This window comes from Athene noctua, chromosome 1, assembly GCF_965140245.1.
Source record: "Athene noctua chromosome 1, bAthNoc1.hap1.1, whole genome shotgun sequence".
In the NCBI taxonomy this organism is placed as follows: Eukaryota; Metazoa; Chordata; class Aves; order Strigiformes; family Strigidae; genus Athene; species Athene noctua.
This window is the reverse complement of record NC_134037.1, coordinates 111400824-111545002: the sequence shown is the minus strand read 5'-3', so window position 1 is coordinate 111545002 and position 144179 is coordinate 111400824. Positions and strand designations below refer to the sequence as shown.

The window sequence follows — 144179 nt, the reverse complement described above, 5'->3', positions numbered from 1 at the left end:
CTTAATATTTGACAGTCCTACAGGTAATTGCACTCTCCTCTACCTCAATCAAAAAATTACCACTTTCAATCAAAAAACTGTCACTTCAGGGGGATACACGCAGCTTGAACTCAATGTCAGCTACACCACTAGTGCCACCTACAGCATCCAGTTCAGAGAAACCACTCACACTCTCAGCTGGCTCAGGTGAGCACACATTTCTACACCACTTTTATTTAACATCCAACCAGTCAAGACATTTTAATACAGAAAATATGTATTTGTGCAACACGAGGACTAAACTATCCATTTGGAACATGCAATTTAGGTACGTAGCTCAAAAAATAGATGCTTCTGGCAAGGCAAGTGGTAATGCACTTTAGGAAATCAAACAACATGCATGTTCTGTCCCAACAGATTAATAGCTTTTATTTGATGCATCTATTTTGTTTTGGAGAACTTAACACCGAGAGCTGGAGTCTACCACTGGACAAGTTTTTTAAATGGTACAGTTTTCTCTTCTCCTGCTTCTTGCGTTAATCATGTGCTTCAAGGAGGATCAGTGGAGTGGAAGGGCTGAGCTGGTTTGCAGGTATGATCCACACCTAACAACCATGGATCAGGTCCTCCATCAGACACCTACAACTGTTGGCTCCTTCAGCCTCAGCATGGTTCAGGACACCATATACCTACAATTCAGAAGTGTCACACTGATGGTCTAGCCTTTGGCACGTAAGCTCATGGAAAACACTGGCTAATAACGCACCACTCTGTAAGCATTAACCTTCAATGAGGGTTTGTCATTTCCAAAATTATTTCTTGTTTTGGCTGATACATTTTCTGCAGAGTTCCTAATGCAATCTGCAAACATTTCTGTTTTCTCCATTCATTTTTACAAGGATTCCAGGGGAAACATCATGTCACCTCTTCTCTGTGGATTTGATGCAGTATCATTTCCTGGTCATTGCATACCTGCTGAAGGCTTTGGTGGCTATTCCCCTGAAAGACTGACTGAAGCTATAAATCCTGGTGAGGTGAAGAGAAATGGATTTGTCTATGCAGCTCTAAGTCTTGGCAAACAAAGATCATAAAAAATAGAGACTTATCTTAAAACACACAATGAACAAGAGCTTATAGACAGGTTCATGTTATTAGATGATCAAGGAATTAATTTGTTTCTTTTAATAAAGAATACTCTGTACCTCACATTTAACCACTTTCTTTAAAAAGGACCATCTCTTATTTTCTTTCACTGACTGTTTCTCTTTTTTTTTGACACCTCAAAGCCTCAAATTATGCTAGAAAAGAGCTCCCTTCTACCCTTACATTTTTAATACAGAATACTGCTGAAATAGCTTGGGCTCTTACAGGGAAACCAATGGTTTAGTCCTCATATGATTTGAAGTAGAGAAGCAAAAAGCATCCTTGGTAGGGCTGTGTCCCCAAGACCTGTGTCCCTGGTTTTCCACTCTTGCTGGAGGAGCACACCAGCCTTAAAAGGCTTTGGCTGCAGTCAGGGCCAACCTCCAAGTCTGACTCTTCCTGAGTAAGATTATTAATGCAGATAAAGACTGCAGGACTGGGTCTCCTGCACCAAAGTAACGTAGGTAATTGGCAATCCATTTGAAGAACAGACTGCTGAAGGGTGTTGTCACCATACAAGTGGCTGAGCATAAAATGTTTATCACCCTGACAAGTATTTTCTCCTGCCTGGCTCAGGAGCTGACTGCAGCATCACGGGGAAAGTAAATTCACTGTGAATTACAAGCAGAGGCTTCTCTGCCTCTTTCTACATAACCCCATGTTGCTCGAAAGCAGCTCCATGCCACGCCACTGCTCACGCGAGCCCTCCACGGGGCAGGAGGCTTTCCACCGCCACTGATCTCAGCATGCTGTGCCACCTGACTTCAGGAGCAAGTTTCTTCAGCAGCTCTCTTCGACTTTGTATGAGCTAGTCACACTGCTGACACACACCCTGCCCTGTCTCTTTTTAAACAGGGCGTGAAACCAATGACCTTCTGCCTTGTTGCCTTCTCTCCTCATTCACTTTTTCACATTCCCTCTGTGGTTCCTCCGTTTCAGGCAGATAAGCTTTCTGAGCTAATATCATGGCTGGGCAACTTCAAATAAGGAACTGCTTCAGCTGAATGAAACTTAGATTACCAATTTTCTCCTTCTGCTCTCTCAGCCAGAGCGATGCACAAGCACACAGCCCAGTCCAGCTCCCAGGAAAGCCCACTACTTGTCACATGGTATGTGAGGACAGCTTTGAGGTCCCTCTCTGAATTATTTTAAAATTAGGGGAAATTTCACATCATCTCTCTTTCAGTCCATTTTCCTCCTAAGCACTAGAGATAAAACTTCTCCATGCCTTCGTTAGAAGAATCACTCATCAGTTATTAATGGCTCAGGTCAGCCTCCTTGCCCGTTTCTTGGTGCTCTGCTGTCAGCTCAAGGCTGTCTGCTCCTCCCTCCAGAGACAGCTCTCAGGACATTGCCTCCTTGGGTTTTCATCTGAATCTTATCACCCAAAGTGGAATTTGAGCCTGAAACTCATTTGTCCTGATTCATGCAAGCTGTCTTTCCCCTGTGCCAGCCACTACTGACCCCTGGGATGGTTGCCCCAGCTGTCTCAGAAGAGCATCCAGCAGACACTGTGCCAAAGCGGTAGGAAGAAGCTGGATCCCTCCAAGGCATGCCATCCCTGCCAGGACACTGTGGGGTTGAAGCTAGGAAGCAGCGAGACACAGATGATTTCCAAACGGCTGGAGATACCATCAGACCTCTCCACCGGCAGGGTGAGAGGTTTCCAGCCTGCAGAGGTCAGAGGTGCCCTCAAAGCCATTTCTGTCAGTAGAGACATGGGATAAGGTTTCAGAGGCTGTCCATTTACCATCCTCTTGGAATTTACAGAATTATTTACTGGCTGGAACCTGCATGGGTAATGCAGATACATCATGTACCTGTATGGTTTTGTCCCAGCTTAGTGTGAGACTTGAATGACATTCAAGTCAAGTTCTCTGGCTGATCTATATAGAAGGAGCAATGATTTCCAACAGGCTTTTAAAAGACCCTCTCATCAGTGTGTTTCTGCTTTCCATGCATAGCCATGCATTTTATAGGGTCCTTAGAAGTTGCATGAAAGCTGGCAAGATCTGCACATTGAGAGAGCAAGCTAGGTGATTTTTCCTTGCTGAGGCTATCTTCAACACCATACTGAAATCCAAACCCAGTTTTAAGTGGGCCAGTGATGGGCAGAAAGACCTTGACCTCCTGGACTCATTACTGTTTGACTTCCTTTTGTACAGCTACCCATATGTGTCCAAACTCACCTCGAAAAGTGTCAAAACCTTTCAAACCATCTTGAGTAAAAACACTAAAATGCCTGAGACAGTGATCTAAGTTGTATAGTGGTATATGGTATACAGCAATGGAGCTGTTATGCTGTCAAGCTGAAAAACAGTGTCAGAGTCACCAGTATATCTAACTGTAAAACTGGCTCGTGTGATTAGCACTGAGCATTTGGTTAGTAGGGCCCATTACATGCCAGAATAAGATTATTTTCTTTCCGATAAATACTGCATCACTACCCTAAGAGCATGTCTAGCAACATCTGTGCCTCATGGGTTGTCCTTCCAGCTATTATTCCTTGAAAGACTCAGTTTTGCTCTGGGGCGAAGAACAAATGACAGAAAGCTGTAATTTTCTAATTTTAGCCCAAAGATTTCTACTGTAGTCACTGTAACAGCTCTGAGTTTCCAAGGCAAGTAAGTGTACCTCTTCTAAGCACATACTGCTCAAAAATACACAGCTTGATGACCCACATATTCTCACTGGGTTTATATTCTCTACACTTCTCTTCAACATAGCTTTGGTGGTTCCTTGTGTAAGTCTTCTAAATGAGAAAAAATTGCAAAATAGTGTAAGTTGCACACATTATTTTGTATTTTTTTTCTAATTTCAACAGTTCCCCAAAACAAGTATGAAGTGGCACTTCAGTTTGCTCCCAATACAAGATCAGTCTGGTTTAACCCAAAACTCACGGATATATTTCCCAGTTCTTCACATATCTAGAAATGGGATTTAAAAAAAAAAAAAAAAGTCAGACTTGGCCACAACTAGATACTGTCTTGGGATTCAAAACCAAACAAATGCAAACTTGAGAGAGCTGTATAATTGGTGTATTCTTCAAACCTGGTCTTGGGATTTGGCAAGAGATCTACTTGCAGCTGCCAGCTCCAGAAGCTCCTCTGGCAGACCTGCACTTGGGCAGGCTGGCTGGCCAAGGTCTGCCGTAGCCTCCTGTCTCAAGGGTTGACTCTTCCATCTTAAAAAGTAGGAATTGAATAATATGTACACGTAGACAGCAGAAATGGGGCTCCTGGCTGCTGTTAAAATACCAAATTAACATGACACTGCACACTGCAGTTGATCCAGTATCACTCTAAATCATCAGTGGGCATGTGGGTGTTCAAAGCATAACTTAATGTGATGCAGCACTTGGAGAGGGAAATGGAAAGAGGGGTGAATCTGACATGCTCTGACTTTGCACCAGGGAACTGCCTTCCTAATTCTTCTGTGCCCTTAGCAATTAAAGCAATTCTGGGTGCTGGGCTGATGCCCGGCTGTCTTCCCTTTACACCTTCCTCTGCCTCCACTGCTTATTGAGAAGGTACAAAGCACCTCAGTCTGCTCCTTCATCTACTGCAGACCAAAATATTCCTTTCCTACTAGTCAGGGTGTGAGCTAGCCAGCTTGCTCCTCTTTCAAACTGCCTTCCTCCTCCACCACCAGCAAGTTTGCTAGAAAAACTCTTATTGTCCCCTGAGCATGCATTCACTGCTCAGCTGCTTCTAACAGTTTTTGTGCTCAGAACGATTTTGTAGACTGCAACAATTAGTTCAAATCCCATTATGGTCCCTTAATGGTGACTCTAATGGATGCTGGCAGATTCAGTGAGAAAACCAAATATATTCAAATTTAGAGCAGAAGGCTCTCAGGCTTGGTGAGAAATGTTTGTTCCCTTGCAGTTTCAGGAGATTTGTGTGGTGAAGGGGAGCGAGTTCATGGCAGAGCAGAGCTAATGCAGTCCGTAACTGACAATTCACAACATTGATTTTAATATGATAATCACTATGACTATTTGCAATTAAAAAAAAAAAAAAAAAAAAAGTTTTGTTCAGCTGCCTCGGGTCTTATTTAAATCTGCAGAGGCTTGCGGAACATCCTGACTTGCTGCTGCTTAGCATTTACCAGGAGTTAACTATGCCCAGCGGTACAGGGCTCTGGAGAATCGGGGTGTTGTCTCCATTCTGTTTGGGCTCTCAAAGCATTTTGCAGTCACTGTAGCTCAGGGTGAAAACCCATAAAAAGCCATAGAGCTGATGCACATCAATGCAGAAAACAAGTAGTGCAAAAGCAAATATTTGGTGATGATGAGAAGATCCGCAGAGGACTGGGTATGCCTCCGCAGCAGCGGGCACGGAGCTGCAGGATGGATACCTCTCTGGTCGGGGGTTCCACACAGCCTAAGGGGTTTTGGGGGGATAAGTGTCAATGCTTAGGACCATGGGAGCTACATCTGGCAGACTTCTCCCTTCCACTGTTAGCCCCAGCTCTGGCCATTAGAGTTATACTGCTCTTCATTTACTGACCTTGCGTTGAAATGAAAGATGTTTAAGGAAATTAACAGCGCTAATAAAAAGGACAAGAGTAGCCATCTAAAAATTAGTAACTATATCTAATTTAAAACACTACTTGCATTTCAGTTGGCTGGAATGAAGAATGTTTATTTCCACTGGAACTGCATGTAATATAAATACCGAGAATAGGTGCACTATATGAATAAATGGATTTAGAAATTCTGACCAGGGAAGAGCACTTTCACATCCTGCTCGGAGCCATCAAAACCACTCCATCAATAAGCCATGTATGAAGCACCTACCCAGGTATGTTAAACTAAGAACCTGTAAAAAGCTATTGAAAGGTGTATTCTGACAGTTATTTTTTAACATTGTAAAATTGCACATGACCATGAGGTATTGTATTTTATCAATTACATATTGAAAGAATCCTTATACAAACACACAGAACAATTAACAGCCCTTCTCCCTCTCTCCTCATAACAGATGACTTGTTAAAAGGTGTGGTAACACAGATGATTATTATGTCCCCCAAAGAGCGAGTATACATTGTACATTTTCACATCAGTGGTGCTGATCTCCTCCTAGAATATGCAGGAGTATAAAGCCAAGAAATGAAGTTGTTTTCACAGAACGTTTATTGCACACCATTCTGTTAATGATGCAAAGATTAATGACCGAGCCTGTGGGGCTGTGCTACCTTTAAATCAAGAAAAGACTGTACCAGTCTCAAAAATTTAAAATAGATAAATCTTAACTGAAACACCATAATCAGTGCAGTGAGAATCCTGCACCATTTCCGTGAACTGAGGCTCTTTTTTATATTGCTGGAACTTTTTCCCTGCTGAACTGAGGAATATTTATGATTCTTCCTCCAAGTGCAAATCAAAAGCTATAAACAGCTGCTTGTTAGTCCTGAATTTCAGCTGTCCCCAAATATGTGGAAGGAGGGTTCATAGTTGCAGTTCCCCCTGATTTTTGATCTCCCGAACTTGGAAAGCAGTACATCTAAATTAGAAATATTAATATTGAAAAATAAAAGGGTTTTCCTGACACAAGCAGAAATCCTTCTTCAGCTTCTGTGTTTCAGATTCATAGATTTTTCAAGGCCAGGAGAGAGGATGAGGCCAAATGCTTGGAAAAATGCTGTTATTTATTCTGAAAAAAATGTGTAAAAAACAGACCTGGGTCACCAGGACCTGGACATCATTAGATAACTTTCTCTGGGGAGGTAAAGTAAGACCAGATGCAGGTTGCCCTGACTATGTCGAGCACTGGTCTAGTTATCAGCTATACCCAGGGGGTGGTTAAGAATCACAGTAGCTCGGTCTATGTGTACTCCTATACCAGGATTTGCAAATCATATGTAAATCACATAGCCCAGGGGTCTGCCACTTCTAAAATGGCAATAGGGCCAACACTTTCTTTTTAAACCCAAATGCTGCAGTACTCTCAGGGCAACCCAAACACAAACCTCAAAACAAAAAGGCTACACAGACTCTCCAGCTGGTATTTTCCCTACAGCATGATAACGGGGGATTGTTTTTCCTGCATCCAAGAGAGGCTTCAACAACAGAAACGAATTGTAGCTCAGCAGCAAGATGAGGAGACAGCTGAACCCTGCTCTTCCAGCTCTTGGGCTGGAGCTCTCACCACTACTCTGGTTCCCTGGGGAAGACACTGATACTACCAAACTACACCTGGGTAAGACTGCAAAGACATTCCCTTCTGGCATGATTGCTACTACTTAAAACGTGGTTGAAAACCTAAGTAGTTTGGAAACAAATGGACCGTGCAAAACTGAAAAGAAAGGAAGAATTCACTGTCCTGAATTATGGATGGATGGATGGATGGATGGATGGATGGATGGATGGATGGATAATCGGCCACAAAAAAGCATTGTCTGCAGCTGCACTGGAAGCATGTCTGATCACTCCCTTTCTTCCAAAATATAAAATTCAGTTCCTGTTCAGATTAGAAGGATCATTATATATACTGAATATATTTCTATTATTCTGTGTTAAAAGGCAATTTTTTTTTCCCTCTGTGAATCATAATTATTATAAAATTGATTTTCCTGTTCTGGCATCATACAGGTACTTTGTACCAACTTTGTGAGTGACAACACTGTGCAATGTGTAAAACTAGAAAATCCAGGATCTTAATCTGCTACCTTACAGCCCACACATGTACTCAGCAGAAGACTTCCTTTTATATGAAGTCCTTTTATATTGAGAAGAGCTCTTACTATAGTGCTCAGGAGAACCATAATATTATTATTTGCACAACGATTCAAATGTCTCTTGCTGGGAGGAAAGCTGCTAAAGGCTTTACTCAGGAATACCCAGCAAACTGACCCAGCTTTCTGAAATGAGGATGCTGGACTGCAAAACACAAGGTAGTCGCTAAGGTTCTGAAAATCCTCTAGCAATCTTGTTCCTCTGCATTTACTTTCAATAGCTGTGGTTGTGATGGGTCCTAAAAAATGTTGTCCATTACAAAAGGAAGTGCCCCATGTCATGTCTAAACCAATGGGAATTCATCTGCCTTCTCATCTGAAAACAACTGGTCATTCATCACCAGGTTTGGCCATACATGCTACAGAGGGGATATGGTCCAAATGTCAGAGGGACAGATGTCATTGTCCCCAAGATGCCTATCTAAGGCATCCACATCTCATCTTGAAAATATCAGACTGCTAGGCTATTTAATTTCTCCCTTTGATGAAAGGCTACATCCTCCATTGTTATTTTAAAAGCCATTCGCCACCATGTGAATCACAAGACAGTCCAGGGAAGCCCTTAGTCCCCTCTTTTGCTGATACATAGTTTTGGGTAGGTTCATTAAGTGCCTTATCTCAATTTCCATATTCTTACAACATCCAGCCCTGTTCTGCACATGTAATGTAAACTGATTATTTGTACAGGTACATGTAGTGCTTAATGTTCACTTCCTGAGAACTTCTTACACCGTTAATAGCTGCACTGGAGCAGACCAAAGATCTCTCTGGTAGCAGTGGGCAGTAAAGTGCTTTAGAAGATGGAATAAGAACCAGAAGAACATACGGCAATACTTCCACCAAAACACCAGTTCTGCGGCTTCTGAACATGTCTGTGTGTGAACGGACACCTCTGTGGGTTAACAGACCCTGGCAAACCTCTGTTCCCCGAATGAGCTAATTTCCTCTTGAAGCCATTTGAATGATGGGTCTCCGGTGGCTGGCAGCAATGAGTTCTGCAGCTGAATTACGAACCATATGAAGTAATACTTCATTATTTTCATTTTAAACCTGCCACCCAGCAATTTTGTGGGGTGCCTCATAACACTGCTGTATGAGGATCAGCAAATAAACCTTCCCCATCTTACTGACCTTACTGATGCTGAGAAGCCATAGGCTGTTTAATCTCTCCTGGCTGGGACACCATTATGTATCTTTAATCATTCAGCTGCCCTTCTCCATATCTTTTTTAGCTTTATTATTATGCTACTGACAATATTTTAAGTTGTAGTGGAACTTGGAAAACCACGCATTGGGAAACAGCCTTTCCCTTTGAAAGGACATTTAAAACTGAGTAGCATCATCTGAAATTAATCACCTTCTGCTTCTAATAAACTATACTAAAGAAAAAATGCTTGAAAATGAATGGATTGTGACAACCATGGCACAGTATCAGCTGCACCTTATGTTTTGTGCTTGAATTCCCATATTGCCTTCACACTGGCACAGGCAGGAGCTACCATTCCAGCAGGATCCCTCTCCACCCAACATCATAGTTAGGCATGAGGTTCACCAAATCACTCTCAATTTAGTGGTCGGGCAGTTGGGAGTCCAGCAGTGACTCCAGATTCTTTCTGCATACAGATGATACAGATATTAGAGTCTGGAAAACAAATGCACTAGCAGTTGGGCAGACTTCTACTCAAAATGGGAACAGCTTCTTCTCCCTTCCCCTTCCCTCAGTGACACTGGTCCACCCAGATCGGTTGCACAAATCTCCAGAGGTCCCACACCTCACTCCTGCTTTTTCAGCTTTGCAGGGATGATGTGAGGCTGTCAAACCAGGCTCAGCTGCAGGTGCCAAAACATGACTCTTCTCTGAGACCCCTGAAGATGCAGTAAACAGGAATTACTTACAATAGCCATGGAGAAAACCTGCCTTCTCTCTTCTTCTCATAGTCTTCATTAAAAACACGACTTGGCCAGCTTTTGAGGTGTTCAGTGTTCGAAGAACTAAGAGGCTGTGGTTGCTGCCACCGCACCAGGGCAGTGCCACCACTGAGGCTGCTCCTGGCACAACAGCAGGGCAAGAGGGGCTGCCAGAGCACCCCAGTGCTGACCCACTGGGAAGGAGGCAGCAGGAGCCACTCAGGTTCTGGAGACCCTCCTTCCATCAGCTCTTTGAGGGATGTTGGTGTCCCAAATCTGTGTTCTTCACCTGCTGTGCAAGACCTCAATCGACACACTGACTCAAACTATTTGTCTTTTATTGTTATTATGAAGAATAGGGTGCCAGGCAGCTAACACAGCCAGCACACCTTCTGGTGTGCAAATGGAGTCTTTTATATGAAATTACAACAATGGAAAAATTGCAGGGAAATACATGATTGCTTTCTGGTGCTTATTTCTTCAATGCATGCTCAAACATTCATCCACCTCGTTATACTAAAGTAAGGTGCTCTTATATTTACATGGAAGGTCCCCTCCTAGAGGTATGTTTTTAGTATTATAATCATCCAAGGTAACTAGAGGTTATACCTTCATCCTATCAGCTACCACTAAGTCACTGTTTAATCTTATTGTTACTGATTGTTACTGATTTATGATTAATTTGACTTGATGATTTTTGGCAATTTTGATAAGGAATGATTAGGACTTATCAATTAAATGGAATCTCACAGAAATATCGTTTTTTTATAAAAGATAGTGGTGTAATGTTTTAAGGAGTCATAGAGATGTTGTACTTAGTTTAAAGTAACCATTCCACCAGTTATGTTGCTAGACGAGGTACCATTGTTAGACTGTTTGGTAAGGATTATTTACTGCCCTGTAGACTAGGTGCTTTAAAAGTTGTATTGTGAAAGGGCCTCAAAGCATGTTAAAATTGCAATGTGAGGCCAAGTCCTTGAGTCAAGGGCACTGGAGGGTCTTTCTTTTAGGTCAGTAGTCTGTGGTGGTTGCAAAAGCAGCCCACCGACTCATTTCAGGACTCAAGTGCGCATGACCGGAAAGGGGTGGGAATAAGAGAGGGAGTTACTGCAGTTATCACGTTTGAGAACTTGGTTAATATGTATTACTGTGTCCTACATAATCAGCATGTTACATGAGTTAGGTGTGTGTTGCTGGTGAGACAACTCCCCTGAGCACCCAGCTGTTAATAAAGGAGCATCTGCTTATCTACATCACATAGGTGTCAATAAGTTCTTTTATCGTGTTATGTCCTGTTGCAGTCCCTGCTTGAACAATAGCTACTTTTAAGGAATGTACTTACAGAAATTAATTTTAAGAACTATTTATTCTCGTTGTCATGATCTTAGAACAGACTCATCACGGTTGCCCAATTTTGCAAATTTTTAACTTCTTGACATCAACATGACTTGCACCTTGCAGTGCTGAGCTCTGTGGAGATGCTGATAGGAAGCCTGCAGGGTGAAGAGGGATGGCTCACAACCTCTCCCACCACTTTTCGTAGTCAGCTTGCACAGATGTAAATGGCTAATCAACACCAAATTATTTTTCTCTCTAAGGCTAGGGTTGGGTTTATTTCTGTCGACATGCTGTTTGTAAAATATACTGCACTACAACTGTATTTGTAGCAGATTGCCAGAGCTTTGAATGGCATAACATTTTATAAAAGACAGGCCAATAGCATACAAACGGTAGAGCAATTTTCTTCTTGCTAAAAAGAAAGGTCGATTTTATTTATCAGTGCAAAGAAAATGGCTGTTGTCACTTACAAATATGTCCTTCTTTTCATTTAAAATCTCTGGAAATGCCAAGAAGATAAAAACTGGGGATGCAAGATAGACCCTGACTTGCAGAAAACAGACTCTACAACTCGGAGAGTTATAAAGCAGGTATGCTTACTCTGGTGCCGGGGTGCAAGGGGATTTCTCCACAAAGCTTGCACAACACCAGCACCTTTTACCAAAACCTATAGAGGGTGGATATACATATTCTTTGGATTACATCATACAAATATACATATACATGAGTAAGGCTGGGTTAGTTCAAAAGGCTGGTGTCAGCAGTTCATGTTATCTTTGCACCTGTGCATTGGCTCCTGGTGGTCGTCTTCGGGGGTCTTTTGGAGGAAGGCTCGTAGTCTTTCTCACCTTGTACTTTTCCTCAGAGCATGCGCAGATTCTCTTAGCCAATTTCTTGAACAACAAGAGTGATTCCCACTGGTTTACCACCTCTATCTTATCTAAAAGCACCAGACTATTAATTCCTACTGCCCATATATGGCTATCTATCCATTAACTTCCTAGAGCACATTCACTTTCCAAGGACAAGAAACATTTGTGCCGAACATGGTAATTCTTGGTGAGTTTCCACAGAAAACTGCTTTGTTTTGATGAACACAGTAGCAGTAGCCTTTGGTAAGCTTCCACAGAACAGTCAGGGCAAGCAAGATTATTAAGCAATATTCAGAAATCATTATAAATTGCTGTAAGTAAATAAGTTGCAAAGCAGGTGATCATTTCCTTGTATCAACCCCAGTGAGCAAACTAGAAAAATCACATCATCCCTGATGCATAAGAGCATGATGAGGATAGTCTGTGTGCTACAAAGTATTTTGAATCCTATAAGGCTTAGTGTTTTATCCATTATAAAGAAGGATTGGCCACTGTTTTTCATGTTAAATGCCTGCTGTGCTGCACAGTGAGTATGAGAGATGGAGACAAACTAAAACTGAGACTTCCTCTGCTTCTAGCTATGCATGTCAGGTTCTACTGTAGGCAAAGATAACGGTTATTTAATTATTAGTATTCACTGTTAATAACTGGAACTGTATAACTGGAACTTCTGTAGGCCAATCTCATGGTCACCACTGCAGAGACTCGCTTAATGAAGGAGTGAAGACTGCAGAGACAGTAACCCTCCTCCTAGTCTTTGTGTTGTGGTCTGCAGCAGTGGTTAGACATCAGATGGGTCCTCTAGATGCCACTATGGATATGCGGTAAGGGACAGCCCCCAAGGAGATTTTATTAAAAAAAAACCCAAGCAAAGCACACGATATTATCACCTGCAACCTACACTCTATGCAGCCTCACCAGCCAGGAAGCTATGAACCGCCCTGGCCTGGCAGCTCCCTGCCAGCACCTAGCCTTCTCCTCTGCAACACTGCCAACCAAGGACTACAACTGAATATAGAGTTTTCTCCCTATGTAATGCCCAATTAGACAAGAAAAAATGCATCTCCATTAAGTGTTGACTGCTGTTTGATAAAGCAGCGTACATTAGCATACACTAAAACTAGCCACTAGACTACACCAGGTCCATTTTCTCTCTCAGAACAAGCTTTACTGTACTTCTAAAACACAGAGCATTAACAATGGTTAAGTCTTTGGCTGGCTATCACAGAAGCAGTAGAGTTTAAAAGCTGTACTAGAGAAGATCCACAGGGTGTGAAATACACTGTATTTTGGTTAATTAGTTAATGTTTGTAAAGCATTTTCTGGAGAAAAAAGGTGCCAAGTATGATCATTATTATCAACAGTCTTTCTTTCATCAAATCCTTGCCAATAATGCTTTCAGTTTTGTTTTCAGGGCTAAATTAAGGACTTTTGTAGTTCTGTTAGGCGAATGTTAAGCACAGTCAAACAATCTTGCTTTTCAGCTCAGTCTTTCCAGATGTGGTTTAATTTTCTCTGGGCTTTGTTTTACAGCTGGCTCCATTCAGTGTTAAAAGTAGCTGAAGCCCAGTTCACAGCTAATGACCTTTTCCTGGATTACCCACATTTAAGATAGTGAAGAGAAGTGACCAAGTAAGACTTTTAAATAGTTGGACTTTAACAATATGCAAGAGTGAGAACAAAGCTAGATTGGCAGAAAAAGCACTAACCTAGACACAAAGGAAAGAGGAATGAAGTATAGAATAAAATTACTGAAGGTAAATGTGATCTCTTTCCTAGAGAAGAGGAGTTTTTTTGTACAGTGATGCACAACATCTCATCTTCGTGTGTTTGATGAAGAGCTTAATGGAAAAGTATTTGTTAAGGTAGAGAAGAGGAGGCTCAACATGGGACTTCTCTTAGAGAGGGTGTCACCGAAAACCAGGATAAAAACTTATCGACACCAATGTGATGTAGATAAGCAGACACTTCTTTATGGATGGCCGGACGTGTAGGGGAGCGCTCTCACCAACAACACGTGCCAGGCACCAGAACCATACACCTTATGTAGAAGTTACTCCTACATATTCGTTAAGTATTCATACATAAACATACAACTTCCAAGAAATCATTAACATATTCTCCTCCTATTTCCGATTCTGCGCAGTAAAGGTTAGAAATGTCTAGAAATGGGTCTGGGGTGTAATGTGAGTAGGTGGTCCATGAGTTGGTGGTCACGATCTCCCCCTGCCAGAATTACCTTTTGCTTAAGGACACAGTTTTCTTGGCAGGTACTTGTAAGCTGTTACGGTTACTTCCCTCAGTTCCCATTAATCCTGGACCTTGACAGCTGCTTGCATTCCTCTAGTCTTATATATGCATTATAAATCAACTTACAAATCATCTTGTGTTTTGGTTACCTAGGCTCTAACTGTTCCTACTAGATAATTATGGCCAATCCCTTTGGCCTTGGTACAGGGCTGTACAGGGAATGTTTAGAGTAGCAGCTGGTTGTTAGTTTCAAAATACAGTAAGTGTAAAATGATTTTTACTAAAGTATCTCTTAGCTCTATACTTGTATTAAAATCAAAACACAATCAAACACAATATGATCAGTTGATAATAAAATCAGTAACAAGGGGATCTACTTAGAGAGTAAATGTTAGCAGACTGGGCTAAAGAGAAACTTTGGGGGTGGAGAAAGGATCTGCTGAAGCTTCTTATGGCTCAAGCTTAGAAATATTTATTTCATATATTGTTTTTATACAATACTATGGCTGAAAAAAAATGCTGGTGAGGAAGAACTTGCTTCAGTGCCTGACAAGAATCAGACTATACTAAAGGAAGAAACAATAATTTTGAGATATACAGTCTAAGAAATTAGCTTAATTGTACAGTGTGGCCCAAAGAGGAAGGTAATACACTTAGGAACTGCTAACAAATTTTTCTGCTTTAGGGTCATCATCTGCTGAAACTCATGAAAAAGAGAATGTCGTTACAAAACGTTACAAAAGCATCAATGAGTAAGCATAAGCTAGCTCTGTGAAGTTTCTTTTAATCACATTTCTAGCCTTCAGATTGCTTAGAATGCATGAAAATGTAATTTTCCAAGGCTTATACATCAGAATAACTTCTTTTTAATATCTCATTATCTTTTTGGTGTTTCATTCGTGTGTCACAACCTTTATACATTGGTTGGGTACATGTTTCCCTTTATGAACTTCAGTTTGGAAACTGAGATAAATAATAGTTAAGTAACTGAAGGGAGAGAATCAAGAAAAATGGCAAAAGGTGGAAGAAAAAAAAAAAGTAGCTAGCAGATCAGGTCTAAATTTTCACTTAGCCTATGTGAATCACGTAAGAGTGATTCAAAAGAGTGAATGGCTCAAAAAAAGTGCAGAGCGCCACATTCAGAGCTTTCTGAGTGTAAAACACTTTTAGTTGCTGTGAGCTTGAAGGGTTAAGAGCACTCCTCCTAGTTTTGACTTTTGCTTACAGAAGGGATTTGAGTGTATTTATTACATTTTTCACCAGCTACCTTGTTCTGTATGTTGTAAAAAAACAGTACTTGCTGTTCTGGTAAATAAAATGAACTGGAATTTATTTTTAAAGTTGCCCCCACAGCCAGTCAAGGGGCTGTTCAAGTCATCATAAATACAAAGTAATAGAAATGAAGCACTTGGTATTCCTCTGTGAGATCAATTCTCCAGCTTGATACAGGTCCTTCATCTCTTTTTACTAGGTTTTGCAGTTTGTGTGAAAGGCAAGCCGGATAGTTTTGGCTGGATGGTGTCAGTAATGCTGGACTATCAGCAGCCACAAGAGGTGGGAGCAGCACGTTCCCTCAATGTGCAGCTGGTAGACGCTGGATGATTTTGTACACATGTAACTCAGAAGAGTGGGGGCAAGAGGCAGATGAGACTCTTTTCAGAGTGACAGCTCATGACTCTGGGGTGAAGGACCCAGACCCAGTTCAGACACAGGAAATGTAGCCCTCCTCCCATAAGAAGCTATGGTCAGACTGCTATTTCTTGCAAGTCACTGGGTATCATCTTACACTAACAGAGAATGCTGCAGTAGCAAATAAAAACAGTCTGAAAGCTAATCAATAGGAAGAAATTTTATCGGCATTTATTTTGAGGATTATCTGAGCCCCATAAAGCACAAGGTTTCTCTGCATCTCTGAGATAGTTATCAAACTGTCTTATGCACAGTCAACATCATCACAGAAGCAAACACAAAATTTAAGAGCCCTTTATATTTGGCTCATAACTTTATTTTTGGAGAAAAATTAGAACTTTATCAGCTTGAAGACAGCACAATAAAAACAAGATCATTACTCTTCCCCTGCTTGGTGAAAGCTTTATGGCTCAAACAACATTTCTAATCCTTTATGTCCTGTCTCTATGATGTATCTAATGAATAATCTCCCTTTCTCCACTATAATTCACTTGACAGCAAAATAATGTCTTTTTAAAACCACACAATTTTTAAAGCATTATCTTATCACCCTCATTCCCATCCTAATTTTGCCTCTTCTCTATTTTCTTACCTTCTTTCCTCCCCAAATACGCCCTTGCCCCCACAACACTGCCAATCAGACATCCATCTGTCTCCACAAAGCACTTTTGCTGGCAGCCTTACACCAGCTTTTGCTCCTGGGGTAGGATGTGTCTTCTCCAGAAACACTGTCCACAGACAGAGACCTGGAGCCTAATCACATTGCAAAAAAATCATACTAATTCTCTGCCTTTTTCAGCAGCCCAGGTGTTCAGCAGAACCACATACCTGCAGAGTATAGTGGCCAGGGTGAGGAGTAGTGCTAGCAGTTTAAAAACAGGATATTCAAGTCAGAGAACTGACAGGTTTTTTCTACTAAAGGTACTGGGGTAACTATGAAAAGAGGAATACGCTTGTGTTTTCATGGGCCAGTTGAAGAGAGAATGATTTCCATGAAGACTGCTTTTAATCAGTCACTTGGCAAAGTGTCCCAAGGACAAGCAAGATTTATTACCTTTACCTTGAGGCTGATACATAGCTAGTATTAGTCACCTACAGCACATAGATTTGTAACAGTGGCATTAAAAGCTTTATATGACCCATCTCCTATCATCTCCACTAATGAGCTAAAGATCAACAAGAAAATTCCAAAACCGAGTGAAGTGTGAAATATATTGGGGAGCTGGGAATGTCCTAAATTCATTGAAATAGAAATTACAGAAAGCTGTATCAAAAGCAGCTTCAAGTATAGGGGAGAAGCAATCCTGCCCACAAATTTTCCACACAAGAGCGTACACACATCAGCTTGGCAAGTTAGTAGCAGTATAGAAGGGAAATGATAATTACTTAAAAATAATTCTAAATTGTCTAAGATGTAAATTTTCAAAATGCAAAAATTATTCAGGTTAGTTTTGAGTGAGAAAGGAAAGAAGATTAAAAATAGAGGCAAATGGATAAAATTTAAAAGAAAACCTTTGGCTATTGGGAAGATTTCTTGACATTGAAATACCCAGGTCTGAGGCCTTACTCAGTTTCAAATATGTCGAAATGAGCAGATACAGAGCAATTTCAGGCCCTAGCATCAGTACCATTTGCAGATGAGGTGAGGTATCCACTGGGAGCAGAATTGCAGAGGGTCACGGCTCTGGGACTGCAAATGGAGGGTTACAGTTGACCCTTACTGTCTGTGTAGGCATAGCTTTAGTTGCACTAAACAGTACATTTTTAATGTCTTAGATTAATTTTTAATTTTTACTTCCTCTCCAGCTGGAGAGGCAGCCTCTCACTACAACAAATTCAAATAACAGCATTCACAAAGACTCCTGAAGCACCGAGCCTCTTCTCAAGTGCATGCGAAGGTCCTCAGCGAGAGCTTGGTGGCCCATCATACACATCACAGCCGCAAGAGACAGCCCTGAAGGGAAATGCAGCTGAGAGATGTAGCAATCCTTCACCCCTCTAAACGTGATTCAGCAGCAGCACCTCAAAAATATATTAGCCTGGAGCTGAGGGAAAAGAAGAGAATGAAAGGAAAATGCATTAGAAATTTATTGTAACACTTCTACATTAATATTATTCGTAATATACAAATACATAGCACCCACTTTCACAGTCAGATCCATTTAATAAAGCTGTAGAAATTGTTTTTTCAGTTGATGCTCAAAAAGAGGAAGAAATTCATACCCCTCCATCTACAATCCCAGCATGGCACTGGGAGCCTGGGAAGCTTTTCCCCTGTCAGTACAACTACTGATGTGCAATTCCTCCATCTTTGGCTCCAAAACATACACCTGAGTCTCCCAGCACATTTTAATCCTAGCTTTCTATATCTTAGCCATAGGTTTGTTGAGCAGAAACAAGAATTTTCATCTTCATTCGTGCTGGAGGAAATCAGATGAGTGGCTTTTCCCCATCAACTAATGGCAGCCAAGCTGCTTTTTCCTACTGTGTCATCTTTCCCTATTTCTGCCCATCTGTCTGTCAGTCACTGAGGGAGGCTGGGAGGGGTGTGCAGTCAGTAACTTGGAGTGAAGTGTAAAATCCTGGAGTCACATGAGTGCCATTGCAATGCCGTAAGACCCTATGTCCTGCTATGTCCATTAGATGCAGGTGTATGCTGGCAGGCCAAGAAGATGACTTCTGTGAGCATCTTCAAAGCAAGTGTTACCAGTGGCTCCTTACTCCTGAAGGACACGTCCTTTAAATAAAGATACAAGTGTTTCCATTTTCTTACACTATACCTAGAAATTAAACCATACAGTTTTATCACAAATGTAGTGAATGCTGATATTCCTCTTAAGGTGCTATTTTGTTTTCTGTTTCAATTTGTTCATGTTGCAGAGAAATATCAGCAAAATGCAATGCAATCCCACAATGCTCAAAAAAAGAAGGCAGAGAAAGGAAGCCTTTTTATTCCCCTTAATGAAGGGGGGGGGGCGGGGGGGGGGGCTGAAGCTGAATTACATTTCTTGAATGTCTGAAGATGGCAAAGATTAATAAGGAAGGGGAAAAAAAATCAATCATAAGTCTTGTATTTTATAAATAGATGGCAAAGTTTTGAAGAACTTTTCCATTCCTCATTCAGCAGCAAGATTAATTCCCAGCTCCTTCTTCAGGACTGTCCCCCTTGAGTTGTGTGGTGATTTTTTTTCTGCAAGGAATAAGGAAGAAGGGGAGGAGAGGAGAAAGGAGGAAGGACTGAAATAAATTGATTCCAGGTTTAATTTCCAAATGATTTTTTAACCTTGACAAAAAAGCTACAGGACTGAGAAGGCGCTATTAGCGAATTTTTATGCTGTCCCACTGCTTGAGAGATTTCCCTGAAGCATGAAAATCCAGTCACCGCTCTGTGAACACATTATGTCCAACAGGGAGGCAGAAGTAGCTCCTACCAATAGCTCCTCAGAGTTGTGGACAAGGGACTCGCCTCCCCACCATGGACTGCACTGCAGAGGTGCCCTCCAAGCCCCAGCCCAACCCACTACATCCATCTTGCACAGTGCAGCACTGCAAGGTGGTAGGGGCTGAGGCCCAGAGGATACATAGTCACCTTGACCCAAAACAGCATCCCAGGGGGGAGCAGCGACGTGGAGTGGAGTTCCAGGCACCACCCTGGAGATGGATACCCCAGAGCTGTCTCCATGCTGCTGCACCGAGCACACCACCACCTCGGTTTTGCATTGGAGGCAGAGAGTTGGCTCTAAGGTACGGTTCACAAAGCCTATCACACCGAGCATCTAAGGAAACCAGCAACCCTACACCCTTCCATTTCACATCGCTTCAGGTATTTCCAAGAATAAGAGACTGGGAAAAATGTTTTGTTTCCACTTTTAAATTTCAAAGGCTTTTCCTGTGAACAGCTCTCCTTTCCCCTATCCCAATGCTCTGTGAGAGAAATATGGAACAGGGCACAGGATGGAACTGGTGAGAAAAAGTGTCTGCTGCGAACCTAGTGAAACCAGACAGGTTTCATTAGGTTATTAGCATCCAAAATATTACAGCCAACATGAATTCAGTCTGGAGGTCCCTTCAAGGTTCACACCCCCGCCTTGGAGTTGCAGTCAGGCACTCTGCTTAGACAGAGCCACGCAGAGCTCCCCCCCCCAGCAACACTTGACAGAGAGATAGAGTTTCCAAGTACGCAAAGTTCCTGCAGGTCTGTGACCGCTGTCACATGTGCAGTAGGAATAGGGCCACCCACCATCCTTACCAGGAGACTTCTGCAAGGGGAGCTCCACAACCACCTTTGCTGCTGCACCACCTGACAGATGCTTTAACAACAATTTTCCATTTCATTTCTGAATGGTCTCAGGTCACCACGTAAGCAGAGTCCAGTTTGCCACTCTGTGTCCTTAGGTTGTCTCTTGGCTTTCTCCCTCATTTTTCAGTATCTTTTATTCTTTCTTGCAGTTTAAATATCTTACATGCAGAAATTTATATATATTGGACTCCAAGGCACGAAACAGTTTCCCCTCTCCACTGTTTCCTTATTTATAAAACAGGCTTTTCTGTGTTTGCCATGTGATTTATATATTTATTTTTTTTTAACTTCCAGTACTTGACAGAGCCAGAATGTATTATTGTACCTGGTGCTGGCTTTTAACCAGGATGCAAATCACCAGCAGAAGGGATGCTGTAATTCTGAAACTCATCTTACATTCCCTCTCTTGAAGAGGAGGAAGGGGAAAAAACGCAGGAATGATTTAGCACCAGTAAAACAGGGTGGCCCAGAGGATTTTCTAAAGATTTTCCATGCCTCTCTGGTAACCCCTGGTGGGCCCTCTGCTGCCTTCTAAAAACTCTGCTCCGGTTTGAGGTATGAAGCCATGTCTTTGCCTCAGCCCTACCACGGACAGCCCAGCAAGCATTTGGCACAGGACATGATCCAGTAGCAAGGATTTTGTGCTTCTGACATCTCTCCCTGCGCATCCCACTTCCTCTCTTTATTTCACCCTATTTCCTTTCTTTATTTCTTAGACACAGCTCTAGACTGAACTTGGGAAGAGCTTCACTCTACAAATGTAAAGTCACAGTATGGAGGACTCCAGCGTGAGATTTAGCTCAAGCAGGCTGAGGACTACTCTAAATACGAGGACAAATATGCTGTCACGTTCAAAAGGAAAAAAACAAGAAGTGTTTGGATAATATACACTTTCACAAAGAGTAAATATTATTAAACAAGAAGTCAAATAGTATGAAACAAGAACTAATGTCCGGAAACTAAAGCCAGGCAAATCCAAATTAGAAACTAGATGCACATTTTAAAATCTCAAGCATGATTAATCACTGCAACTTACAGAAGTATTGAAATCAAGACTAGATATCTTTCTGAAAGACACGCTTAGTTAGACACGATGTCTTGAACTCCCCAGAAAAATAATGGGATTAAATTCTACTTTGACCTGATGGTCAGACTGTCTCCTGTGGTCCTAAGAAACAGTGTCTCCATTAATTAAAAGAGTCAGATAGAACAGAGCTTTCCAAGACAACTTTAACATTTCTTTGTTATATTAATCCATCAGGGGTTTTGCTTGTCTTTTCTGCCAGCTGCATGTTGACTCTTTTAAGACCTGGGTTCCTCCTATAGCAGGCAGTGTATCTTCTTTCACAAAGTTGTCCAAATTGTGTTTGAATATCAGTCTTCCTCAGGGCCACAAGTACTGCTCTAAATCAGAAAAAAAGCTTTGTCTGAGATTCTGAACTTCCAGTCCTTTGGGATGAGAGAAAATCATGTGAATTTTATACTCCATATTCATCATTGGGAAAAGTGTTTCCAGTTCATTCTGCAAGCATTCTCTAGAAAAATTCTGTAGCTGCTCAAAACATTCTGCAGAATCACTGACACAAGCTTTTTTCTTTGTATCTCACGACATTTTAATGGTCTTCTTGTTACACTGGGGCTTACTACTCTTTACAGTGCACAGAAGGCAGTTTTCACTCAGTGATGTCTATTTCCTGGGTCCCCTCTAAAACCAAGTCAGATGAAATTCCCATCATTTTATTTCCCATGTTCTGCACAGGCAGGTCGGTTTACAACTCAACTGAAGCCAGTCTAGTTGCTTAGTTCTGCTATCAGTTTCTCATGAAATTCTTTTCTCTAAAGGAGTTGTTATCCATTAAGAATGTGTGTATTCTGCTTCTGAAAGGTCAACACAAGTCTTCTGTCCTTAAAATATTCTCCAAACTAGAGGGAATTTATGCTGACCAGGTATCTTCTAGGCAGATTAAGAATTTCTATTATTCTTTCTGAAAAACATAATAGTGATTCAAGACACTATGTTGTATTCTCAGGTACTGAGAAGCCTTGCGTTTTCTGCTAAGCATAGAAACGTGACCATATTTTAAGACTTGGTGTAACAGGCAGACACTCAGGAGCCATTAGTTTTCTGTGAACTACCAGACTGTGCAGGAAGTCAGATGTGCTCAGTACAGATGGAGGAGAAAGCTCCGAGCCTGCATACTGTCACATCATTTCACTGATTTTGGTGGAGTTGCTTTTAGTTAATTAAGTGACAGGAGGCCCTTTAAGGCTTCGACCATAAAATCTCTCTTGATTCCTCATAAATAATGTCTCTAGAGCTCATTCACTGTAATAAAAATACATAGTGCTAAGTATTTATTAAATATATAGTGCAAAATAGATATTAAAACTTCTGTGATTTATACATGTTAAAACCTCAATTTAAAGATGTATTTACTGGGCATGATTCCTTAACCATGACACTCTAGTTTTCATTTCATTACAAACTAAATATTCAGAAGCTGAGATTGCCATGTAGTGGCAAAGAACAATAGAATTCAATTGAACAGTTTCTCTATTCTTCTCTGTTGGGAGAAATTATTTCTCTGAACAAATGGCAGTAATAACATTTTCCATAGATTTAGACAGAAGTTGTCAAGGCAAGGTTCAGGAGAGCAAGTAATCAGCTTCAATGTCCATGACAATGATTCAGAGGGTCATCACAGTTATTTTTAAAATAAAGGGTCACGTTTCTAGTTCATGTCAGAAGATGGAAGGAGAAGGAAATTGCAAACTCCACAACCTGTCCTGTGCCTGGTCCTACATCCCACCAATCTCCTCCTGTCCTACTAATGATAATGAGCACAAGGATGCTCCACACCTTATGAGAGGGTAACCAACGCCTTAGAAGAACAAGCCTTTTGCAATGTATCTTCCAAAATGACCACTTTGAATTCATGTGAAGGAGCATTTCACAGGTTTTTGACTGCTTTGACAGTTCACAAGTACCTCAGCGCCTGCAGAAGCAAAAAACCTGCATTAAAAATATTTGACCCAAAGGTGGTATTTCACATGTCAGGGACTGAAGTGGTCAACTTTCTGAATTGTAAAAGCGGCACAAAATTCTGGCTAAGTCTTTGTGGCTAATTCTCCCCTGGAATTATTTATTATGCTACTTTATTTAACTGACAGACCTTGCTCTGTGGCTTTCATGGTTTCCATGCACATGGGTTAAGGATATCTTTTCAGTCTGACTAACTTTGTTGGAACAATCAATGCTGAGAAAGAACAGACGTAAGATTTCAAGGCCATGGTTTGGACAAATATTGGACTTCTGTGTTTCTGCCTGTAGCTGGGAGCAAAATGACTGTTGTTTCTGTACACAAGCACAATCCTCAGAGGCATAAAGATGCTGTACACAGAAGACCAGTTTTTATGTGTTCAGTAGCTGTAAACAGCTGTTAAGTTTAATCATGAACTATTTCCTTCCCATTTGTTTAAACCCAGACAAATGCAGAGATTGGAGCTGCAGAACGTTTGTTCCATCAGAGAGCACTTCATACCGCCAGCACTTGTAAATGCACTCCACCTTAGCTGAAAGCTCACCTCTGGAAGGCCACTAAAAGCAGCGGTAAGCTCTCATAAAACAAAACAAAGCAGAAAAACCCACCATATTTTAGATTATTACAGAACATTCCCGGTGAGCCACATTCTAAGCTCCTGAACATTAAGGCTTTTAGCTGCACAAAGCTGATTTCCACCCTCCAGCCCCTTATTGTATTCCTACAACCAGAGCATATTTTATGCATACCACCACATTCACTGGTCTGAAATAAGCTATCCACCTACCTGTCAGTCACCGCTTCCTTTGCTGTGAGCAAGATAGTTTCAGTTTCACCTGCCTTCAACCCATCTGAGTCAGTCCTCTTCATGTTAGTAAGGATCAGATGAGTGTGTTTGGTATGTATTTTGCTACCCACAAATCTATTGGCTTCATGTTTTATAGTGATATTGAAATGAAACCTTTTCCATGCCAGTAACAGTTGCTGTCAACTCAAGGACACATTATCCATTTATCTCCTGTGTACCTGCCCTCATAAACTCTCCCTTTCTACAGAAGAATCGATGCCTGCAAGAGATGAGCTACCAGGCTTTCTTACCAAACAGGCATAAAAATGAAAGAAAACATTGCATGGCCAAAGCAGTAGAGAGGGGAAGCTACTAAAATACGGTTACAATTAAGGACAGAAACATTTGTATTCAAGAGGATCTTTTCTCACTCCTGATGTCAGTTAAGAGTGACACCATTTGAAAAAAAGACAGCTCCATCAGATTAAAAGCACTCAGCGCAGCAGAGTGATGTCTGGGCCAGGTTTTAGTCTGTAGTAGAAGACCCTCCTTCACCAGCACCCATTTACACCTCTGAGGGCTGAGCAACGCTGTGCCACTCCATCCTCCACCTCTGCAGTGTTTCACTCACTGGGCAGAGATCTGCAGTGGACCCACCTCTCCCTTGAAACCAAGCAGAAACCCCCAAAGCCTGCGGGAGCCTGATGTTGTGTTTGGCCTGAATCCGCTCCCAGACCAAGGTAACCAAATCTCTGGGATGAAGCAGAATAGAAATTTTAAGGCATGAAGATGAGCCTCCTGTCCCTCCCAAATGCCCACTGCCTGCTAGAGGTGGTCCCCTCTCCCTGCCCCTCTCACCTCCGTGGAGCACCACGGTCAACAACTCCTCAGATACCTTCTATTGATGAACAGTTTTTTTAAAGTATTGTGCTCTGAACAACATACAAACAAATCACTCTGGTCCAGGAGGACGTGCATGCTTAACTGAAGCTGTTGAAGATAACTTAGTCTGCAGATGTCACTAGGAACTGTGCATGTGTTTCAAAATTAAGCCCATGATGAAGGGCTTTGCTGGATAAGGGACTGACTTCTCAGTATTTTCAGGACAAAGCCTGAAATTTGGCAGACTTCTAATGTTGCAAATAAACAACATAAGCAACTGCAAGAGTAGCTTTCCAAACTCTTTTACTGGGAATTAACTTAGATTTATTCCGACATTCAGCAGGGCTGAGAAAGCACAGCACCATTAGCCATTTGGGGCAGTATTGCTTCATAAACACATATATAGGATGATATCAAAGTTCTAATTATTCAACCTTGCAATTTTAATGCAGAAAGCCAGTACTATTTTGGGTTGTTATAATTTTTTTTATTTTTTTTTTTAAATTTGAAGTTAACTGACATCATAAAACAGGAACAAGATTTTGCTTTAGAATTCACCAGGGATCCTTGCCTTTAGTTAGCCATGTTCAAAAGAGGAGAAGGTACAGTAGTTTTCACTGCCTGTGTGGAAACAGGCAGAAATGCATTGGGAAGCAGAAATACAACTCACAGCTGGACAGGTCTTAGCCCCAGGTCCCCCAAAAGCTGCTGTGAAAGCAACCCACTTGCCTTTGAGAAATATCTGCACTGTTAGTGCGCTGTGCAGATGCAAGGCGGCAGAATTTCTTAAGAAGGACCTGTGGCACCATTATATCCCCTTTCTTTCCACCAGTGTATTTATTTTATTTTCTAATTATCTGCTTTCCTTTGAGGGTAAAGGGAAAACAATCATTACTTGGTGTCTGTTATGTCTGAGATGTTTTCATGGACCCAGGATATTTTCTTTCTTTTAGGCTGCCAAGGGAAAAACCCTTTTAAAATTAATGTAAAAGGTGAGGGTTGATTGAGTTTCCAATGTAATAGTATATAATATCGACAATGCTGAAGGCCATAATCCATTAGTACCGGGGAATTTAATATCAGAGTCAAGGAGATAGCTTATAGCTATCACACCTCTGTTGGGAAATGATTGTGAAAGGTGCTTTATTGCAGAGGATTTGAGACTTACAGAAGTGATGGAACAGGCTGAATGCAGCATGGTACTGCAAGTGCTGGAGGAAGGACTGAGATGCCATAGGGTTGTTCATCCTCTTTGCTTTTCTAGCAGAGCTTTGCTACTACACAGAAGACAGGTTTGTGCATAAGTACTAGACAGGAACCGAGGAGATGTGGACATAGTTTCATGTTACCAGACAGAAAGCAGTAAACATTAAATCTGTTTACTGTGTCTGTATTCCCTAGCAGCAGTAAGTAACTGATAAAGACTCAAACTTCTTCCTAACAGAAATTAACACTTTAATTACTAGTCATCTTCTCATCAAGAAGATACTGATTGAAGAGGCTGGGAAAAAAGCGTAAAAGAGGAGATTAATTCGCAGCGATAAGAAACAAAAGGTCAATATGACTGTGTAGAAGTGCGTCTCCTAAAAATGGCAATATGTTTGTATGGTTAACAGCTATAGTATTTGACCATCATTCCCCCATTTCTGGACTTTCCCATCATGTTTCACCGAACTGGGCACAGCCCCATGGACTGAATGCGACAGCTTCCCTACTCGAGAATGCTTGTACTTACCTTCCAAACTTCCAAGCACAGAGGTGCCAGATCTGCACCCCCCCCTTTTTTTTTTTCCCCCTTTCTTGTTCAGGATGGAGCTAGAGTGTTGCATTTAACAAAAAACTATCTGATATCCATTTTTTCTCCTTTGTGTTATTTCTTATGCTTCTTAATCAAGCAGAAGAAAACCACAAAACAGTGGGTCTGAAAGACAAATCATTGTTTTAAATGTACAGAGCAGTGTCTGCCTTGAAATGAACATTCAAGACAATTGCTGTGTTTTAAAAGATCCCAAGGTTGCAGGCTTAATATGAAGCAGTTCTCAGCAGAACATATTTTACTGGCTTTCCAAATAACAGTCTAACCATGAGTATAGATCTCCTGAATATTCCCAGTGTAAAAGATCAATTAAAGAACAGGCAGCTTGATGTTTGCAATCTGTCTTTCAGTAAACATTTCTTTCTCCTCCTCAGTTGGAAAATTCCTGCTGGGTTCTGAATGGCAGAGACCTTGAGGAGCCTTCATGTTGGTAAAATATGACAGATGTATTTCTTTTTTCTTTTTGTTTCCACTGATAAGGATCTTCTAGCAAAATCGTGCTCAGCCTTTCTTCCTAAATGTACTCCCCAGACAGCCTACAATAGTTATCTGACTTCCAAAAGTCAACATTTATTGCAGTGAAAAGAACGTAGAAATGGGACACCTATTTTAGCAGCGATCGGGAAGAAAGACCATATATGACTGAGGTCTGTATGTTATCCACCTTAAAATATTTGACAATGTTTAGGAGCACTTTAGCCATTAAATTCAGTTTTCTGTTATTGCAGACCATTTTATAAAACACACTTCAGACTCCACCCTACAGGCGGTCCATCTTTTTGCTCAGTTATTCCTACTGGAAGACTGTATAGAAAGTTGATCACTTTAATAGCTAGGTACCTTTTGAAACATTCATTCTCAAAGCATTCATAGGCAATATACACTCATCTGCTCTTGGGTCAATGCTATTCTTTAGCTTAAATGTACCTTTTCTTTCCCTGATTGTTATAGCTCTGGTTCATGTGTCCTAAGGAATCCAGTCTCACCAATCCAGTCTCACCTACTTAAATATGATGCAGCCTAGGAGTAGCATCCCAAGGTCAGGCCATCCGTGGGACTCATAACTCCCACAGCTGTCAAATAATGAACATCTCTATCAGCTCTACACTTTCGGTGTGTGTGTGACCTGGGCATCCACACTGGCAGGTTGTAGTTATTCAATACTCAGCTGATAAAACCCAGACAATTGTCTCCTTGGTCATTTCCAGCTGATAACTTCTCTATTTGCAGATTTGTTTTGTTGTTAGGTTGAAGCCCACGATACCAGTTTCCACATACTGCAGTTAAGATGAAGATTTCTGTTCTGTTGTAGTGCACTGGCCCCTTTACACTTCAGCACTTGATCACAGATGGGACAATTTGCTTCACAGGATTAATACACACCGTATCAATGACTGATGTAGTGCACCATCTTCTTCATGACCAAAAAGAACAGGTCTGGAGACACTATGTACTTGCCAAATGGGAGGTACCCACTCATTTCAATTCAGAGCTAAAGGAATGTTTTTTTAATCCCAAATCAGAGAAAACTGTGACTGGGCCACCATGAGTCCAACCCTTGTGAAGTACCATCAGAATAACCTGTATTTTGTTTCTCTGAATTGTGAGTTGAATCAGGAAAGCCCAAATTTTAGGACGACTAAACTTTGACAAATGTAATGTTTCCTTACTCGAGGGTAAGCACAATACAGGCGTGATCCCACAGATACACCCTGCGAAACGCACAGCATGCTGCAGGTTCAGCCAGCTGGTTCATCCCGCAGCACAGAGCTTGTTCTGGCAGGAGTTATCACCAGGCTGAACTCAAATAGCACATCTCGTCATGTCCAAGACCCATTGACAGTCCTCAGGTGATGCTGTCAAGTCTTTCCTTCTGCTGGAGAATACTCAAAATCATGCAGGATCATCCCCAGACAATTCCATTCTCCTAGATAGTGACAAGATGAACCAGTGTTTAAGATGTGAATTTTGTCTTTTAGTAGTGGGAGGCACAGAGAGACAAATTTAATGGTTGATATGAAAGTCAGAATACGTGGTTTGCAAGGACAAAGAAAGAATAAAATTCACATTTTTTTTTGTTGGAAAACATGGGGTTTTTTCCCTATTCTCATTGTCACAGTAGTTGGATCATTTTTATTCATATGTGAAGAAGGAAGCAAACCCAGAAAATTTAATCTTAAAAAGTGAACATTCTTTTCTAATAATATTTCACACCAGAGAAGTATCTCCCTGAGTGCATACCAATTCTCTAAAGCAAAAAAATCTAAAGGCAGCACACTGAAATCACATAAAATAAATAATAATCTGTGATTTCTTGCCTGAGATTGTTCTGTTACTTCCCCCAACACAGCCCACAAAAAAGCAGCTATTTGATTTCTACGTTATACACTGCCTGTTGTTTGTCAGCAGGAAAAATTCAGAGTACTAAAAATGCTTATTGCTTTGAGAGCAATAATAAAAAGTCTGCTTGCCTTCAGATTAGCTATCACTGTTTTATCCTGCAGAGACTGAGAGAAATAGAGAGAGGTGAAATTCCATGTTGTTATGTATAAAGTAGTCTTTAAAGAAGTGCATGGGGAGTTAGCTGTATTGATATTAATGGCTCTCATGCAGCTAAACCCCTGCTCACTACTTATAAAACATAAAAGATATGAAATTTAGAATCTTGATCATAAAACACAAATTAAATCATCACAGCCTACTTCAGAGAGCACAAATATATTTCTTTTCATTAGAAAATAATAAGTCACACTGGCATTTGGACAGACAAGATGCCTGCTTGCTAGAACACACATCTTTTTCATAGCAGAGTTTTTTACCCTTATATCATTATCAGCATGACAAAGTCACCCCAGTGCAATGGTTCTCACACCAGCAGGATGGTCTTTATTTCCTTCATGGATGGTGGGAAGCTTGCCACAATCCCAGCCGTGATTTCACTGCATCTCCAATGGAGTTCTGACAACACATTAAAATAAAAGGAACTTTATTCTGGAATATTTCTTAGCCTAAGGACAAAAACAGAACTAAGAACAGAAGGGTAAGCAAGGCAAATGGAAGCGAAATTAGTGGATCAAGGTGGTGTAATATATCGGCACAGAACTGGTGAGAAAACCTGTGTTTTCTCAACCTGAACCAGACGACGTGGCTGTTAGACCAGGAGTCGGTAGCTGACAGCAGGCTGGCAGCAGATGGCCCATGGGCTGAGCCTGACACTGAGGACACAAAATGGGAACAGTTGTGTCTTGAGACGCAGCTGAGGGTCCAAGAGAAGCCAGCAGCCCCTGTCTGCCGGGGAAGCATGGCACTCACCTGCTCAGCGGCTACTTGCTTTCACAAGGGACAAATCTCATATCTCCAGAATGTTGTCAATTAGCCCACAGAAGCTCTGATTTAGAAAAGGAAAATAAAGAGTTCAGCAAGCGATGCTTGAAAACTTTCCAACCTCTGCACTAGTCCATGCTGACTATCTCATTTAACTGGAAGTTAACCAGCCCAAAGGGCTAGCACGGAGACCGTGCAGCTGGGAGGAAATCTTTCCAGAAGACTGTAAGACCAATGGAGCTTTCAGAAATCTTTTAAAGAAAGTCTGTGATCCTTTCTGTTCTTCATCCCTGCCTCCCATGCTTCTCGCAGATGCAGAGCTAGAGAGGTGATCTCTCAGGCACAATGCGCCCTCAGAGTTACCATTATTTCCTCCACTTCTGAAGTGCCCACTTTTAGGCATCTTTTGTCCCGCTGTTCCTTCACATTCACCTCATTCCTTACCGAAGGTCTTTCTTACCTGAAGTACACCATATAGCTAGGTTTCAATACTGTATTTTCTCCATTATGCATTTTTATTTTTTATGTTGCCACTGATGCATTTTCACCAGATAAGTGCTTGTTAAAGGCTAAATCATACCCCAGTGCTCTAAAACCAAAGTGACAGCTTTGGTCACAGTACACCTACAATGGATTAAATCCACTGTAAGAAGTTTAATCACTTTCCCTTTCCACCGCTTTGACTGCTCATTTGTAAAATGACTGCAAAATGCTGCCAAACAGCTTCATTCAATTTCCCCCTAGGCCCAGGTGAATATGGGCAGTGAGCAACTCTAAAAATAGGAAAACTGGGGAGGCTGAAGTTCATGTCAAGGCAAAGGAAGACCAGAGATGAAAATGAATGCAGTTTTGTCTGTTTTCCCTGACACATTTTTGCATGCTCAGTGGCACAGCAGTTGTCTTTTTTTCACTACATGCACAAAGAATGTATTACACATAAAACATCTTTTCTGCGGCCATAAATAACAGAAAACCTTAATCTGGAAAGAAAGGTCCTTTAAAACCTTCTATATAGCAAACTAGAATTATTTTTTTTTTTTAAAAGCCTGATACATTCCCCTATTTGCTTACCATGCTCAAAGCAAGAGTGGACAGCTGCAAAAGGGAGCCCTCCTCACCATCACATTCTTTCTTCACCTTCTGATTCCTAAATGTGTTTCCTTACTTACATGTTCCTCAGGCCTGCAGATAAAGAATATACTATAATGTCTCTTCACACACAAAAAATGAAATTCTAACTAAGCAGCACAATGATATGCCTCCTTTCACCATCATTTCTTCCCCTCTAACACAGTGGAACAGTTGACACTCTCTCTGATAGATGCAAAGTGAGCCAGTGAGGGTCTGGCCCCCATTTGCTGCCTCGAGGACCTGCTTGCTAGATCTCAGAGCCTTCCCCAACAGCCTGACACTGGGCTACTCATCTGCTGCATGTCAGAAGATGAACAGGAGCAGGGAATCAACTCAGAAAATGATCCACGCTTCCACCTCTTAGCAAAGTTTGACAAAAGCGAGAGGCGGGGATGAAAATGAGACTTTGTATAAAGTTGGTCACTTAACACAACAATGCCCTACATTGAACGGTTACACTGATGATCAGCCAACCGTAGTCTCAGCCTTTTTCTTTCATTCAAGGGGAAATGATTACCTTTTTGTTGTATCTGCATGCATACGCATGCACACGCATACACACATCTCAGCTAGGCTTGGTCCACTGCCAGGGAAACCCACCAGCCAGTCACTCCCAGGAGCCTTGGGTCAGGCACCATTGTGCTAAGTGCTAATGTTTCCAAAACCATCACCAGCGAGCAGTACTGATACCTACATGGGAACCGGAGCATAGTCTTCAGCCATACACTTCAACTCCACATGTCCTCAAGAAGAAACCAAACCGTATGAAGTTGCTTAGTCACAAGTGGAACCTGTTCATGAAAAGCTTAGCAGGTAAATGGCCTCACAGAACTATCACCAAGCACCTACCTGAACAAAACAAGATGGACAAATCCAGAGTGGAAGGGACATTTTAACCTGTTTGTTGATAACTGACAGGTGTGATCGGCGTAGGATTGCTGTCTGCAGCTTCTCACACTAGAAAGCAAATCTGGCAGGCCAAAGGGTTTGTCAACATTTCCTTCAGTGCTGTGACCAAATCCTGCCTGTCCTGCACTTCTGTAAAGCCTCAGCCTGATGGAGTGAGTGAGTGTCGGCTTAGCAGGTTTCATTTCAGTGCCACTGGCTGGAGAGATTTGTGAGAGATGCAGCCGCAGGGTCTGTAAAATACATACAGTACGTCTTCAGGTGGCATGAAACGGTGTTTGTTTGCCATTTCATAACTTTTCTTGATAAATTCCTCGAGCTGTCCTTGGCTTTTATGTCAACACGATAGAGTAGGCTTTCCTGTCTCGAAAGTTTGTCTGCCCAGCAGCCCCAGTTCCAGATATACGTGCCTGCTCCTTCCCTTGAGCACAGTGAGTCCCTAGGGAGAGTGGTCTGAGTTACCTTTGCTGTGTCCACCAAAACAGCTAGGTTGAAGCACTCACCTGCCAAACACAGGATGGGATATGAAACAAGAGAAGGACCCTTTCCCATGAATTGTTTTCTCTGCAGCAGCGCAAGGTTCAGGGGTCCGAGACAGACACGTCTCCTCCCCTCTCCACCACCCTCTGCTGCAGCAAGGCGAGTGCTTCTGGGAACATGCTGGGAACTGGATCCCAGCTGAAAGTAGCCCTTCAAAAACAGCAATTTTTAAACTGAATAATTTTCCAAATCACACTCTAAAATTACTTCCCTTCCTGGCAAGCTCCCTGAAGCTCTTTGGTACACAGGCAAGCATGAATTTGGAGGATGCAAGAGCTGCACCAATCCCATTCTGCAGGTTCCTGCATCCATCTATTTGTGCATCTGTCTGTCCATCCCTCCCTTCGCAGCACTGTGAACCCCAAATCCTCTTTGAACACAGGTGCCACCTCTCTCACCTTAACAGAAAAATTTATAAAGAACTTTTCCTCTTTCCTCCAAATTATTGTCAAGAGAAATGGCAGGCTGCGGAACACTTTTGCTTCCTAATTGGCCATTCAAGCCTCTTAAAAATTCAGCCATTCACTTGGAGAGCTGAAGGATGCTGATCTCTTCTGAAAGGCCTGGCCCTAGTTGTGCTGAACAAGGTAAGATCCAAAAAAACCCAAGAAGCTGACTGGTTTATTGCCTAATAGTCTATGTGAACTCTACAGTGGGCCGTGTATTCAGAAATTATCCTTTGTAGGGTCTCAGAAATAACAGAGCTGCTTCTCTCTGAGTTGTAGAATACTATCTTTCCATTATTAAAACGTATTAAAAATTCTTTGCCTGCTGAGACACTGACTGAGATTTCCCTGCGCAAAGCAATAATAGAAAAAAATTAGCAGAACTAATGCAGGAAGAACATAACTCACCAGAGTGGAAGATTTGCCCACAAGATGTGAAATTTCATACCACCAAAGACTGAGATGAAAATAAGTCACTGGAATACAGAACAAACTGCACAAGACGCTGGGTGCCTTCAGCTTCCATTGACGTTACCAGCAAGTGAGAACACATTAATGTGCTCAAGATGCTCAGAGCACTCTACAGGATCAGGCCTTTTGAAATTGGCTATTCATCACATTTAAATGGAATGTAATTGTCAGGGCTGAATAGCTAATTAGATTATTCTCTCTCTCTCTCTCAGTGAGAACAGTGAAAGTGAGAAAGCGTAGTTAGATTATCACCGGGCCTCAGGAAAAATTAAAAAAAAAAAAAAAAAAAAGGCCATTGCATAACTATTCATAAATTAGCAGAAAGAATGTAGGAATCTCTTGATTTAAACAGCAATTTTTTTCTGTTTCTCTTAAACCCCTTGAAATATTCTCCTAGGAAAATAATGTTTTTAGTTAACAGTACTCCTCTTTCAATACAGCTTAGCATTCCTTAGCAGTTAGACCTACCAAGTCAAAACTTGCACATGGCTGACTCTCACCCTGACTTGCTTTTGAGTTTGGGAGTACAAGCACGGGTTCCCAAAGGATTCCCAAGTTTATCTCACCAGCATCTCCTGCTCTGCTCTCATGAAAGCCAGAGTGCTACTGACAGAGTAACTAGGGCTTATACAGCCCATCTACCTGATAACAGTTTCAGCCCAAGACTCCAGACAGATCACCTGTTAGTCAATCCATGAAATGACTTGGTTTTCAACCCATCTGGCTGCTGTAGGCAACTCGTGGCTTCAAGACCAACTACAAGCCTGCCTATTTTCTTTCTCCCCTCCCCAGCAGGTCACCCTGATACAGATGGGAGAGTGTAAATGGTCATTTTGGTGACTAGGCTGGTCTTTTGCTTCAAAACCCACAGAAGTACTCTGAGAGGATGAGGAGACATTAGTAACATCCAAGGCTTCATTGAAACACATACGTTTCCCCTAATACTTTGTAGTTAGTCTATTTTTAAACCGTCTCAATCTGTCATCGCGCTAACTTGGGTACCGGGAAGAACTCACCCTCTATCCCAGTGTATCCAGACTTAGAAAACTGGCGTGTTCACTTATGTTATGCGTTAGGACTGAAGCCCTTGCTTGCAATGCTACCAACACTCTGATTGCACAGACTACCAATTACCTCATCGTTTCTTTTCATTACAAAGTAATTCCACATCACAGACTGTCCCCTTAAATCCAGTAGGAGGTACAAGTGAAGAAGAGGACGATCTCATTGCCTGTAGAGTCTGTTGGGCATCCAGACTAACCATAAGGCCACCCCTTGCAAAGTAATTTCCTTGGCATGCGTTACAAATCAAAGACTAAACCATATTGGGCTGTATAAAGAGCAGCATAAAAACATTTGCACATTAATCCCAGCTGCAGTAATGCTTACAAATCTATTTGTCTTCAGTCACTGTCAAGGTAGAAAATATGTCCGGGTACTCCAAACCAGCTGTACATTTCAGGTCAGGGGCTGTATGGCTTGTTTACATTCATATTGTGTGAGACACTTCCAGGTAATTACTTGAGACATTTCCATGCCAGTACTGTGGAAAAAATCTCCTAAACTACATACTTGATATTTTTTCTCAGCAGATATTCACCGCTGAGAAATGGGGACATGTACAAGTGAAACTTGTACTGAAACCAAGAATCCAGCTGTGGAGGTCTTGCAATCCCTGAAGTCAAAAGAAGTGGTCGTGCTAAGTTGCTTGTAAGTCCCACAGTCAAACCGTGGCTGAGAATTTAAGAATTTTGCCCACAAAAGAAAAAAAATAAAAGAACTGTTCCCTTGAAAGGAATAACAGTAATTGGGTTGTTTAAGTTTTAAAATATCAAATTAAACTTTATTCTTTAATAATGAGACGTGATGTTCAGTGTTACGACCTATTTTCAGACAATAGTTTAATTAAACATTTAATGAATGCATCTCATTTCTTTGCACGAGCTTCACTCTAAACAACCAAGCTAATAATGTAAACATCACTGTTTGATTATTAAAATAATTGCTTTCACAAACACTGGCTTCATGGCAAACAAAATGGCTGGTGCCATGCATACAATGCACCCACAGTGCAGGGGCCCAATTTTGGCATAAAATCTGATTAACCATTGACCATCAGCTTTTAAAAAAAAATTAAAAATCTTAGGCAAATGGCTTTAAATACAGTGATATTTTCACAAAGTTTATAAAAACATCATTCATTTGACCGAACGACTGCCTTTAGGAGTTTTTCCCAAGCAGAGACACAGCAGCAGCTTCAGGACATTTCCCCAAACAAAATCTTGTATCTGCATCAGACTAACCAAAACCATGACCTTCCTTTAAGCCAAAATCCTGTAGCTGTGGGAGGATTTGTATCCAGCTAATGGAGTTTTGGCAAGAGTTAGTTACTTTGGAAAGGCCCATACATTTTCAGCAAGACTTTAATGAAAATAAATAGATGGACATTTCTTTTTTTTCCCCTCTAGCTTTATAACAAAAAAAAAAAAAAAAAAAGGAGCATTTTTGCAAAACGGTGACAAATTTTCAAGACTGCAAGTAAAAAAAAACTTAGTGAAATGAGTTGTCAAAACATTTTGAAAATCTGTCAACAGCTCTAATTCTTAGAAACCATGATTCGGTGATGCTTGAAATATTGTCTTGTCCATGCTGAAGCAGCTAAATAACATTCCTTGCTGCTTCAGCTTAGCTTTTTTTCTTTGTGGAAAGTTACTGGTATGCTTTCATATCTATTATGTGATTCTTCAAGCTAATCAGCATCCCACCAGCGTCATCCTTTCATAGGCAGGACATCTCCAGAAAGGTCACCGCTGACTCCAGAGTCTGTCGGCTTCTACTGCTTGGAAAAGATTCAGTCCTGTCACCCAAGGAAACAGCCATTTTTTCAGTCTCCATCTATGGCCCAACCATCATCCAAGGGGGAACAATGCATAGCACGGTGAGAATATGAATTACACAAACTTTTCTAACTGTCTTCCCACTAAAAACATCATTGGCCTTTCACAGTAGGCGAAATTGCTGAGCACTCCTGAGAATTGGACCCTCATTTTTTAATGTTTTCAACAGGAAAAAAAAAAAAAAAAAAAAAGGAACAATCTTATTTCCCCTGCAAACACAAAGATACCAGGGATCGAACCCCCAGTATCCATCTGCAGCAACATAAGTACTGTGTATTCAAGTAAATGGGCTTAGATTTACAGCATCTGACACAGTGGCTTGCATGTAATCATTCTTGGATTCCCGGAGTGGAAATTATTTCTAACTATAGCCACTGGGACTAAATGGTCTATGTCTGACCCATTACATTAAGCCCTTGGCTATCCATGGGAGACTTCCCACTTGTTTTGATGGGCTTTTGATTAGGTCTGATATACTTTTTTTTTTTTTTCTGTCCCTGAGATCTGGTCTTACTTCCCACACCTATTGGGTTTGTGATGTATTGGTTTAATTATTTTATTTTTATTTGGTTTTAGTATTTACTACTGACACTTTGAAATAGGAGCCACTTTTTTTCTTAAGGGTTGCATGTGGTATTGGTCGCCTTGAGAACAATAGAAGATCTGAAATCTTTGATACTTCTGGACACTTTCCTTCCACCTCTACTGAATAAAATGCTTAATCACAGAAGCAGTAATGGCAAAAAGCAAAGTTGAAACGTGTTAGTGGCTCTCAAGACTTTGTAAACGAAGTCGTTGCATTTTATCTGTGGTCTTTCTTAGGAAGCAGCGGTGCACACCCCAGCCATTTTCTTCACCTGGAGAGTATGAACAGTCTGTTAGGAAGGGAGGAAATTCTCCCGTTATGGATGTGGCCAGAAGATAACTGTCAGTAACATGAAATCTCAGGGCAGAGCAAAATCTCTCAGATCCAAAATAAGAAATAGATGTGTGAAGAACAGCTATGGAGAAGTCCCAGAAATGGTAAATATCAATTCGCTAAAAGGCAGCACATAGCTACCTAGAGGCAGCAAAGATTTTCTTGTATAAAAAATATAAAATCTATCTTAAAAAACCCCCCACAAAACCCAACCATAAACCAGGGAACAAACTCCCATCCAGGTGAGACTGACATTGGCAGTTGCAAACTGTGGGGACTATTTGCTCTTCCAAGCCCAGACCTTTCTCCTACACGTACTATTGTCCCCTGCACAGGTTTGCAGGACTGGCATCACTTCCATCCTCTTCGCAATACTTTATCAGTGCGAATTCTCTTTTTTTTAAAAAAAAACCACGAATGGTATTATTTACTACAAGTCTGTAAGACTGCAGTTCTTATTGCAGCCCAACGGATAAGAAAGGCTATAGTGTCTGTTCCGAGTGAACAGCAAAGAAAGAATCCTCTGGCGCTGGGGAAGAAAAAACCCACCACCTTTCAGACGCTAGCTAAGATTGAATGGGCATTTGGCACCGAACCCGAAATGTATCATTTTCTGGGATCCAACTTTGTGCAGCCCAGAAACTGGAGCCAGATGAGAAACAAAGATGCCTGCACCTAGAAATGTCTGCAATTAATTAATCAGTGTTCCACCGACCACCACCAACCCCCTGGAACCCAGCTCTCCCGGCACCGGGCGCAGAGAGCCGGTTTTAAAGCCGAAACACCTCCGCAAACGCGGCGCCCCGCACACATGACGGGGGGCAGCCGCCTCCGCCGTGTCCCCGCTCCTCGGGGGGGCCGGCGGCCGTCCGGTGCCGCGGTGCGGAGCCGAGACCCGGGGAGCCGAGACCCCGGGAAGGGCGGGCAGGGCCGGGCAGGGCACGGCGAGGCAGGGCAGGGCAGGGCCGCCCCGCCCCGCCCCGTCCCTCCCCCGGGCCGGGCGCGGCGGCACCCCGGGGGCGCGGCAGCGGCGGCGGCGGCGCCCCGGCCCGGGCGGGCGGGCGGCGGCGGCGGCGGCGGGGCCGGGGGCGCCTTCCCGCCGGGGATGCGGCTCCCCGGGGGCCGCGCCGCACGCTCCCGCCCTCCGCCCGCCGTCGACCGGGCGCCGCGCGGAGCCTCCGCCTCCGCCTCCCCGCGGCGGTCTCCCCCGCGGCGGGGCCGCCGCCGCCGCCGCCGCCGCCGCCGCCCCGCATGGCCAGAGCGAGCCGGCGGGGCCGCGCCGCAGCAGCCCCCGGGGCCGCGGGGCGTCGGGCTGAGGGCGGGCGGGCGAGGCCGGCGGCCCCGGGGCGCCGCCGCCAGCCGGGCGGGCAGCCCCGCCGGGGGATGACTCAGAGCCGCGGCCCCTGCAGCGAAGCCGCCGCCGCGCCGGGCTCCGCGCCGCGCCGCCCCATGCCCGCGCCCCGCGCTGGGGGCCGCCCGCCGCCCGCCGCGCCCGCCGCGCCGCGCACCGGATGATGCCCCCGCGGGGGGCGGCGGGCTCCTGCCGCCGGCGGCGCCTGGCGCCCCTCAACGAGGACAACGGGCGGTTCCTGCTGCTGGCCGCCCTCATCGCGGCGTACCTGAGCGCCGGCGCCACCGTCTTTTCGGCCCTCGAGAGCCCGTCGGAGGCGGCGGCGCAGCTCCGCTGGAACCGGACCCTCCACAACTTCAGCCGCATCTTCAACATCAGCCTGCCGGAGCTGCGCGCCTTCCTGCGGAGCTACGAGGCGGCCATGGCCGCGGGCATCCGCGTCGACGCCCTGCGGCCCCGCTGGGACTTCCCCGGCGCCTTCTACTTCGTGGGCACCGTCGTCTCCACCATAGGTGAGCGCCGCCCCGACGGCCTCGCCGCCGGGCCGCCCGCCCGGGGGATGCCGCGGCCCCGGGCCGGTCGTTATAGCGACCAAACTTTGGGGAGAGGCGCCGCCGCGTTGCCGTGGCAACCGGCCGCCCTGCAGCCTGCGGGGGGGGGGGGTGTGTGGGGGGTGTGCGCCTCGGGTTTGCTGCCCCCCTCACCTCCCGCCCCGGGGGGGGGCGGCCCCGCCGCTCGCCCTGCGGCCGCGCCCGGCCCGGCGCAGGCAGCCGGGGACCGGCGCTGGGCTCCGCCCGGCAGCGCTCCGGGGGCCGCGGGGGCCGCGGGCCCGCTGACCGTCGCGGCGGCCGGTGGCCCAGGCCGGCGGCGGCGGGAGCCCCGTTCCTCCCCAGCAAACTTTCGGGGCCGGCTGTGCGGCTGCACGGTTGGGCTTCAGCCGGCCCGGGGGAGCCGGCGGGGCGGATCGCCCCCCGAGCAGCCCTGCCCGCGCCCCTGCCCGCGGCGGGATGCGCCTGACGGCCGGGTGGCTCGTTACCGGGAGAGACGGCGCGGGGGCCGATAGGCAGCGGGCTGCTGAAGATGCTGAGCGGTAGCCAGGCTTTCGCGGTGCCTGACCGCTAAACTTGATACTGGTTTTAACTGGTGGAAGAGTTAAGATGCGTGTGTGAATAAAGACATGAGGTGCGCGAAGCCGTGTGCCTTCTACCTGTACCATAACGTACGTTCTCACTACGTCGCTGGCTCCAGCTGCCTGCAGTTATTCATACGCGTACCATAGGTGTTTAGGAAGAGCAGCACTTGATGAGCAAACGGTGAGTTTTGGGGGGAGGAATTTTTTTTACTCTAAAACTACAGTTTTTTACTCTTAAAAATTTTTCACTCTCCGCGCACCATTGAGAACTGTCGTGTGGGAGATTTAAGTGAACTAAAGCTGTGCCTATCTGCTGCTCTCAAAGTCTTGCTTTAGAAATCCTGCCCCTGCGGACACAAGATCTTACCGATTTTCTCTCTCTGCCAGTTTTTTAAGTTTTGTAACAAGCCGGTTGTCTTGGGGCTTCTGAGCACAAATGTCATGTTTTCCCTTTATTAGAGAGGAAGAAATGCACAGCTCATTATTGCGCTTACATTCATTAGGTTTGGAAAATGTTTTATCAATAGTGACTAATCTGCATAATAGAGTCGTGATGGTGACTACAGCAATGTTGTCAAGTACTGTTACTTTGTCCATTGAACAGTTCAGTTAACTTTTACTTTTCAAGTACATTTGATAGTCCAGTCATTAAAACACCATTTTAATTAAGCGTTAGGCCTTCTTCATCACAGGAGCATATGTTTTTAAGAAATCATTATGACTGACCTGAATGGACAGACAAAAAAAGTCAGTGTATTAACAAACCCACTCTTTCCTTATACCTGCTGTAGCAAACAGAAATTATCAGGTGATGTGTAAATGCAGATTAATTCACTTCTCCACCAACCCTGGCTTCTCCTCTCTGTGGTTATTGAAATGTAAAATGTTTCCACTTCACTTGCAAACGTTTGTTTGCATCTCCACTGTATTTGTTCCTGGGCGGAGGGAGTGAGATACTCAGTGGAGTTTTTTGGCAATTTTGACAGGTGCAAACCAAGGCTGAACCAAGAATTGTGTTTCTCATATTCCTGTAGTGCAACCCAGGGCACCACTCTCTCTTTATAGCCAATAATGTCTGCATCTCCCACATGCGAGATGGAGGCTGAAGATTGTTTCGCCCCGAGCTACAACTGGCTGGATTCTGCCAGACGTTCCCCTGAGTAGTACCTTCTGTTGGCTTACTACCTGCTAGTACTTACTCCTGGATTACATGAAGTACTTTGTGTGTGTTAAGCAAGCCTGCTGTAGAGCAAGGTCTTGCTCTGAGTGAGGAGATGCAGCAGAAGGTGGCTCGAAGTGAACCTGAGTTGTGCCTGTGGGCACCACGAAGGCCACAGCAGAATGGCTGTGCTGGGGGTGCCGAGCTGCACGGCCCCGGCAGGAGTCGTGTCTCCTGGAGTACCGGCATCCCTAGGCTGTAGCACCCCATCCTGGCATAGCTTTTACCAGCTACGTGTACAGCTCCTGCAGATAAAGAGGAATGCTCCCCCCACCTCAGTGCTTCTTGCTTGCCTCTTCAAGATGCTGCAGCTTGTAGAGGGGCAAAGCCCATGGTGAGCTCAGCTGCTTCTCCGTGGGCAAGGCTTCTTCTGCTGCACAGTTTTATTCAGGTATTATTGGTGGCTGTGTTTGCCCAGCAAAAGCAAAAAACCCCAGTGATTTACCTAGTTGTCCTGCTGGACCCAAAAGCCGTACTCTTAATGAAACATACACAAAGCTGTCTCACTCACAGTCACAGCATGGGAGAAACCAAATGTTAGGCGTCAAAAATGTCACCTGGGGGAGCAATTCCAGAGCCCTTCTTTCATGGTCCCTTTGTTCCCTCCCAGGCAGCTCATTTATGTACCTACCTACCTGGAGTACCTTTGATTCCACTCTCGGCTCACATACCATATTGTCCTGGTTCAGAGCAATTTCACTTGCCTTCACGTCACACTTAATTGACAAGGAGAATGCTGTTTTTACTCAACCACGCCAAGAGCTACCAGACATCTAGAGTCAAAACAGCTTGCCTTCCTCAACAACTTTGGCAGTTACATGTGTCAAAGCAACTTTATTACTCCAGCTAAATACAATTCTATCCTAGCGACGCATCGGAAAGCTTTCTTACTCACTGCCTAACAAACAGTAAGTAGGTGCCATGTCTGTCAAGGGTAAATCCCCCACAGGTTACTCAGCCTCTTCTCTGTAGAGGATTCCATCTTACAGAAAACGCGCTGGGTCTTTTCAAGTCGTCACTCTACTCTCACTGGTTTTAATAAAACTACTAAATCCTTCATATGTAGGCACCGAAATACAGTCACCCGGGGAGAGGGCTGCAAGTTTTTCTGGGGTTTGTGTAAAATGAACAGAGGGAGGGAGATGGACACAAGGGTTAGGCACAGTCGGGCTTGGTGAAAACTGCTCCATCCACCCTCCTTAAGCAGGGCCTTAGCAGAGCTGAGCAGCTCCTCTTTGTTAGGGGCTTTGTCTGCTGTACTTTCCCGGCTGCAGTTCTGCATCTTCCTAATTACACAGGGATGTAATCAAACCCTCTGGGTGAGAAACACGTTATTGGGGTCTTTAAGAAATGGGAGAGAGTCGAAATGACATGTTAAGTCTAATCTTAAAGCATTTTCCTGAATAGCCCACAAAGCGAGTGGCTTACAGTCCATAAAACAGTCTCTTGATAGCACTCTGGGCATTCATTTTTTTTTATTGCATTGTTTGCGGTTGAATAATGAAACGCTGAGTCTATTTTTCATTAGTCACACAGCAGTTTTCAGAGCTATGTAAGGAAATTATTCAGTTTAATTTCTGATTGTTTGCTGTCAGTCTACACCATTTATTCAGTCATCATTTTGCACTCCAAAAGGTACTTTTTTGTAGGCACTTATTATTGTTCGTATTTCTTTAAGGAGCATCTAGGTGAAATTTACTCTTGATTCATGGGTCTAACTGGCAGTAGACTTTGTTTTTCAGTTGAGTTCCTTCCTTCCCCAAATGCAAATCACAAATAGTTTCAGCACTTTGTTCAAGACTGAAAGCAAAGCATAACTCAGACCAGTTTTTTTCCTGGTAAAATGTTGCAGAGTACAGCATTATCAGTCATAGCTTTCCCCATATTCTAGTAGCACAGAGTCATTGTGCCTAGCACATAAGGCATCTCTGGGATGCCCGAAGCTCTGGTTTTCTGACTCAGTCCATGAGTCTAGACTTCGTACCCAGGTATTTTTCCTACATTAAATGTTAGAATAAACATTAGGTGCCTATCTAGTAAAACATATTGAGACATTGATTTACTAGATTTGGATTTTAAGCTTCTTACGTGTAAGTACATGTTTCAAAAATCAAGTGATACAATTGCTTTATAGAAATCCATACCAGAGGTTAAAAAAAGAGGTCAAAAGAAGTACTTCAGTATGTAAAAGTGATTTTTCAACATAATATTTTTAAAAAGCACCCTTACTTTGGGTGGACTGTGTTGGGATGGGACGTGTCTGGTTTACTTACAGGTGCTTGAGAAGGGCCCCTGGGAAGAAAAGGTGCAAAGATCTTCCCTCTGTACAGCAGTGCGAGGGTTACAGGTGTTTAGGGCACAGTGTATAAGTGTGAGCAGGACTGGTCATCATTTCCTTATCCCTGACTATCCTCTTAAATGTCTCAATATTCGTGTGGGCTGGCAGTACCACCCGAAGAGATGGGGCATGCTCTGCTCTTATCTCAAAGAGATAAGGCACAGCCCTGCTGTGAGGTGAGAGATGGGACTTTGAAAACACATGAAGAACGGCGACATAGTGAGAGACATAAGGTTTGGTATTTTCTGCCAGCTAACTAGTTCCTGGTCACTGCTTTCTCCTTGCGTGGGATGTCGCCTGGGTTAGACACTCTCTGGGTCCTCTATAGGGTCCCAGCACACCCAGCACATCATTTCTGCTTGTGCTCCACAACCTAGCCACCATAACCACTCATTCTAAAATATCCTCTGGCTCTGTGTCGTAGTCTTTTGAGGAAATCTGGAGGGCCAGATGTGCCGAAGGCAATAATTCAGTGGAAGTGATGTGCAAAAGACCGTTGGACAGCTCAGCAAGTGCATGGTCAGATGTTGGACTGCACTGCTGGAAGCCAGAGAGTGAGCCTGCCGAGAGCAGGCTCTTCACATGGTAATTTGGCAAGAAATTCCACAAATAAAGGAGATGGTCTGAAGGCTTTGGGGGGGGAAATGTATTTGTCCTGTCTTCTTCAGTGTTGTATTTCACAATATGAATATTTGCTGGAGCTGGGGAAGGTTCTGGCTCTCTGCTCTCCATGAATGCAATTTCACTGTCTATATGGCCAACACAAACCAAAGGGTTACAGTCAAACCAGAGTGTGCATCTGATCAGCATCAGGATTATGCTTTCTCAGGGCTCTGCAATTCTCTGAAGCTTGTACCAGCAGCTTTTGCAGAGGGTTCAAATTAGGGGACAGTTACCTCCTTTCTTGAAGTTAAGAAATAACCAAACTAAATGAGAAAGCAGTTGGAAGACCAACCAGTATTACTAAACTGCAGTGTCAGATTATTTGTCTTTGCCGTCCTGTATGCAGTCTGCAGCCAGCATGGGGGCATGTTTCAGCTTGGTGCTGCGCCCAGATCTGATTCCTTAGGTGTGTGTGATGTTTTGATCACTGTGCTGGTGGATTTCCGAAAGCTATTTTCTCACTTGAGTAGTCTCGATAAAGAATGGAGAGCAAGAGGCTCAGAGATCAGCAGGTCAGTGGTCAGCATATATCTGTGGAGAGAAGGGATCCTACAGTGGTTTTCCTCAGATGAAGACCTGGCACCATAGCAATGTTTTCTACTTGCCATAGCTGCACATATTAACTTCTTTGTGTACCACTGATTGGAATTTCCTAAATGTTTGGGCATAGGTTGTGTTCTCTGAGCAGAAAAGTAATCTAAATCACACCTTGTTTTGTAGTTGAGAGCAACTACAGGATGCTTTACTTGGAGTACATCCATGTAATTACTCAGGTGACTTGAGGTGGCCCCACTGAAGGGTTGCGATGAAATAATTTTGGTCCTACATTTGTTGGTTTTCTATTCTAGAAGGTGGGAGAGAAGAACCCCAGTGCTTTAAATAAAGCCCTTTTAAAAAGAAAAAAGTTTTCTGAAAATAATATTTTAATCAGTCCAGTGCTGTTTAGGGTTTACCTACCGCTATAGGGTTATAGTAGACCCAGAAAATGAAGGTATTACTGTGTTTCAGTCATCTAAACTGCGTGATTTCTAAGAACACATCATCTCAGATTACTTAATCTAAGAATTTCAGAGGTTTCTTAAATATTAAACCCTAGTTATGAAACCAAATGTTTCAAAACACTAACATCAGCACAAAGGAGATCTAATTGTTGTTTTACGGCTGGAGGAGTTAAGTCGAGGACAACAGAATTGCACTTGTTTTTGCTGTGGCTGTGGAGTTTGGAGTGCTCATCTGGAGCACTGAAACCTGGCATCGCTGAACTGAATGTCAAGCACCACAGCATCTCAGAGCAGTCACCCATAGAACAAAGCCCATCTATAACATCAGGGAATAAAGAATTTGCCCAGCATCACATGACATGGTCCCACGTCTCAGAAGTCAGGGGAAGTTTTATATTGACTTACTGTTCAGGTTTGAAACAAAGACAAACTGGAGTTTGTAATCAAGGATTCTCCATTTTTGCAGCCTTCAGGGTCCCTCTTAACTCGAGTAACTGAAGCAGCAATGCCTACTTAGTGGGTATGTACCTCCCGCTTAGAATGACATCCAGTTTGGTCTTCAGCAATAGTCCTGCTGGGCAGCAAATACCCATGTTTCAGTTCCCCATGCATTTACAAGAGCTTGGAGATGTGATTGCAAACCAAACACTGGTGGACCAGAATACCACTGTGACAGCTCTCCATCTGTGAGGGTGACACACGTGTCTCCAGCCAGTCGGTCTTTATTACTAAGCATCCTCCCCGTAAACCAGTTATCACCCCTGCAATAGCAGTGAGAGATCATAATTACCGGGCTTACCAGCTGCCCTGTTTGCTGCAGGCTCGTAAATCCACATCCTACCTGAAATCCTGTGTTCCCATGGAGCCTGGCCAGTCCCTAGCCTCTGCCCTCCCCCTTTGCTCTCCTGGGGATATTCCCCCTTTCCTTCTCTTACAGTTTATCTAATGCTCCCTGGCCACCTGCCTTTCCTGGGCACTCTTAATTTCTCCAGATTCTGCTGCGTGCCTCCCAATTAGCATGCCCTCCTCCACTGATGGTTTGTTTGCTTGGTTAAATTTTGAATAATTGTTTGATGTCTTTGCAGTCTTTCAAGTTAATAACTGCCAGAGAAGTAAAAAGTAAAGCTTTACAGTTTCTTTCTGTTCATCATCGCACCTGTCCCTCTTCCCTGGTGTTAATCCTGCTATTGACCCTCATTTCTTTTTTTCAGTCTAACTATTTCTTACTTCTCCAATAGTCTTCAATTTGACACGGATCTTACATAATACTTCATCATTTTTTCTCACTTCTAGTGATTGGTCATCTTTGTAAGCACACCATCTTGCTTCTGTGCAAACTTTAATTGCTCTTCATGGTGGAGAGAGGAGGAAAACAATTTATAGGATAGATCTCTTGGCAGTTAACTTAATGTAACAATATCCACTCGTGGTGCTGTGCTGGAAAATACAACATCATTTATTTTATTTTAATGAATGCAGTATTACCTTACCTTTGCGGCTGTTGAAGTCAATCAGAATTTACTACTCTTGCCATAGTAGCATCAGGGTTAGAACAACAGAAAAACAACTTGGAACATTTCATCTACAATTTTTGTTGTGAAGACAGCTTCCCATTGTGGAAACATAGCCTGTACCCATATGCGTCTTGCTTACCTTTATCAAGATGAACAGTTTGCATAGTGTGTCAGCACCAAGTGCATATCTGAGTGCATTTTGGGAGAAGATGGGTAAGGACAAAAATTAGGGTTCTTAATGGTGAACATTTGAAAAATGAAAGTCCTCCTGATCGTATTAAATCTCAGAAGTGATAATAAAACCTGTTGTGACACTTAAGTAACAAACAGAATTATAATGTAAGGGGCAATTGCATAGCCATCCAGACAAATCAAATATGTTTAATTTTAATTCTCCTCAGTAGCCTGCTTCTGCTGAAGTCAGTAATAGACCAGTCTACAGAGCTTTAGAAAATCCCATGTTACTCATTTTATTGGCACGCTAGGTTTATAAAACGAATGTAGGTCTGATGTTGCCAGCACTTGCCGTTACTTAAGTAACACATCTCGCTGAGCTCAGTGGGGCTGTTGTTTGCAATGGGAGGTAACACCTAGCTATAGACATCAGAAGGTTTCAATGCAATCTCTCTTGAATCAAATGAGAAGTAGAATGAAAATCAAATCTAATTGCATTTGATGAGGCAAAGCATTAGCAGCCTTTTCAAGTAATTAAAACTTTGGTGTGGAATAAGATAAGAAATTGAACAATTTGATGTTAACGTATGGGATTACTTCTATGGGTGAGACACTGCTATTGTCTAAAAAACCATAGTAACTGCTCCTTACTATTTGAAGAAAAAAGCATTAATACCTTGATAACAGTTGTAGCCTCACAGTGATTCCTCATTGAATTTTAACCTTTTTGAGCTTGTACCACTGCAGCTTCTTCCCCTTTATTGCTAAATGTTCATGTTCATTCCCAAGTGTTACGCAGGCAAATTTAATCACGGCAGAAACAGCAACTAGGGGGAATTTGCCCATGTTAGAATTGGGTGAGAAACTAATTAAGTAAATTTCAACGAAAAAGAAGACCGGATAAAATCCTTTTGGTTGTTCATTATTGAATATTCCTTCATCTCTTTGCTCAGACTAAGTATTGTGCAAGCAGTAGATCTCCTGAGGATAAACAAATAATATAGTCTCATCCGTGCTCAATGTGGATGGAGTCAAGTCTACTTTAAACCCTTTGGGGCTGGAAATGACTGTGGTATAAAGATCTTAAATCCAAATCGTGATTTTAATGAGAGGGACAGAAAGAAACTGTTTGATAAAATTATGTCCATTTACAAAAACTGCTACTGGCAGCAGTGTGAGGACCAGGAAAATCTCAGATAAAATCAGAAGCTCAAAATGACCTTGATAAAGTGGCAAAGTTTTTCAGTATCATTAAATTTAAAAGTAGTCAAGGGAAATGAATACTAAGGAAGGAAGAGTTAAACGCAGAAGTAGAAAATGAGAAATAACTGGTTAGTCAGCAGTCATGTCACCCTCTATTTCTATTACAGTTACTTAAAATTAGGTCTTTGTGCTTTTGTGAATGAATTAGAAGAGCTGCCCAAGCAAAAAGATACTTGATAATTTGCTGCTTTGCTTTCAGCTGGAACTTCTTGAAATAAGGGACTCATGAAGGCATACTTAAACCATTAAGAAGTTGAGGTTTATCGGAGTTTGTTCATTAAATTGTGACTGTAGACATTTGTACAGAGATTTGGGAAAAAAATGGCCAAATGGTAGAAGAGATGTTTGTATGTTTAGTGTCTTTTTATCCTACAGGTCCATCTTTATAGGCTAACTCTTTGTAAAGCAGAAGAGCTGAGACAGCTATCAAGAAATACATGTTCTCTGAATACCGAGCTCCACAAAAACCAGTGGCAGCAGAAAAATATGCTGCAAGTCTATTGTTTAATCCAGTCAAAAGATAAGTCAGTGATTTAACCATTTGACAGCCTTTCCCATCTGTAAGGCTTAGAAAGCCCAGAAGCGACATCTTGTTTTGTCAGACTTGCCATGTGGGGAAGTATGACATATGCCCAGGTTCATTTGTGAAATTCAGATAACTCTATTTCTTAGCCTGAAAGGAGAAGTATTGTGAGATGTACTGGCACTGGAGTGGCAGTACACATGCAGGTATTCTTTTGAAGCCCATAATGTCTCAAGAATATAACAAAATTTGGATGCTATTATTCTTTTTTCCTTGCAGTTCAGAAAAAAAAATAAATGTTGCACAACCATGGGTCTACTCAGGCATCTGAAATGCGACTGCAAGTTTCAATAAACAGCAAAAGCAGGTGTGAACGCTAATGTTTGAAACACTCCATTTGAAATGACAGGGCATAAGCTTTTTCCTGTTAGGGTGTTGCTTAGATACACAATTATCCACATAAAAAAACAATCTCAAAACCACAGGAAAATAAGAGTGGAAGCAGTTTTAAAGGATGAAAAATTAAGATTGTAAGAGAAATCAACTTTTGAAAGCACTGTTCACATGGAATCATATCATCAGCTACATGAAGACTGTAGGAAGGAAAGCCATAGGAGGTGGCAGTGTATGACTTCAGATGTTGAACTCATCTCAGGAGAGAGAAGGAATTGGCCACTCTTTGGGGTCCATGAGCTATACCTTCATGTATCTCTGTAGCTACTGAAAGGGACTTTGTGTATTTCTTGGTTATCATGCTTTTGTTTTCTGCAGATTTTTGAAAATACTTACTCTAAATTCAAAGATGTTTCCTCTGTCTGATAGTGTCTCTGAAACTTCTGTGTTTTAGCTGAGGCAGTGCAGTAGGCCAAGGCAGATGCTTCTGCACGCAACCTGGAACGTGAGCAGGGGTTTGGTATGGCCTCAACTGCTGTTAATGCAAGATTTTGAAGACTCTTAGCCTCTAGTGTAAAGAAGAGTTCTGCCACAGTAATATAACTTACTTAAACAACTGAGGACATGTGGGCTTAATTTTTCCATTATTAACGCTACCGCCATTTCAGAAAGGATTATAGCAAAATGGTTTCCCCCAGCTGTTAGGATAAGGAAAGAAAACAAACCAGAGGTAGGACCCTGCAGTCATCAGGTGTGGAGACAGCCACGAGATGTAGCTCTGGACTAGCTTACGTCAATTCACAAGGGGACAGTCTGCAACCAAAAGAAAGAGCATCTGCTTTCATCCCCTTTTTCTGGAAGTCTTCCTTTGTGAGGTGGTTTAGCACTAATTTAGCCAACACTAACCCATATTCTTTCTATTTTAACAAGCCATTAGAGCACCCCAGCTGTGCCAAGGGATTGAGTAAATGACAAAACAAGAGGGGGTTTAGTATCATCTTGCTTAAGATTTGCCCAAGAAAGGTAGCATAAAATGAAGAAAATAGTTTCAGTCTTGATTTTTATGACTTTAAACCACAGTCTGGCCCCAAGAGTTTAGCAGAGAAGATGATTGTATTATTTATAAGAGCAATAAAACCTGAAGCATTGGAAGAGTTTATTTATGAACAATATGTTAATAGGGAAGGAAGATCGTCGTGCCACAGGACACATCCTTCCCTTTACAGTTGAGAGTCAGCAAGAACAATGCCAGCTTGTAGGTCCTGACTTTCTTTTTCTTTGTACAGTTTGCATTCGTTCTCTTCTGATTTTCATCCTTCTCTGAGCTTCATTCTCCTGATTAGAAACTGTGTTCTGGATTAACCAGAAAACCCAAACATAAGCTTGCCAAAGATACCGAGCCTCAAGCCTGTGACGCTCCCTATGTGTTCCCTCTACGGGGGGGCTGCTTAGAAAGACTTTGGACCAGAGCTGCTGCACAGCTGGTGATGCTGGTGGCTTGGCACAAGTCCATCCCGTTTGCTTGTACAAGGTGCATAGAGGAACAGCCAGCTCCAGCCAGGGTACCATAAAACATGATTTACAGACACTTCTACTTCTTCCTTGGCTTGGTTCTGCGCCAGAGCAGCTTGCCCAGACCAGATGATCAGCCTCCTTCTGTATTTATTGGGCTATGTCTCTCTGATAATGGCATTTAGTAGTGAGTAGTGTTCAGTTAGTCTTTGGTGTGCACCTTCTTCTCAGGCTGTACACAGAAAGGGCAACAGGCAGTATAACTCAGAAAAAGAGCTTGTCTTCTGGTAAATGAATAGAGCAAGAGTACTACTGCTGCCTAGTAAAGCTGAAGCCCCAGCACTTTGCTTTTTAAGGGTCATTTATTAAAAAGTTAGGCCACTTGAGCTGATAAATATGCCTGCTAAGAACTCACTAGAAATTGAAGATCTTTCCTGGAAAGCTCAATTAGAAGGTGTCAGCATAGAAAAATGCACTTGGGAAACCTGCTGCGAGGAGGAGAAGGTAAGCATACACAAGCAGTGAGGTTTTGAAGAGGTTATTCCTCTCTCCTGGGGGATCTTAAGGGGTAGCCCTAATGCCTTAGACTCCTGTCAGAGTGATAACGAGGTTTCTGAGAAGAAGCCTCACCCTTATGCCTTTCAGGTCCAGCATATCCTTCACCCAGCATATCACCTTCACATATTTACATTGTTCCAGCTTTGTCACATAGGACACCTTCTCCGTAGGGCATGGGGTCCCCTCCTCACCCGCCTGCTGACGTGGACAGGTATCAGCCACACATGGCAGCACCTGCACATGCAAATACTCTGCATCCAGGGTCAGGCTTCATATTCCCATCTTTAGGGGATTTCACAGGACAGAGGTTTCCTTGCAGTTTCTTAGCCACTGACTGTCTGACCTGTCCCCTTTCTAGCAGAGGAGATCCTTCACCACCTTCTGCCCTCCACAATTTCCTCTCCAGAGCTCTGGAGTCTCCTCTTCAGTCCCAGGATCACAGCCACCACTGCCTCGGATTGCCTCCACAACCACCTCTCCATCACACTGCTCCCTGCTGCGGGTGCCTCTTGCCCTGTTCCTTTGGGGCAGCCCCTCACGACACATCCTATTGCTCTCTCGGGGTGCCTGTGGGAGTGCAAACACCTCGCCCACAAGCAGAAATCACAGGTTGCCAGAGGAGCTGGGGAGTCCCAGCATCCCTGCCCTGGTGGAGCTGCCCCACCACCTCCTAGCCCTGGACACAAGGTGCTGCTGCCCAGACCTGTCTCTCATCCTCACCTGAGTCACGAGTGGGCATACTTTATCATTCACCTCTACAGAAAAACACTGTTACCTCTCAGTCTCTTTCTATACCCTTCACATGGACCTGTTAACTAACAACTATTTATTAGCTTTACCTTTTAGTTACTCTATGTCATGCTTGCCAGTTTAATCACTTTTTTTTTCAAGGAAGCTTAGATTATTTTAGGCTGACAATTCCATTAACTCTTTTAAAAAGCAGTGTACTTTAAAAAGGATTTAAAATGTGGCCATGACCTTTTAGGCTGAGATTTAAATCACAGCCAGCAGAGAAATGCTGAGGATGATCAATTCTGTTGTTCCCTGATGTTATGCGTAGCAGCGTTTTGGATAACCAATAACCTGATCACAGTTGTGTGTAAACAGAATAAAATTGGTACTGTGGAAAGCCTCTAATAATTGCCTGCAGCTCCTTGAAACTCCTTAATGTTCAATTAATCATCTCCTCGCTCTGTTCTGCCAGCGTGGCTCCTTTTGAGTAGCAGTTGTCTCAAACACCTGACTCACATTTCAGTGGTGGAGATGTAACAAGGAGCAAAAGTGGTGACCTGGGTTGTTTTCAACTATGTTCACAGAGCTTATCATGGTTGCTCTTTCATGTCACAGAATAGACTGGGCATCTTTTCCTACAGTCTCTGATGGATTGGGTGCATGTATGCACATTTTAATGTACTGAACAGTCATAGGAGTTAGGAAAAAAAAAGACCTGGTTTAGCCCACCCCGGTTCACAAAGCAAATTTACAGGACTTCTATTTACTGTAGGCTTTGGGGAGAACAAGTCCATGTTAGAAGAATGTTGTTAAAATAACAACAAAGCTAGGAAATGCTAGAAACAGCCTGCTTATTCAACTTGAAGTGGTGTATATATTACCAAGGATAGATGGATGGATGGATGGATGGATGGATGGATGGATGGATAGGTAGGTAGATAGATAGATAGATAGATAGATAGATAGATAGATAGATAGATAGATGGGTAGGTTATGGGAGTTAGTCCTTGGTTGCATAGTCACTCAGTATTTTCTCTGTGGGCTGTCTGCTCCAGTACATGGGTCACCAAGGACTGCAAGCTTGTCTGTGATACAGGTTAGGCCAGCCCTAAAAACTGCAGTGGTTATCTCATGTGTTCAGATGTAGCATAGATCTAACTTGAAGTGTCTTAATGCACAGAGTGCTGGACAGACTGCTGGACAGACCGCCACTATTCAGGAGCTCTGTTTCCACATAGTAATCTAAATAAAATCAAATGCAAATGCGATTGTACAGCAATTTTGATATTAAAGGCTCTTGTAATGGAAAAGCTCTAAAAAAATTTACAGTTTGAGCCCAAAGGGGGGGGGGGGGGGGGGGCAGTATTTTAATAAAGCAGGCTGAGAGATATGTTAAAGTGAAAGTAAGGTTTTAACTTGTAGTCCGAAAATGTAAAGCCAGGTGGAAAACCTGCCTTGTAGTGTTCTCACTCCTCGTGTAAAAGCACTGGATGCGGCAGAAGGTTCCCATCTGCGGCAGTTTTGTTGGCTCTGAGCTGTGACCCTGTATCCAAGGCAACTGTTTCTGGATGTTAGGTGGTAAGGAGCTATAGAATAAATGAGAGGTAGTTGTGAAATATACAGGTATGACTCTATCAGGGGCAATAATGATGAAATGCTAACAGGTGGAAAAGGGGTTGAAGGGAGCACTGGAACCCAAATACGGGATTCAGAATATGATGTTTTGTTCCTTGATGCAGTATACGTGTTAGTCAGTAAAGACCCGCCAAGACTGTTGGAAAGCCATGAAGTAAAGCAAGTGCAGAACAGACACAAACCAAAATTGGTTGCTCTTAGTTTATCTGTCTGTGTTCTGTAACCCCCATCTCCTGGGGACCAGTTCTGTAAGAGCTTAGTCTTTATGTTGCAAGAACTTCTTTCCCTCTGGAAGCAGCATTCTAGTTATAGGGGGTTTTATTTATTTCTGAGAAATCATTTGTTTAAAAAGTTATATTCAACAATTTTAATTTCTTTTGATCACTTTAAATATAAATGCATTATAGTTACATAATGGTATAGAGGTGATGCTACTCTCATGTTGTAAGTGCTGTTACACTACGGGATTTTAAATGATTGCTCAGCTGTGCTGACTAGTTGTATGAACCAAGTCCCATGGCAGGACACCTGCATAAGAAGAACTGAGGGGCTGGCTGAAAGAGGCAGGGACATATGATGCCATGGTAAAGGCTGGAAGACTGACTTGTGTTCAGTTCTCAAGGTGACCAAAACTTTCTTCCATCTCTGGGTAAAATCATCGTCACCGGAAAACTGTCATCTCCTTTAATCTCAAAATATAATAAGACAAGGTAACTGCCAAACCAACTGACCTGAGAGAAGAGCTCACAGGTAATAAAGCTGGTATTCCTTTTTGTCTTCTGGCATCAACCATCTCTTTTACCCATAAGAAAATGGGTAAAAGAAAAGAAAGCAGAAGCAAACAGGAAGCATATCACAAGTTTGTCCAGTTACGCTACCTCTTGAATCCATCACCATTTAAGTAAATTAAAAATGCAGATGAGCAGAATAGTAACCACAAAACCTGTTATGCAAGTCAGGATGGGGGACTCATTAATTGCCAGCACTTACCCATGAGATGCTGCTGAAGTACAAGTCTTATCTGAGAGTTTTATCAACTCATCTCTAATTCTGTTTGTTTGAGAAGAAGCTGAAATTAATCAAACAGCTGAAATTAAAGCTGCCGTAGAGCTTGTGTCTGAAGTAATGGGTCACAGTGGGGCAGAACTAGCATGAGAGAGGATGGCATATTGTGTCTGAGCCACACAGAATCAACCCCAAGGTACCTCTACAATATGTGTCGTGGCCATGAAAAATGCAAAGCACTGTTGTGCTTCTTTCTTTGTACTGTCTGAAAAGCACAGGCAGTTCTGGATGAATTTGTTTCATCCAGGCACCATGATGTACTTAGCCTTGAGCAGGGGCTGAGCTCAGAGATGTTGTACAGAACATGCCAGGACTAACCAACCCCTCATGGTCCAGGTGGTGCCAAAGGGACAAACACGGCTAATGAAGGAAGACCCGCATGAAGAGTACATCAGTGCACTTGTATGCACTAGCTGTTTACCTGAAATTACCATGTTTTCCTGGTCTTTTTGCCTGGTTTATGTGTTTCTTAGCACTCTTGTTGCTGTGATGGGTCCTTTCACCTTGCATAGCTACACAATAAGTTTTGGTAACATTATGCTTCAGAAAATCTTGCTTAAACAAATCAAAAATATAAAACTTCACCACCTCTCATGAATGATCACCAGAAAATACTAAAAAGCTTCAGCACATTTACAACTTGATCCAAGCTGTATTAATAAATGTATCTCGCCATATGTGTGACAATAAACCCATTTATTTTTATGGTGATGTTCACATGCTTGGTGTGAAGCACATGTTTAAATGCTTTGCTGACAAGGCATGGGCGAACAGATGCCTTCTCCATAGCTAGCTGGCCACGTATCCCTAGCTGGCAACCACAACAGGCTCCCCAGCTTCTTCTGGGGACCAGGCACTAGTGGATATTCATCATCAAATGAGAAGGCTCCCATGAGCAGCCAGCCCAGCCCAGGTAACAGTGTCACCCCACAGAGGAAGAGGAACTGAGAAGAGCTTCCCTGTCACCCACGTTAAGCCTGGGACCCCAAGGCAGTCTTTGTGAGATCTGCTCAAAGATGGTCTTTTAGCATGACAAAATGGAGAGACCGTGGGTCCAGAAAACAGAATTTAATGACCTCTTCAGTATTTTTTTAATTTTCTGATAATACTCTGCAAGTTTTCCCCTGTCTTTTACAGAAAAGACTGTTTCTACTGTGAAGATACTAATGATACAGTATAGTCTAAATTGCTGACACACAGATGTGTTCAAGCATGCCAAATCTTTTGTGAAAGTAGACCACCTCTTTCTTCATGCGCCTTCATGTCACTGAAAAGATATTTCCAAGTTTATTTGTCAGAAGCATTTACATTCTTTTATCAACAAATGCTAAGTTCTGTATCGTTGAAGTACAAAGGTGGCACAAATAAATTACTTAGAAAAGTACAGCCATTGCAAAAATCAATTTATAGATTTCAAGCAGCAATCTCAACTCATTTTACGTAGGGAATATTTTTCTGTTGCTGTTTAAAGGTGCATCATGGTAATAAAGTGGATTTACTTATTTCATTATGCTCTGTGCTAAAAGTACGTCATTTTTCTTTGCAACATTTCACTCATATGGTCTGATCTTGATGTTTACCTCCCCAAATATATTACTTGCTTAGCATTTTTGTGGAACAATAAGGTAAAGAAATTTCAGCATGTGGACTTTTGACAAACCATTCATTTAAATTATATGTGGTTATTTATTCATGGGACAAGAGTAGTCACCTCAATTCCATCAGAATATTTTTGACTGAACCACTGAGCATTTTTACTGGGAAGAATGGCAGAACAATGACAATACCTACAGAACTGAGCTTCAGAAGAATCTTCCTTAGCTAATATGTGAAATATATGCAGTTCTTTTTCATAAAATAACTTATCAGCAAATAACATGGAGCAAACTAACTGTATTTATTTGCATGCAAATTTAAGATCACTTTTGCTGTTATTTATCTATAGCTACATACAAGGCATTACTGCTTCTGTATAAAATTCTGTGTATGAGTAATGTGAAAAGACAATTCTGTAAAGAAAAGGTGAATTAATATTGCAGAGTTTGTGTGCCCTGATTTTTCTATTTAGCTGTGTGTCAGTGTTTTTCCCTGCTGTAATTTTCAGTCTGCAAGACCCTAGTGCTCCCAGTCTGCCAGGTGGCTTAAAACGGGGCTATGACTTTTCCTTCCTTCTTGGATTATGTCAGGTGGGCTAGTCACAGTTGTGATTTGGTTAAAACTTTAAAGTGCTGTTATTTTTAAAACAATATTCAGTCTTTGGGAGGTGGAGGTTTTTTTCCTGTTACACAGCCTGAAACCTTCCACCTTCTCAGCAGGAGTGGTATTATCAACCCTCGATAACAACAGTGTTATGCTGGGTTACAGCTTGTCAATAAAGAGCTTAAACTTTCCGTCAGGCCACGCTGGCTCACACGCATGGGAGCAGGGAATGCATCCACCTGTGTTTAGAGAGTGGTGTTTCTCTGTTAATACCATTTAGAGCATGGTGTTTTTCTGTTAATACCATCTTTCGTCTCTGCGAGGATGTTTTGCTCCCTCTTGAGTTTTGGTCAGCTCGTTGACCTTTCTGGTGCCTTCTTAATTCTTTACCAAACTCAGTTTCATGTTGGCCTAAGCTGACTTAGAGGTAGCACTCCTTCTTTTGTCCAGTGAGATGGCACCTTTGTTAAGTTACATGTGTCCTGATCTTATGCATGGAAAACCATGTCATTAACGATACTCATTTATCTCCACACTTTAGGTTTTGGGATGACAACACCAGCAACCGTGGCTGGAAAAGTGTTCCTCATCATTTATGGCCTTTTTGGGTGTGCTGGGACTATCCTTTTCTTCAACCTCTTCTTGGAGCGCATTATCTCTCTCCTGGCATTTATCATGAAGGCATGCCATGAGAGACAGCTGCGAAGAAGTGGTCTCCTACCTCCCAACTTCCGAAGGGGGCCAGCTGTGCCGGGGGTGGGCAACCTCGTGGGGTGGAAGCCATCTGTTTACCATGTGATGCTGATTCTGGGAATTTTTGCTATTACTCTTTCCTGCTGCGCCTCCGCGATGTACACAGCGGTGGAAGGATGGAACTACATTGACTCCTTGTACTATTGCTTTGTCACCTTCAGCACCATTGGCTTTGGAGATTTGGTAAGCAGCCAGAATGCTGCATACCAAAACCAGGGATTATACAGATTCGGAAACTTCATATTTATATTAATGGGGGTATGTTGCATATACTCTCTTTTTAATGTCATCTCAATCGTAATCAAGCAAGTTTTGAACTGGGTGTTGAAAAAATTCGAATGCAGATGTTGCCCAAAGTGCCATAAATCAAGTACCCGCCTTGGACGTCGCAATGCCATCACCCCAGGAGCTCGCCTACGTCGACATAATATCTCAGTGGACGCTGATGGACAATATGACAGCGACACCGAGGGGAGGAGGCTCTCTGGAGAGATGATCTCCATGAGGGAGCTGACAGCATCAAATAAAGTCTCCCTGGCCATTTTGCAAAAGCAGTTGTCTGAGACAGCCAATGGCTACCCAAGGAACGTTTGTATCAATACGAGACAAAATGGTTTCTCTGCAGGGGTGGGTGCTTTAGCCATCATGAACAACCGCTTGGCAGAAACAAGTGATTCTAGGTAGAGTTTTTGAAATTCCTTTTGTTTCTTTAATAAAAATAAAATGGTGATTAGGGTGGAATTATCACTGTAAACTACCAGAAAGTTTTAAATTCAGAGACAGCCTTGGTATTCATTGGGTGTTCAGCATTTTAGTTTCTGGGGGTTTTATAAGTCTTCTCTAATATGCAGTAACATCTTTACCGTAATGTTAAATTTTTCCCAAAGAGGTTTTCTGGAAGAGCCTTGGATGTCTTTGATGCAGAATCTGATGCAATTATAGGAGAATGGTGTGCGTGGTTACAATGGTGTGAAAACCACCATGTTCTTCAGAACATAGCCTGAACCCAAACTCTGGGTTAAAATGCATAAAATGCGCAAGTTCAGCTCCAGATTCAAACTTGGGGTCGATAAGATTTGGCTAAAACAATATCTCATCATTTGTTGAAGTCTGGATCTGGCCCTGAACTTTGTACCCGATGGTCTTTGGCAATTCCTCATAGCAAGCCTGTATATAACATACATGTATGTGACTGCAGTTACACCAGTTTTAGGGTGACTGTACTTCCTACTGACTTCAGTGGTAGAGGATCAAATGGGCTGAATTCCCCTGACTGTAAATGTTTTTTAGCCGGTCTTGTCTGAAACACTACCAGCTACCTAATTCTTAAAAGTCAGGGGATTATCAAGAAGCATGGTAAAAAGTGCAAAACTATTTCTACCCGCTGAATTACTGAAAACAGGCAATTGCCAACTTTGGTACCGACTTCATTCAGTGCAAGAGAAGCCAGTATACACACCTCTGGTGTCAAATGTTTGCATCACCACTGAAATGCTTATTTCATTACTTTTACATGAAAATAAGTAGCTAAAATGAATGTAGGCTCTCTGTTGTCCTAAATTTGCATATTTTACTCCTGCAATATTGTTTCAGAGATTCATGCAAATTATTTCTTTGTAGTTCTTTGGGGGCCCCAATACTGTACTTGTTTCCCACAAATCTGATTGTGAAGGTTATACAGAATATAATTGCTTTGAGGCTCCCCCAGAAGCTGGCTTCTCCCAAAATGTTGGTACTATGTCATAAATTGACCTAAGGGTGTTGCTACTGTCTTAAATCATATTTAGCCTGTGCTAGCCCACACCACTGAAGTGTCTTCACCAGAAGTATCTTCAAGCAGATGTGGTCGAAGTGTCTAGTTTAGCACGACAAATGGGTGGTGAATAGGAATTCCTGCAAATCTCTTTCAGAAATATGTGCAAAGCTCTGGATCCTTTCTCTAAATTATCTATACTATGCCACTCCTTTAAGGCTATGAAGCTAATAAAAAGTCTTCTGCTGTTTCCAGCAAGGAATATCACTTAAGCTTGAAATCTTGAGAAGCCACAATGATCAGCTCTTGAAAACAACTTGAGTAGTTATAGGCAAGATCATGAGTACTAGGTTCATTGCTGAATAAATTGAAAAAGCTGATGAAAACAAACTAGGAATATTAGAAATGTTTAAAAATATTTCCATGAAGTTTCATATAGCTATGTTACTCTGTTGTTTATTTACTTTACCTTGTTTTGCATGGGTTTGGGATATCCAACAGTTTGCTTTCCTTTAAATTTGTAGTAGTGCAAAACGTTTTGGAATTTAGCCTCAGAAAACTAACTTCTAATTCGAAGTTTTGCACACTTGAGCCTGCCAGTTGAAGTACAGCATTGATTGTATCTTTTGCCTGAAGGAGAAGGAACCAGAGCAGCAGATAAACAATCACTTGTGGATCTGTATCATACTATAAACGCAGTCACAGCTTTTATCAAGATGCGTTTGGCCAGAAACACTTAATACTTATGTTCTGTGTCTACTTGATACGGACTCATACTTAAAGAGTACGTGGTATGGCAGAGACCGCATTCAAGAGGCATTCATCTGGCAGGAGCTTCCCTGATGTCAGAGAGACCCCCTGAGGTCCATGTGTCTGAGTGCCTGTCTGTCTCTACTCTGTCTCGTTTGAGTGGCCCTTTGAAGAAGCAGGCAGAGGTCAGAGTGTTTGGTGATCCTTGAAGGATAAATTTAAGCAGACTGTGTTAGGGGCAGGTTGTGGTCTGGGAAATACTGGAAGACTGACTGCAAAGACCAAGTTCAGGAAGGCACCTTCCAGAGACGCAGGGCACATCTTTGGAAACAGCAGAGGCAGGGAGCCAAAAGAATTAAAATGTGTTCTTTTCCCTTGGGATTACCCCCAGGGGTAAATCTCTTTAACTATGATGATTTATGTGTTTGTTTATCAAGAGTGTGAATCGAGTGCTCATCTCTTTGCAACTATAGACCTCTCTTAGGGATGTATCTTGGTTGGTACATTTGCCATCACAGGGACTATTACTCACTAGAACAGACCCCACAGTTTGAAGTGCTGCATAAATCGAGGCAGACAGACTCTGTCCCGAAGGATTTAGGAGTTTGAATAGATAGGACCCCAAGCCACAGCAGAATTACTTAGGTTTGTTATTTTGCTCATAAAAACATGTTCAAATGCATTAACATTCTGCGAGTTCAAGAACTATATTTTTATGACAACAAATTTGCAAATTAAGGGGGTTTATTTTTTCAGTAAGTTGTTTTTAAAGGATAAATATTATAACTATGATTAGGGACCTGTTTAAATGTTTGTAAATTGTTTTCAAACTACCTATTCCTGCCTGGAAAATACAGTGAAGTAATATGAAATTGTACATACCTCCTCTGCTACTTCTGTACTTTTTCTGAGACCGGTCAAAGGCAGACACACAGTCTGTTACAGTATGATTTAAATGTTTTTGAGTCTTTTTGGTACCATTGGTCACAGTGGTGCCATTGCAGGACCCTTTGCAGTTCCTATTAACTCCAAAGGGAGTTGGATTAGCTCCTAGAGCTCAGTTCCTTGGGGGATTTGGGCATCTGATTGCTACTCTATGCACTTAGGTCTAAAGTTTCTTCACTCCTAGGATCCTTGATAAACTCCATTACGCATCTCCTTAGCCTCAGAGGTATATAAAGTACATGCCCAGTTGTCTGCCAGTGCCCCTTTCTTGCAGCACGCATATCTCCAGAAGCTGACACAACCCAACCACAGGGACCCCCAGCTCATATCTAAACTTCATAAAAATCCCCAAACCCATCTGGCTCAGCAAGGCCAGTTTATGAGAGGGCTCAGAGCACGGTTACTGAGCTGGGTCTCACTGGAGAGCAGCTGACAAGGGTGACATTATGGTTCCCTCATATTCAGTAGCCAAAGTATTCTTCAAGGATGCATGAAAACCAAGCTCCAAATCTCTACTTTTCTGCTTACTAGCACTACCTGGACACCCATCACCTGTGTGCACAGGTACATGAGCCAAGAGGACATAGGAGATTTGACATCAGTCTTCCCTAGTCCTTCCTGGTCTCTCTTAGTTGTTTGGGGGTTTTTTTGATGACAACTTCTCTTTAAACTTGCCAGACTTGGGTACCTAAAACCTCTCTTTTATTGTGCATGGTCCAACTCAGGATTGCCCAGGACAGCCTGCTTCTTTTGTGAATTAAACCCTAAACGTGCACCAGTTGCACCAAGTGCAATTCCTCCTGGTATTTCATTTTCACAGACAAAGCAGATACCTGCAACACCCAGACACAGGCTGAAGCACAAGAAACCAGGAGGAAACTGAAGGAACGGAGTGGGACAGTGAAAGCACACTGCACTAGATTGCACTTTCTTTTCAGGTAACTTGGAAGTTGTATTACATTCTTGAAATATTTTTTTCCGCCCAGATTTTATTTTTGGCCAGCCTTGAAAGATTGCAATTAACTTAGGATTTAAAAGTTCATCTTCCCTGATACAACCCCCTCTGCACCACCCTGCAACAGCAGTGACTCCTACCTGGCACAGACAGACATCCCAATTGCCTGCTGAGCACAGGCAGGAGCTCAGACCCCATCCCCAAATTGGTCTTTTGCTGTCTGAGCCTGAAAAGAGCATTCAAGAGCAGCAGAAAGCTACAGGATTGAGGACTTCTCTGTGAGCCAGCCCCTAGTGAGACCAACGATTGCACAGACATAAGCTGCTTGGACCTCTGGTGAGAAGAGAAGAGATATCATGTTCGTCTGGCCCGTGTGCTAATACGTTGCAGATGAGAACTAAAATTTAAGTGCAAAGTAATAAAGAAAAACGGCCACATTCAAGTGACATCTTCTCTTTCCCCTGGAGCTCAGGGCAGAAGGGTTACAAGGAACAGTTTCTCGTGAAACTGGTAGTGTTTGGCAAGTCACTGCATTTATTTCTTGGGGGTTTGTCTTCCTTGTTTCTTGGACAAAGTTTGGAGTCACCCTGAGATGTCAGCCAATACTCTTCGGTTTCTTTCCATCTGTAAACACTCTGTTTTGTGCAAAATACTCAGATTGCTTTTTATTTCCTTGCAATGCAAAGGATGTCATTCAGACAATATAGATGTTCAGAGAAGCAATCTCATTGACCTCAGTCGCAGATGGAAGTTTCTGAAGGACAAGGCTGTAGTTTGCCTGTAGCCTTGAGGAAGAAGTGTTGCACAAGCAACTCCCATTACCACTAGCAAGACCTACAAAGGTACTTCAGGCAGTGGTTGGGACCATGCAGCAGTAGGAGCAACTAAAAATGGAAATAAGGTCTGTTTTAAAGGATATTTGTGCCTCTTTGACATGTATGTGCTAAATGCTAACCCAGCTGCCAGCTCTAATTGCAGCAAAAATTACTAGTGGAAGACAGGAGAGGTGTAAGAACTACACTAAAGCTCTTGGTGACCGCCCCATGCCATGCTCGGGTTACCCAGAGGCACCCAGAGGCGCAGTATGATGCCGCCTGTCAGTGTAGCACCAGTATCCCAGCCCTGGCCCATAGTCTCTTCCCTTCCCCAGCTTTCTGCAGGTAAAAATTTGGGTATACTACGAGCATTTACCTGTATATAAGTCATGTCTTGACTTGCTACGGAAAGGAGGACGTTATTAGCAGTGGAAGCCATATAGCCAGGCATTGCGGGCTCAGTATAAACCTGATTGCCTATGTGGGATGAATTTATAATTATATGGAAATTAGCTGTAGCAATGAGACCGTTCTCACTTTTTTTGTGTTTTTCTAACCTTTAACTTGAAAAATATTCAGTGACTAATTATTGCAATGAATGTTCAGAGCTAATCTAAATAAAATACTTTGCTGATTGCTAGCAAATCTATGGATATGGCTTCTGCTCTAATTGGATTACTAATGTGCCTCTCCAAACCAACACACATTTTCAATGTTATCTTTAAATAATACAATAAATGTTATGTTACATAATACATTCAATTAGGGCATATTAATACTTGATTCGCACAAACTAACTAATGAAGTCTGCATTGCACATTGTACAACCAATATGCAATTTCTTTCTTGTGAATAGGACCATATTTGAACTCATATTCTGCTTTCGTGAATGCTCATGCTAGGAAAAGAGAAGCATTACATTGTGGAAAATGCAGGAAGGTATGGCCAGTTCCACTGAGATTTGACGCATAGAGTATACATTTTAGTGTATGCACACTAAGTGGTTCATTATGCATTATAAATATGTTGTGTAGCAGTGGCACAGAGGAAGGACTACAGGACTACTTCAGTTTACATGGCCACAGATTGAATGTAGCTACCAATAAAGATGCATGCCTTTTTTCTCATTCTTTTTGTTTATTAAATGTTTAACATCCACACTTTAATTACAATATATCTTTAAACAAAAAAAACAAAAAAAAAAAGGAAAGATGGAATTGCCATAAATATTGCATAGCCAAAATGAGGTCTAGGAACAAAAATGGTGTAGTTTTGCTTTGAAGTGGGGCTGAAAACCTGCAGCCTTCCTATCTATTGTGTTTAGTAGTCTGTCCTTGGAAACAGAAAGAGACAGTAAGTATTGATACAGTTTATAGCGCAGTACCCAATAATCTGGCAATTTAGCACGAGAAGCAAAAAAAAAAAAAAGCAAGCTTTTCTCCAGGTACAGCAAGTGTACTGTCATCAAGGAATGAAAAGTGTGCAGAAAGGGAGAGGCTCAGAAGTGTTTTCTATCAAATCCAGCAGAAAACCAAAGACTTGCATTGCCCTCCATATGCACATGCATTATATCCAGTCACAAAATGGTGAGGTACTGTCACAGCCCCAAGTAGCTCTTTTTGCATCACAGGCTCCGCTACCTCTTCTGGAGCATGGAGAGAAGTATTTTGTGAGATACAGGGGGAAGAGAGAGGGACCCCACACTTAGACTCACCATCTGCACTCCGGAGGTGAATGAACACTGTCAAGGGCTGATTTTGGGAAGACGATCACCCAGCCTACTACTGGAAAAGCAGCCACCCTGATCCATTACAGTGGTGAATAATATTTTGGGTATGTTGTAGGTGCAGATTCCCATGTCTCCTGTCCCCACAGTGCCAGGGCCATGTCATGTCATGCCCAGGTGTGTTCTAGCCAGCTCCCAAGCCTGGACTCGGCACAAGGATGTAGGTGGATTTGAAATTGCGCAACATCATCGTTCCAAGTGTTTTCAGGATTAGGCCCTCCAGCAGGCGATGCTTTATCAGACCATCTAAGAAATACAAAGATGTTCCCATAATCCCTTTGTGCTTCACAGAATGAAAGAGTACTTTTTAAAGCCGGTGAATCAGCGCAAAATTAATGCTTTTATAATAATATACAATAAACATAATGAAAAAATTACTGATATTCCTAACAATGTGCAATTCAAATATTTTCTCAATGGCTGTTATTTCCTAAGTTTTGTATTAGTGAATCAAGTTTTATTCCCTGAAAGTAAAATTATCTCCAGAAGATTTTTGCTTATAGCAACATCCATGGGTTGTACAGGTAGTACAAGAAAACCTCAGTATCCAAAAGCACAACGTGAAGAATGATTTTTGAGTTGTGTGTGTGTAGACATTGTTTATTTACAAAAATTAAAAAGCTGTTGTTCTACAGACAGACGCTTTTGTAGCTCACCAGAATACTACTTTGTTGTATACTCTGCAAAAATATTAGTTCCATATTTCAAGCCAGTTTGAAGTACTTGAATTACAATGTATCTGCTCAAAGGCATTCCTGTTTATTTTATTTCTTTTTTAAAAGGGCACAGCTTGGTAGGTATCTTCAATTGTGCTGACATTATTATCTCCTATTACAAACATCAAGAATTTTACTTCTGCAGTTAATTCCACTGGTTTTGGTATTCACTTACTTCTGTGTTTCATTAATTGCAAATTACAAAAGGAATGAACAATTCTGTGCTGGTTTATTGTTGATATTACTTATCCATTTGCATTGATTGCAAACAGCTGAAATATTAACACCAACAAATTATCCAGCAAATGTTCCCAGACACACCAAAACTGGACACTTTTCTGAATATTTTTCTTTAAAAAATTGTTTTATAAAATCAAATTATGAGTATAAGTTATGTGTCATGGTTAGAATCAGCAGACTGAATGTTTTTCCTACCAACAGAAACCCTTGACATGAACTAAGTGAAAGATACTAAAGATCCATTTTTTGTAAAAAGACCTTCCAATTTTATTTGCCCTTTTTTATCTAATTTGTTTAAAATTTTTAAAAGAAAGTCAAAAGGCTGTAAAACCTATTTGGAAAATGCTCTATGCTGTACATTTACTCCTATGAATGGAGCTTCTAAAGAGGTTAAAATCAAGACTGCGTGATCGCTGCAAACACAATTGCATGTACAGATCTTCAAAACTAGAATATTTTTACCTATTTGTCAGCTGCAGACTAAGACCATGCTAATGTAATGCTAAGTCAGGCAAAGCTCAGGTGAGCTCCGCTCACTATTTACCAGTTTTATTAAAAAAACCACACAGCTACAGCATCAAGAATACTTTACTGACTTGATGCACAAAGATGTTACTTTGTAGGTTGGTTTGGTGGCTGTGAGTTTACACCCGGGTGGTTAAAGCAGCTCGGCTGGGTGATACCGGGCACGTCCTTGCACTGTGCCTCAGTTTGCCATCCCCCAGCCTGCCTCAGCTCCTAAGGACAGTGTTTGTTTTCAGGTGTTGTACATGCCTGCCCCTGTCCTTGAATCAGGGCTAGCAACTGTGCTATTTGAATTAGCAAGATACAAAAAAAATAGAGAAAGGAAAAAAGAAAAAAAAATTAAAAAAGAAGACTATATTGAGCCACGCTTGAGAAGGAGAGCAAAGCTTTGTAGCCTGCAATGGACTGTTTCTGGCCACCTTTGAACCCCGGTTTGTTCCCAAAACTGGAGCGTTTGGGAGGCAGGTGCAGTTATCGACTCATTTTACATTCAGCCTCTGCACTGGCAAAGCAGTAATGCTGTGATCCTACTTTATTCATCAAATAGGATAGAGAGATTTGTTTAGGCTTTCCGTGTGATGACAGCATATATAAATATTACAAGATGAATCAATTACCAAGTCTGGTTATATTTGCTAAGACATCTTTATCGGTAAAAAAAGAAAAAAATGTTTTACCATCCTATAAGTACAGTGAAGCAACAAAAGAAGTGGTGCTCTGAACAGAAAGTAAGTCCTAAAATGCACAGTTGGGCCCCAAAGATCAGACATGCAACACAAAATTACCACAGTGTTCATTTCTAATGCTCAGTGCACCTGCATCACCAGGGAATGCCTCAGTTTCTGACAGCACTGGGGTAGGCAAGGCTTATATTTTTTTGATCTGTATGAAAGCAAAATGTATTTGAGGACACGCCTTGGTCTGAATAGCACTCAGGGATGGAGTTGTCTCCATCCCCAAATTTAAGCATGCCCATGGCCCAAAGTCCATGAATACTGGTCTAGTCCCCATCAGCAAATGGACCTGCCTTGGGGTGTCTGATTTTTGGAGAGGAGCTGAATGTTATGGCAACCTGCAGCTGCCTTCTCCAGCCAAGCCTCCCCTGGCATGGGATCTACCCCACCAACCAGCCCCCTGGTCTGTAGCCAGCAAATGTACTGCCAGGAAAGCGGTGCAAATCATCAGCAATGCAGTCATATCCCTGCCTTCTTAATGAGCTAAAACCTTCAGAAAATTATTGCCCATTATTCACAGCCTACACACAAAATGTCATGATTTTCAGTTTTCCTATGCTGATCATTTAGTCCATTTGACAGCTGACCTTCAAATGGTCATTTTTTAAAAAAAAAAATATTCAAAAATAAAAAAACCCCAAACACTCAATATCAGCACATCAGAAAATCAAAATAATCCTAAATGAGACAGTAATGATCTCATGCAAAAGCTGTGAGCAGAGCTGCTTCTGCAGCAGCCAGCAGCTGCTGGCTCCAGTGGGAGAAATCTGGGTTCAGGAGAGCATCAGCTGGATGTTCGGGGTGCTGGGCATTGCTCTATGAACAGCTGCAGCACCACAATGGAACTTTCCAAACAAGCTTCTGCAGCTGTTTTTACACTGTTAGGGACATTTTTCATCACCAGTACTGAAATCAGAGGATGGCAGCAAGTCTTACACTAGCTTTTTACTGTCACCAGTGAATATGGGTATTAGCCAGGGATTATTACAACAACTGAGAGGAATTTCAGCTGAGCGTTGGTCAGAAGAAATTACATTTCTCTGGCCAGAAACAGCTGCAGCAGGTCCCAGTGCCTGGCATCACTCAACACACTCCCAAACTGTTGAACAACACAGAAATTACCTATATAAGCCAAAAGAGCTGATAGGTTCTAGGAACCAAATGCTGCTCTTGCCTGAATCTGGAGTAAATTAGTTGAAATGCAGGTAGTAAATAGCCTAATTAAATAGGTGCAATGACTTTTGAATACCTGCTAGAAGTCAAAAGGAGCTGTACGTACTTTTCCAGCACAATTTCGGTTGTGTCAAGAGGTAAATGAGGTATAAATTCCTGTAAAACACTGATTAGAAAACACAGATTTATATTCTCTTTCAGATGATGCTTCTTAGCAAAACACTAAACAGGAATAAATTTCAACATTGAAATCTATTTAAACAAGTGACATTTTTTAAAATGCTTTAATTCTGTGTTGACAGGAACTTTGCCTCCAACACAAACATAATTGTGTGTGCTTGTAATGAACCAGTCCTGGTTTTTGATGTCAGCTCAGGAATTTCCCCCTATAAGATCTTTGAATGAAGAGGACTAAAAGCCATATACAAAGCCAGTTAAATACAGATCACATTTCTACCAGTACGTTATATACAGTTTGCAAACAAAAATGGGTATTTTGGGCTTGGCACCCCTTCATTCACAGAAGCATGGCTATGGACCTAGGAGGCAGAGATGGCTGATGAGCAGCCGCATTGCAAAGTGGTGCAGAGGCTTTGGTGGAGGATGTGTAGAGCTGGTAATTAATGAGACCGTGGAAGAACCCACTGATGGTGTTTGGGGAACATTCCTGTGTGTTTTTAATGCTGTGATACATGTACATCTGGGAGAATGTCAAACTCCAGGTGAAATCTGGATTGTTGCAATTAAGCTATTACAAAGACTTTTGAAATAAACAGGAGAAAAAATGTTGCCTGGGATGTGTATGCAAGTACTCTTCTTTACTGAGCATGATGGGGAGCAGAAGGTGAGGCAGAAGCACCTCCTGGCTGAGAGATCCTCTCTGAAACGCATGGCTTGGAGACCACAGAGCTGTAAGGGGAGACCCCACAACCCCCCAAATACTGACTAAACCAAGTATGGTCAAGCAGAGCCAGGGAGGATAATAGCTAGTGTGACATACTTCTAATGTACATGATGATCATCTATTAAAGTCTGCAGCTGACTGGTCCTTTGCTTTACAGTAAAATGGATAGCAGATGGAAACAGTTTGCTCTGTAAACATCTATAAGGAACTTCCTGTATATCCCCTCTCTCCAATTTCCATTCAAATCAATAGGATCCATCTGTCTAAGGTATTAAGATAAAACCTGGAAATTTTGGTATTGACTAGAAAGGCACTTAAAAAATCAATCACACTGCAAACAGAGAAGTATTACTGCACTAAACGTGAAGGCTTGCTAATCTTGCTAGATAACATGGACCCAAAGTGCAAACCTTTTTGGTTTACAAACCCAGCCAAAACTCATCTTGCTATCCCCATCTCCTTAGCTAATTAAAACAAGCCCCGATGCGTGCTCTGGATGGCACCCACTGCTGCAGTGTCCCCGCCACACACACAGCCTGTGAGGGCTGGCTTGACAGCTCCTGCTTGCCAAACTGCACACAAATTGTTTTCCCAGCAGAAAGGGAAGGCTGAAGAGTTGCAGCCACCAGAAGTTACGCTAGGCCAGGCAGCTAAGGTAAGAGGGAAGCTGCTGGCTGTTTAGCACTGGTTTCACTGATGCTAGGTGTCCTTAAATGTGCTGACATTTGGAGTACCAATTCCCCTGGGATTTATTCGGGGGTCTCCCATTCTTCAAAGATTTTCAGACTATTTAAATTTCTTCAGAATTCCAATCATGAAGTTCTCCATCACAAAGTGTGGGGGGAAAACCCTGGTAATCTGATAGGTATTCATATTTACAGAAAATTTCTTTAAAAAAAAAAAATCAATTACACTTTCTATACCACTCTATTTTGATGATACTTTCCTGGTTTGCAAGTATATCCCTTCCTGAGAAACCACCAGCTACCTCAGCTCATTTCCTAATGGGAAGAAAACAGTACTGAGCTCTGCTCTCCAAGAAGGCAGCAAAGCAAATGAGAGGAAGAGAAAATTCACCTGGACGGGCAGAACCAGCAGCCCCCACAACTGCTCCAGAGATCATTTCAAGTGGCTTATCCTGGCCTAGGTGAAAGGTCACTGTGAGAGCATCCATCCTTGGTGCCTGTCAGGAGGTGGGAGAAGACAATTGCCTTGCTGGGAGCTGACTTCCCTTGTTTCTGCTGCTGGTGGAAAGCTCATCCATGCTGCCCTCTGGTAAGCCTGGGCCAGCTCACTCAGACCCTCCATGACCCCTCTAGGAGGAAACAGAGGGCTGCCAGTACCCAGCCATGGCATGCATCTGCCTCCAGCCCCCCAGAACCCTTTCCAGAGGTAGCAGTGTAAAAACAGCCCTTAATCCAATTTATTGCAGCAGGATCCAGCCCCCATATAGGGGCTGCATTTACATTTACATTATGCTACACTACAAAGTGTTTTCATTACAGGGATGATGGGGCCACCTCAGGCTCCCAGATGTGTTTCTGGGATCTTGTTGCATACGCACACCGGTACCGGCACGGCGTTTGGGCTGTCTGCTGGGACGTCACTGCCATGCCACGTTGGCTCTCCTCCTTTCCTGTATCCCCCACAACGGGCACACCTGCGTTTTTGACACCCCTGTCCTGCTCCCAGTTCACTGAGATGCAGCAGAAGACCGTGGCCTTAATTTCAAGAGACACGATCATGCTGGATAAAACCCTGCACGAGGGCTGATACGTACATGATAAGGCAGTTACAGATGATTCATTAGACCTTGTGCAGTGTGACTTGTGGTTTAACGATGTATTACATTTTTCAGTGGTTCCTGCCACCGAGCTGCAAACTTCATTGGATTAAGATGACTGCTGTTGCATTTTCCTGGGTCTGAGCTTCAGTCTCCTTCCACCTCCTGTGGGCATTTGATCACACACTGAGAAACACACAGTCGCCTCCTTCACAAGTCTATATCCTATCCGGAAAGTGCATTTTGTGCAACTATTACATTTATATAGGGAGATTACATAAAGGTTAAAATCCAGCTCAACCCTAGTCATGTAACCAGTTATTTTGGTAGAAATGAGGCTATTTAAATGAGTGATCCAAAAAAGATCTCACCTGAAATACCCTTGAAATGTGCTGTAGAAGTCATTAAAGCCCTCACCATGCTCCCTGTTTGTCTCTTTGCTTTTATCCAGTTTAATTGGTCTCTTACTCCATTTATTCCTCTGCCTGCTTCCAGGTCTCCTGTTTCCTGCTTCACTGCTTTATTCTTCCAAACTAATTCAAAAGCGGTGTGTGAACTTGTGACCTGTTGAAATCAGTGAGAAAACCTCCATGGCTCAGCTGATCACCACAGTGGCTCTAAAAATAAATCACGCCCTTGCGTTTGCACTAAAACTTCCTGTTCCCCTGCGCTCCCCAAGCAATTCCTTCAAAGGATGAAATACTTGTCATTGAGAGTAATTAAAACCAGTTCATATCCTGTTAGGATTACAGGTTTAAGAATCTGAGTGCCAGGGAAACAAGGCGTTTACAGCTTTCATAGGAAATGAACTCCCACAAGAAACATATAATTTAATTTTGCTGTCAGATGTTCCCACAGACTCTTCTTGAAAGTCAGCCGAAGCTGTACATATGTGCCTGAAATCAGTTTTTTAAAAAAAGTTAGATTTATATTTAGATTGTCACCCTCCAGTCACTCAAAACGGTTCATGTGGGAAGTTTTTAATGCTGTGATGAAACCTTTATTTAGGAATTTATTGACATTTGAGTGTCTATAATCACAGCTATACTGCTGCATTGACTTGGAGGCTGCTGGTCCTCCTGCAAACCACGAGATCTTGCATAGACATAAGGTCCCTTTCCAGGAGAGCCATTGTCTGCTGCATGCCCAAATGGCCAGTGAACTTGTAAGAGACCCTATAAAAAAGATGTTAGGTGCCATCAAAATTGAGAAGAGTTGGACACAAGTCTCGCCTCCCCAGAGTTACAAACTGCTTTCCTTCATAGTGTTACTCTGTTTTAATTGTAAACTAAGTAATCAGAACCTGAAGCAACACATTTGCATTCTCCTGGAGAGATGTGCTTGCAGGGGAATTTTATATATTTCCAGTGCTATCTTCTGCGTGAAAACTTCTGATTGCCTCTGACACAACACATTGTGTTGACACCAAGAGAAATGGCTTCCTGAGTGATTCAGCCCTGGAGCAGTGGCAAATGATTTGGGATAGCTTCTCTCTGGGCATATTTGCAGAAATAGAGGAGGCAGCTCCCTTCCCTCATCCCAATAGCTGCAGATACTGCAGGTGGATAATGTTGTTCAAAGTTTGATGTCCGTAAGTCCATCACCACCTAAATGTCAATCAGTTGGCAAAATTCTGCACATATGGCCAAGGAAATTATTCTGACCTTCTTATGTTCCCGGTAAACTGAAGAAAAGAGTAACAAGATACCCAGTGGAATGGATCTAATGCATCTGTAACGGATGTGCTTGGGTTTGCTTTGGTAAGAGTAGCCATCTAATTGCATCTGTTTGCTTTCAGTATGGTTTCTTCTCCTGTTACATATTACACAGAGGGCAGGCACTTGGATACTGGATAGACCAGTGAAAATGTGCCAGTTCCTCTGGCACATGAGTTCGGTGCTGCACCTCAGATGTCCTGTCTGCTTCCAGAGATAAACCCTCCATCCTTGCTGAGCCACGGACTGGTGGCCACCCCTACCTCTTCCTGGGGAAACTGTATGGAACAAGTGACTCCAAGATTCTGCTCTTTCAGTAGGAAATATGTAGGAATTTGGTCCTAAGTGTCTTTCAAACGAGGGATTTCTGCTAACCTGTGATGTCCAGGAAAGGAAAACTGTTTAGCCTGACAGGCTACAGCAGCTTAATGACATGACAAAATAAGTGATGAAATTAAGGGTGGGACCAAACGCGGGAGGACTCCTCTGGGTTCACGTGAAGGGGTCACTTTGCTCTATCCACATGCTTTGGGCTCTCCCCAGCTCACTCCCACCCCGGTCAGGCAGGGTCTGAAGTCTTCTCCTGCACTCCTGGCCAGAGATGTGTCTGTGCCAGGAGCTGCCACAGTCCGTGTCTCATTACATCAACTGGATTGGTAATGAAAAATGAAACCAATTCATCTGAACTATACAGGGAGAGAAACACTCACTCCTGAGATCTCTGCAGATCGGGTAAAACCCATCAGCAATTAGAAAGAAACAAGCTATTATTGGACGAGATTTTTCATACCCATAAAATGATGCTGGATCTTTGCTCTTGGCTCTTCATGACTGCAAATAAAATCTTGATTTTTACCAATATTTATTTTTATCTTCCATATTCCAAAATGTAGGTATAATTAAGCAACCTCTCATGAGCATCAGCTTGTACTATTACAGAAGAGATTAAATTTTCCTATGTAGATCTAATAGATGATGGTAAATGTTAGCATATCCTTGAGAACTGCAAGATCATTGAAGCAGAAATTGCCTTATATTAAAAATGGGTTATAGACAGTTACAGGCTGTATCCACAGCCCTTTAGAGAAAAAAATGAACCATCAAGAATAATTTTTTAGTGACTGTTTCTATTTGAAGTACAATCACCTTTTTTCTAATTCCTCAGAGCATTAACAATAATGAAGAGCCCGTGGATGAGTTAGGTACTCCGCCTTTGCTCCCTTCTGCCACTGGTACTTCTATTGCCCGTGATTTCCAAGTGTCTCATGACCAGCTGTAAGTTCATCCTCAAGCATCTGAACAAGAAGCTTTTGGCGTCCTCAATTCATATATGTTACTCGATGATCTTAAGAGTCTTTTCCAACATAAATGATTTTATGATTCTATATGCAGAAACTCAGACACTGGAGAGCCAAGGACTTGTTCATCATAAAACAGGAGACCTGCACAGGAGTTAACAGCAGAACCTTGAGCCCCAGACCAGTATTGTAGGCAGCAAATTTTTCTATGTGGTTTCTCCAGAAGATGATGAGGATGAGAGTCCCAAACCTACAAATCTTGAGCACCTTGGCTCCGACAGGAACAGAGAGTATTCGACATTTTCCAAATTTTTTGCCAAAGTGGCTCCCTTGTGCACGCAAAGCTGGCAGACATCAGGCCACAGCACTGAAAGCTTGAGTATTATTAAAGGCAAATGAAAGAGCTGAAAGCAGATGTTGCCATGTATAAAGCTGACGGGAACAAATCTTCCCATCATGCAGGTATCAGAATTAGGAAGCAGGAGTCAGAAAGCAGCTCAGCTCAGTGGGATTTTAACAAAATATCCGTTTATCAAAGTAGTCTAAAAAAAGCACAGCTCTAGGTTTTGAAACTGCCTGTGAAAAGACAGATGCGTCTCTCAGATATTTTAAAAGCTATCCTAAGAATTACTTTATTTCTGCTTTGTACCTAAGCATTGAAAAGTCAATGAGCTAACTTTTTAGAAGTTTTTTGATGGCATCACCTCCCAACCTAAATGCATTTTGATCTACACTGTTTTGCTATAAAAACATTACTTCAAAAGCGCATGTGAAAGCAACTGTGAGGGATTGTTCACTCTTTTTTGGCTGGTTGCACCTACAAAAGAGCAGAGACAACAGGGAAATCTGGGACCACGGACGGACACTGCTGGTAGTCCCCAGAAATATCATAACCACTTTCCTGCTAGAGCAGGAGTTTATTTTACAAAGCAAGTGAACAAAAAAGCAGTGCAAAATTCTGCCTCATGTCATCATGGGTGCTTTCACTTGCTTTTCCACAGCTATGTTGAAGACCAGTGCAGCTAGCAGGTACAGTCAGAGGTCTCATACACACTCCATGCACCACCACAGCAGAAAATACCGCTGAACACAGACAGAGAAAACAGCTACCGCAGCGGTGGGATAACACACGCTCCCTGTGCATTGCAATGTGCGGGGTGCCGGGTGCCCAAAGCCTCCCCGGGCATCCCACACATGCCAGAGCAGCTCCTGATACTTAGACACCCCAAATGTGGGGAGAGCTGGGTGTCTCTGGGGGGATTTAGGCTGGATTTGGGGGCTCTCCAGGGTCCCTCTCAGCAGCTCCTTCTCCCGGGGCTGCTCCCACACAGAGTCAACAGAGAGGGACAGACAGGAGCGCTACAGGGGTCTCAGCGCATTGCCTGGGATGTTTTAGCCATCTCTACCCTTCCTGCCCCTCACTCTGATCAGACCTGCAGGCCCCTGAGCGGGGGAACAAGTGCCACCATGATGCCCAGGTCTCCCCTGTGAGCTGGCTCCTGAGCACTTGCATCCCCTGCAGCGCCACAGGGCCCTGAGCACGCACGGCTCTTGGGGCTGCGAAGGACAAGTGCCTTGCCGACCAGCCACAGGACAGCTCAGCTCCATCGCCAGCCCTGGGGCAGCATCCAGAGCACCACCGGCATCCATCCCGTCTGCAAGCAGAAGATGGTTTGGCACTGGTGCCCAAAGAAGTGCTCCTGGACGCCCTTCAAGCAAATAAATGCGTAACAACTCCAGCAGAGGAGACTTGGGAACCATATTTTTAAGAATGTAATTTGATTAAAGGGTTTTAAAGAAATTGTCTTTGCCCAGCAAGAGGCGAGAAGGGCTGGTGTGTTGGCAGGATCCTGTTGTTCAGGGTGACACTGCTGCTCGCAGCAGCTCTTTGCCCTGCAGTTGAGCAGCAGGCACCGTCCCCGCGTCTCCCACTGTTGATGAAAATCTGGTGCCATGGCATGGAGGGTCTCCATGACCTGCTGGCAGGGAAATAACCTCCATAAAGCAAATCATTCCAAGACACTGCTAGTACCCACAGATGTCCAGGGCCAGGGGAAGGTTTCCCAGAATTAGAGCCAACTTTTATATGGCCAAGGCAGCTCCAGTAGCACCCCACAGAGTCAGGAGAGGATGTGTCCCCTGCATCATTCAGTGCTGTCAGTCATCTTGGCTCTAAAATCTTTTATATCACCAGAAACTGCAACTGGGCATTATTAGCATCAGCCTTATACCCTCCAGTATCTTTCTAGTACCCCATTAATGTTTAATATGCCACGTCTGCAGCTCTGGGAGTCTGGGAGCTACCAGTCAGCGTCATCCTTCATCCTGGTTCAGTGCTTTTTCACATGGGCAGGAAATTTGTTGTGAACATTATTAAAGTGCCTGCAAGGTGGATGCTGAGGATGTGAGGAGAGACTCTGAGTACGCAATATTCATCTTTTGAGCGGTGTGGTGTTTAATTCAAACCACAAAAGTTTTCTCCACTGCAGTTAAACGGCATGGTCCGCAGAGCTGCCCCAGGGAAAGCAAAATGACAGGTCTCCCCACATGGATTTTCCTCCCCTGCCGCTCAACAAATTCAGTCATTCACATCCTAATGTATTATTGATGGGCCCTTCTATCTGGAGATGGAGTGCCCATAGAGCTGCAAACTACTGAAAATACAGATTAGAGTAACTGCTGCTCTCCCCAGAGAGGGGCTGACTACGGGGTCAAGTATGACACCCAGTGGTCTTATTTAAAGGTGCCATCACCCACATCAATGACTGGCCCTGGTCTGGAGGAAGAGCCCATCTCCTTTCAGGATAGCAACAAGAATGCCTGTTCAGATTCATATACTTTTCCACGGTGAACTGGATAAAGACCTAAATAGTTTTTTCAGTAACCATTTTTGGCTGCTCAGTCCATTTTAAAACGGGAGCTGCTGACTTTCAGGGCACACTGAAGCTGAGAATTGTTATTTCTGAAACCGCTACAAGCAGAGCTAGGTTTACCCCAGCCAAGATCATGCTCTGCCACAGGGGCTCATCCTTATTCATCGCAGCTTGTCCACTCCCGTGTGTGTTTTTAGGATGATCTCACAGGACGGCATAGAATGGTGGGGAAAAAGGTTATTTTCAGAAAGCTGTCCCTAGAAACATGAATTTAATACATTTTTATATATTTTTAATATATCTTCATTTTCTAAATGTTTCCTAACTCTTGGTCAAGAGTGTCCAGATGAGCTAAATATGAGGAGGCACTTATAGTAAGCTTACATAAGCACCCAGCATACTGCCATGGCTATATTACTATTACATCTTAACAGGTGATTGTAAGTGATTTTCTAAAATATCAAAGCTTTCCCGCTGGCTTTCCTTTCTAACCCACCCGCTGAGGGAATTTGAAGGCATCTGAGGAATGGGCTAACGTCTGTGTACCAACACAGCCTTCAAGTCACTGATTTAAAACATTATCGCAAGCCTATATTTTCCCTGACTGCATTTCTAGAAAGGTGAATTTTTCAGCAGACACAACACAACCTGATTGTATCAAGCTTTCTGCCATCCAAATCCCAAAGGTGTTCTGCCCGCACACATTCAGGAGCATCAATCTTTGCAGCCACTTTCCTTGTTAGCTGCAATTGAAAGACTTTGCTAGCATAGACATTTTTTTTAAAGCAGAAATTGGGCTATTTCCGAGTGCAAACAGCCCTTTTTTTGGTTATTTGGCCTCTTTAGATCAGCATGTGAAGGGCATCTAAAAATCGCAGCCTCTTCCACTCTCTTCCACCTCCCCACGGAGGATTTGACCACTGCTCAGTCATGGCACACACTTCCCTCATCACCGGCCTCCATTCCCAACCAACATCTATGCAGTGGAAGGGAAGATAATGAGAGACAGGTAATGATGAGATGGAGAAGAAAGGCGATAGTCATGAAGTCAGGGAGAAACAGGGAGATGAGAGCACAGTGGATATAAAGGGGTCTGGTATACAGCAGCTCTCTCAATGCCTAATTAAAGACTGATGTCTAATTGAGATGCTTTCAGTGGTAATTTCTGCACTGACCACCTGCCAGTCCCGCACAGCAAGAGCCTGGGCAGGGGTGCTGCAGACCCACACCTCAGCCTTTTGGTTTAGGACTCCACTCAGCCTCAAAGGCTTCAGGGCTTGTGTTTTCAGTACACTAGGAAGTGAGAATTAAAACATCACACGGGTGCGCAGTGACCTCATCCCGCTTTATTCAGATCAATGCAAGTTTTGTCACTAACTCCTGTAACAGCAAAATTGAGCAGACTGTGGTATATGAAGTGAAAACCCTGTGGTTCTCCGTTTATACCACCGCAGTTTAAGCACATGCTCCTCTTGGATGAGCTCATCCTCTCCTCTCTGTTTCTCTATCTGATTCCACAGTGCTAAAACTAATGGAATTTAGGTTGTCCATTTGCACGTGTACTTGATACAGTGCAAAGCAGCACACTGTCTGGGAATACACTTAACTGCAGGAGCAGCAGAGAAGTGTATCCAAAGGTACCACGTACCATCTCAAAGCTAGGCAAGGCACTTGACCCCTACAGCCATGGGAATGTTTCCCAAATCACCCTGACTGAAGGTTATGGAGGTTTCTTTTAGCTCCTTGTTAAGTGTATTATTGGTGCCTGTTCCCTAGAGACCAGATGTGTTTCAATCCATTTTCCAGACTGAATTTCCCCATTTGGATAAAAATCATACTTATGCAGACTTCATAATGGGAGATAGCTGTCTTTTTTTTAGGAGAGGTGGGGGATAATGAACCACAGATAGAGCCAACCCAACAGACAAACCGAATATCAAGCAGAAACACACAAGCTCTGAAGACCAGTAAATAATTTTTACAACTTTTTTAAAAGATTAGCAGCCATCTCCTGCACTAACAAGTGTGTTTCACTCTGCAGTCAAAGCCACAGGCAGCTGATTTCTATTTATACTGTCTTAGCAGAGGGAGACCCAGTTGTTTGCTGTTGGCCATCCCAAAGTCATGCAGGTTAACAGCTGTGCTAGAGCTGAGCTTCACTTTGCAGAGGAAAAAAGCTATTTTTAGCATTATTTGTCTATTTTTGCAGTGCTCATTGCTCTAGGACCTGATCAGCAGCCAAGCGATTGGAAACGGGGATCGCTGTTATCCTTGGTTGGGTGATAGGGAGATATATGTTCAGAGGTAAGAAAATACACCTTTCTGAGAGCATCCAGGGCTGGTTTGAAGGGGTGTGAGGAGGTGCCTTCCCTAACTCAGGCCCAGACTGCATTGAGCCTAGGGACCCAAGCTGGACTGGCAGCTGAAACCTTGTTTTCCTCCAGGGAGCTCAACCCCACCACAGCAACCCTGTGCCAGCAAGGAAGCCAAGCTGGAAAGCAGTGAAACTGGTCAGCAGAAAACATGGCCAGCATTGGCGAACCCCTTGGCTAGTGAGCTCTGCTGCAGCAGGGTCTCTGGGGCGTGGAGGGAGGAGCACAGCCTGGGCAGGAGAAAACCATGCCCATCGTCCCCCACCAGCAATGAAGCCCATCACAGGTGGTAGAGGAGTGAAAACCAGGTCCTACAAGCCTGAGGAAACAGATGCAAAAGAAGGAGGTTTCTTTGCATTGTGCAGCATGCATAGCTGGTCTGTTCCACTTGCACAAGACATCTAGATGCAGCACTACTGCCCTAGGACACAAGAGGTTACTCATATCCACGTAACCAGGCATTCAGTTATGTGACTGCTACAATATACCACCTCCTCAGACTCCAGGAAGAGCAGCAAGGGTTGGGAAACAGATCATCCATTGTTTTGTCAGAGCCACAGCTATGGTGTTCACTTCTGGCTCACAGCTTTGAAGCTGTGGAATTTGTTATATTCCTGTAGGAGATCAATATGTAATTTAATTAAGATAGATGGTTTCAGGTTCTCTGTGCTGGCATTGCCTCCGTGGGGAGCTGCTGAGAGACCTGCTCCCTGTGTACATCTGCTTTTCAAGTGCTGTACCAGGAGCTCCCCCCTGCTCTCCACCCAATTCAGTCTAATTGCCTTATCTACGGGAGATTACAAAGATTTTTTTAAGAAGTCAAGAGGCCCATGTCTGTGCATGCTTCATATGTTAATTTAATTACTGTTTTTCTTCTTTCTTATTTTCAATTAACCAAGAAGGCCTTGTCTAATGGACTGAGCAAGAATGAAGCAAGAGCAAAAAGCAGTGTCCATTAAGGGTTCTCCAAACCACAGCCAGGAGCTAGGAGTAACTCCCATGTGGTCATAGCAGTTCGACGTTCTGGGATGATGACTAAATTAAGCTACTTCCACACACCCCACAGAACACCCCACTTTGTCTGCACACGTGGTACAGGCTGAAGCTTCAGAGCCACCCTGATATGAACATGTTGTGGTCTCCTGCTCCTACAGCCCCCCCATCACACCTGAACCAAAAGACATACCCAAGTCTCTGTTGGGTTGAAGATCAGTTCTGTGCGGTCAATAGCAGGCTGACTCCAAGGACAGTACCACACACTGCCTTCGAGCTCCGAATTTAAACGAATAAAAGCAAGATACCCTACTGTTCCCTAAAGCAGCAGCTGCACCAGTTATTCCTGGTTCCTTTTGGTTTAGCGGGCGGATGGGTTTGCTCTGTCCCTGTGATGCACTGTGTGCCCACAATCACGGCCACAGATCACCCTCCCCACCAGCAGGCCAGCCCCAGGCAGCCCAGTGGCCACTGCACCATATACTGGTGGCCAAAATCCTCCCTGGAGGGAGACTGGCCGGGTGCTGTGCCCACAGCTCCTGGGGCAGCTGCAGCAGCTCTGGGGTTCATACCAGGTGCCCCTCACATGCCACCTTGTCCTCCTGGAAGGGCCAAACAGCAAGTTTTTAGGCATTATCTGCAAATGTCAGATTACTGCACTCCCCAATAAAACCCTCTTGTTCACATAAAACATCTTCAAGCAGCCTGATGCCTTACCTGATTTCCTTTGACAGAGGAAATAGGAAAAGGAAGATCCTAAGAAGTACATTCTTGAGGATGAGTGGGAGGTGCAGCAAAATCTTAGATGGTTTTATTACCTTTCATGTGCACAGAATAAATAAGCATACAGTCACTGACAGGGGCCAGTTCTCACTGCATGGCTGGAATCTCTTAAAAAAAGTATCAGGAAAACCGAATTTTGCAATACTAACAGGCAAGATGTTCACCAGCTTGCAAAGTTTTCCTGTAAGAAAATTACACTTTTATCTACAGGAAAACTACTCTTGGGAAAGAGAGATTAAACCTCTGAGAACTACTAAGAGCACAGTAGCATTAGCATGGATCCATGGGCCAAATCAACAGCCAGTCTAATCTCAGAAAAAAAACCAACATTTACTTCATGCAGTGCCTGTAATTCACACCAGATGAGCACATCTCTTGGGAGATGACAGAGAGCTAATCCTGTGTCTCTACAGCACAAAGATAAACAGCTCTGCGGTTTTCTCATAACCAGTGTTGCACCATAGTGTATTGTGCTTGAAATCCAGCCCCTGCAGCACAAAAAGAGGGGCTTCTGCAAGATCTCCCTTATGCAAATTGATTTCCTTCCTGGGGGGAAAAAATAATGCCATTAAAATGCTACTATAGGTAAAAGTGTATGTCAGATGACTAGGAATAAGACTTGGATCTGCTAGAGCCAGTTTAGCTCTGCTCTAGCTGCTGCTTTGCTGAACTGTGAGCTGTCTTCGCTGTTGCAGGGCAGGCAGGTCTGACCTGGGGTCCTGCAGGAGCTGCGGAGCACGTCTGCCCAGTGCCTTCAGCATTGGCAGCGTTTTGGGGAGGCCACACTTCCCCCTCAGAAGATCAAATATCTTAAGCAAGCTACCCAGCCACACAAGTGTTTTACAGTGCTTAATGAGAGCTACTCATTTTCTGGGGAAGCCTCAAACATGCGTTTCTGGTCTCTTTGCTTAAGTTTAAGGCAATAACCAGAACAACAGTGGTGAAAGGACTGCTAAAAAAGCATCTTCAGGAGCCCTTACAGAGAAAGGAAAACCTGTGCCAGAGAGCAGCGACTAGGGTGCCTCGAACTGGACCAAAGGAGGCAACACCATGGAGTCAGTACTACCAGAGCCACCCTGGGTATCTGCTCCCAGCTGCTGCAGCCGCTCTTGCAGGCTCAGGCTTTCGTGCCAGCCCAGAGAAGCGCAGAGCTGCCTGGCAGCCAAGCCCTGCTGTGCCATTTGTTCCAGTCACTTGGTTTTACAGTGCTCAGGGTACTGTCACAGCAGCCAACATAAAATCAAGTAACCGTGCTGGCATCTCCCATGCTTACTGCACCAAGGGAGGTGGAACCATGTGCTTTGGTTCCTGGTTGGAGGTAGAGTAAGGAGATACCTGCAACCACCCTCCCAAACCCTCTCCCACCCTGGCTGATTGACGTGCACAACATCTGGCATCCTGAGACACCAGCATCCCTCATGGCAAAGCCACAAAGCCACCAAGGCTGGGACTTGTGTGAAAATGGTACCTTTAGCAGTTTCACACACAGTTGGCAGGTTAGGAAGCTCTTTTGGTTTTGTTTTTAAACCCAGGGGGCTGCTTGAGTTTCAGTGCAACCAGACGACCACAGAAATAGGGAGCATCTCCCACAGCTCATGTGTATCTCCTGGTTTTACCACACCTAGATCACCAGCCTTTTGCACTTTAATACACACCCTGTTATACAGCACACAGGTACAAAGTAAGCAGGCTTTTTTTTTTTTCTTTTAATGTCATTGATCGCTATTAATGTGCAAATGAATTGCTACACTGCATCCTAGTGTCCCTGAATTGAATGATGAATGCCACAGCAGAATGAAGATACAAGAGATGACCTATTGCAAGCAGAAAAAGAGCATGAACTTGAAAAACCTATTACTGCCCAAGGTGAAGAGAGAAGCAATCAGTGGGTATAGAAATTTAAACTCCTGTGCTGCCTTCTGAGGTCACAGCAAAAAGATTGTAGAGCCAGAGTATCTGCACTAAAATCAGCATCAGAATCATCTTGCTGGTAAGTTTGGAGTTGAACATCGATGTGAAGCTTGATTTTCATTTTTACCTTCTTTATTAGCACTTCAAAGTGTAAGGAAACTATTTGCCATTACATTGGGACCCTGAAAACCAAGGAAGGGACATTTAAGTCACCAACAACCTACAGCAGAAAGGCACAAGAAGAGTTACTGGAAATATCCAGGGACAAGCGAATTCCTTCTAACAGGCATTTCCAATCATCACCTAAAATCTGCAAGGCTTGCAGTGTGGTAACACACCTCATTGTTCCTTGCAAGGCTTGGGACCACGTTGTGACAACAGATACAGTTTTGATCCTTTGGAGAGTTGTTCTGGTGTTGAAACCACAGGTTCTGGGGAGGAGGTACAGCACATGGCCATGTCTGCTGGGCTGGCTCTAGCTCCCCGCAGTGCCAGCCCAGCTGTACTTGTGTAGGAACAGCGGGTCCCTGGGCAGCTTTGGGTAGGGTCGGGTGGGTGCAGAGATGCTTACAAGCTTGGACTGTGCAGTCAGAGGCATCACAGTGGTGTGGGAACAGCCACACAAGGGGAACCAGTGGGTGTGCTGACAAGACCAACAAGCTCTGGTCTAAAGCCCATGGTTATGGACATTTTCCTGAAGTTTTACATATTTCTATGCACAAATAGGAAGGTACAGGCGAGGGGAAGATTAAGATATTCTTTCAACTTCTCAACATGAAAAAAATCCACATCCCTCAGGGTGTAAACCAGCAACTTCAAGCTGGCACAGACACTCTTTAGGAGTGCTGCCCAGGTTCTTGCCTCCTCCACAGCACAGTCCAGCAGCAGGTTGGAGATGGGACCAGACTGCCAGTGTGATCTGCTGCAGCCCTCCCTGCTCAGGCTAAAGGGCTGCTGTTTGCCATGGCAGTCAAGGCCCCCCGCCAGAGCCCACAGTGACCCACATAAGGAACAGTTGTCTCCTTTCGGGGGGGGGGGGGGGGGGGGGGCAAATGAAAGTTGCCCCCCATGAGAGAGCATTGCCCTGACAAGCAATGACTTTGCAGTATGCAGCAGAAACAGGTGGATCAGCAGGGGAAATGTTCTCATAAACACAGGCTATGTACTCCCAGCTTTTCCATCAGCTTACATTGTTTAGCACAGCTGTTTTCAGCTTTCCAACTGTCCCTACAAGAACAATTACATCCTTATGAAAACTGCCACAAGCATCCAGCAGCTCAACCCAGGTGCCAAGGTACCTTTTTCCACGATGGCAAAAAAGCAACATTTTCTTATCTCTAGAAAAGCACTACTTGCTCCAGCTGCTGGAGCAAACATAATCTGCCATCTGCTTTATTGTTTCCTTTAGTTACAGCCACTGCTGTTAATCCAGGCAGCAGGGGACACCGTGTCAGGAGAGTAAGACCTGGCTGCCACTGAGAACGATTAAAAATTGTCACCTCCCTCTTCAACAGCTGAGGTTGCTCCCTCTCAACTTGACTGTCAAAGCAGCACATGCAGGGATGTATCTACCCCTGTCCCAGTCCATGCAAAGGATAACAAGCATCGTTGATAGCTAAGAGACACACCTACATAAATGACAGCAATGCAAGGTGCTCTCCTGGGTACAGGAACAGTGCAGACACATGGCAGGAATAGGGGAAGGAAAGGCAACAGGGCAGGAAAGGTGACTGCAAGGCAGGGAGAGGAACAGGAACATCTGAGATACAACTGGAAACAAGGCTGTTTCAGCAAACAAGCAGCATGAAGAGACAAGTTCTCCTTGCAAGAGTTGCAGCCACCTCACAGAGATGACAGCATCTCTCCCACTACCTTTTAAAGCTTCAGACTCCTATGGCCGCTTGCTTTCCTTGTTCTCAGGTCAGCGAAATGCAAAGCATTCAATGCATGACCTCACGCTACTTCAGATACAGAGCAGCAACTGCTCTCCCTTGATTCTTCAAGTAAATCTGTCACACTGTAGAATAGTAAGGCCAATTCTCACTGGTTTGTAGCCACAGAAATCTCTCAGCCTACATACTATCCCTGTATTTGAAAACTCATTAAGTGCCATGAAAACCAGTTAAAACTGTCATCCTAATCTTGCACCAAATTAGATCAAACTGCTCACACAATCTCAGACCTCAGCTGAGCTGCAAAGGCAGCATCTCCTCCAGCAAAGCAATGAACTCTCACACAGGCGTCCCTAAATATGGAAAAAATTAGACCATGAGCAGTTCCAGCTGATTAGAGTGGCTATCAAGCCAGAACAGCTACATCCACTAAGAGCTAGCACAAAGTCTTTATGTTCATCAAAGCACAGGCCAGTAACGGGTCTGCTTCTCATAAGCAGGTATCTGAAGTTCTCTCAGAGGCCTGAAAGTCTCCTCAAGCCAGCTTCAGCGCACCTGCCAGTGGGCAAGGACTCACCTCAGTCATGTTCCTGCCATTTCTGATTCCAAAACTACCTCAGTTCCAGTTGAGGAAAGAGACACTGAGCCACTTACCGGCTGTGTTATTATTTCAGATGAACTTGCACAGCTGCAAGTAGGAACAGGCAGAGCTCAGTCCGAGACCCAGCAGGCCATCCTTTCTGGATTTGTGAGCTTGATCCCCAGGTCCTCCAACCCTAACCAGAGCCTGCTGACCACCAAGCATGTCACCTGCTTTTGACCACAACCCAAGAAGTAAACCCAGCATTTTCTCATCAGGCTGGCTACCAGGCACTCCTGCACACAAATAGGTTGAACTACTGATCACTAAAAGGGTAAAGCGCTCAAAGGAAAAGAATTCCTTCAGTGTTTGATCATGTCTGCCCTTTTACTCCATCTAATGCAGTTTTGTTCAAAGAGCCTTCTAGATGAACAGTAACAGCACAGACTAAAAAGACCACACCTGCAGTAAGCGTTCAGTGCCAAGCTTTCTCAAGTGAGTGAGCAAAGAGAAACTTGTGTCTTTATTCAAGGCTGACAGTAAGTGGCCTCACTGCTCCTCAATAGCTACATTATTTTGTTCTGAAGCTTTGATAATCTTTCATCCCTGGCACAGCTCTGTAATAATAAGAGAAGTTCTGGAATTGCTCCTGTCTCATAGGTACGTTTCCGGACGAAAAGCTAAATTGGAACTAGCAAAAATAGCCATCCTCCTGCTCACATGAAATCACACTACCTGTAACCCAGTTTGCAAGCAGCATTGACATATGGAGACTAAACTCTGCCTGATCCTCTCTTGCCTATATCCGGCAGCAGCAGTACACTTGGCGGGGGGGGGGGAAGTGTAGTGTAGAAGAAAAAATAGGTGAAAGTATGAGTCTTAAAATCCCATTAACTTGCACCTTTCTTCCTTGTGAGTGTTGAAGGGCATGAGAAGAACTGAACCCTTTTTGTTGCAGATGCATAACTCCCTTTCTGAAGCATAGAGAAGGTGCTGCCTGGAGCTGGTCCAGTCAGAGTACCCCATCGCTCCCGAGTTATGCCCACAAGTACTGCTTTCACCCTCAGGGATGAGTAACCTGGTCACACAGGAGCAGCTCTATCAGCCTCCAACTGCAATAAAAAAATAAAAGCAGCCTTTCCTCAGCATACTGCAGACATGCTGTACTGAGGCACCACCAGAGTAGAAAGAGTCAACACTTAAACAATAAAAGCAAGAGGCACTGAATGAAACTAGAAATCAAGTTCAAAACAAAGAAGTGGTCCCTCTTGCAGGTGGGCAGCTCAGTGAGGAACTCCCTGGCTGAGTGCTGCAGACACTGAAAGTTCACACAGGGTCCAGGAGAAAACAGAGAAGTTCCTGCAAGAGAAAACCATCAATGGTTTTATGCCTGTTCCCACAGTTAGGGACAAGAGACCAAGCAAGGGGCATCTTTGATCAAACCACAGATATCTCAGCATATGTAGGAAGAGCATGTAAGTACCAGCCATTCCAGTCCCTTACACAAACTGCCTGTTTCTAGCAACAGTTAAAGCAATTTGATCCAATGCAAGTTGTGTGTCACTGCAGTATTTGATCCTCTAAAATTATTCTCATTGTCTATTTTATGTATAATTCTGTATTTTTGGATAGCTTGTGCTTGAACCAATTGAATTTGAAAGAACAGCTATATTTTTCATTACTTTATGTAACAGATTTTTCCATTCACACACTTCTCCAGACACAGCTACTGAACACATGTATCAACTGTACTGTTCGTAAATGCAAGTCTATTTTTGTCGTTACAAGTCGAATGCATTCTAATTTAAAGACCAAAAAGGTGTTATGCAGAACCCAAACCTCTTGGACAAGCCTTTATCTTTTACTGTGGAGAAGTATACATAGTATGCCCAAGTTTGGCACTAACTACAAACAAACATAATCCAACAGCAAGATGAACAACACACCTCTTATGACTATTGCTGGAACATTTAAAAATGCAGACCACTGCAACACATTAATCCCTGACATCGAGCTATAGCACAGCTTTAACAGCAGCACTGCTGTCCCCAGCATACACCCACTGATGCAATCTCCGAGCACAGCAAGAGTTTGCATGGCATCTTCAGCAGTTTTATTCCTACAATCTCATGCGATAAACACCTCTTCCCATTAATCTTTCAACACTGACAGTTTTAAATATAGGTAAAGTGCTCTTGAGCTACAATTTAAAATGCTAAATTTCAAGGAGAATACAAACTTGTATCTGGATGCTTTCAAACTGTCTCAGTGCAAGAAGTACATTAGATAACAATCAATGCATTCTCTCTTTGCATACAGCCCTCACAAATCAGAACCAACTCAGAAGTTCCAGTTAAACTGTAACTTCACCCCTGCCTCTGCTTACATTACAAAGCCACCAAAATATGCAAGAGTTATTGCCACTCAGGCACAAAAGAGCAGGCCCATAGTGTATTTGACCTGAGCATTACCATCCACACAGCAAACAAAAAAAAACCCCTCTACTGCTGTACCCCCACCCCCACTCTCACCAAGCTCCACACAGGTACACATGCAAAAATTTTATGACAAATTGCTTGGATTAGATGCTTTTTTCTAATGGAGAGCTAATACAGTGTTACCAAAACTTCTCTGAATTAACATAATTGTATCATACAAAAAAGAATCATGGTATAGGACAGATTTTGTGTATGCGCTGTTGCTTTTCAAGGCTGTGGTAGCTATATGCCATCTTGATTGTGATACTTTCTAGCATACTTTTCTGGTAAAATATTATGCATTTTGTTTGTACAGTCAGTAATTCTCTCAATACTGAAAAAGCATTTTATTGAAAACTTCTAAAAAGACACAATGATCACAACTAAAGCCAGAGTCTGGCACAGAATATGCTCAGAACTTTTTACAAAATAATTACAAACCAAGAAAAAAAAAGTCTACATAAATCAGTACAAGTATCAAAGTATAAAAGCTACAAGACAAGAAAATGGTAATTCTTGTAATGTAAAACATGCTTCATGAGCTGTATCCTGTTGTCACGCCTTTCATGATGTAAATTTCGTTCGGGAAATGATTTCATTCACAAAACTGTTGTTCTTTGCCAACACATCATTTCTCAGCTGTTTCAGCTTGATTTTGATGTCTTCTTCTGACATATCTGTCAGGGGCAATGTTTTCACTTGACAAAGAAAATCCTGAATTATCTTTTCACCTTCCTGAAATGGAGGGAGAAGGAAAAAAAGAAAAACACAAAAAGGATGTTTGGATTGCAAGCAGGATTTTTCCAAATTCCCCAAAGGTACAGTATTATTCATCACCCAAAACTTTTTGCAGGCAAAAACCGTGGCTATATTTGCACTCACTATCATGTTCTCAACACCAGAACAATCCAGTTTTACCTCTATCAGGAGTTTTTCCCCTTTCAATCCATGAGCAAAAAGCATCAGTTATCAGCAGAAATACAATATTTAACACTGAAAACTCCTATACGTGTTCCACATTTAAGTCCAGTGTGCAACCACATCAGGTGAGGATTGCTAGCAATCAGAATGGCCATATTACCCAAACTAGTTACTTTTTGGAGGAATTTTAAATCAAAACCAATGTTTCAATATGCAAAAAGAACGAACAAATTGTAACCAAGCAACCGGAGAGCAGCCGTCACCAAGGGGAACAGATGATAATTAAGCTTTACACATATGCTTTTACACAAACAGGCGAAGTGGAACTTCTAAACAATCTGAATTGAATAGCAAGAACAAACATTTCAATGAATAGTATTCAGAATCCTTGTATTAAAAACAATTTGCACAGAATACAAAATTCTGTCTAGTCCTCTGCATTTTGCATTTTAGAGCTCTACCACAAAGTTTTTTTATATAAGACTAATGCAGGATGCTTTCAGTGGAGAAGTGTCCAAAGGACTTGGAAATGTAATACCATTCTTTAACATCATGTTTAGAGGGAAAAGGCAGACAAATTGACTGGGCAAGACAGCTAAAAGCTATGCCATTCTATTGCCTAGAGAGTTTATGAAATATGTATTACTGAAATATCCAAGAATAAAACATGATGCTGTATTTGTCAGAAATGTTTGCCACCTTAATTTAATTTACAGCATATTAAGACCACACAGCCAGATCCAACTAATCTGAAAAATACTTCACCACAATACCTAGCAAGCTGGTAAAAGAAAGGTAATAGTGGAGGAACTGAGGAGAGGGGGAACCTCCTGGCACTAAAAGGCAGGACAAACCAGAGACTCTTCATCCACAACATCAGATCCACTTACTGAGACAGAGACAAATGCAGTAGACCTCTGAAACTGAAAATAAAGTAACAGGTAACAGCCTCTATCTAGAGCAAAGACTTTTTAAATGTAGAAAGTGCTTTGGATATGGAATAACACTTCAAGGGTTCCATATATCCAGATATACATGTCATATCTAAGGAACCTGAAGGTGCACAAGTCCATGGGACCTGATGAGATGCATCTGCAGGTCCTGAGGGAACTGGCAGATGAAGTGGCTAAGCCACTATCCATCATACTTGAGAAGTCATAACAGTCCGGTGAAGTTCCTGATGACTGAAAAAGGGGAAATGTAACCCCTATCTTTAAGAAGTAAAAAAAGGAAGACCTGGGAAACTACAGGCCAGCAAGTCTCACCACTGTGCCCAGCAAGATCATGGAGTGGATCCTCCTGGAAACTATGCTAGAGCACATGGAAAATAAGGAGGTGATTGGTGACAGCCAACATGGCTTCATTAAGGGAGAACCATGGCTGACAAATTTGGTGGCCTACAATGGGGTTACAGCATTGGTGGATAAGGGAAGAGCAACTGACATCATTTGTCTGGACTTGTGCAAAGCATCTGACACTGTCCTGCACAACATCCTTGTCTCTAAATTGGAGAGACATGGATTCGTCAAATGGACCACTGGGTGGATAAAGAATTGTCTGGATGGTCACACTCCGAGTTGTGGTCAACAGCTCAATGTCCAAGTGGAGAGCAGCGACAAGCGGTGTTCCTCAGAAGTCGATATTGGGACTGATGCTGTTTAACATCTTTGTTGGCGACACAGACGGTGAGCTTGAGTGCACCCTCAGCATGTTTGCTGATGACACCAAGCTGTGTGGTGTGGCCGACACGCTGGAGGGAAGGGATGTGCCATCCAGAGGGACCTGGACAGGCTGGAGAGGTGGGACCCTGCAAACCTCATGGAGTTCAACAAGGCCAAGGGCAAGGTCCTGCACATGGGTCAGGGCAATCCCAAGCACAAGTACAGGCTGGGAGATGAGTGGATTGAGAGCAGCCCTGAGGGGAAGGACTTGGGGGTATTAGTGGGTGGAAAACAGACTGTGAGCCAGCAACGTGCACTCACAGCCCAGAAAGACAACTGTATCCTGGGCTGCATCAAGAGAAACGTGACCAGCAGATCAAGGGAGAGACCTTACAGTGGCCTTCCAGTGCTTAAAGGGGCCTACAGGAAAGATGGGGAGGGACTCTATCAGGGAATAGTGATAGGACAAGGGGTAACAGCTTTAAACTGGAAGAGGGTAGATTTAGATTAGATATGAGGAAGAAATTCTTTACTGTGAGGGTGGTGAGACACTGGAACAGGTTTCCCAGAGAAGCTGTGGCTGCTCCCTCCCTGGCAGTGTTCAAGGCCAGGTTGGACGGGGCTTTGAGCAACCTGGTCTAGCAGAAGGTGTCCCTGCCCATGGCACGGGGGTTGGAACTAGATGATCTTTAAGGCTGTTTCCAACCCAAACTATTCTGTGATTCTATGATATACTGGAGTATTGCCAAGATTGCCACTGATATATAGAAGATAAATGAGTTACAAGGCTGTGAGGTTTCAGACCAACTGCTAAGACACAGAACTAAGATCTGTAAGCAAATTGATATGCATGCCACAAGGAGGGCCTGCCTACTCGCAAAAAACCATACAAGTCATAAAGCACATACGGATTTCCTAAGAGGCTGCAACAGATGTCACTGTAAGGACTCTTAATCCAGCAACAAGACAACACAGGCTATTCTGAAAAAGCTTCCCACAAGCTATTGTTTTCCTTTAGAGTAAATGTTAATGAAACTTCTTTTAAGAGAAAGTGAAGGAAGAAGAGAAAAAACGAGTTCACTCCAATGACTTTACACATCAGTATTATGCAATGTAGACATGACCAGATCTACACTGAGATGTGGGTTTCCTCAACTTGTGCTTGAAGCCTGTGCAAAGCCAAGAGCATTTTACTTCTCAGTTGAGTAGAAAACCAAGCTAAAATTCTCACATATGAAATGAGAAGAACTTTATGACATCTGTAAATAGGACATTCCAGGACCAAATTGCCATGTCCTTTGATATGATCAGCTTGCGAGACACAGTACTGATGGGAGGTGGAAGGGCACAAAGCAGAAAGCTGTGTACTCAGCTTTTCTTTACTGTGAACAGATCTGAACATGCTCATGTTGAGCTTCAAAAAAAATCAATGCTAATGAGCCCTCAAATAAGGCAGAGCAAAACCACAAGCAACCTACCTGCAGAGCCAAGAATAATCAACAATTAAAACAAAAGCTGTAACTTAAGTCCCCAGAAACACTGCATACAGACTAAGTAGCCAACAAAAGGGATGAACACAAAATTCTGACTTGGTTCAGGAAAATAAAGAAAACCCCAAATGGTCCCTTTGTATGACTCCCATTGTACGTCAATCATACTAACCGCTAATCATTATTCTTTAATTAGAAAAAATTAGATTCATTGTCATGTCTATGTGTTTAGATAAAATTCTTGCCTCTCTATTTGAATCTAAGCCAAACCCTACTATCCTTGAACATCTCCAACTCCTTAATGAACTTCATAGCTAAAACATTTGGTTATGGAAAAATGAGATTATAGTTAATCATCATTAAGCTTTGGGAGAATCTGTATCCTTAAATTATTTTGCTTGGGGTATTCCAGATAAACAAATTTTGAAAACCACTCCTGATAGCAAACCTCTCTTTCTCTGTAGAATTTCTTGGCTGGTGGTTCTCCTTCAGATTCCTTGGACTTGCCAACATTTTGAAACTCCTCCAGCTCCAGTGCTTTCTCTCTTGCACTTTCTATCACATGTTTTGGGAAAGCTGCCAACTCTGCTACATGTATTCCAAAACTCTGGTCACAAACACCTGAATGCAGAGGAAAAAAAAAAACATTAAAGAATTCTCAAGATATAATATGGCTATGCAGAGATTATATGAATAAACTTGTAATAGTTCTCTGTTCTGAAGAATTAAGTGTGTGACATCATTTAGTTCTCCCAACAATTTTTTATTTACCTTTTGAATTATATACAATAACACAGATTAAAGAATATGCTCTTTCAGAGCAGTAATTGCAGAGCTCCAGAAGCGCTTCAGGTAGAAAGGGAAAACTCTCCAGGCAGAAAGAATTTCCCTCTAGTACTTGAATGAAACCAAATAACAGTTTTTAATAACAGTACTTCATCACAGTTTGTAGAATACAGTAAAACACCTTTTTAATGTATCTCTCACATTTTTTATATTTACATGAATACATATATATATGTACGTGTGTGTGTATATATATATAGAAATATTACAAATGTTGCATCCTCAATCATTGTCCTCCTCCTTTGCATCAGGAAAATGTAACTCCTCGGTCTCCGGGAGTTGTCTTTAATTATATCAAACCTTTCAACTTTAACTCTACAGTTGCTTCAATTAATACACTGTTTATAACATTTGGTTGAGAAAGAGAAGTTCTCATAATTGCTCAAAATATGTCAATTATACACAGTTACATAAAATAATTTTCACTTAAATATCAAAAGCCGTCTGATACAATCTGTCAACTCCATTTGTTTACATTACCATAATTCCGAATGGCCACCCACAAGTATTACTACATTCTTTTAATTCTGGTCTCCAGCAAGGAGTTATGAATAAATGAATTACACATGTAAAACTATACTTAACTAATCATCCATTAAATACTGGGTAACAGGAGAACAGGTAAAGGAAAACTTAGCATTTAGATTTTTTGCTTTATTACCCTTGTAATCTCAGGTTTCTTAAAGGAAATTAACATTTTAAAGCAGAAATTAAGTCTTCTTGATTTTATATTAAAACACACACCTCCCCAGACACAAGGCTAACTTAGGTCTCTGCTTGGAGAATCCTGAGCAGAGGCCTGAGAACAGTACTTTCTGCGTCTTCTCTTCCCATGGTTCTGTCACACTCTTGAAGCATGAAGACAGGGATGAAAATACTATATAAAAGTTCCTTATCATGCATTTCAGATTGCTATACATTTCAAATGACATGAAACCCGTTACTTGTTTCAAAACACAGCTGTAACCAAGCTGCTTAGACTCACATCCTTGCCTGAACACAGTTCTTCCAAAAGGGAAAGAGCACATCACTGAATGCGAAAACTTATGTGAAAGACATACAATTTGAGACCTGGTATTTTAAGATGATTTCACAATGTTGTATCTCATCTGACAGCAGTTTAAGTAGATAGATACGAACTATTGTGCCTCTATGCTCAATAGCACTTCCTAGAAAATGGATTGAAAATGCATGTACAAGAAAAAACGTGTATGACTAAGCCAGCAAAACTGATTGAAGAAGAATATGATACTGGGCTTCTAGAGTTTTCACCAGGACCAGAATGGGTGAGTTAATACAGGCTAAAAAAAAAAAAAGGGGGGGGGAAAGGGGGTGGTTTTGAAAAAAGATAATTCACTTAGCTATCTGGGGAATATTACTTTTTATCATAAGAGTTGCTATTCCAAAGGACTTAGAAGGTAGAAGGTTTAAGATTTAGTGTATACTACTTCCCTCCCCAACCTAAGTACTCAAAATAAGGCACCTAAAAAAAGATGGCGTGTTTGAAGATACTGTACATTGCCAGCTCTCGCTGCATTGAAAGCACTCAGAGTTTCAATGTACACTTGCAGCAGTTTATGACTATACTTGTCTTCAGTTCCCATGCCACACTAAGTCGTATTTTAAGCACTGATTTGAGCAAGGCACTCAGAGGGCTCTGAGCATTCACTTGGTGGAAGGAGCTCAACATGTGCTGGAGAAGATGGGAAACAGCAAACTACTAAAGAGCCACAGACACTGCCTCTCCATGGGAACAGGCTGAGTACCGGGGCCATGGCACTTTGGACTCAGAAGCAAAGCCTGGCCAATTGTCTAGGAAAAGCATATGAACAGAAAGGAGAACAGAGGCCATTTCTAAGGACTAAAGATCTCAAAAGACAAGGACACAGAGTTAAACAAGACTGCGGCAGCTGGAGATAGTCTAACCAGCTTTAAGCAAACTCTCAGTAAAACCAGAGGAGAGCAGTACTTCTGGTCATGCTTTGATTCCCCTTGTTCAGAGCAGTCTCCAAGCTTTACAGCAAATTGCAAGACTATAGCCATAGGGGACTACAAAATTAGAAGTGGTTATACAAATAATCAAAGGGCAAGAAATGAAGTAATGTCATGGATTTAAAACCAGAAGAAATGAGTAAGAAACAGTTGATTAGTAACATCATAGGAGTAAAACTAGCATAGTACTACTTGAGTGAGGCTCAGCTCAGGACACAATAAAAACACATTTACCAATTATCTAAAGACACTTAATGGTATGGTGACAGCCTGTGAAGATTGTAAAAATTACCTTTAAAAGCATAACAGTAAAAATTAGTAATTGGACAGCATATTAGATTCATTTCAGAACAATATATGCCAAAAGGAACGAGGTGAAAAGTTCTAAATTGTCTAAAGAAATTGGGAAATATGAGAGAGCACGCCAGGATAACACATACTGAATATGCACTGATCACGAAAAGCAGAGCTATCAGGATGAACTAGGCAAGCAAAAGCAAGTATTCAGTATTATGTCAACATGACAAAACAGCTTTTAAAATGAGGAATGAAGTTCAGCAATTGTACCTGTAAGGTTAAATTTTAAACTAAAAAGATAAGTAAACATCAGTCTCCAGGACTCAATATACAAGACAAGGACTAGCTCCTTAACCTTAAGGAGGATGGATGATACTTAGTAAATATAGTACTCTAACTCCTCAAATAGTTATTCCTTATTTGAGACAAAACCATTCCACAAGGGAAGCTGTTGATCAGATCCAGTATAGCCACAGTGTTCTATAATAACCATGTTCGAGTGTCACCTGACTCATTCCTTCATTGTGAAACTTGGAAAAGGAAAATGAAGAGGTATTTTTAAGTGAAAACAGAGTAACATTACTCTGACCACACTTTAAATCAGAATCTCACTCCATAAGTTGGCAACCTGACTTAAAAGCTCTTACAGGAACAACAAAATCACTGTAGAGTTTACAACTAACTTAGAAAGACATAAATGACCATACTTTGCAAGTCACAGTTATACAGCCCTGCTTTATTTAGCATAAATAGACTCTTCCTGAAAGGAGCAAGAACAAATGATTGGGGATACAGAGAAGCAGGAGGAACTGCTTATTGTGGCTAACAGATTAAATTTATACCTAATTTAAAATTGTCTAATTTAATACCAAAAGGAATAACTGGATTCACTAAAGGATTTTTATTAAATACATTTGACTTATCTTACAAAACAGGCTACTTATTGTTTTACTATGATGCCATTTGCTAAAAACTAAACAGATTATTTTTCCTATATCAAACTACTGCATAAATTGGGCAACATCTTTCTTCAATGACTAAGTCTTATTACAGTGAAATAGATATTATTGAAAACTGTCAGCACATTCAAGTTGCACTCATTTCTTTTCAAAGAACAGTTTAAAGAACATAAGTCTTTTCTATCAGCAGGTTAAAATAGATGATTTTGGAAAACAGAAAATAACCTTTTGGAAACCTTCTTCCTGCTCTTTAAAAAACAGAGAGGGATTGACCTCAAAAGCACTGACTTGAGTGGCAGAAATAATCTAGAAGTCTTAACAAATAACCATCAACATCACCAACTGTGTTCACATATGGGACACTGCTCCTGCCATACACACTCTCTATGGACAGAGAAGAACATGTCTATTATAAACACTAAGCCTGGAGTACAAGATTAATTTTTTTAAAATGTTTTTTCCATTATGATTTTTTCCTCTCTCAGGGTGAAATTAAGTTTACCCTCTTCACCATTTACAGTCTTACCTTCCTTGACACGATAAAGCATCGTCAGTGTGTCATCACTGGTCAGAGCAGTGACATGTAGGTTATTCACTGTTGGCACCTGGTCAGCAAGAGCTGTCAGTTCATGAAAATGTGTAGCAAACATACAGAAAGCACAGATTTTGCTGGCAATGTATTCAGAAATAGCCCATGCTAAGCCAAAGCCATCGTAGGTAGAAGTTCCTCTTCCCAGCTCATCAATGATTATCAGGGAGTTTTCAGATGCTGTCCTAAAAACACAAGAGCATTTAATAATGTTTGAGAACAGCATGAACTCTGGATATTGGAGTATCACAAGTTATGTTGTAGAGGCATAGCATAAAAGAGGCGTAAGACCTTTCCTATCTACACAGTGCACAGAGATAATTTCAAATTAGTTTTTGTCCCATTTAGACTGTGGCCTCCTGATACCAGCTCCGTATGACCACTGAAATAAACAGAAAGCTACTTCAAGAACTTATGAGCCTTCTAAAAAAAAAAAAAAAAAAAAAGAATTGAGATCCTCCACCGAGATCCAACACAAAAGGAAATCTTAAATTCATCTTTCTTAGGGCACCTCCTTTCCCATCAACCCCAACCAGCAAAATCAAATAAGCACAGGACTCACCTAAGGATTGATGCAGTTTCTAACATTTCAGCCATGAAAGTAGACACACCTTTCAGCTGACTGTCTCCAGCTCCCACCCGAGCCAGGATACAATCCACAATGGTTATTTCTGCAGTCTCACATGGTACAAAACACCCAATTTGGGCCATAAGAACAATCACCCCTGTCTGTCGGATGTAGGTTGATTTTCCCCCCATGTTAGGGCCTGAAGAAGAAGTTTTGCAAATGAATTAAACATCTTTTACAATTCAGCAGTTCTTATAAAAGGAGAACAGGCTTTAAATTGAAACAAAGAATTTAAACTTACTACTCTCTTGAAAGAAAAGATTAGCAGACTTGCCTAAGAGGTGCAACAAGTAGCTCCACTACTACTAAGGCTTGCTTCCATATCTTACTGAATGCTAGTTTATAAAAGGAATGTGATTGGAGAGCATTAGGGGGCTTCATAACTTTCGGGACTTTTCAGAAGGATAAGCAGCTAAAACACATGTACAAACCTTAAATTATTTAAATTTAATCATTGGTTTTAAGCCATCAGTATTGCTGCTTAAAAATGAAAATAATTTGCTTTCACCTCAAACAACAATCTGTCTGTAAGAATGAAATAGCTCAGTTACAGACTGGGCACAAGCTAATAGGTGATTTAAATTACAATCTGAAGGGATTCTGAATCAGCAAAACCAGATAATAAGAAGTTCATTTTGACTGAAGTACAAATAAAATAATAATTAAAAGTATTTTCCAGAAAACTCATCATTAAAACCAATTTTATGCTTTTGCTAACCAGAAAAACAAGCATGTTACCATGCATTTATTCAGATTTTTAGTTTTTCTTTTTGATTATGTTAAAAATGTTCATTAATAATTCTCTAATTTCAGATCTCTGCTACTCAGAATGTATGTCAAGGACATCTGAGTGGAAATTAAAATTCAATTAAATCTATAAACACTAAAAATATTTTTTCCTGTGTAGTAAAAATATCTTAATTACACCAGAGAATAGGGGAAAAAAGGGTACAGTCATTGAAACGTGTTTCGCATTTAAAATTGACTTTAATACTAAACAAAGAAAACATTAACATAGAGGCTGCTTAAAATCTTGCCCACAGAAGGTGCCTATGTGTCTACCAGTATAACATGCCTAGTGGAATTTTCCAAATCACTTAAGTTCAGGTTCTCCAGTTCCTGAAGCTGCCTGGTTTGTGGAGTTACATTCACTAAGGCAAAGAATGCATACATTAAGGAAGAACTGATTTCTTATTTCCTACTGTCCTAACAGCCTCCCTATTCTCTTCAAATGACTATTTCTATATTAGTGATCACCTTTTCCAAAGAGTGCACTATAACAACTAACTCCATGACTATTAGTTTGGAAGATGAGAAATATGCCTGTATGTGCATAAACATGTAGAATATCCATTATCAAAGGAAATATTTCACAAGAACAGTGTGGACACTTTATTTTTTTAAATAAAAAACCCAATAGCTTACAAATACCCTCCTTTCTTTTCCAGAGCTAAATCTTATCCCCCATACAATTAGAAACTCACTAGCTGCTCACTCTTTGCTGATTAGAGTAATTGATTATACAGAGTTGTATTGGGTTGTTGGTTCTGCTTGTTGTTGGTTTGGTTTTTTAAAGACATCATTATTGGAAATACACGAGACATTTAAAGCGTAAATAACAAATAAAAAAGAGAACAGAAAGATTTACCAGTAATAATGTGGAACATCTGCTTGCCCTTCTCAAATGTAATGTCATTGGGGATGAAGGCCACTTCATCCTGCACTTCAATGCAAGGATGCCTGGCACCTTTCAGCACAATCCTCCCTTGTCCTTTTTCCAGAATGACAGGACGGACGTACGGCACTGGAGCTCCGTTTGACACGTGAGCAAAACTGACAATTCCATCTAACTGAGCTATCACATCATTCATTGTCTGTATTGGTTCTGCATAACCTGTTTTTGATTAGAGATACACACGAATTCAGGACAGTAAGAAATTTTTTTTGTTCTTGCTGAAAAAGTATCTTAAAGCTTATATTGAGCCCATAAAATTAATTCATCTGCATTGAAAGTTGATTTTATTCAAGATAGCAATCAGGTTCTGTGAGAGTCTAAAGATGTAATCCTAAGGTTTCCATGCTTTGACTACAAAGGGGACTTGTTCAGATTGAGAAAAGGAAGAGGTAAGGCCATGTTGATTGTTCTACTTTAACACTAGGTGAGAAACAGTTTATCTTGGTACAGGAAGGCAAATGCTCACAATGGCAAGATGGCTGGAAATCCAGTAAGTTTCCTTCCTCAGTAACATACTGCATCTTGATGCTCACACAAGCAAAGACAATAGAGACACAGCACTGACAATTCAGACACAGCAACCATTTATGTTAATGTGAATGACAGTACAGCAGGGTCTGTAAGATGCAGTGCCTGTGATACCAGACAACTAGACTAGTTTAAGTTTTGGAGTTAGGGTTTTTTTCAGTGAAAGGAATGAAGGACAGGACTTTACAGAGGTAAAGCATCAAACACCTGCAAATAGGATGCATGTGTCAGAAGAGGTGAGCAGTGACCTGCAGAAAGAATCCTACCTGTACAAAGTACATATACTGTTCAAGCATCATCTCTTGAACTGGCTAGATATAGATCGTTAAGAGGATTTAAAGTCACTTTCATTCAAGAATTACACACATAATCCAGTCTTCTTCATTAAAATGCCTCCATTTAGGGAAGAAAAATGTTTTTTAACTACACATGTACACTTGTAAGTCTATGCACACCACAGAAGCTTTAGGCAGCAGCATAAGACTTTATTAAACATACTAGGTATTTTTAGATGGCATATTGAAGCTAATCCTGCTATATAATAACCAATTAGCTTTCCACATAAATATATAAACCTTAGTATGCTACACACAAAAACACACTGCTGGAAAATTAGCAAGATACAAAAAAGCAAAATTTAACAAGCAATATACTCGCAAATTCCTTATTGTGACAACAGGTCAAAGCTTATGAAGATTTCCACCATAAATTAATACACACTCAAATATCAATACCTCAGCTTAAAAAGTGAGGTTTTTAAAAATCTTTAAAACATTTACTCCTATCTTAATTTTCATTAGTGCTCTCACTCTCCACCTCTATCTTTGAAAGTACTAAGATTTGTTCTGCTGATACTAGTGCCTTTCAGAGAAGCAATATTTACAGAATCTTCTAGCCCACATTCCCCAATGTCTCTTCTTCTGGTGAAGGATAGTGAAGAATGCCCTGTAAGCAATCTAAGAGCAAAATACATTGAAATTAATTAGGAAAACAGTAATTTTTTTCTTGTACCATATAAGCAATGACTAACTTGATCTTATACTGCATACTAATATTTGTTCTTCACCATCTTTCAAAGATGTCAGGTCCTAGTCCCTCAGTTCTCTGTTGTCCTTTGTTTCTTCTGCCTTCTACTTAGTCTGCCATTTGGGTGGAGATGCCCAGAGTCAGGGAGATAGGTGGAAGATAGATGTGGCCTTTATGGGCATATCTTTGATCATTTTATGGGATTAGCATTTGCACACACCCCATAACTTCACATTTGTAGCCATGCTAGGTAAGGGTCTGACCACAGAAGACAAAATATTTCAAACTTTCAACAACTAGAAGCCAAATTTTTCACACTAATTCTTTGGGGAATATTACGGTTCTTCTCTATAGAAGGACCTACAAAGTAACTTCAAGTCCTCCTAGCATTCCAGACTGTGATACACATCAAAATTGACATATTCACCTGAAGCAATGTTAATGATTTCCTTAACAATTGCATCCTGAGCCTCTTCATACTCTTCTCTGTTCTTTATGTATTCGTCATTGACGGAGCTCAGTTTGCTGTGAAGAAAACCACAATGTTCAGAAGCGGTGATGTTCTGTCTTCACTGGTACAATGCCAAACTTCTGGCCCACTCATCTATAAGTCAATACCAGTTGTCCCCACCTGTTTTAACACTCAGGTTCAGCACAAGGACCACAAAACAACTAATCTATGATTCATCCACACCACAATATTAGTAAAATTAATTCCAAATTGAAGATCACACACAAGGGCTGAACCAGCAATTCTCACATCTCTGAACACATTGTTCTTAAAAATCTTACAGTAGTTGTTTGTTATAGACATGCTATGTGACAAGGTCTTACTCCTGAAGCTGAATTTCTGGCCATTTTGCAACAAGATGTGGCACGTTATAGAACTGACAGAGGAGAACTGCTGCTAAGCAACTGTGTAATTAGCCCAGAGTCCTACAAGAGGCTTATCATAGCTGAAGGCATGATAAAAACCTCAGTGAACTCTTATCACTAAGAATAGGTTCTAGTCTTCAAAATAAGGTGAGTTGAAATCAAGAGACTTTAAACAAGCGTTTATTCTTCTCAAGCTCATCTCTGAACACAGAGCACACAGGACTGAATATGAAACAGACCCAAGTACAGCACCCACACTCCAAGCAGAAGTCAGCCTTATGCTTCTAGTACAGAAGCAACTATAACTTAACTAAGCCCAGATAAGTCTGTTTTATTAGTGATCCATGGTTTTCTTCCCTAAGGGAAAGTAAGAGATGACACTTACAGTAGAGGTTCTAAGTATTATCTTCTCAGTTACAGAAAAGCCTAGCTTCATAATTACATTTAGATTCATAACATATTTAGAATCAAAAAAACTGTTTTAAAAAATATCTTCTGACTAAATGTTAAAACAAAATGCAATTAAGGTTTACACTTTGTTCATTTAAGTAAACTGGTGCGAAATACACCAACATATTGGTTAGCGTGAACCAATATGTTTGCCCTCCTTTTCAAAGCAAAGGATTTATTACTATGAAAGTGAGTGATTAACAGAAACAGACATTATTAGTAATAGCACTGGCTTGAAACCAGCCTTGCCCTGCAGGCAGTGCTCCTTGTACATATTTGTCAGTGAAGACCTCTCAAACTCATTCTCTGATGATAACTCCAGCAGGAACTGTTATACAGACAGCGATAACAGCATGGTTTGCCTGAACAGACTGTACAATTTATCCCTGCTGTTTTCACCTTTCTGTAAGTAATACACACAGGAGACTTAAAGACTAGTTTTCTCCTCGACCTGCTACTGACAGACAAACCTGTCAGGAGATTAAAGACCAATTAGTAGCTGTTTATTAGCAGCATTTCTCAGGGTTGGTACAGGGGGCTGCTACTATTTATGCCTTGATCAACAACCTAAATGATAGGACTGAATGCACTCTCAGCAAGGCTGTGAACAATACCACATTAAGAGGAGCTGTCAGTACGCTAGAGGACAGGGCTGCCAGTCACTTTGGGTATCTACAGACTAGAGAAACAGGTGGACAAGAATTTCAACATGGGCAAATGCAAAGTCCTCCACCTGGGATGAAACAACTCCATGCAACAGCACAGACTGGTGTCCAAATAGCTATAAAACAGCTATTCATAGAAGAGTTGGGGGACCCAGTGGACAAGATGCTGAACACAAGCCAGAAGTGTGCCCCTGAGGCAGAGCAGGCCAAGTCCACGCTGGCTGCACTAGGAAGAGCGTAGCCAGTATGTCGAAATAATTTTTCCCTCTATTCAGCCCTTGTGAGACCACATCTGCAGTGCTGTCTCCAGTTTTGCCTTCCCAGTGTAAGAGACATCAAACCTGGAGCATATGGCCACCACAAAGATTTGGAGCTGGAGCACCTGGCATACAAGGACAGGCTGAGCGAGATGCCTGCCCAGGCTGAGAGAATCTGAAGTCAGCCTGGAAGAGAGGCACCAGACTCTTCTTGGAGGTGCACAGTAAAAACCCAAGCTTCTGCAAGGAAAATTCTCATTAGACCTGATTAGGAAAGTTTTCACAAAGAGTGGTTCAGCATTGAAACTTGCATCCCACCAGATTGTGAAGGATGTTTGAAGGATGGGCACCTGGGCAAGGCCCTGAGCTACCTCATCTAACTGTGATATAGGATCTAATTTTCAAGATGGCTCTGCTTTTGAGAGGTTAGACCAGTTAACCTCAAGAGATTGCTTTCAACCCAAGGTATTACCTGATTCTGCATATGCACCTTTCTATTTTGTTTGCTCTGTGTAAAAACAATGAAGTACAGAAGGAGAGACATCTGATGACCGAGGTAGCCCTTGCTCCTTCTATAATGCTCTAGGAGAGCTAAAAATTCAGCCAAAGTATAGACTTTTTGCTTGGTGGACCTATGCCAGGACTGCACTCCAGACAAAAGGACACTGAAACAGCATCAATGCAATTAGTCGGAAGACTGAAATTTTCAAAAAGCTTTATCTATAGGCCCACAGAATTGAAGTCCAATACACAGGATCAACAGAAATTACAGTGCAATTTGAAGCAAAAAGAGGTAACAAGCAAACTGCTACATGTCATATTTGGTGATAAACATAAATAGCTCTTTTCCTATTGCAGCTTGTGAAAGTGTCTGTATAAATATTCACAGTGAATGCAATTATGCTACTAACAGCAGCTAAAACAGAGAAATTAGCCCATGTCAAAGGACCAAAAATAGCTAACAGTTGGCAAAGTAAATGGAGAATGCAGCTTTTAACAGAAACTGTATGATTACTCCTCCCTCATGCCAGTTTTGCTCAATATCTCAATCTGTGAGCCAATTAAAAAGGTGAAAATTCAGCTATTCGAGCTTTAGGGAAACCAGTTTATCACCATAATTATAAAGAAAGGAACAATTGTTTCTTTCACAATAGGCTTGAAAGATGATCTCATACCTGTTAGTAAATTTCACACCATTTTTCTGTGTATCAACTATTCCGTATTTTGAATTGTTACGAAGAACTTTCTCCTCCTTGCAAGTTATTCGAAAATGATGTCCAAACTGCGAATTTGTCTCCAGTTTGATACTTTTGCCAGCTTCTAAACCTTTTAGATGAAGAAAGAAAACAACTGTATTATCAAAAATCTTGCAGCCTGCACTAATTCTGCTCACTAATCCCCAGTTTGTATGATGTAGCCTCTCTTAGATACGTCATTCTCTATTGCTTTGGTTCTGTACAGGTATGAGAAATACCCAGACCTAACAGAAGTTTACTGATTCATTCTCTGCTCTTACTTTGATATGCTCTCAAACTGCATATTCAAATCAGGTTCACAATTATTGTATTGCTACATATTCTCCAGAAATGCAAAAAACGTTCATAGCACACTGAAAGGACATTCTGTATTCCTGCTGTAGTCTTGTGATCCTTTTACTAAGACATACTTCTGCTGGTGAGATTTCTCATTCCATCCCTACACAATCTTGTCTTTCCTTCTTTTCACCTAGGTATCTTGTTTACACTGAAAAAAATCACAACTAAAAAATATGCAAGCCCTTAACGGTATAACCTAAAATAAATATGGCGTTATCAGTTTTCCTTGCAATATTTGCATTAAATTTTTATTTTTTTTAAGTTGCTCTTTGAATGCCCAATTCATCAGCTGCACATGGAATTTTTTGCATATGGTAATCAATTCTTTAAATGTCTCATTTGCTTACACATTGCATTTTGCAAAGAACTTCAGAAGAAAACTAGCATGTGCTGAATGGACACTCAGGAGAATGCACAGAGGGGAGAAGAGTTTCAAATGCATGTCCTCAGACAATACAAAATAGAATTAGGCTTGGCCAAGAGTTAGATGAGTTACAGTTCTACAAAATTAATTATGTATCATATTGTAACATACATAATAATTTCTGGAATGCCATACTTAAAAAACACCAGCCAAATTATAAATGAAAAATCACTCAGTTTTCAACAGATTGTACTGTAACAATTAAAGTCACCCAAGCTAATAATAAAATAATAGAAATATCCCTTAACTACTCTATACCGATTTTCATCACGATCTCAAAACATATTCAAAGGAGGTAAGAATCAAAGGCAGTTTCATACCCTACCTAGTTCTTTGGCTGCACTCTTTAAGAAGGACTGCATTTCTTCTTCCAGTTCATTCATCTTCTCTCTTAATTCTGTCAAATTAGGATCAAAAGAAGCCTTGACAAGAAATTCATGATTCTCCACCTAAGGAAGAATAACAGGAAAAAAAATCGTATGAACATAGGCAGTAAAAAAAAAAAAATCAAATCACCCCTCTGATCATAGACAGTGAAATGAATTTACTTAATCATTTAATTTATTTTAAGACGTATAATTTTGTAATGCAATGTTGTGATAACTGGTGTCTGATTCAACTACAAAACAAATACATCTTAAACACCTGTTTTCACAAATAAGATACTTTATACAAGATACTTATACAAAATCTGCCAATTAATAGACTTTACTTTGAAATGGAGTTTGCACATTTATTTGCACACAAATAACTGAGCAGTAGGCAGGGAAAAAAGGGAAGTCGAGGGAATGAAACTGTTACGCACATAATCTGCATGTCAGTCTGGACTTATACATCCAATCAAGACAGAGTGTAAAAGGATGGGAAGTTTCAGGACAAGAAATCTTTGGAAATACAAGTTTCTGAAACAGTAATTTCTGCCCAAAGCTCACTCAGGAGATTACAGAAGAAGCCTACACAATATCACCAAAAATCCTACCCATTGTCAACCCTGTTATCTTGAGTTGAAAATCATACACATTTCCTTCCAAGCTAAACATTTTCAGAGGCACAGATGAAATAAACTGTATTTCATCTTTTTCCCATGCTTCTGCCAGGTGTGTGTTTCTGATGACCTTACAAGCCTCCAGCTGAATTCACAAGCACAACTTGTAACTGGTAAATAAAAGAAATTCAACTTTTAATAGTATACAACCTTTCACAATCCACAAAATATTAGCACTGCTGTCCAACATGGAACATAAGCAATGGCTTTCATAATAGTAATATATTTAATCTAATGAAGTTTAAAAAACTCAAACCAATACAAGACTTCCATGAAGTTTCCCTTAACTGGGAATTATCTGCAAAGATGTACACAAAGCAGCTGCAAATACTTGGTAAATACTCTGCAAAACACACTGAGTGGTTTACATACAATTTCACTTTTATCCACAAGTGTATGTTACCCAGAGGAGGAGGAAGAAGAGGAAAGGGAGGTTCACAGTTCCTTTACTCCTCCCCAGACAACAAAAGTGTCACTCCAGAAAGCACTGAGTAACAGGAACTGTAACCTCAAGAACCACCACATAGATCTTGTTCTACTAAGCACAAGAACAACTTCAAATCTGCAGTGCATCAAAACAACTGTAAAAGCATTAGAATGAAGACTCCCAGGTTTTGCAGCAACTTGGAACAAAGACCTGGGAATCCAATCTGGACATGAAAACCACAGGGCTTATACATTTCAAATTTGAAATGGGGGGGGGAGAAGTAAATTATCATAGGAAGAAACTGCATAGCATACTGTATATTCGAAGGATTGCTACTTCATTCTGAGACTGATCTTCTCCCAACAGATAATTTGATCTTCCACAGAAGTTGCATCATGGAAAACTGAACCATTGGTGCTTATTTTCTCTGTGTGATTGCCAGCACTGCAAGACATTACACTCAGCCTGCCATTCTGGTTCCAGTTGTGCTGCGTGCAAACACACTGCAGTGGCGAAGTTATCCAGTTGCTTAACCAGAGATGTGGACTCCACAAAATAATGGATTATGAGATTTGAGAGGACCATCTTGAAACTTGGAGGTGTTAAAGGGATACAAACAAATTCATGCCTTGTTCTGTCCTTGTTGATAGGCCTGTTCCTCTCAACCCCTTAATAATTCTGCCAAAAGAACAGCAATGAACATTTATGACAGCATACAGCAGAAAATAACATTTGTAGGGCAGATTCTGGATCTAATATAGAAACTGAAAATGCTGGGATGCAAATGCCACGCATACCAGCCCTTGTCACTACTGGTTTCATGAGACGACCAAGGTTCACACTGAAATGAAAAGTGATTTTGTTTCACAGCTTCAAAGAATTATTTGAAGCCTGGAATAAACCGCAGAAATCCAATAACCTTAGGAGAAGGAAGGTATCATTCCCAAGGAATCGTAACACTCCGGCAGCCCCAGCAAGGCCATCCAGCCTTCACCCAGGCTGCCATGTCAGAGGCTGACCAGAACCAAAGCTGTGCCCCGCACTTCCACCCTTCAGGGCCTCCTTGCTGAAGGCAAGCTTCCATTTCACTGCAAGCAAAGATCCATACGTGGCTAGAGCTTATAATATGCAAAAAAGTTATGCTACTGCCCCACCCAGCGCCCAGTCCAGCAGTCACGGCGATGGAGTTAATTTTCCTGTGCTCGTTGCTAACTCCATTATGGCTCTAACACATTTGCAATGAACCCAAGGCTGCTAGTGCCCAAGAAATAAAACTTAAACTGCCATGAAGTTTCACAACAGGAGTATTAAAAGTAAAATTACTTCAGCTTCCATTTACATTAATAGTCTAGGCTAGGGAGTATAGCAGTTCAAGAAGCAGTTTGCAGCAGACCAGGCACTCCAGCCCCAGGGTAAGTACCCAGTGGCTTTTCCAGGTGTAGATACCCAGTCTTTAGGGCATCCAGCAGTCTATATCCCATTACCTCAGCCTGAAAAATCTGAATTTAAAAATGTGTAAGATCCAGGTTTGAAGACAGCTTCTAAAAAATTCACTACCCACCCCAACTATTATAGGGCAGCTCCTTCCTCATTCAGGCCTCAGGAAGTAACCCTTAGCAGGTGACAAACAGAACTGCTTTATCTAACCACACTCTCCCAAGTGAAAGCCAAGTGTGATCAAGTGAATAGAAAACATTTTAAATTTAATTAAAGTTCAGCTAAGCTGCTAAGGAAGTAAAATGATTACGGTTTACTAAAAATATTAAAAACTTGTGCTACTAATTAATACCATCAGGCACCCACAAGTATATTACCCACTAATGTTCTTCTCAAGCTGTGCTCCTCCTACAGCAGTATCTCAGATATAATTAGGTAAATCACTTAAAAAAAATAATTTTTACTTCTCTTCCACAGCGCCAGCAATCTGGCAGGACAAGCATTAACAGGAATGGGGTATTTGAGTTCTTGGTGCTTTGTACCTAATGACTCCACCATCAGTTATGGTCCAGTAAGACTACTCCTCACCAGAAAAATGGAAGGAAATACCAGTGAACCCAACTCACTCCCCTCTCATCTCCCCAAAATAAGAATAAAAACACTCATCACCATTGTGATATTTCACTGATATATTGATCAATGAAATGCACTTAAGTCTAAACTACAACTCAGTACTGCCTTAAATACAAACATTAAATTTGCTTCAGAAATTAAGGAATGCAACAGACACGTGTAAGATATTGGTCTGAACACTCTTGCTACCACCTTCACTCTATATATAACCTTTAACTGGCAGGAGTCATGCAAAGGGTTATCATGAAAGCAAATCCTTAACGCAATACAGATAAGCAGCAGCTAGACATTCCCTTTTGTTCTACTAATCACACTGCAATTTTTAAAATAAGTTTTTGCTCAGAGCTACTCTGAAATGAATGTTCGAAGTATAAAATATTTAATGTGGTAAGTAGCAGGCTAACATCACATCACTGACAACACTTGCATACCTGCATATGTTTACTTACACGAAATAAGACCCAAGTGAGTCACATTTTCAAGAGGTGCTCAAATGAATGAGGTGACAGCAAATAATTTGCAGACTCTGGGACTATGTTGAGCTAGCTAGCTAGCTAATCTGAAAAACAAGTCCTTCTGTAAAGGGCTGTGCTCTTAATACTCAAACCAAAATACTATATACCAAAAGCACTAACAAACTTTGAAGTTGCCCTTACTTGAGGAGGTTGGAGTAGATGGTTTTTCAAAGGCCCCTTATGATTCCATGAAAGACAGAAATGGAAGTGACAGTTTCTCAACTTTTATTACAGCTAGGTAAATGAATAACCACATCCCACACTTTCTGAACTTAGATGTTTCTTTTTATATTAGAATGGATTATTGACATAATTTAGTTGCTATGACAACCTGTCTTTCAACCACACTCAGAATAGAGCTGGGTATTTTGTTTGAACGCCCTAAAAATCTAGGGAGGAATTTCAAGTCAAAGTTCAAGTTTTAGCATTCATATGGACAACATTTATTCTTCTGGTAAAACCAGTGTTGGCTTATCTAGAGCCATTTTCCAGTATCTTGAAGGTAAAAAAAACAAATCTGACACACTGGATTCTATGAGACTTGATTAAAAATAACTGCCTTGTTATTCTGTTTAGAAGGACAACAAAACATTTTTAAAGTAGAAGCTGCAAAGAAATTTGAAGAGCTGGACTATGAAGGGTGAAGGCTTAGAACAGCTGTTAGCTTTAAAGAAAACAGAGTCCCAGGGCATACAAACTGCATCAACAGATGGTCTGTAACTAGTACAAAGCTATAAATTTCTTCATTAGCATATATCATAAATTGCAGCAATATGTCAATCAAACAGACTTTCCTTAAACAGCAAAATGCAGTGGATGAATGCATACACAATACAAAGAGATAAAATGTGGTGCTTCTGCCTTTGGAGAAAAATATGCATGTTCAAAATTTTAAAGGCATTGAAGTTTCAAAAGTTCCTTTTGCCCTTACTATCATGCTTGGCAGGTCGTTAGGTAGATCTCATACAGACTGACAAAATAATCATAAAAGCCTCCCAAGTTTTCCAAAATTACTGTAACATCTTACTGAGAAAGGAACATTAAGTATGTTTCTAACCAAGCATGTACATTTCAAAATAAGTCTCCCCAGTTCTCTAACAAATATAATGGGAAAAACTCACTGAAAACCTTGGCATCATCTCAACCAGTTCAGCAACAGTTCATGTTTTTGCCTGCATCCTAAGTGTCCAATGTTAAACAACAACAAACCACTCATTTATACTCATCCCTTCTCACTTCCACTACAGATTTAAGGAATATGAATGTTTCTTCAAGCTTTCTCTGGCCAATTTTTCCCTCTGAAAAAAAATGCCAGTTTTCCCTTGCAAGCATAGTTCTATTACTAGTAATATTTTATAAGCAAGTGTAGATGAAAGGCTAAGATCATTGCAGTAGCTTTCTTTCTAGTGAGAAATGTGTCTTTACACTGGAAAATAAAGTCAGACTTTATATCTTAGTCCATCATTTTTCAGAGAGGCAAACCGCTAGTTATGAAGACTTAATCCCACAAAATAGAACCAAGTCTAATGAACTTGACAGAAGCAGAGAAATATGTAATAAACATATTCTAGCTACATTCCAGATTTGAGATATACCACAATAATTTTGAAAATACAAACAAGTAGGAAAGTGACAAAATAAATTCCCCACTTTTAATACTGGTGAGGTTTTTAAAAAATAGTTTCAGGTCCACAGCAGCCAGGTACCCAAAGCATTTTTTCATTAGCTAGAAAATTTCAGACAGTGGGTGAATATCCTCCTGATATTCAACTGCTATACTAATAACAATCTTCATATATTTCACAGCTAAACTATCTCTAACTACTTAATATAAATGATCAATTAAATTTAGTGAGTGTAGAGCAGATTGCAAAGTTCAATAAGAAACTTTAATTGCTAAGTAAACCCCCTCCCACACACCAGCACATACCTTATCCATGTCCAATGTTGTTTCTATCATCTCCAGAAACTTTGAGAAATCAGAGTAGATATCATTAAGAGGTGTTATAAACACTGCCAACAACAACATCTGGTGAGCTCCTGTTAAGAACAAACAAATCATTCACAAAACTCCACAACTTTACTTATCCAAGATGAACAGTACAACTATATAGCTGGTTAATTTTTATTAAGATTGGTTACGATTCTCTCACACATGCGTATCTTTTTCTAAAAATGGCATTATCCAATTTATATTCTGATTAAGCTTGTACCTATTGTCAACTTTGTTCACATTTGGTGGTATTAATTCCCTTCTAGTATGAGTGAAACTACAGACAACAGTTAGAAACAAACCTGCTGTCTGAACATTACACTTTTTGCTAAAGCCATTTCAAACTTTTATGTGCAAGAACAGATATTTTACAGCAACCAGTTTTAAAGATACAAAGTGGAAGTCTCATCATCCACACTCAGTTTTAAATTTTTCTTAATTCAAAAATACAAAAAATTGGAACTATTTGGTAGGCTACCATATGGACACATATAGAAATTGGGGTGTATGGGTTTTGGGTTTGTTTTCCTTAAAAAAAGGCTATCTACTCTAACCAGATCGTTATAGTCACTGATCTTTCCACTAAGCAGGAAGTCATCAAAATTAAATGAAGTCTTTTCCAACATATTTTGTTAGCACAGATACTACATAGCACCAAATACAACTGCATAGGACATATATTGCTTGGAAGTCCATAGAACATTGTAAGCATCAAACACAAAATGCAGTTCACAGTTAACTTGGCATGCACAGATATTGCCAATTTTGTGAAAGAATTATTTTCTTCAGGCCTACAAAGAAGCACCTACCCAGCAGACAGCTGTGAAAATGCTGTCAGTAAATGAATGTTTACATATTTGCAGCCACCTCAAGTTATGATTTAATCACAGAAAGATTAGCATTACTGACTGATTTACATGAAATCCCTTAAAAAGAATCCAATGCTATGAGCTTAAAATTGTTGGATTAAATACAGAATTATGATATTTGCCTCCAATGTTTACAGGCAAGACTTTACACATTAACACAGAATTAAGCTCTGACTACTTCAGAGCCTCCCAATTTCTTGCCAGACTATGGAAAAAGTCCTAATCTTTCTTAAAAAAAACTTCCATACAAATTTATAGAAGTCACACAGTGAGGACATGATTACTCAAGGAAACCTCTCTTCTCAGCCCTGTAACTCAAGAAGAAAAAGTTTGGTTTGTTCCTTTTCCTCCTGTGCCTTTTTGCTTTCCCACTATCCCAAGCTTTTAAAGTTAAAGCTCTTAACTGATTAATATCTATTAATAAAGAAAAAAAAATTACATGTTGTTGAGAGATTATTGGACTTGAAAAAATGGAGTCTTCAGCTAACTAAAAATCTTCAAAACTAAGAGAGATCTGAAATAAGTTTATTCCAAATCTCTTGCTTGCTTTGTCACATTCTTTTTCCATCTCCTTTAAGACACATCTAAACTAACCTAGAAATTAAAAAAAGAGACAGTAAAGAAGGAAATCGAGGGAAAACAGACAAAACTCGACAACTAAACACACTTAAACCAGCCACTTTGATGGTACAAAAGTTCTTAGAAAAAATTATGCGGAAAGGACAAGGAGCAAAATGGAAATTTGGATAAAATATAGTACAGGTTTACTAGAGGCAGATCATGTCTGTATAGTGCAACATCTGCCTGAGATAACTGACTGTCTAACAAAACGGAAATCTGCAGACCTAATTCGGGCTCTTCTAAAGTATTCAATATGGTGTCATATGTGATGCTAAAATGAAATATTCATGATTAATACGGTGATCAGAAGACAGATAAAGAGGCGACCACTGGCTTGCAAAAGATTAGTGAGCTGTAAGGACATCAGCAGTACGGTTCCTCCAGGGTTCATACAAGCATTTATCTTTTTAAGAAGGGTGAATTAATAATATTCATGTACAAAAGAAGGCTGCTTATAAAATTCACTAATATATATAATGTGGAAGATATCAGTAGACTAAATTGGAACAAAATAGAATCAGAAACTTAACTAACTGACCTTGAAAACTGGACTAACTGAAATGAAGTAAAATTTAACAGTAAGCAAGATCATGCATTGGTAGATAAACAAATTTCCAGTATGAGTAGGGGAATAATCAGTTGGAAACGAGAAAGGACGGGAGAAAGACAACTTCAATCACAACATGGTTATAACACACCAGTGCAAGAGTCATGGAAAGACCAGTACTGGAACATGTAATAAAAGGTATTCCAAAAGCAGTAAAGAGTGTATTCAAGCCACTGTATACAAAAGGGCAAAAATACAGGAATTGTGTGCTGGGTTCCAGGGGTATCCTGCATATTTACAGGCTTAAAATAAAGAATGTCAGTCTGAGATGGGAAGGAAGATGCTTCAGCAGCTTCTTGAAGACAGACATCTTGTAAGTACCTAGATTTTATGCCCCAGCAATTTGAGTAATGAACTATTCCCTTTTGCCAACTATAGCAAAATGATTTGATGACTCGGGGTCCTTTCCTATCTTATGAAGGTTTCTTACGTATAAAAAAAAAAAAAAAAAAAGAGTCTTCTTCACTCATTACCCCCCCTCTTCAGCTTTCATCATCCATAAAAACAAGCATCTCAAAGCAATGCTTCATACTAAGGGAAAGGCAATCACTGCTGATCATTTTGCAGTGTAGTTGCTGTATCTCCCCACAGCCTTTCACAAGAAAATAAAGTTCTGAAACTGGCAGATACTAAGAATTGTCAAAAAACTTTGTCTTTCCATCTCTTGACAAGTTAAAAGATTTTTTACAGTCTTAAAGAGGAAAATTATCAGATCCAGTCTGAATCAATCACATACATTCAAAATTACCAGACCATTCCTGTACTTTAAAAAAGGGTGTACAAGTACAAATAAAAATAAAAATAACACATTTCACCTATTTTAAATTATCTTAGATACGCTGCTGCTGAATGTCCTACTAAGGCCAACCAATTCATGTGAAAACAGCAAGAACCCTTTGCAGTCTATTAATTTTTCCATATGGTTAGCTTAGCAGTTTGCCTTAACACAGCTTGCTCCTCAAAACTTCTAAAAATGGAATTGTTTTCCTACCCCAATGTTATGACAGAGATACTCTGTTGATCCAAATGACAACTAATAGAAAAAGAAGTAAGACAGGAAGCAAGCATTTTGAACTAATACCTCATTTTAAGATGGAAATCCAAGAGTTCTATGCCAAGGCAAAACCAAGCAGAGCCTATCTGGAAAAGCCAAAAGGGTATGACTGAGCTAGCTAAAGCATGGCACAGCTCTAAAAAACAAACAAAAAAAATTATCTGCCTGTTTCTTACCACTTTTAGAGTTTAACAGCTTTTGAAAATAACACAGCCAGCAACCAAAAAATAATTTAAGATTAATATTTTAGAAGATAAGTTTCATTACTTGAAGTCTTAAAACTACAGTACAGAAAAGTATAAGATACTGTGTAATATTACTGTCTACTCAAACACAGGAAGAAAAATATTTCTCTTTAAGGCTTTGATGCTTGCTTTGTGTGAAGAGATTTTCAAACAAATTAATGGGCTTCTACAAAAATACGTTTTCTGACAGGCTAGGACTGCTATTGCTGTATTGAATCACCCCCCCGTTACACTGACACTGTCTTACTCTGCATTTTCTCAGTAACACGTAGAAAAGGAACAGAAATAGTAACCTTTGTATTTTCTAGACTTGCCTGTCATAGCATCAAGCTTCCTACTAATGAAGATCAGTAGAGACCTTGCCATGATACTCTTATCAAATGCAGGAGAATTACAATTTTTTTTTTTTATAAAAAAGCCATTCAAATTATACTGGTAATGCTTAAACTGGTTGTGTTTAATCACAACCCGAAGTGGAAAGTGTCTTCAAAAGGAACACAACAGTCCTGTATGAATGGTGTCTTGTTTGTAAGACCCTAATACACACACAATTGGTCAAGAGTTCTCAGACACAAGTCAACATCAAAGATTACCAGACCATCACCCAACAGTTCAAGTATTTCAACTATACACTAATTGGAACACTTTTTAATGTAACGATTTGGCTATGTTTATGTATCTGATTAGCATTTCAGAATTTCAGCTCATTTCAAATTCAAATGTCTTTAATCTTTATTCCTGCAACAACAGTATACAGGAAAAAAGTAATCTTTGGAATTCTACACACTATTTCTTTGCATCATCAGAGTATTATAAAACATTGAAAATAGACAGGGGTAGCATTACCTTCATGTTTTTCTAGTGCTTGTACAACATTAGGCAGTTGATTAATAGCCTGATACATTCTGTAACAGTCCTGTAAGTTTGCTGCTTGCCTCTGAAACTTCTTTGCCAGCCGGTTAAGATCGGGGAAGCGACGTAAGAGATCTTCCTGAAGGCACTGACGTAGTTCTGGATCCACCACAAAAGCTTCAACCAAATTCAACCTAAGTAAGTTCATAACAATGATTAGCATGGCATGGTCTATAATTCTTTTATGTCACTAAGAATGAAAACATTTATCTGGCAGGTTCTATCTACCTTTTCTCTATGGCTATATACATTGGCCAACTTTTCTGATAAAAGAACTACTTAAACTAGGACAACACTTGAGCTGAGAAAGCAAGGATAGCTAGCCTATGCCATGCTTCGGTAGTTTTTAACAGTTGGAGTATCCAGTGAAGAGCATCAGAAACTTTCACACAAATGCCAAAATCTGCTCTGTAGGTATGCTGAAGCTCAGAAGCTGCTTTGAAATGAATCCTTTCCCTGCACCATACAAAAAGTCATCCAGCAATCTATGAAAGAACAGATATTAAGTAGAAAAAACTCCTCACGCTGTAGGAAAAAAAACAATCTTGGCAGCTGCCTGTGATCAAGAATCAGAATCCTTGAGGTTGGAAGGCACCTCTGGACACTGACTACTCCAACCCTTTTGCTCAAAGTAGGATCAGCTAGAGCCAGCTGCCCAGGACTGTATCCCTGGGATACGCCACTAGTGACTGGCCTCCAGCTGGCCTTGATGTCCCTGATCACAATCCTTTGAGCCTGGCAGTTCAGCTCGTTTTCAGTCCACCTCACTGTCTACTTATCTAGACCATACTTTATCAGATGTAATGGGAGACAGTGACAGAAACTTGCTCAAGTCAAGATAAACAACATTCACTGCTCTCCCCTTATCCAACAACTGAGTCACTTTGTTGTAGAAGACTTTCAGATTGGTTGGGTATGATTTTCCCTTTGTAAATCCACACCAGCTACTTCAAATCGCCATCCTGCCCTTAACCCTGTGAAGTATTGCTAAATGTACTATTTGGACAATCACATTTCCAAGGATGAAGATGAGGCTGACCATCCTGTAATTCTCTGGATAGTCCTTTTTGCCCTACTTGAGGATTGCAGGAAAGCAAATGCCACTCCTGTCTTCAGAAGTCTCCTCCAAACATCATGACCTTTCTGGGACAATCAAGACTGGTCCCACAATGCTCAGTTTGTTTAAATGTTTGCTAATCTGGTCCTCCTCTAATGAGGTTGTGTCTTTGCTCCAGACATTGCCACTGGTTTCAGGTGTTTGGGATTCCTGAAGGCAAGTCTTACCAGTAAAGACTATTGTGAAGAGTGTGTAGAAAAACAGGTGTGAAAAGTCTTGTCTGGGGCCTCCTTGCCCTCACTCAAGAGCTGCATTCAAACTAAGGCATTTGTCCTCGGTTCTCACCTGAGCTATGCTATAGCCATGCCTGTGCCTGGCCATGCACCCCACTGATCCAGACCGTGGCCCACTGTCTTCCTTGCTTCACCTCAGATCATCACTATAGACTTGCCTGGAGGCCCAGACTGTTGGCCAAACCTCGTTACTGTCACCAGACAGAACTTGTTTGCCTCATGCAAAATACTGGGGGACTATGCCCTTAATCAATGAGGGTAACTGTCTCTACCTGCCTTGTTGTGACCACTGACTCCCAGCTTGCCTTTCCTTCAGCCTGTCCTTCCTGCTCCTCCCTGACATTTGTCTGGTTTGGGTTTTTTTAACAGTGAAATAAATATTTTTTAAGTGCCGAAAGCAAGCATAAATCTCAATGAGAAGTGACAGAGCATTAAATCATATTTTCCCCACTAGAATGCAGACAAACTTTCATACATGTCTTGCTTTCCTTTTTTGCATCAGTTAACATTGCCATCTTTACACATTTTGCATTACTTTGTTTAACTGCAAATGCAAAGTCAGGTATTGTTTATTTTGGAACACTGGGGAGGTCAGTGCTCCCTGGTCACACTTCAGAAATATGAAACACTCTGCCCCCTTCAGAAACTTTCATACATGAAATACTGTGTTGATTTCTGGTTAATCACATTAATGTGCTATCTATCAATAGCCTGGCTTCAGCAGGGAAATTAATCTAATTTAGAGACATGCAAGCAGAGAAAGGACAGCTTTCATCATATTATTTCCACTGTTTCGCTTACCGGCAGAAAAATGCATCAGTTGCAATAATAGGAACATGTGCATTTGCAAACTGTTTTGAAGTGACAAATTTTTTACATTACATCATGCAGTGTTCTGCACAAAGTGCTAGACACTGGAAAGTACATAGAGGTTAAGGTGGTACACTGCCTCAGCTAATTAGTAAAGACAGTCACTCAAGAAACACAAGAGACACATCCCTGGACAGGTAGCAGTACATTTCTGTTATTATATAAAAAAATTCGGAATGCATGTCCTTCTGTTGCAGAAAGTGCTCACATCACTCCAGTGAACCTTCTGTATTATACCTAACAAAGTCAATGAAAAAGACAAGAGAATAATCCTACCTCCACATTTATCCATTCAACCATTGCTTGAAATAAGTTTAAAGATTGACATGACTGACCCCTAATGGTGCTTTATTTCCAAGAAGGTTAGGAAGCATGGAGAATCTCTAAAAGATACATTGAAGTTTTAGCATGTATACAGAGCTTGTGAGTAGACAGGAATATACTTAAATATACCCACTGCAAGAACGCATAACAAGATTTGTGTAATAAATGTCATAATAGCCAAATAATTTCCAATTCTGATCCCTGATGTTGCTGAGCGCAGTTTCTAGCTTTCAGGCTTCTGTCAAACGGTTCAGAGGAATAACAAGAATTACATTATCTTGTCCCAACAGATACATTGCTATATTTATTTAAAAATCCCTACAATCTACCCAGCAGACCTGATTTATGACTCACATCACAAACTGTTTTCTCAAAAGCACCAGCAGCAACTGGTGACACACTTTGTAATGACCAGATTTTTTTAATATTAAAAAAACAACAAGAAAGATACTTTATGCAACTACTTAACATCCTAAATATAAGACCGCTAGCCAGATGTCTGCCTACCTTCCCCAGGGGACTACAGAAAGAAGAAATCTCATCTGCAGGTCTTGTCCTCAAAAGTATCTTCTCCCTCTATCAGAGCTTATTGAAACTAGGGGCACTCCTCTTCAGAGGAACAAAGTAACTTCATTATTCTCATTCATGTAATATGGAAACAATTCCTTTGGCTAAAACAAGACAGGATTCACTGAAAACTTGTCCATAAATCTTACATGTGTTCTTACTGTTACCTTGCTTGATCTTCAGCAGCTATGGACATGTCAAACACACAAGAGATTGTACTAATCTGATGTTATGTCCTCCCACTTCCCAGGAGATATGCAAGATCTGTAAACCTATTTATTACTTCTCAATTATGAAAATATCACCACACATCGATCCATAAAGAGGCAGTAGTTGCAAATACCTTCAAGTTTTATTATCTGCCATACTGGATGAAGTTCTGGTTTAAAATACCCTTTCTTCACTTAAAAGAAGTACTAGGAAGAAAGCAAGACATATTTGGAGCTTTTATCCAATTATAATTTTAATCTAGAAAAATACTACTCTTGCCTGGGGTAGGAAACCAGGGTTTGGTGGTTTTATCCAACCTGCTTAAGCTACAGACTACTCCATGATTTCCACATTAAAATTTCCATTATAAAACTATTTTTTCTGATTTTGATGACTGATCTCAGACATGCAAAAATGTTTAAAATTCAAGCCTGCCCTCTAAATTAGATCCCACCTTGTCCTCTGAGAGCTTATATTTAAAGCCAGAGCATTTAGTTTCTCTTCCAAGAGGTCCTTACACAATCAATAATCCTGGTATATATGTGTATATACACATGGAATCACTTCCTGAAACTTACTAAATTTTGCACTTGTAAGAGACCAGCAGCAATAGTTTCTACAATGCCACCGTACATTATCTTTAAAACCCAACTGCACAGACTTGCCTTCAACCTGACACACAGATGCCCAACACCCTTTCTGACTCCATGTAAAGCTCTGTGAGACACAGGCAGATCACATTAATTCTTTCTACACACATTGTGCTTTATACTTACTAAAATCCAAACCATCCCTGTTCTAAACAGTCAGCCTGTTTTGGTTTTCCTTAAAAGTTTGGTCCTTACTTGTGTCTCCTATAGAAGACCTTACTAGCCAGCTGCTATACTGATCATTAGAGAATATCTCAAGAGCAGCTTCTGGATTCTTGAGCTTACATCTGCCAAGATTAAAAACTTTTTTTTTTTTTGCTTGTGCCTTTCACACAAACAAACCCTTCACTTTCATCCCACGACTCCTTCAGCTTGTTCAACTGCCTCTTGGATAAGAACTTGTCAAAGGTGTTTTGAAAGCTCTAATTTATTCTTTTTTTTTTTTCCCTTCTTTGTCCATAACAACGACAAGTTCAAAGACTTCTCAGATCAACATGACACAATTTTTCTCTGCCAAAACCATGCTAATTAGACTAACATCTCATGACCTTCCTAGTACTGTTCTACCTTCCCTCCCACCTATATTTGCCAACCACGAATATAAGGCTGACAGGTTTGTGTTCATGCCACACTTTGCATAACAATTTCCTGTATGGTAGCAATACATACAAAGTTGCTGAATAGCAAAAGCTACATTAAGATAAGCCATGCCTAATGCTCACAAGTAATAATGAAATATAATAAAATCGTGTGACAGGTTGTTTTTAGTATAAAGCTCCACTGAGGAAACAAAAAATGAAAATACAAAACAAACAAATAAAAAAAATCTAAGAAAATGTAATCAAACAACATCTGACAAGATTGGATAACTTGTTTCTGCCACACAGCCAAAAAGGGAAAGGAAGTAAGGCAAAACTTTCCACTGCAGATCTAAGGCAGCACAGTCAAGATAACAGAAAAAATAACTAGTGACACTACACTAGAACATAAATTAAATCTGTTTCAAGAAGGTTATTTAAATTCGCAAACTAAACCACATAAGCAGCAAACAAAATTTCAGCTAATATAACTGAAACCCAACAGAAGTGCTTTTCTTGAACTTGGAAATTATAATCCCATTTTTTCCTCTGCTATTCAAAACCATGTCTATTTATCAGCTTTGAATTCTGTGCAATAACAAGAAACATCAGGCTTAGAGTGCTCTTTGAGAGAGGAAAAAAAACCCCACCACCTATCTCCAAGTCTGTTGGATATTCTGGAACCCAACTAAAAGCATTCCATTCTTCCCCGTGTTTTATTTTGATAAGAGGCATCTCTTGGATCTCCTATTAACACACAAAAGACTAACACTCCACATGAAAAAAAAGACCACAAAAATCTGGGTTTGACCTAATAAATGGCACACACTTTCCCAAGTCTCATCACAATACTTCCATTCCACCAAGGCTTAAATCTCGTTTGACATCCAAAAAGATTGCTTCTTCCCTTGCTACATCTATGCAGCATTTTTCATGACAATTTTAAGGTTACTGCACTCAATACTGCCACAACACAGAGGTTGTCAGGAGGGTTTAATTATATTTCTGGGCTTTTACAGAGCTAGATATAGGAGTTTAATTTAACAGGAAAACATTGATCAAGCCTGATTTGTATACAGATTTCATAGAAATATGAAAATAATTCTGTCTGTAGAAACAATAATTAACAGATTAAAATAAAAGACCAGATCTAGAATGAATAGAATATTTTTAGCCCCTGACCAGGATTGGCCAGCACCAAAAACCCACTAACAAACAGAGAGCTGTACAACAAGCTGAGTTACAAAGCATCCCAGTTTTAATCTCCTCCACCAACAACCTGCAAAACCTTGGGCAGTTTGGTACCTCTCCATGCATGCAGGAAGGAGAATGCTTCCTCAAAGCACCTCTGCTCAGAAAAAGGACTGTTTTTTTAATCATATTATGAAACTTGGATCTATATATAACCAGTAATATATGTATTTAATAGTGATCAATATAATATATTTAATTGCTACTACAAAGTAGTAACTTGAAATCCCAAATTCTGGTAGGTATTTTCATGGGGAAAAAAACTGTACTAACTAAAAATTCCACATGAGGCAAGGAAATCAAATTAAGGAGGCAATCTTTTACAGGAAAAGCTGACTTACAACCTTTAAGATCTTCTTAAGAGTAACTCCCTTGGCTATACAACAGCCAAGCCTTCTGAAGAGCATACATTCGTATTCTCTGCCTGCTAAAGTTTTTCCATGACTGCAGAATTAACATCAACTTTTCTGTCCAACTGTTTAACTTGATTACAGAGAATTAATCAGAGAATTGCCACTTGCAAAAGCAGCATATTAAGGACTGCTTAAAGATACACTAAGACTTCCATCTCACCACAAAAGTTTCAGAACATACAGTTATACCAGTTTAATTTCATATTTCCTTTATACAAAGGGAAGTGGAAAACACTTCATGTACCATTATTTTGGTTTCCCTCAGGTTTCTTTCAAACTCAGATCTCTTCTTAATCCAATGTAGCTGAGGTAAACCCTCCCTGGATACACTTAACCCAGACATGTAAAATTGATAAAATCATCTTTTCTAATCCTACAGAAATTACCAGAATAACATAATAAACTACAGCCTCAGGCAATGCCTCCTCAATAAGAGGGCAGGGCAAAACCAAGCCACCATCTTACCTGTTCTAATTGGGTTTTCTTTTCCACATGAAGCACTTGGGATTTTAAGACCCTAGAGGAAGTCCACACTAGAACAAATTGCTGTAGTTTATTAATACCAGCATTTGTGTTTTCCAACCAGAAGCAAGGCACTGTCCTAAATTCCCTATATAAAGTTGTCTCTGGTGACCCAATTGTTCCCTAGACAAACATCTCTCACAAAAATCAGTCAAACTCCAGTTGTCACCACCTAAAGTAAGCAGTAAATACCACCTTAAGCTTGCAAACCACTTCTAGTGACAAAGAACCCCAGTATACTTAAGAGCCTTTGAAGTATTCAGACACCTAAGATGGGTACACAGGAGCCTAAATCTGGTATTTGAAGCCTGATATTGAGAAAGACTACTCCAGCACACATCTGAGCAGCAGCAGATCACACCGACCATCTCAGGTCATTTTGGCCCATACAATTGAAATTCTTACATGCATTTATAAAAATAACATTCAAAATTTCTCAGACAAGCACAAAGAAATAAAAATGCTAAATGTCTAGGCAACCCACACATACTTCTCGAAGTGCTTAGTTATGCACAAAAGACTTTGCTATGAAACTGGAGAAATCTTTGTAAACAATTTGAAAGAAAAATAATGCAAAACCTGAGGAATAAGGAACCAGCAGCTTTAGAGACACTAATACCATCAAAAGCTATTTTATTTCACTTATACACCATAGTCTTAGCGTCATTGATTTTCTTAATCCTCCACTTGGCTTACACACTCAGCTCACAGCAGACACTGCACAGTCAGAAGTTGCTCTGATTTCTGACAGCGAGCCTCCAGCCAGCTGGTGGCAATATTTACCCAAGCAGCAGGAGTAGCCTTGCTGAGGGATTCATCATAAGCACCAGTTCTTCCAGTAGTATGAAGACACAAGATTTGAATCCAGGTTTTTGTTTCATCAACAACTCGGAACATTGCTTTCTGGATGAGTTGTACACATACCTCCCTAGCACACCATACATATAAGAGAGAATATCCCAAACAAGGAGTCAAAAATCTTTGTTATTTTTATTACAAATTGGTACAATTTGGCCCTACAATATCATCAGGGTCAAAATCTTATGTCTGATAAGATTGTGACACTCAATCAGACATAAGATTGTGACACTCAATGTCTGATTGAGTGTCACAAGTTGTTCATCTGAGCAAGCTCTATTTCAGCTCTCCCAAACATATGTGCATGCACCATGGCCTGTGGTTCAGAAGCAGATAACCCAGCCCATTCCAACAGGCCTGCGTGAGAGGCTTGTGGCCAGGTAAGCAAGGCTTCTTCCTACTCCGCCAAAAAAGCAGTCTGCACCTTCACATGTATTCCCCTCCATGCTAAACAGCTCAAGAAGTTCTGCTTCCCACCTGCTCTTGCCCAAACTGTGTGACCTGTTATCATTTCTTCACAGCATGCTAGCACAAAGTTGGTTTTGTTTCCTCAGTTAAGAACATGCTATAAATGCTTCTGTAATATTAAATGACTTCACAGCTTCCCTCTGAAAACCACTGTTACAATCTTAAAAAAAAAAAGTTAAAACATAAAGCTCGCCTAAATAACAAAAACTTTCAAGATGACAGTGAGGAGTACAACAGTATATATACATCCTCAATTCAGAATTTAAAGTGCATTACTGTTTTATGTGGGGGATGTGAAATTACAGGCTTCTAGCAATTAAAAAATACTGTATAATAGATCAGATTAACAGAAACAGCAAACCAGGAACAAACAGGCCCACAGTGATGCATCTTAGTTTACCTGTAATGTCTGCATGCTTACAAAGGCAATGTTGTCATCCCTGTAAGATTAGAGCAATCCTTGTACTCTGATGATCTTCCAAGCTTAAAAAACTTTGTGATGATTCACTGTTCTAGACCCCATTAGGGAGTTTCAAAACTTCCCCTCTGCAGAAGCAAAGTGACAGTCAGAGACCAAGCATGACCTAGCTCAGTGTTACCACTTGAAAGCTGTCCTGTTCTTTACACAGGCTCTTCCACACAGCATGGAGGAAGAAAAACTGGTAGTCGGCAAAGGTAGCTGCAGGCATCTCAGGTTGACGCTGAAGGTGATGCTCCCAGTTGCAGCCCCCTCCTTAAACACACATTTCCGTTCCCTGTGCCTGTGTTAGCTTTCCACCAGTGAGGCTCCCCTGAACTCTCTTGCTGTGAGGTGGACCTGCTTGTGGAAAAACCCTGTTGTATCTTGATGTTGGCTTAAACTGGCTAGGAAATTATGCCCTCAAGCCATAGTCCCACAAACACTTCTAAACTAGCAGAAACCAGCACTGCCACCACAGAAAGTGTGATGCAGTATTGCTACCTGCAGCTCTTCTCCACCCTGCCGTACTTTCTCCCTCAAGTCAGAAGTGAACTAAATCAAGTGATCTCCAGGAAAGTATCTGATGCCCTCAGGATGTATTATATTTAGTCCCAGAAATTGGCCTTCATTCCACTATTACAGGGCAGGTCTTTGGACTGAACTCACTACTACTGCCTTTTAATCTCAAACATATAACTTGCAACCATGAATATGCTGACTATTTTTTGCAGCTCTATTGAAGTGCTCCCTTGCAATACAGAGTTCAAGGTCTGAAGGGCACCTTTAGAGCCTAGGTATAATGCCTGTAGCTGATGCCTGCAAGCAATTGGTGCTAACTGCTGTAAAGGGCCTCAGACAAGAATGCACCCAAGGACATAATTTTTACAACTGTGATGGGTACATCTTGGGGAGGGCAGAGAAACCAACAGACACTTGTGGCAGTCAAAGACAAAAAAGCTGAGAAACTTTACAGACAGAGCAATGAGCCAAGATGAAGCCTTAAATAAAAAAAAAAAACACAGAGTTCTTGGAAAGGACATTAAGAGACACCTCTTCAACAACCACTTGGGTCCACCACAGACCACTGAAAACCCCCACGGAAGCCCCTCAGAGACCCCCAAATTTTAGCACGCTTCCACTAATATATGCATTAAGTTCTCTGGAAATAGGTGTGTACTTCTTGGAAATTACATGAATATTCATTCCTTTTATTGTATATAATGTGTGCTTTTGTTTTTCAGCATGCACATTAGGTGGAACGATCCCCCGTGCATCCAGTGCTGCAATAAAGAATGCCTGCCTTCTAAAACCTTCAAACTAAGTCTTAGAGGGTTTTTTTGAGACCAAATTTATGTTAACAGGTGAGCCACAGAAATCACATGGCACACACTTCCAGAGCACTGGGTACACAAAGTGTGCTACTAAGCAGCCGGCCAAAAGTGCTCCTCATCAGGCTCCCTGCTGTTTAACCTGAAAGAATAAGCAACATAAGAGAAAGCCATATCCAAACATCAGACTCCTGACCTTTCTAATTTTCTTAATTAGCCCCCAAACCATCCTACTATGAAGACAATACTGGATATTTCTAACCTCAGAACAGCCCACTTACAAAGAAATTTTTTAATTCAATAAATGCATTCTTCCAAATAATCAGAGTTCACTCCTCTACATCAGTTACATTTATCTAACATAAAATTAATATATATCAGGAAAGCAACAGACTCTTCGCCACCCTGCATATACCATTTGAGTATTATGTCAAAGCCTAGGTAGTAAATTACAGCCCTGTAGATGTATCAGAGGTACTAGGTACAAAATAACTTTCTAAAACAACCAAGCAAAGCTTTGCAAGCTGTATGTATTGACTGTGAGGCTGCAAGCTAACGTGCTCCGAGTAAAAAACAAAACAGTACTATCAGAAAAAGCACTATTAAATCCAATATGATGCATCTTTTTTCCCCAAAGATATATATTGCAGTCTTAAGTATTCCAAAATAGGTTACCAATAATTCATCATTTTTGCTCAAGTGTTTAACATTTTCCAACCCCAGCAGATGAGGCAAGGTAAAGAAGAAAACAATTCTTCAGCAGAAAAATAAAGTCTTGGGTCTTATCCTTGCCAGCAAGGTACCACTTGATGCAATTAAGATCTTACTCCTGAAGCAGACTGCTGCAACAGCAATATTTTTAGACCCTGAGGGAAGGGAGTGCCTGAATTCGTTCTGAAGCATATGCAAATAAAGCAGCAGCACACAAGCAAAGCTCTGCTTTGCCTCCTCTAGCCAGAAAGCATGTCAAAGGGAAGAACTGCAGGGCTGAGGCATGCACACAAATTCCCAACAAAAAGTAAGAGAAGCAGATAGGAAACATTTTTTCTTCATTTATATGGCAAGTCTGGCAGCACTCCTGATGGTACCATCATACACCTATCTCTTCACATGACCAAGAGCTGCAAGCTGTGTTTCAGAGCAATAAAGAGAGGGATCTTCAGGTGTGTTTCTACTGGCAGCTGATGACCAGAGCTTGTTAAGGGTCCCACTGTTTCTCTGCAGACAGGACAGAAGGCCACCTATGCCCCACAGCATGGGCTCAAGAGAGGCATCTCCCTCTCACCAGCTCCCGCTGACCATTTATACTTTGCAGTTGGGACTACTTCACGCTCCCAGAGCGGATCAGCCCTGCTCTACAAGACCCGAGTCCTGAAAGTATTAAAACATTTAAATCAGAAAGTACTGTTCCTGTCTATATTCTAAAGAAACTTTCATACACTTGTGCATCGAACCTACACCTACACAATAACTACAGTCACAGTTAAAACCAAAACCAAGTGTCTTATTTCCCATTCCACAGCCTGGGTTTATTACTTACAGTAACAGTCAGCTATCCAAGTTATAGAAAATAAAAATGAACCTTTACTTATGTTTTTCAAAAGTGATGTTTCTCAAATAAGAGTAAAGTTTATTTTTAATTATTACTGAGAACTGTATTCAGACTAGAGTTTTATGTAACAGTACTATTTAGATTTGATTCTGCACTCCTCCTCATTCTCAGTTAAGAAATAACAAAATTATTACCCTTAACAAATTAGCTCCACAGAAGAGAAACTGGGATAAAAAGAGAAAATTCCCACCTTAGAGCAACCTGCTACTTTATGGAATGATAAACACTCTTCCCAACTTTCAAACTTGCGTGCTTACAGAAGAAAAAACACATAGAAGATCCATCAGTAAAGCTGAATTTTGAATGTAAGATGTTTTACACTGCGAATCCTCTCACACCTCAAAAACCCAGCACAATCTTGCTGGACTAAACAGTGTCTTATCTTCAAGGAACTCTACAGACAGAAGTGATAAGAGAGTATTTCATAGAACAAGATTTTCTAAGTATCTCCCAAACACTTGATCAGAGACATGTTTTCTCTTTCCAATGTTACTAAAGACTTGATTTATTATTTCCATGCATACATTATTTTTCATAAAATTTCCATAGTCTGTCTTCTGTAGGAGCTAAAAGTATTCAAGTAGCATCTTCATAGTGAATTTGTCAGAAAGGCAGCAGTTTCTTGAGCAATGGTAGTGAACAGCTCCATTTCACAGATTCAGACACTTTCCCAGTTCGAGTATAGGCAGATATTCCATTTATCCTCCTGGAACAAGTTGGTAATCCAACTCACAACATAAATTAATTAGTATAAACTCTAAAAAAGTGAAGATATCAACAGAAAGCAAACACAAGTCAGATTATTAAATGTGAAGCGCAGGTTTTTAGTATTGCTCAATCTGCATTTAAGATGATGTTAATCTTCTCACGTTTATGATGATAGCAAGTCATGGACCAGCTACAAAGGAGCAAAAGGATTAATTTCAGATAGCAATTTTCATCTTTTTCATGGGTTACTTTTCATCAAGTGAACAAGCCAAACCAAATTCTGCAGCTATGAGACCAAAAAAAAAAATGGAGCAGCAGGAGCTGAAGGCCAGAAAGGGGAACTGGGATTGCCCCTTTTGGCAATCGCCTAGTTTTACTTGATTAGATATGACATTACACCTGAGACTATATTAGCATGCTAAATTCCCCATCAAAAGATGAACCAAGCAGCATGAACACTAGTGCCAATAACAAGGAAACTGGTGACGATCCATGGTCAGGAAAGCATGACTACACCTTTTGATTTAAAAGTGTTATAGACAGTGTCAGCCAACTATGGAACAACCCAGTGTCACAGGTTTCTGCATGATGCATAAGAGTCAAAAGCAAACAAAACACCTTCACACTGAATTCTGAGCACTGAAGACCAAGGAAATCCTACATACTGAACAGCTGATGTGAGCAAGTGCCAAGGAGATGAAGGCAAAAATATACTAATTTAAATAAAGACAAGAACAACCAGTTTCACCTTCTTTTGAACATTGCCATTCCATCAACATAGTATTTAGGCTTCTGGAAAATAAATGCCCATATTTTAAGAATTACTAATAACCTCCATTTCTTCGATGATAACAAAGAACAATGAAGACAACAGAGCAAGAACAACTCAAGTACTGTATAGTCATGGGCAAGTTTGTAAACTCCAGAGTGAAACTGCCCCACCCAAAACCATCCAGAGAAACTGAAGATGGAAAGCAGCTAAGGCTGCTTCCCAGCATAATGCCTTACACTGCAGAGGTTTTGTGCCAGTCTTCCTTTTTTTAATTAAATACTGCATTTTGGAATCTGGTGATAATATTATTGCATGGTCTTCTAAGACTAGAGACAGCCAAGGAAAGGTATTTCCATTATTGGGTTTTTCTGTAAGCATTTTATTTCTTACAAGTTTCCATACATTATTAAAATTAAGAGGTTTATTACACTACTCCATCAACACTAATACTCTTTTAAATTGCTAACTTGTGCATTTGCTTAAACTTGTGCAGACTTAAGAGCATACTGAACAGGTTCTATTTCTTTGCTGAAAAAAACCAAATATTCTTAATTTGCATTCATTCTGTACAGGAGAAACTCAAAATTGTACATAAACAAAATAAAGACTTTTACAACCCTTACATATGACATGAAATCAAATTACAAGTTCTCTTGCCAAGAGCTTCTGTTGCAGTTTCCTAACATGTTACCTTTCTAATGTTTCTGGATATAAATTAAACAGAGCAGAAACAGTATATTCACTGTTCTTTCACGGAGATTATACCACATTCCTGTATACAATGTTCAAAATAATGACCACTGAGGATACTGTGACAAACCAGAGAGCTTTGTACAGACACAGTAAAAGTTTTCATACAGCCACACTCTATAACTGGAAACTTCATTAACTCAATAATTAAACAGAGATTCTAAGTAAAATTTAACTACCACAGTAATTACTCTTGTCTCTTTGGCAGGCTGAGAGCAGTATGGCAGCTACAGATTCACATATCCCTAAATAAATAGCAATTTGATTATTTCTTAAAAATCTGGAAACCAATTTGACTTTTTGACCAAATTTTACTTGAATTTTCATTCCCCTTGGGCCTCAAAATTCAGACGCAAATGAAACCGACTAAAAGCTTAATCATTCTATTTATTTTGCACCAAGTGAGGACTTGTCAGGATGAAGTATGTGAGCTGGAAGTATCAACTAGGAGATACTATGACTACCTGCTCCAGTGCTGCACCACTGAATGCCACCTATAATTTACAGATTTGCAACGCTGATTGCTGATCCTTGACCTAGAAGACAAATGATTTGGATAACATGCAGAATACAAACAGCTTTTAGGCACTTCTCCAGATCAAACAGCAACATTGTCTTTCTCACACCTGAAGGTGTCAAGGAATCTTTTCAGCTCCTATTTACATCCTCCTGTTTGCTCCTCAAACAAGAAAACTAAAAATAAGTCTCTTGCAACACAAGAATCTAAGCTTTTTAATAAGGTTTTAAGTGCCTGGGATTTTGACGGAAATACCTTCCTAGAGACATGGCCTGTCTTGATATGTGGTTGACTAGTAGAGTTTTTGTTTGTTTCCACACAGCACTCACTGTCAACCTCAGTTTTACAAACCCAAATGAAAATACAGGTGATCTAGTAGTTTTGAAAACAGTAAACACAGGTCAAAGAAAGGGAGAGGGTTAAAGCATTGAGAGCTTCAAGCTCCAAACATTTCTCTAGGGAACCTAGAGATGATAACTTTTGGAATGACAAAGGTGACGTTTTTTCTAACATTTCTAGAGGCTTACTAGGAAGCTAACACCATTTTCATGTCACTGGAATGACAACTTCTTTCATGCGAAATATTTATTGCATCATGAACTACATGACACTAACAAATCACATTTCTGTCTTCCAACCAGTTCAGATTCAACCTGTATTTCAGAAGCTTCTTTACAGGCATTAGGGGCACTCCCAGCATTTAAAGTGCATTTTAATTAAGCCATTTAGACAAACCTCCAAGTTGGCTCCATTTTCCCCTCCCTTACTGAGGATGTAGGCCACACCTACCAATTTAACTGCCTGAAATCAATGTGTTGCTGTGAAGTACTGACCTGTACTCAGAAAGTACTGAAGGTCCTTCCAGACCGCTAACCACAATGACAGAAGCAACAAAGCCTATCTGCAATGCTTCGGAGAGATAGCTGCAGATTGGAAAAGAACACAAAAGTGGTGAAAAACCTAACGTAGAAAAATTTACGTTGGAAGGGAACTCAAGGCCTCTAGTTCCAGACCTTGCTCAAAACAGGGCTTATTTCAGCTGAACGCAGAACAAGAACAGAGATCCCTCCATCTCTCTGAACCCACATTCCAGAGGCTGACCATTCTCATGGCAAAGATTCTTTTCTTTATATCCAGCCGAATGGTCCTTTGGTGAAGACAGTGTCTGGTTTATTTCATGTTTTCACTGTGCTCTTGTAAGAAGCACCTGCCTTCACCTTCTCCGTGACTCCCACCAACTAGGCAGCTGAAACCAGCTGTTTGCTCTGCCCCTGAAGCCTTCTCTTCTCCAGGCTACAAACCCAGCTCCCCCAAGTCTCTCCTCATACTGCAGCCCATGATCCTGTTCAGTGCCTTTCCGCTGGACAGGCCCCTGTCTGTCCATCTACCTGTACTGCAAAGCCCCACACTGGATACAGTACTCTAGCCTCACTGCTACCAAGTAGATCTAAGCAATCATGTTTCTGAACCTGCTCTTACTAGTGGAGTCCAGTACACTATCACCCCATGCTGCTGCAAGAGCACACTGCTGACTCCCATTCAGTTGACTAGTCTGCCACCATATGCAAAGATATAAGTATCAGGCTTCACTCCAGCAGGTGCTGGGGTAGCTCAAGTCCTCCAAAAAAGCCAGAGCCTACGATCACATTTCTTCTTGTTGTCTCCAAGTGGCTTTATCCACTTCCTCATCTTGACGGGGCAGGCTGTGCTGCAGATGCTCACTGTAACATCCCCTGCCTTGCTGTGCCTTCCCTTAATCCTGACCTGTAAACTCATGGTAGACCTGCTGACCCCTCCCACAGCAGAGCTCTCCACATTCAAGCCACACCTTTGCAGAAACACAACCCCTCCCTCCATCTTCCCTGCCCAGCCTTCTCAAAGTGCAGGCACTTCAGAACTCCAGTTGCATGATCACATTTCTGCAGTCCAAGGGCAATCACAGGCCTGCAATGCACTGACTTCTCATCTCACCTGGCCGTTTCTCATCCATGTTGTGTATTCATGTGCACCTGAGATGAGCCCCCAGTCACAGTGCTTCTGAGCTATCCCATATGCATTACCCCACACTGTCCCTCCATTTGTCTGCTAGAGGAAGCATATGTTAGTTACTGCTAAATAAAGCACTGTGAAAGGCATTCAAGCCTGCCTACACTAGCTAGCAACAAGTTGGGTTTTTTCAATTTTAAACAAGCTGCTACTTTAATTGTCATTCAAGACTGATTCATGAGAATGTTCTCCAAACTTGGAAATTTTACCCTGCTAGCCATTTGTTCACCTCAAGCTTCCTGAATCTATTACATTCTGACTATGCTAGAGACAGGACTCGTTTCTACAATGTGGCCTCCACGCAGCATGATATTTAGGAACAGAGGAGAAAAGTTCAAAACAGGCTTGAACCAGAACAAGTGTTGGAGTACAGCCTTTAACTCCTCTGAGACCCCCACATCTCTTCTAGTATGGGACACAGACATATAAGAGGTTCAGCTACAATATGTATAGAAGACTTAAAAAGGTGAGCTGGAATCTTGTATTTGTGCTGTGTCTAAATGTCAGATAGAGTTCCCCCCCAAAACTAGAAAAAAATTAAATATATTCAGCATGAGCACTCTTCTCAGGGCATAACAGAACAAGCACTGTTTTACACTGTGTCACATTTCTCAGACCTCCCAGTATCTCAAGAACAAACATTACATATCGAAGTTGCTTACTGTATTAATCAACTTTGTTACACAATTAATATACGTATTCGCACTTCCTGTCTCTGCAGCTACATTTTAATTTTAGAAATGTGCTGACTATAAGGCAAGGAGCAAGAACCTCATGTACTCGCCTTCTGAACACACCACATGGGAAAAGTAGGGCTGTATCTTGTATACTTATGACTGATAATTATTTTTTAATCATGGAAAACCAGCCAGACATGCAGAACCCCAAGTCTTTCAAGACAGGCAAGTATCAGGAACCCCTGTTTTCTCAGTCCTCATTAGGTGCTGTTCCAGTAGATAAACATTATTTTATCTGAAGCATGTGCACTATGTACATTCACGTTGTTTCTATCAATGGTTAATATGCACTAGTGATGTAACGCTGTGTTCTATTTATCCATAAATGTTAACAGCACATTGTGGTTTACAAACTACTGAAACAAACTGATTCACTTAGCTCAAAAAGATGACTTGCACCACCTACAGGTCTTAGCAGAGGGTTACAAGAGTAACTTTTTAAAATCAACTTTCAGACATCCAATTCTACGCTACTGGAATAAAAGTCAAGATACCTCCTGGATAAACAAAACAGGCTTACTTCAAAACACCTAACATCAGTTCAACTTGCGTAGTTCAGCTTAGTTTGGTAAGAGTTTTGCACTGGTTAAAGGACCGCATTTGACACTAATGTGGTACACTTCAAGCTAAAGAATAATCAGTAACTTCCAATGACAGCAGAGGAAACATAAAAGAACAGCAGTCCAGGTATTTCCTTCTCAAACCACCTATATGTTCTACATTACAGTTCATAATTCTTAAAACAGCTACAATATACTGTAAAGCATATAGAAAACAACTTGGCGACTGTGTATCTTTCAAAACATATTTGAACCTGTCAATACATCTCATCAGTCCTGCTAACAGCTTATTATGCTTGTTCCTTCAGATTAAAAAAAGAACAGCCCTACACACTTTGAAAAGCATTAAGATTGGGAGGATGGTACACCAACAGCTTATGAGTTAAATACATTGCTTTTATCCTAAAGAATTATATTTATCATAGTACTGGAAAGCAAGATGCATTCAGACAGGCTCAGCTATGCTGCAGAATAAACTGAAACAGTATGACTATAGTATTTCAGTGTCTATAAGTTCAGATCAAAACAAACTACTTTTAACAAATTGCAGCCCCCTTGTTTCTGTGGCTGAGCAAGTGTGGTGGTGCAATTCTTACCCCTCCCTGCCTCTCCTTGTTGGGTTGCTTGGTGCTAGGTGTGCTTCCACCCACCTCCCCCAAGCTATACACCAATCAATCTGTGAAGATAAGGACTGCTAAGGTTAAGGGGGCAAGCCTGGCTCCTGCCCCTCCCGATTGCTCCAAAATGGTTAAAACAGCCCATCATCTCCTAAGGGCCTGGCACACCTGTGCCTGGGATGCAGTCAAATGGGAACAATAACAGACTTGCACATTCAAGTTCTTGAGCAACTGCTGGAAGGCACCAGAATACTTTGTTGTTTGAGCTGTGTGTGAGCAAAAGATACCTGACAGAAGTAAATTATCTTGGACCCTATAAATCGCAACCACAGGGAGACCCTTTGAGCTCTCCTGGATCTCAGTGGGCCTGTGACCAGCATCTCCTCTGACCTGGGACACCTCTCAGGTACCAAAACCCTTAAGGTGTTGTCTGCTGACAGAGCTGACAGAAGGCCAGGGCGAAGTCCACCTGCTCGAGTCTTAATTATCACCCATTTAGGAATGCCAAGGCATTGTGAGTATTTGCTCTAAACTCGAGAAGAGGGACATTTTCTTTGAGCTAGCTTCTCTTTCACAGGTTCTTTCTCTGTTTATTGGTGTGTGGGTACGTGCTTCATTCTACTGGATCCAAATACTTTTGCTTCTGTGTGTGTTCGTACATTTTGTGTATGTGCACATATATATGTATAAATTAAGGTACTGTTAAGAAAGTTAGTGTGAATCTTGTCATTTTAGAATCTGTAAGTCGCTTTTCTTTCTTTCAACATTTCTGAATTATTTTGTAATAATAATTGCTGATAGTTATTAATAAATCTAGATTTCCTACTAAATCATTGCCATATCAATACTTTCATCTGCAACAGCAAGATACAGGTTATCAATGGACCTCTTCTTTCAGCTTTGCAACACTTGGATACACCAACCTTTACCAGCTTCACTAACAGCTTAACTCCATTTAATTACTCCCCTCCTTTAAATACAGCTTTTCCCAAATACAGTCAACATTAGCCATACAGAATTGCAACACAAAATGTGGAGACGATCATAATTCTTCAAAACAACTCAGGTTAAATTTTCTGCCTGTAATTTAACCCTGGTTTTATAAAAAAAATACTATCTCTCTTCCAAACTTGAAGGACTTCTGATGCACAGTAACAAGCAAGCAAGTCTAACACAAAACTTGAAGTTTCCAATGTTTACTTTGCCTTAAGAAAACTACAAATGGGAGCAACAGCTTTCAATATCTTAAAGCCAACATAACCATAAAATTAAAAGTTGGCTTAGATCTTAAGATCCAAAGCTGACAGAAATAGAATATCCTGAGTACATAATCAAGAACTAATGATCAAAACTCTTGTAATAAACACAAGAGTAGGATACAGCATTCAATAAAGCCGGGGAAAAATATTTCAGTGTCACACTAATAACATTCCTAAGTGGACTCTGATCAAGTTACTAGGCACCATTCTGCAAATGGCTTGAAAAATTAGAAAATTTTGTTGAAGAAAAGCAGAATAACTCCAGAACAGTCTCCAGATATTTAGAGAGAAAACTATTCTTTGCATAACTTCTTTAAGTATCAGCACGTCCAAGCCAAAATTTCTTTTTTGGTAGTAATAAACTGAGCTAAAGCCCAACAGCATATACAGACATATCTGCAATGCCATATCTGAAATATGAGCCTGAGAGACGGCAAAGTTAAACTCAGTTTTCTAGCCTCTTCTGCCTTGTCAGGATACACATTAACATACATTTTGCAATGCATTCAACTGATCACTTGAAATACATGAAGTTTAGTTTTATACTATAAGAATATAGCTATATTTAGCATGAGTTCAAAAGAAGTATAACTTTTGTTTGCATGGTGAACATAATCAAGAGATAAATACACACAATAGGAATATGTCCTTTGCGGTTTTCCCTTCTGAAGGACTGAGAATTATCTGTACATTCTCAGTAGTGACTTGCCAGATTCTCTAAGGCTTCATATCGACTGATACTGCTATCTCCTGGTAGCGCAGATGCACGGTGACAGGCAGCAGTATGAAAGAGCAAGGAAACAAAAGACCACTCATATTTTGGCCACAATATCTAGGCAAGACATAATAAGAGTGACCCACTGCAACCAAAGGTAGGGTTTTTTTCTGGAAACGGGAAGAAGTCACTACTGCTTACATGTTTGAGTATTCTGTTGAAGATTATTTTTTTTAAACTGGTAAACTGGAAGTGACATCAAAACATTATTACACAAACTGAGCATTTGCAGTATTGATAGTAGTTAGGAAGCAGCCACTACGCTACCTTAGACTGTAGCATGAATCATTTGACCATCTAAGCATATCATACCTCCTCTTTAAAATGTCATAATTATAAGAAGTATTTAATCTAACTGTAACCTGCCAATTTGCATCTCAGGAAAAAAATATTTTCTGCTCTGTATAACTACAATGTATTTCAGGAAGCCTGTAAAAACCTCCAACCACCATAATTAATTGGTTATAGTATTTTGTGCTTAAAAAGAGCCTTCTATAAAATAGTTACTAACTTGTATAAGCCTATCAAACACATAATACTGTTACCTTTCTTCAATTCTATTCTTGTCCATAAGTGGTTGTTTGATCCACTGATTAACAAGTCTTTGTCCTTGAGGGGTTCTGCATTTATTTAGTAAACCAGATAGAGACTGTGCAGTATTAGCATTTTCCACAGAACTCTGAGGGGAAAAAAAAAAAGTTAGTGAAGTTTATTGACACCCACTGAACGGCACTCAACTCTGCTATCTAGGAACAGATCAGTATTTCTTCTGTATTCAACTTGGCACCCATCAAAAAAGACAAATGAAACAGCCCAGCGTTAAAGCGCTTACAGTCTGATCCCTGGAACATGGCAGCAAGGAACATGTTTGTCTATTTTTAAACTAATCCTGACTGAACAGGAAAGTTAGAAACGTACCTAGTCACTGGGCAGTTTGTCCTTTGAATAGAAGTGGAAACATACCTAGACATTGGCTAGTTTGCCCTTTGTAAAGTAAAAAAATAGGGATCCTGCCCATCAAAAAAAAAAGCAGGAAGAACCTTGGGTTCAAGGGTTTTTGGATTGGGTTGATCTTTGAGGGGTGCCTGGGACACAACAGAATGAGACAGTGGGAAAGAGCACAGTTACACAAATTCTCTCAAGCTTCCTCAGATCATCTTTGGAGCGCTATAAACATCTCTAAACTTATTCTGTTCAGATTACAGTTTACTGTCTATAATTTAGGTTTAATATTAACTAGACTCAAGATAGCCTTTTGGGCATTTTTCTTGGAGTTGTGGGGGGTTTTTTGCACAAACAGCTAGGAAGCAAATATTCTGTTTAACACTGAAAAACAGCAAACAAGCTTGTTTCAACTCATAACTTTGAAAAGAAGATCTCAACCCTCTCGAACTAAGAACACCTGCAATTAAAACAGCAGGCAAACATTCAACCAGGAGTGGGGTCTGGATGCCTGTAAATGACTGGGATGTAGAACTAGCATCACCACAAACAGAAACGAATGCAGTGAGAGGGCACACTGACATATTTAACCCCTGAAAAATCTAGTATCTAAAGTGGATGTGCCTATTCTCAGTGTTCTGGACAGTGTAGCATATGAAAAACTTCTGAATCCAAGGAAGTGTCACAGAGTACATGTATTATACACAAATAACCTGTTTCAGCACATCCAAACTGGAAAGCTACAATTTCATATCATCAACTGCATCTGCTGCACGACAAGAACTTTAACTACATAACTCACAGAGCAACTCCAATTACAAAATATTTTGCCTTTGCTTTAGTGCCTGCCCAAAAACCTCCCTACAGACAGCCTGCCACACAGGCACAACAACACAGCTCCCTGCTATTGCTATATGGCAAACCCCTTGTTCCAAAGCTTACAACAGCCCATAAGAGCAGACATGGCAGTCTATTTCCTATCACAAAACACTTTAACACCTGCAAGGACTTACACAGGGATGTAGGTAAGACAGTGTTGAACTACCTAGAACACCTCCATAAAGCTTAAGAAGAGATATAATTTTTACTTCATTCCCTAGACAATGGCACAGAATCAGGAAATAAAGGAAAAAAAACACCAGAACATCTCTCTCCAGGGTTAACCAGCTCAGATGCTGAATATATGCTCTCTTTTCCTCCAGCAATCTCTACAAGGTAAACAGGGGACCACATTTGTGATTTCTTCCTATAAATCTGAAACTTAAGCAGATTAACTCCAAGCAAAGATGACTAAGCAGGGTTTACTAACACAAAAACAAAAGAGAAAAGCTGATACAACACACCACTGAGTCCAAGTTTTCCTACAACTATAAAAATGGGCAAAGCAGAAAAACAGACATGGTGGGATGTATGGAGGAAATTGGTAACCGGCTTGTAGAAAATAGGTGTAAAAAGTAAGATTAACATTGGCCAGGTAGCATGCCACAGTGCTTTCAGAATGTTCTTAAGTACTGTCCTGTTTGTCACACTGCCTGCTACAGCCAGCCCTCTCTTTTCACCACCAACAGCAGTGCTCCTGCCATATGCTTCCTGTTCCCCTAATATTACCTAATTCAGGCTTCTCTTTCCCCAAAACGGCACTACTGTATAAAGCAACCGTTCTTTGGAGTTCCCTATAATACCACAAACTACAAAACTCTCCTCCCTTCTCACACTCCAACTCTGCTCCTGCCACTGGAAATGTGAACTTCTCTGACGAAAACCAAGGAAAGACAATGCATTCCCCGCACTGCTCAGCCAGACTCCTCAACAATCATGAGGCACTTCTACGGCTCTTCTCATATCTGCATTCTACATAGACACTTGTTTGTGTCTGTATCCTACCTCCCTGATGATCTTCTCTTCTACATTCAAAGTAAGCTAACAAAAAAAAAAGCAAAAAAGGCGGTAACAGTGGCTAACAGTGTTTAAAACACACACTGTACAGGAGTAGCTGAAAACAAAGCCAAAATGTAGAAGTTGCCATTAATCAGGATCTGGGGAGCTGTGACTATGCAGTCAGGCTACTCATCAAGCGGCTGAATAAGTTTATTGCAAAACACTTACCAATTCAAGTGTGCATTTCTTACCTGAAAAAGGTTGAGGGCTTCTACAGCTGCATTATCTAGAACCATATATTGACTAAGATCAAAAGTAGTCAGCTCAAATTGTCCAAAATTAGACTCATCTGACAACAACTCTAAAAACTTGATAATAGCCGACAAAGATGAAACAGCAACCTGAAGTTTAAAAAAACAAAAACAAACCCACCACATTGTAGTTAGAAACATTCCTGAATCAGGAAGTATCTGATAAAAGCCCCTAGAAAAATCACAATCAGGGAAGACTTTGAGCCATTTAATTCCAGCAGGGTTGAGAAACTCATACTTTTCCACAAGACCTCATTTTCATAGGGACATTCTATGGCACTGCAGCGTCTTTCTAGGTAGGTACAAGAACAAGGAACTAAACATTTGCATAATCTGATAAACAAAATGTGAAGTGCATGCCCCGCCAGCTTTCCAAAGTTGTTATCAGGATGTTTCTGGCTCAGGAACACAAACAAGTTATTGCAGATAAATGAGATACCATGGATCATCTCAGGGCATGGTTTCAGGGTTAGTTTTCTGCCAGAACAAGGATGTGATCTGACTCACTGTATGGCATTACAAACTCTAGTACCAGCACAAAAGAGAGGCAGCAGCCTGACTGACTTGTTAAGCTGCAACACACTTCAAACAATCTTGACTTGTTATGAAATCATGTATTAAAGGAGAATAACTCTGTATCTTATCTTACACCTGCAGTTAGCATCAGCAGCGAAGGGCATTTTAAAACATGTTCATCTCAAGCAAATTACCTCATTTGCAGATAAGAACAAACATGTTCGGTTCACATGCAGGCACTAAATCATATGATTGAGCCATAAGATGATATAAAACACAAAAATATTATCATAAACATTACTTTGTTTTCAAATATCAATTTTCCTGTCATGCAAAATAATCAAAGTACTGTATTTCAGTCCTTAGGCTAGAAGGATTATGAATAGGAAGGACCTATTGTGCACAGTCTATGTGCTTACCAGAGTTTGTTACTCTAAGGGAAGGGTTTTCTCACTTTTTTCCAGGACCCTTGGAATCCAACTGCAACACAGACTCAAGCTGAGCAGAACTACTAAACACTTCAGCAAGAATGTAGCTTAATATACCATGGGTTGCACAATGTACTTTCCCAGAAGTATGGGAATCCAGCATAAAACAGGATCAGTGAGGACAGACAGGATCAGCTCACAACAGCTGCACACACCACTCTGCCTCTAAAAAACAGCATATTAAACATCGCTCTGTGCTCACCTGCTTTTCCATCTCTGGCAAGGCTGCGCTATTCATTTGTTCTTCTTTCTTTGATTTTAACAAGCGATTGAGATCCTGAACAATATCTTTTGTTGTGAAATCTGCCTTTTTCCTGTCTGTAATCAGAATTCCTCCCCTCTGAATGACCTGTTGTCCATAAACACACACAGTTATCAATTACTTTCAGTATCCAGAGGACAAATGTTCATCACACAAAGGCAAACCCTGAAGAGATATTTGTTTATTGTTAGGTTGCAGAGAGAACGACAGACAAGATTTTACCCCTACAACAACTTTTGCGGATTAAAATGTAAATGAGTCAACACCAAATAATGTATTTTGGATGTGTAAATCAAAACTTCTTCGAATTAACATATCGCGCCTTCATTTTTCCATAAATCATGGAACCTAGCTAATAAGGCAGAATACAGCTTTTTAGATAAAAGCTTTGTCTAACTAAGCCACAACGATTCTCTTACTTGTCGTAGTTTTCCCATCTCTCCTGCAGTCTCTCCTCCTGGTAGCACACACTCCTTTGGTCCTAGTTGAACCAGTAGAGCTTCAAGGTTTGAGAACTGATCATTATCTGGGAACTCACAGACGCTCAATTTTCTCAGTGTAGTGTCGACATACCCCACTCCTACTAGTCTCTGTCCATCAGTAGTAGACAGCTTAACCCCCACAACCCCAATGGCTGCTGACATATCATTGTTGGCAAAGAGAACTTCCTCAAACTGGGCAAGATTTCCCGGAGAACCCTATTTAGAAAAAAAATATACCTTTAAGGAGTGCATATATACACATGTACTTTTTATTACTGATAAAGCTAAGTACCAAACAATCCATTAATATAAAACATACAACTGTTCTGGGTTTTTTAACCATTAAATTTTTACACATCATCTACACAAAGTGAACTACTTCAGGTTTTCTTTAGTTCCCAACCTACACAAAAGATACAGAAGCAGCTCTTTCAGCCTCAGAGCAGTAGAAAATACAGGGATATGTAACAGACTGCACAATATACCATGATACCACCAAAGTTAGTCCCTGCAAATCCCAAAACATCAAGCTGAGGGGCTCAGGAAAGAGTTATAGGGGTTTTTTTTCTTTCTTCTCACAGTTATAAAGAAAATTTGAAAACCGTACCTTGTATGCTAAATACCAGTCATTTTCTTTGGTAGATTTACTCCCTGCTTTGTTCTTGTAAACTTCAACTCTGTAATGACGAACCAGAAGCAGATCTCTCACAAAAGATTCAAAGTTCATCTTACTAAACACAACACTCTCAAGCTTTTGAGTTGCTACAAAAAAGGAAAAGAGAAAACTGTAAGATACCTGAATTTCTTCATAAGGTTTATTTTCCAAATCAAAATCCCCCAAAACAGCCTTCAGGAAGGACATTATTCTAATATCAAAGACGTAAACATGTAAAATCCATGAAACACAAACCCACAACATTCAACTGATTAAGAATGTAAAGCATACTCCATGTCCAAATAAAAACAATGTTCATTTCCAAATTTCACTGAATCTATATGTACATATACACAAAGAGATCTGTTCCTCTCACCTTTCCCCTCTCCTTACAATAGTTTTGATTTGGTTTTCTAATTAATGCTTCACACATTTTAATCTAATAGGTGGTGGAAGCCTGGCACAGCTTTTCCTTCTGGATAACATCTTTTCTTTCCTGGATAAGCCAATTCTGTTGACAGACCAGGCTGTCACCCTTTTCACACTCAGAAGATCGCAAGACACACACACATGCCAAGATATTTCACTTTTATCACAATATATTCTGTAAAAAACACATATTCTCAAAAAATTTTAGAAGTTTACATTAAAACCTAACTTTAAAAGTGCCTGACAAACTTCTTGCTTCTGTTCCTATAACGGTGCAGGCAAATGATACAGTTGAACAAACTTAATTCCATACAGCTGCCAAGAGCAGTACCACTTCTACCTCTCCCATTCCTGTGCCACCCTCTGGAACCAGCTCACCCACAGAATAAGAAAACTCCACTACTAAACAAATCACAGTTTCAGGTGGGTATATTAAGTCATCTGCCAGACCAGCAAGTGGAATTAACTCAGACTGGTGTCAGATATATAAAGTAAGCACAAGCAATAGATAGGGATGTCTTTTCAGTAGTATGCCTTTGTCACATTTCAGGCTCTTCCTCCCATTAAAGTTGTTATACAGCGAATTTTCACACTCATAAGAATTTATGGGTTTACTTTAAATACCATTTTCTCATTTTCTTGCCTCTTCTTTCCTCAAATCCCTGTTAAAACTTTTTTTGGAAGCAGGTAAAAAAACCTAATTCCACATAACTGGGTTCTCTTTCCTAGTGCAGAACTGTTCAGCAAAACACAATTTTTCTTTTTTTAGCTGAGACAACACGTAATACACTGGGGGGGGGGGGCGCAGATGAAGATGATGTGAGCTTTGAAATCACACTGAAAGCAAGAAATGCAGTTTTATGCTTTTAGTTGGATATGCTAGATAAGGCTTTATTAAAACCAGAGCTGACAGTCATAGGCACTAAAATAATACTGATGCACGTTTCTAGTCTGGAAGACACATCAAATTCTACACTTGAAACTATCAAGCTCTAGAACTTCTCCACAAGTTGGGTTTTCTGTGGTTTTAAGGAGGGGTTGAGAGTTTTTGTTTTGTACATATTAGCTCATCACTTGCAATAGAAAGTGAAAAGTAGATGAGAATGGCATTCTCTTTTAATACCATTGCACACACTCAAAAAATTAAGTCATAACAAACAGGTTTATTTTGCTAAGTATAAACCAATAACTTTGCAACCTTATGTTCCTCGAGATTAAGGATAATACTAAGGTTTGCCTCTACAGACAAGATAGTTTATCTTGATGCTCTTGCATCTGACATCTGCAAGCCCCGCCATCTTATACCAAGAGATAAATAAAAAACAATGGGGTGGATGGAAGAGAAAATCTTACGCAAGACATTAACTAAGTGTTATTCACTTCTGCAGCCATCATTAGTCAAGCATGACGGTACCATTATTTACATATCACCTGCACTATAGAACTGTACAATTAGCGGCCTCAGTTATCACAGAAAGCATCATACAGTCGTTTTGACAAATGGAAATCTACCAATGCACTAGAAAAATGTTATTAGTTGCTGTCAGCCTATGCAACGTGTTGTGTTCAACTAACTAGCCACGTCTGACAGTCCTGTAGTATGAGCTTATGTGATGAGAAGTATATACTCAGAACCGTGCTTTCTGCTGTAGATACCTTCCTACGTTTGTACACCTACATCTGTCACACACATCCTACTCAGAACGGCTACTAATTATCATTTCAAAGCTGTGAGAGGCTGAAGATTTGCATTTGGCTATGCTTGCTCCCAAGTCGCAATGAATCAGAGCGGGCATTAAAAACCAGAGACCTCTTAGTATCTGCCTTCTCACTTTCATCGGCACCGAGACGAGCAGCACGTACCACTGCCTGCACCCTCGGCAACACCCGGGGTGCCGCAGGCTTCAGCGGCCCGCTGCCAGCCAGCGGCCGGGCCCGACCCAGCGCGGGCAGAATGCCGCGGCCCCTCACGCTCGCCCGCCCTGGCGAGGCCCCGCTCTTTGAAATACGACGCCACGGAGAGCTTAAGCCCGAGGCAGCCACGAAACACCACGACGGAACGCGAAAACACGCAGCGTGCGGACCCGAGGGACGCCCCGGCGGCCTCGCCCTCGAGCACACCTCGCTGCCGCACCGGCGACCGGGGGCGGCCGCTACCCCCGCCACCCGCCGCGGGCGGCCCTCCCGCTCCCCCTCAGGCCGACACCGCCCGCCCCAGGCCCGGGGGGGGGGGGGGTGGGGGGGTGGGGGGTGTCACACACACGACACGAGTCCAACCCGCCGCCCCTCAGACCTCCGGGCCCGGCCGCCGCCGCCGCACCCACCCGGTGCCCCCGCCAGCTGGCGGATGACGGCGCGGGTGCGGAAGAGCTCGCGGGCGGCCAGCCGCGCGTCCGCCCCGTGCGCCGTGTAGTAGTCGCCGCGCTCGAAGAAGCGCACGGTGGTGTCGGGCTTCTCGGGCAGCGAGAGCACGGCGCGCACGAAGCCCGCCTCGGCCCCCGCGCCCTCCGGCCACACCGCCTCCCGCGGCGGCTCCACCGCCATGCTCACGACGCTGACGACGCTGCCGCCGCCTCCCGCCAACAGCCTCCGCGCGCGCGCGCGCGCACCGACCGGCCCGCCCGCGGCGTACACGCTCCAGCGGCGGCACCCAATCGCCGCCGGGCCTGCGCTGTGCGTCACGCCCGCCCCGCCCCTTACACGGCGCGCCACGGCGCGTGACCTCTCGCGTTGCGGGCTGGGCCTTTCCGCGCGCCGTACGCTGTCATGGCAACGGCGGGGCGGGGCCGGGGGGGGCCGCTGCTGCCCCCTGCTTGCCGGCGGGCCCCGGCGCCGCTCGCCGCTCGCAGCCGATGGTCGCCGGTGAGGAGGGCAGAGCCTGTGGGCAGCGGGAAGCACAGCCCTGCGCGGAGAGCGGCCCCCCGGGCTGCCCCCCGCCCGCAGGGGTTCCCCGGGGGCGCAGCGCCAGCTCTCGGTGCTGCCCGAACCTCAGCTCTGCCCCCACGCCATGATCATAGTTGTATGCGTACAGCTCCCTGGGGAAGGCGGGGCGCGCAGGCCTCGTTCACACAGGCAACGCGGTCATCAGAGGTCTTCCCGGCAGGGGAAGGGAGCCCCAGGCAGCCATGCTGCGGTGGTCGCTGCACTTAACGCCACGGGGAGGAGAGTGTGCGGCGTGCACCCGGCAGCAGGGAGGGCCGCCGGGCCCGGCGTGCCGAGGAGCTTCACAGCCTGCCAGAAGGCAAACGCTGGAACGCAGCCTCAGTACAGGCCTGTCGCCCTGCTCGGACTGCCAGGAGGCAGAAGACTGGGGGGTAACGGGCCCTCCTATGATTACAGAGG

At 41.6% G+C, this 144179-nt stretch overlaps 2 protein-coding genes across 4 annotated transcripts; one reads left to right on the top strand and one right to left on the bottom strand.

Annotated features, from left to right (window-relative positions):
* Positions 1–38888: 38888 nt before the first annotated feature.
* KCNK12 (potassium two pore domain channel subfamily K member 12) lies at positions 38889–58086 on the top strand. The gene is made up of 2 exons (XM_074926534.1): positions 38889–39240; positions 57191–58086. Exons 1-2 carry the CDS (start codon positions 38889–38891, stop codon positions 58084–58086), a joined length of 1248 nt encoding a protein of 415 aa, XP_074782635.1.
* A 29343-nt stretch (positions 58087–87429) lies between these two features.
* On the bottom strand, positions 87430–143419 carry MSH2 (mutS homolog 2). 3 transcript variants are annotated; one of them, XM_074897379.1, is made up of 16 exons: positions 143162–143419; positions 140361–140515; positions 139691–139969; positions 139212–139358; positions 137946–138095; positions 135420–135553; positions 114607–114806; positions 110302–110411; positions 104640–104763; positions 103471–103621; positions 100475–100572; positions 98407–98652; positions 96693–96897; positions 96068–96315; positions 91896–92068; positions 87431–88110 (listed from the first exon to the last, which is right to left on the bottom strand). In XM_074897379.1, the coding sequence occupies exons 1-16, from the start codon at positions 143379–143381 to the stop codon at positions 87940–87942; spliced, it is 2811 nt and encodes a 936-aa protein (XP_074753480.1). In that variant the 5' UTR covers positions 143382–143419; the 3' UTR covers positions 87431–87939. The 3 variants fall into 3 exon arrangements, with proteins under 3 accessions (XP_074753481.1, XP_074753480.1, XP_074753482.1); XM_074897380.1 differs by lacking the exon at positions 137946–138095 and having other exon boundaries at positions 87430–88110; XM_074897381.1 differs by lacking the exons at positions 87431–88110; positions 91896–92068; positions 96068–96315; positions 96693–96897; positions 100475–100572 and having other exon boundaries at positions 98491–98652.
* Positions 143420–144179: the final 760 nt, after the last annotated feature.

Excerpts from the sequence above, each read along its gene's own strand:
- KCNK12 (XM_074926534.1), top strand. The coding sequence starts at position 38,889 with ATGATGCCCCCGCGGGGGGCGGCGGGCTCCTGCCGCCGGCGGCGCCTG. Across the intron at positions 39,241-57,190 it reads CACCGTCGTCTCCACCATAG|GTTTTGGGATGACAACACCA; the intron begins GTGAGCGCCGCC and ends TCCACACTTTAG.
- MSH2 (XM_074897379.1), bottom strand. The coding sequence starts at position 143,381 with ATGGCGGTGGAGCCGCCGCGGGAGGCGGTGTGGCCGGAGGGCGCGGGG. Across the intron at positions 100,573-103,470 it reads GGTGTGAAATTTACTAACAG|CAAACTGAGCTCCGTCAATG; the intron begins GTATGAGATCAT and ends TTTTCTTCACAG. Across the intron at positions 96,898-98,406 it reads GATGTTCCACATTATTACTG|GCCCTAACATGGGGGGAAAA; the intron begins GTAAATCTTTCT and ends CTTCTTCTTCAG.